At 39.3% G+C, this 134,598-nt stretch overlaps 1 protein-coding gene across 2 annotated transcripts; it reads right to left on the bottom strand.

Moving 5' to 3' along the window:
• Positions 1-21,463: 21,463 nt before the first annotated feature.
• On the bottom strand, positions 21,464-123,539 carry LOC135417781 (cadherin-6). 2 transcript variants are annotated; one of them, XM_064662245.1, is made up of 12 exons: positions 123,341-123,539; positions 72,013-72,368; positions 46,257-46,551; positions 44,665-44,784; positions 42,503-42,670; positions 40,784-40,971; positions 39,211-39,464; positions 33,326-33,462; positions 29,056-29,177; positions 28,167-28,284; positions 27,828-28,079; positions 21,464-24,239 (listed from the first exon to the last, which is right to left on the bottom strand). In XM_064662245.1, the coding sequence occupies exons 2-12, from the start codon at positions 72,241-72,243 to the stop codon at positions 23,749-23,751; spliced, it is 2,376 nt and encodes a 791-aa protein (XP_064518315.1). In that variant the 5' UTR covers positions 72,244-72,368; positions 123,341-123,539; the 3' UTR covers positions 21,464-23,748. The 2 variants fall into 2 exon arrangements, with proteins under 2 accessions (XP_064518315.1, XP_064518324.1); XM_064662254.1 differs by lacking the exon at positions 123,341-123,539 and adding an exon at positions 122,951-123,101.
• Between the last annotated feature and the right edge of the window lie 11,059 nt (positions 123,540-134,598).

Raw genomic sequence — 134,598 nt, 5'->3', positions numbered from 1 at the left:
ATAGTCACATAAATATGAAAGCCAAAAATCCTGTCCTGTTTGCTTTCCCCCTGCTGCACCGGTCCTGTTGGATGAAAAGCAGGGAAGGGGGAAAAGGGAGATTTTAGTACTCTTTATGGTAAGTTAAACAACACTCTTTCTCACTTCACACAGGAAAAGGATCTGCTGAGTAAGAAAGTGCTAATTTCACATTGTTGTTTTTCACACTAGAGCTACGTTATAAGTACCAAGCCCGAGAGGAATGAGAGCATAGTCAAATTAATGAAAAATAGGTTATGATGATAAATTATTCAAGTGGATAAAATTATTTTGGATTCGGAAGACACTGAAACTTAAGGGCCAAATCCTTTTATGGTGTGAAAAGATTCAACTTCATCACTTTCAGGGAAACAGAGGGAACTTATATCATTCAATTCAAAATCTGACTATGACTGGCAGCATAAGCAGTCGTTTAAAACTCTGTGGCACATATTTCATCTACTTTGGGTGACAGCCATAAGGTGAATGTTTTAAATTCTGACACGGCAAAGCCTTTCTTTTGAGATCTGTGGTGCAATTTTAAAGGAGATGAGATAAAAGCCATGCCTCTCCAAAGGCACATTTTCTCTGATGTTAAAGGAAACAATGTAAAAATATGCCCACTAAATAAATCATCAGGGATTTTCAGAATAGATCACATCGTTATGTCTTAAAACTTGTAATACAACTCAAGTTGTTCACCTTACTCAGTTTCTTTTGTTCAGCAATTTTTTTTCTACAAGGTGACATGTGTAGGGAAGGCAAATCTGGAGGAGATACCCCATCAGAAGAGGTTCCAGTGAACAAAGATAAAGAGGGTCCTCTTTTGACTTCTGGCATGGCACTTTCAGAAGTTTAATCCTCAGTAATCTCTCTCTCATTTCCAAGGAGATGATAGTGGAGAACAGGCTGTTATGCTGCTAAAGGTAAATACCAGTGACCTGTGAATGTACTTGGCTCTGTAGAATAGCCTCTGATTTTTCAAGTATCTTAGCCAACATAGGAGGGAAGTATGCTGATTTGACTTCTGCTGCTCTAGGATGAATTTTCAGTAATATTTTCCTTCAGCTTGCATTCATGTAAGCATACAGAGCGGTGGAAGGAAGCATAGGCTGGTCATAGGCTGGTACAACAAGCTTTTAAGGACCATGTTTGAAGTTAGAACTTGCAGTCAGTTGGACCTATAGGAAAAGCTGTAATCTGGCAAGTTCATTTATCGTACTAAACTCTAAGGCTGAAATGTCTCCTACCAAGTAGCAGACACTAAGTCATAGGTATGACCCCCTCTAGCTCCCTGCTGTGATAAGTGGGGAGAGACAGCCACATCTCCAGAGACTGGTTCATGGTTTAGGCAGGATGAATCACCCCTCTTGTCTGAGAACCAAAGGGTGACAACTCTTTTATATTTCTGAACATTCTAATGCCCATAAATGAGTTGAATCTAGGCTTTAAACATTTGTGTCATATAGCTATAAGACACAAGTGCTCACATTAAGCCAGCATGGCATGGCCTCCTTAACACTTCACATAGCCATTGCTGTGAGGAGAACACTTTCTTATCCCCAGATGACTCTTTCAACCATCCCCTTATGTGCAGATGTGAGGAGGAGTGACAGTTTCTCCGAAGTGAGAGTATTTTCAAATGTCAAGAAGCTTTATTTTTTAATGTGTTAAACCATATAAAATCCCCAGATAATATACCTCATAAATGAAATGAGACTAATTAGTAGGAAAGTAATGAGGGAGCATTTACAGAGGTTACATCCCGAGGTCTGGTCACAGCTATGGAAAATGCGGGAGAGGGGTAAAAACTACAATCTACTTTGTTCCTCTAGCACTGGCATTCATAGTTGTTAATTAACCCCAGCAAGGGCAACTTTAGAATGGAAAAATGAGGAGAAAAATGTTAAGGGACTGTGAACTTTTTCTTTCTTTCCCTTTGTCTCCTGTCAGTGTCCCTGGGCTGGCACAAGTTCCTTACTGCTGAGCCAAGCTGCCCTTGTATCCACAGTAGTGCTGCTTTTCCACCCAGCTTTCTCTTTTGTTACAACCACCCACTAGGAAACTTGGATTCCAGTGATTTTTCCAGGGAAAACTGAAGAGCTACTAGGTCCTTTTGGCAGAGGTCACCAAGGTTAGGTAGGTGCCCAGCTCCTTTTTAAATAAGAGTCAATTGTCCATCTGCAAAAGTGGAAAATAGCACTTCTTGACATTGTAGTATTGGAAGGGTAAGTCTGTTATGGGGTTTTGAGAACTTGCATACGAATGTATGGAGAGTTGTGTCAGGACTTAAAACAGACTGTGGAATTGGAATGCCATCTATGATAGCAGAATTGGAGGCTATTTTACTGGCTGAACAGTAAAGGATCCAAATGACGAGTTTATCTCCTGGGTTACTTAAGCTTGAATAGAAGTATAAGGTCTCATTCTAAACTCATCTGAGTCAGTAGGGTCTCTCCCTTGACTTTAATAAGTGTCTATTGAGCTGAAAGTTGAACCTCGAAATGAAACTTTGGCATGCAAGTTACTGAGACTTTAAAAATATAAATTTACAGCTTGTCAAAATATCAAGATGAAACAGCATCTATGCTGCATCTTAGTCATAATGTACTTAGTGAAACAGAGATGTCTCTTGAAGGAAAAGGCCTATAGAAAACCTGCCCAATGTTGAACAAGGGTCATCCATTTGCACAGTTTTTAACAGTCACCTACACCTGAACAGCTACAGGCTCTTTTAGAACATGAGAGAATTCAAAATGCTTGAGGCAAATGCAACTGAAGGAGCATACAGTCAAATCAGTGCTCACTGTAAAAGCAATGTGTCTATATACTTTATTAGAGGAGCTGGATGGAAAGGGAACAAAATGATGAGATGAGGACATGTGGTGGCTGAAGTAAACTGATGAGATGTCAAATAAGATAAAAAAAATAAAGACTAGGACTGATGTCAGCTGTCACAAAAGAAAAAAAACTACGAACAAGGAGATGTAATGAGAAAACAGGTATGTTGCAACTAACACAATTTGAACACAGTGTCAACCTGAAGCTGATCAGATCATTGTGGAGAAAAATCACATATGGGGTGCCAGGAAAGACTTTCTTCTTTGTTTCCTCTCAAAACTTAAATTTTACAGATTTGTTCTCTTCATCATTTCATTTTTGGTCCAGTGTTCTTGAATATGTGCATTAATTGCACCTCAGCTATCTTTAACTTTTTCACTAACCTCATTACTCTTAGTTTTTTGCTCATGTTTAACCTAAACTTTTTCTTTCTTTGCTTATGGCCATTACTTCTCTGTTTTCTTCTGAGACTTGTTGTAATTTCCTGCTTTCATTTACATTGTTACCTTGAAGATATTTACAGGGTATGTTCATTTTCTTCCTGAGGTTTCTCTTTTCCCCTGTGTCGATCTTTTCAGTTCCTCTGTTTTTCCTTCTCTCTCCCTGATTTATATGCTCCCCATCTCTTACTACCAGTAGAGCTAACATTTTGACTAATTTTTCAAGTGTTTTTTTTTCTCATATATTTAAGATTAATAGTTAAGTAGCAGAACTGACCTTAAAAAGCTGTGAGGGATATTTCCATAAAAATACTGCCTGATATCTTTTTCACAGTGCTTCATGATTTTAATGTCCATCAGCAGCAAACTTGTATTGCTAAGCCAGCTGCCACAGTTACACACACACACACGCACACACACACAAATAAGTATCTCTAGCCTTCATTTTTTCAAGTAGGACTTTATATTCCCATTTCTTAATATCTCACTGGTGCATATCTTATTTTCAGACTGTCCAGACTTGCACAGGTTCTGCATAACTTGTGGTACATAAGTGAAACCGCTATGTACACTTAAACAAACACGCAGTTTGTTCTCAGCTAAGAAACATAGGAATGGCATTCAGCTGGCATGTCCTGCTTTGGATGCTTTTTGGATGCCTGTCCAGGTTTACAGATATATTTAAGTACATTGACCTGTGTGTAGTTGTCTGACAGGATTTTCAGAAGTGACTAGGCGGGCTGAGTTCTTCATTTCCTGATGTTACTGGTTTACACATGAATTCCTTCAGCTATTTGCTATCTATTCTGTGAAAGTTTGCTGCCATGGGAATTTTCTCCATGCAGTACTGAGAACAGCAGAGCCGTGCTCTGACCAGTTCCTCAGCAGCACAAACCTGACAGTGCCCAACAGCAGCAGAACAAAACCAGAGCAATACCGAGGGTACATGCAGTGGGAATTAATATGAAGTACAAGGAGCCAAGTAAAAAGATACCATGCAATTGGTTCATCTGATAACAAGAGAGCGAAGCAATGAGGATCAGAAATATCTTAGCAATTCAAGAGGTGTTGTCTTTCTGTTCTTTGCAATTAGACTGATTAAAAATACTCCCAAATAAAGAAAGAGGTTGGATGTATAAAAAGTACACTCTCTGGCCTCACATTTGTTTATAAAGATTATCTATTAGAGGGACAGCTGCAGTCTAAGAATGTGTCTGTGCAGGTAATACGATGCCAGGGAATGGGAATCTCGAGTCTATCAGAAAAAGAAATGTGGTTAACAACCCACGAGCTCAAGAAGATGCAGTTCCTTTGCCCTGAAACCCCTGTTGTCACTGGCTGCTGTCAACCGGAGGGTTTGATTTCAATGTTGTGAGAAACCTTAGACAATCTCACACAGTGCAAGTGAGAAAATGACAGCCCTCTGATGATGCAGCCAGTTTTCCTGATCAGCGTGATTGTATGAGAGCGCTGTACTTAGTTATATCGATTTGTCTCTGAGAGCTCTTTCTGCCACATAAATCTCATTGAAAATCTTTAAAGATCTTGCCCCAGAAGGCCACTGTGTTTTCTTTCTCAGTAAAAAGAAGCAGAGCTAGGAATTCATTTCTCAATGTTTTAACTAGAATGGTCAATTTATGAGGAAGGTCTGAATTCATCTGTTTTACATTTTGAAACATTTAAAACCAGCACCGCACTTTATGATTAACCTTTACATCTAAGCAGTACTACAAAGAGCTGTATCTATCTCCTCTCCTTTTCTTTCTTTGTTCAAGAGGCTTGAATAAAGAAAACCACCCTTCTTTTAGATGGGGGAATTGGAAGGAGCATTGTGCCTATTGTAGCTCAAGCCTTAAGTACAATAGGCACCACATTATAAAGATACTATTTGTTCCACTCTAGTTAAAAAGACTGCTAGTGCTTCCCTGATGGAATTTTTCTTTTAGAGTGTCTAAAATTATTTTAAAAATAAATAACCACTTTAAATTAAGAATCTAGTCTTTCAATTCAACCAGAGATAAGGAAGCTCAAAATACAAATTCACATTGTCTCTATAGAATTATCAACAAGTCTGAGTCACAAAGTGTGCCTTTATACTTGGCAGACTCATTTTTTTCTAGCATATATAGAAGTAAATATGAGAAAACACAAGAAGTTTGGCCTTTTTTTCCTTGACAAAAACATTTTTTTTAAAAAGGGACTGTTGAGTTTGAATTACCTGTAACAGAAAGAACCTCAACACCTACATATGTGTGTTTTAGGCCGTTCAAGTGCAGAATAGCTTGTATGATGGTGCTATAAATGTTTCAGTAACACTAAGTATTTGGTCCCATCAGTATTTCTTCCTCTTTGATAGCATAGTAAATTATTCTTTGGCTTGCTCTGTCACTCTTCACAGATGCAGTGATCTCTACACCCTCTGTAAGAGGAGACTGAGGACTTAATTTCCTTTTCCTTCTTTCCTCTAAACAAGCTAATTCCAAGACCTTTTACAACCAATATATGCCAAAGTGTCATTTATTCATTTAAACTGTGCAGTCTAGTGCAACTTAAATATAATTACCGTACAACAGAACAAAGCTAACATCATAAAACCATGACATGGCAACTAACATCTGATTAGACAAGCATTCTCCTACAGGTGCAGAATCACTGGCAACAAAGTAGGGTATTGCATTAATCCAGAACATAATAGGTAATTAAGCAGAACATAATTTTGTCATTTATTGCAGAGAGATACACTAGTACACTTGTATGGAGCTGATTTCAAAGAAGTGAGCACTGTAGCCATCCCCTCCAGTGGAGCAAGTTTGTGAATATGGGTTCATTAACACAATTAATGCCTAGACTATATTCCTGTTTTTGAGTTGTCTCCAAACCTCCTTTCTCTAAGTATTCTTGTTCTGACTTCATAGTACATTACTTAAAGTTACCACAGGAAACAGATGAGAACTCTAATGCGGTAAAGCAGCCGCGTTTTTGAGGACTGGGATAGACAATGCTTAACAGTGCCTTTGATAATTTTGTCACAAGTATGAACTCTCATACCTGGAGCATATCAGCATATCTTCACAAGTGTGGAAGTGTTTTTTCAAATGACAGTTCAGACTGATTAGAGTTTGAATCTTTGTCCAAGACTTGAATAAATAGGGCATGAATCTTGCTTAGTTCTGGTGGTCTCTTACTGCTGTCCCAAAGAGACTGGGCAGTGAGAAGGGAGTCTAAGCGGAAAGTGTTTTCCCTTGAGTAATCAAAATATCTTCCAGAGTTTGTAATTTCTCACTTCATCGCCATATTAGCTCTGGCAATAACAGGACTAACTTGTGCTGACAGTACTGCACATATAGAAAAGCTCTTCTGGAATTTACCAATGATTAAAAGGTACCTAATGAGTGCCCAGAACTACCTATATCAGTGAAATGCAAATAGTCCATTCACACTTGCAGGGTAAATCAGAGCATAGGCTCAGTACCTATCGGGGTTTCAAAAGACAAGAAAGAGTAAGATGGTAAGACTGAGTAATCATCATCGTAACAGCTTCATATATATATAAAATAGTTAGTATAGAGTGTAAATGTTTATGAATGTATGTAGGTTACCCAGAGGATAAAAGAAAGGAGATGCAAGAACAAGAGCTGAACGAAATAAAGTTTGCAGTTCAGCTTCGGTGCAGTTGGTCTGGCGGCTGTTTATGCAGGAGGGGTTGGCAGACCTGGAGCAAAACAAGCACTGCCTGCAGGAGGGATGTGACCTTCCAGTGGAGAGGAATTGAGAGAGAGAAGGCAGAGAGCTGACAGGTTTTGATGATGTCTCAGCTGACATACAATGAAGCTTTTGTTTCAGTTTTGCAAGGTAATTTGTAATGGGCAATAACATAAAATGCTGAATGTTTGGCACAATGTTTTATATGTTGTGGTCTTCCTGCCAGAGATCTTTGTTTCAGTGTGTTTTTTTTTTTATTTCATAGTCCACAAGAGCAACATCTATAATCTGAGTCCCTTTGTCCTCTGCTGCACTTCATGCTGGTGATCAAACAGTTAACCTGTATTGTCTTTCAGGAGTCCCATCTCCCTTCTGCCAGGAACAATGATAAAATTCTGACTGCAAAAGTGTGCAAGCCTGTGGGCCAGATGGATATTTGGTAGCAAAACATTTGAAAGGCTCTTACTGCAATAAAGAGCTATATGAAGTATTTTCTCTAAACACAAGTACCAATCTCTTGTCTCCAGGGTGTTTGTAATCAATATTATATTACAAGTTGATTAAATACTAAGGTATTGGAGCAGTGAATCTTAAAGTGTAGTTTTGAGTTTTCTTTGTTTCTCAAAAACAACCGTATAAATTGTTTAGAGAAATGTTGACAATACCAGAAAACAACAAAACCAAAATAGCATCATAATCAATATTTCTGAACATGCAATATTGGCAAGGGGGAAATATTCATCATTGGATCAGTACCTGGCAAATGCTGTAGGTGGGCAAGAATATTACAACTTTGTAAACTAAATATTTGACCCATATATCCTGTGCTCTGTGCAAGTAGATAGTATAATGTGTGGAATAATTTCTACACATAGCTTCTTAGGCTAGTATGCAGTGTGTGCATAGAAGGTGAGTGCCTCTCAAAAAGCTGATGACATCCATGGGAAGCCAAATAGAATGCTTGAAATCTATTTGTCTTCACAGATGTGTAACAAAGGATATGTGTGGTGTGGGAAACTCTAAATTTGGTGCACTTGACACTGTAACAAAAAAATGTGTAAGCAAAAGAATGAAGGCCGTGTGAAGAAGCACAGCTATCTGAGCCATAATTCGTAGCAGTAACAGGTGTTTTGGCCCTCTTGTCACTGGATTCCTTTTATCTCTTTAGGCTTTTTGCCTTTGGCAATAGGTATTACATTCAAGTCTATTTGAACATGAGAGTTAAAGTCTGGGGCCAGTGTGAGAAGAAGGAGACAGAGAGAACCTGGTTCCAACTATAAAAAAAAAGTTAGGCCATCAAAATGCTCAGCAGTGGCAAAACAAAGGTCCATCTGTCTCTGTTTTTTAGTTTTGACAGGTACACCTTGGTATGTGAGGGGAGAAAAGTACATGAAATGAGTAAAAGCTGTAGAGGGCTCCCTCTGTGAGCTGCCAGTAAACAGAATTACAGGAATGCTGTGTCAGAGACCAAACCAGCTGGACACACACTGTCTCCTCGTGTCCCTGCACCAGCTTCCTCATTCTTTCATTTATCAGAGCTCCTTTATTCAGTCCTCTTTTGAATGTCTTGTTACCAAAGTTTAGGTTTGTTCTTTGGGGGTGTTTTTTGTTTTATTTTATTAAAGGAGGTTTGAGAGTTTGTTTGTTCTAATAAGCTGGAGCTGTAATTGGGAAATGGGTTAAGCTTGTTTCCAATTAAGAAAGTTGACATGAAATAATTGCATTCTGAGAGAGAAATAAGTTCCCCAGCTGAGCTGTAGAAGAGCGCAGCTTTGTCTAACAATGAAGGTAGAAGCAGATGTTTAGAAAAACATGTAAAAGCAATCGGGGGGGATTTATACATACATTTGGTTATTAATTAAGATGTATGCATCTTAAGTTTGTTTCTCTTGTGCTTAAATAAAGCATACATGATAAGGTCCTATCAGGCCATGAGTATGTCCACAGCTGGTAAAAATATACATGGTTTTGTTCACTCTCTGGTTTGCCAAGGTTAAAAAACGTGTAATGAGTAGTAGAGTGATTAGAAATAGTGAGTGACTGAGGACTTCTGACAATGCTAATGTTTGCTTTTTAATATGTGGGGAATAGGGGAAGTGGAATCAGCCTTTCTGATTGGAGCTACAGATGTGCTTGAGGATTTGATGTGGGGACAGGCAGCTGCTGAGAAACTGTTAGCTGTTGCAGTCAGTTTGGAGAAAAGAAAGAACAGAGGGTGGGTATTTGCTAGATAACTGTCTGTGCTATAATTAGGCAAAGATGTACTAGTGTGAGTAAGAAAGAATAAAGGCTTCAAAGACTTTGGATAAGAATATGTACTTTTTTCAAAAAAAAAAAAATCTGTGCCTTATCCAACAAACTCAAATTTCATTTACAGCATCAAAAGTAACATTATCTGAGAATAAAATTGGAAGAACCAACACTGAACTGACTTGGCTGCTCACATAAGTGATCGTTCCTGCAATTTTTATGCAAGTATTAAAGTATTAGTTAAATGGTTTCTCTTTTCTTTGTTCCCTTGTTTGAGCTGTCCTCGAAATTCATAGAATCATTTGGACTGGAAGGGACCTTGAAGGTCATCTAATTCCAATGTCCCTGCCATGGTTAGGGACACCTTCCACTGGACCAGGTTGCTCAGGGCCCATCCTACGTGCCCTCGAACACTTCCAGAACATCTCCGCATCCACAACTCTATAACTTCTCTGGGCAACCTGTTCCAGTGCCTCACTATCCTCACAGTAAAGAATTTCTTTCTAATGCCCAATATAAACCATCTCTTTTTCAGTTTGAAGCCATTCCCCCTTGCCCTGTCACATGCCCCTATAAAAAGTCCCTCTCCATCTTTCTTTTCGGCTCCCTTCAGATATTGGAAGGCCGCAATTGGGTCATGCCAAAGCCTTCTCTTCTCCAGGTTGAACAAGCTCAACTCTTTCAGCCTTTCCTCACAGGAGAGGAGCTCCATCCCTCTAATAATCTTGGCCTCCCTCCTCTGAACTCACTCCAACAAGCCAGTGTCCTTCCTGTGCTGGAGACCCCAGAACTGAATACAGTACTCCAGGTGGGGTCTCACAAGAGAGGAGCAGAGGGGTGGACAAATTCAATATGAACTTTAAAAAAGTAACAGACTTTTGGCTTTAATGGCTTCTCTACCTGACTTGTCTCTGTGGTAATTTTGATAGTATTAATGAAAGATTAATATTGGCAGGGGTTGTGATTGGTGTGTTGCTTGTTATGAGGAGGCGTTATTTTACGCAGGTAAACCTGGTAAATTAATGTCTGAGAATCAAATACATTTTCTGGCTGAAATGCTACCCCTTAGTTAACTTTTGTGGTGGGTTCATCTTGACTGAATGCCAGGTGCCCACCCAGACGCTCTATCCCTCCCCTTCCCAGCTGGACAGAGGAGAGAGTAAGGTGGGAAAAGAAAACAAACACAAATCGTGGGTTGCGATAAGGCAGTTTATATTTATGCAAAAAAGAAAGCAAAAGCAGTGTGCATGCGCACAAAGCAGGAGCCAGCAGTTAATCTCTACTTCCCATAAGCAGCGATGGTCGGGCACTTCTCTGAGAAGCAGGGCTCCAGCACGCGTGCCGGTTGTCAGCGGGCAGCCATCAGAGACAATGAGTGCCTGCAGTCCTGCTCCTTGCCTCAGCTTTTATATCTGGGTTGACATTATATGGTATGGAATACCCCCTTGGTCAGTGTGGGTCAGCTGGCCTACTTGGGTCCCCTCCCACGATCTCGCCCTCGATTGAAGAAGGAATGTTACAGTGCGATTGCTCAGCAGTAGCCAAAACACGGGTGTGTTATCAACACTCCTCTAGCTACCAATGCAGAGCATGGCACTGTGAGGGCTACTATGGGGAAATAAATTCTGGCTCAGCCAGACCCACCACACTTTTCTTTGTGGTTAAAGTGCTCTTTGATATAGTAAATCAAATAAGAAGTAATATGACGGATTTCTCTTTCATGTAAATAAAAGTGGTTCTGCTCTTGGAGCCTCAGTACACATGGAAGGTTACAGAGTCTGGACCACCTTTCAGCAAGTGGACAACCAGGATTTCTTCTGCTGTTGCTACTGTTTTCATTTAGAAGATGAAAAGCTCAAGCTGATGTTTTGTGAAATCTTGTAGGGCTGCTTTGATGCGTGAAGTAACAGACTTGAGAGATGGGGTAACTGGAGCCTCCCTGTGCTTGCATCTGCAAGCTTGTGTGTGCCTGGGTGTCCTTACTGGAGGGTGTGGAGGGTAAGTAGATACATCCTCCATGTACAGGGCGGTGCCTGTTTCTGTGATTTGGTGTTCAGATAATGAGATCATTAAAAATAAACACTTTTAATTACTATTTAGACTTATGTATTTACAGCCTTGTGATCTACTAGAATTTTTAAAAGCTGGGATTTTTAGCTATTCATACAGAGGTTTTCTTCTAGAGGTCCACCAAAGATCGCCGGTGGCTGTTTGGGCTCATTTCTCATTGGTTACAAAAGTTACTCAGTTGTGTCATAAACCACATACGGGTTTCAGTGTTAAACTGTTTGCTTTTTGTAGTTCATTCTAATGCTTTCGATGAAGTTTCACTTTGCTGTGACCTTTTCCACTCTTTTCTTTGTCCTTGTCCTTTAATTATGATGGAATTTCTGGAGATAGAGACAGGTCTTTTATTAAGGAAGTGTTAAAATGAAGAATTTTCTCTTGAGGTTGCCCTCCTTATGTAAAAGGATGTTGCAAATGACATTTGGACTTTCCATAAGTGAACTGAGACTTTTAATCTTTTTTGAACCTCATACGATGAAAGACAAATAACTGAACACTGCTATTATAAATTATGTGAACTTCTTATGCTTCAAGAAAGGCGTTCTACATGCTTTACCTTGACAAAGCTTCTGCTGCCTTCCTGGGAAACCTCGGCTAGTCAAAATTTGGCTTGCGATCATAGACTAATCCTGTTTATAATAAGCATCACTAAATGCTGCCTTCTGAAATTATATCACTCTTGGGAGGCCTCACTGATCACAGAATACTGATCCTACTGCTCTTATAGCATGCTGCAAGCCAGACACTTACGAATGGCATTTCAAAGACTGAGTTAATTTAACCCTTTTTCTTAAAGCGATCAGAGAATCTTTTCAAAGGCTTATCTTGTTGATAGTGTTGTAAATACATAACATAGATTAAGAGAATTAGGAAAAAAAAACAAGTTAGAAAAAACAATTTATTAAGTAGTATCATATAAATAACTCGTTACAAAAATCAATTTGCAAAAAGGCAAATTCACTCTGTCTGTGAGAAATTGTTGTTCAAATTGGTTTCTCATCAAATCTTTAAATTTCATTTCCCCTCCCCCCCCCCCCCCAAAAGAAGCCAGTACAATGAACAGGAAATGTAAGAGAGTGAGTGCACACTTTCAATCTGACCATAACAAATTGCCCATTCACACTGTAGAAGAGAGAATCATTCCAGCATGGGTCAATTTGCAAAACAGGGAAGTTTCTAAGTGTAAAACTCTTGTGTGACAAAAATATTATTGCCCACAAGTCCCTCTCTGCTGAGCATTGACCAGATCCATCCAATGCTGAGGCTCCCTTGGCACAACTAGGGGATGACATCATGAGAGACTATGCGGCTGGAGCATGCCAGCAAGTAAATCTTCCCAGGTGAAGGCATCGGTTTCAATTTATGCTTGGAAGTATTTTTAATTAAAAAAAATCAATACCAAAAAGCATTTATTTTAAAGGGTTTAAAAAAATCACAAATCTCAATAGGAGTTTGCCAGATTGATTTTGCTCAGTAACACAGTTAAGATGCACGTAGCATTTATTATAAGGCCTTTCTTTTAATTTTTCAAAGCAATGAAAGTAATCACAGAATTAAAACAGTACAGTGATTCTAAAGTTTTTTATGTGTCAAAATCCAGAACAATTTCATGTTTGCCGTGTTCTTTGTTGTGTTGACCTGAATGCTTAATAATTCTATACATTTGTATCTTTAATAAACACTAAAGTGGTAGATCATAGAAAACTAAAAGCTTATAGAAAGAGTCTCCAAGTATATTTACATAAATAGTGCAGTCTTATAGGAAAGGTCAAAAGCCCATGGGAGTGGAAAGGATTTCTCTATATGCTGGACTTATGCCTTATTTATCAAATCGACTTTGTGGAAGGAGAAATTTAAAGATAGTAGCTCCTTTTTTTTTTATTTTGGTTTTTTTTTTGTTTGTGTTTTTTTTGTGGTTTTTTTGGGGTTTTTTCTTCCTTTTTTTTTTTTTTTCTTTTTTTAGTTTATTTTTAAAGACAGCAAAAGATGCATGCAGAAAAAAAGTCCACAAGGGCAGGTTCTGTAAAAAACTCCTTTGAAATCCAGTAAATCTATGCATGATAGCTTTGTGGTTTTTAAGCGTCATGGGCCTGCATTGCATATGACTAATTACCTCCCCCCACCCTCCCATGCAATTCACTTTCTGTTCTTCTTCCTGAAACTCTCAATTCTCTGACACCTGTGCTCCCTGTAACCCCAACCATAGCTTTTGGATACCTACCACTGAACTTTATGAACTGTTCAGGAAAGCGTTTAGTATATGACAAACACAGTTTTGGGCTCAAAAGTGTAATATTACAAACTGATGGGCAGAATCAAGATTGTTTCAGCTGGCTTAAATAAACTACTGAGGGGAGAGACTGGTATTAAAGCATTGTGTTGGCTGTTGTGGTTTTTGCTTTCTTTCTGGATCAATGCATGAGTCTGTAGATATTAAATATGCTTTTGTTCCCCTTAAAGTACAAAAAGAATCTCTGAGAAAAGAAGTCTTTCTGAAGACTAAACTGAAAATAAAAAAAAAAAAAACCATTGTGGCTTTGACATTTATTGGAGGAGGCTGCTGTTTCACAGGTCTAAAGGGGTTGGAAAAAACCTGCCTTTCACAGCTTATGTCATAGTTCATATTCATTGGAAGTAGTGTAATGACTGTTAATTTGTCAACTCTCATTTGACAAGGGATCTCAGACTGCAGAGTTAATTGAAATGCAAATAGGCAGGGGATGGCAGCATCCAATTGGGACAGTGGTTCTTCTGAAAAATTTTAATACTACTTATAGCCAAAGGAAACATGAAGAGAATTCTAAGAGAGGGTGGCAAGTAGAGCTAACACAGTGGCGCTTGCAGAAAGTTACTGCTTAGAACCACTGTCAGTAATTCACCCCGCATCAAGATAGTTCTGCTGCAGAAATTTAACACGTTTCTTTCTTTCCTAGAGATCTGCATAGAAATGGCTTGGATTTAATTTGCTTGGTCTGAAAAAGATGATGTCTTTCTTCCTACCTCTGCAAATCTCCCTCTGGCTGCAGTAGAAAACCTGAAAGTGTTAGAAGTCACTGTGTGGTGTTGGTTCTGCTCAACATGGATAATTCTGGTTCTGAAACATGGGCAGCTTCCAGTGTTCATTATTTCCCTTCTTTTTAATCATACTGTACATGTGTAGACACATATTTCTAAAGCCATTTCTTTCTGCTCTACTTCTTTATGACTGTTCTGGTTTTTTTTTATGGTACTGCAGATGTTCAGTTACTTGGTTTTGTGGGATTTTTGTGATGTCATGTGTCCTGCTACTTCCAAAAGTGGATTATTTGAAGGTTGCCTCTCCCATTCACATTTAACTGATAAGAAATACCTGTCCATAGAATGAATTAAGACCAGAAAAATATATCTTTTTCTTAGGAAAAATTTAGCAAATACTGGTGTTGGTACAGATGAAGTGTTCTTTTTCTACTAGGTACCTTAGCTAGCAATTTTTTTACCAGAAATAACTCAAAAATAGAGACAACTTTTTTTCCTCACGGTTAGACACAACTCCATCTACGTCAGGTTTGGGAACACATCCCAGTCCTGTGATCCTGTTGGTAGAGCCCTGTAGAAACACCCAAATTCCCTTGTGCAGAGCTTTCTGCAAGTGTTTGCCTCATCTTTCTTCCATGCACTTGTCTACACAGAAAGATGTCCTGGCACAACTGTATTGGAGGCATGGGCTGCTGTGTCTTCCCATACCAGTGCTGCTGTGGGATATAATTGGGTTTAAGTGGAAATAATCAAACAAACACAAAACAAAAACACCACTTCCTCCCATTTTTCTGAGATAAAGTGACTCTTTTGGGAGTTGGGATGAAATAGCTACAGTAGAAACCTTATTCCAAGTGTAAAGATACTACTGTTCTGCACTAGCACAGCTGGAATAGTCTCCCAGGTCCCTGTTTCATCCTGACTCCACTGAATTCCTTGGCATCTTTTAATAGGTCTCCTGCTGTTAGGTCAGATGCTTTTCCAAATTAAAAGGCAACTGCATTGCTATCTCTTTACCTGGCTTAGCTAAACTTCCTAATAATATTACTTCTTAAATAGGTTCGGTTGTAAGAAGAGCAGGCTTAAAACAGCCTTGAAACCCACTTCATAGCCCATAGTCCAACACTTGTTTATCTGTAAATGACAACTGTAGCACTGTGTGAAAGCATTGTTAAATACTCATTTCTATCATCTAGCACGCTGCCATGCAATATAGTGCAAAGAAATTCTACTGCAAAGTTTTGTATTCACTGCAATATGGCACTTTCAATATTTAATATGCAATACTGATTTTATAAATTGCACTTTGTGGTACTGCCAAGCAAGAAGAAAAGGAAGAACTGAACTCTTCTTGCTGTGTAAGAGACGCTAGATTTGTGTAATTTGCAGGAAAAAAACAGACCTTAAAACGTAAATGCATAAATAATAATGTGGATGCAAGTTTGCCTCAAATTTTCTTAGAAGAATGCATTTGCTATTCAGGCACCATATTTGTGGTGACATAACATAATTTTATATATATAATATATTTACATAACAGGCATGAGTAGCCACTCTCTATTATTTACTGAGTCACTCAATGGACAAGAAATAACCAGCTTTGAATTAAAAGGAAAGAAATCAAACCAATCCAAAACTCAAGCTTGGACTGCTACTAACAATCACTAAATCAGACAAAAGCACTGTACAAACATAGGAAAGTAGTTACAAGTTATCCTTCCGTCTTGTTATCCCATTCCTAGAAGTGACTAATGCAGGCTGACCTGCAGAGTGGCCCAGCCCCTTCAGGGCACAGGGTCTGTCTTCAGTAAACAACCAGTGATTCCCTCTTCCCAGTGAGGTGGGGGTGGCTCACAGGGCCAAATATCTGCACAGTTTCACAGCCACCTCTGCCATCCCCTCCACACACAATCTGTTTCCTCGGGGCTGAAGGAGAGGAAAGGACAGTTCACTGGCTCGCTTTGGGCATCCAGTGAGCTCCATCTGAGCTTGAGGTTATTTGCTGGAGGCAACCCCACAGTGAAGGGTGAGAGAGGCATACGTTTAGGAGTCCCTGGAGGGATAGGCTGGCTCCCCTGATTGTATGAGGGGAGCAGCCAGAAGTGAGGGACTTGTGGCAGGTGGTGCTGAGCATCTGCTGCTCCTCCGCATATCTGAAATCCAGATGGTCTCTCCTGTCTGTAGGAGCCAGCTTTTGGACATATTGCTTCCTAGAAGCTCTGATTTCATGGAAGCCATGAAAGGATAGGCTTTCAAAGGCTTTTATCATCTTAAATTACTTAGGGGCCCTCAGGAGTACATAATAAGGGTCTAGCTGTGCCATTACCATCATGATGGGTGCAATGGGCTCAGGCTCTCTAAGCAATGGAGTTGGGAACTGATGGACTTAAAACATTGTGAGAAGCCTGCCTCAGGGAGGCTGGGGACTCAGGACCCTTGGAAAATCTGGGCTCTTCAGCTCTGTAAACCCATCCAATCTATTATGTTGGGCATCTGCAAGCCATTAGCTAGTCTGCCCTACACTCATAGGTGTGCAGTTCTCCCCACTGCAAAGGAGTCCCTTCTTGCCCCAGCCAGGCATTGCAGCATGGCTGGCTCATTCTCTTCCATGTGAGCCGGCTTGCAAAACCTGAAGTTACATTGTTGTGGTTGTAAAAGTCTAATACTTGGGACTCTTACTGCTCTCTTTAATTCACTAGGAGTAATGAATCCCAGAGATGAATTTTTAATCCCTCTTTATTTTCTGTTTATTAACTTTTTTTCTCATTTCTCTTTATTTTTGGAGTAAATTGGAGCTGTTTAGTTTTCAGACTGATTCACTTAAGGTCTGGAGGAGGGAGAATAGATCCATTCCTGTAATTCTGGTATTAAATACTCTTTCAAAATGAAACAAATGAGAATAGTTATCTATGAGGTATATTAAAAAAAAAATTAATTCCTTCTTTCCTTGACATAGAGCCATGGGCTGGTTCCCTACTTTGGGACACAGGGTCACTTTTAGCTCCGGGAAATTGGATATGCTCCATGGCAGCCCCTCAGGATTTTCTCCAGACAGTCTCTCCTAGATGGCTGAATTTGAAGAGCAAGGCCATTACACATTTGACAAATCAACTGAAATTCTGAGTGGTGAACAAGCTATCATGAAAACAGTTCTGGGCCAAGATTATGGTGTCTCCCCCCACCATGGACAAAAGTTAGTTAGCTTGGCAAAGGAGATAAACATACACACAGAGACTTGTTCTAAGGTGGTAGATAAGGCCACGCAAAAGAAGAAAAAAACCCTCCTGATGGATTCCTGGAAAACTCCAGCACTTGGGGAGACATTCCCAGAAATTGATAAAAGGATTAAAATGAAGAAAGGAGTGATATGGTATGGAGATAACATGGCCTTTTTTCGAGCACATCCTGCCTGCTGGGAACTCAGGAAGTGGACCTTTGGGCTTATTTCGTCTGTCTATCACTCCAAAATTAGTTTACTGACTATAGCCACTCAAACTGCCTAAAGAAAAAAGGTATAAAAAGAGATTGGATGCAAGTAAAAATCATGGAGAAGTTCCATCAACTCTGCGGAGGTAACCTATGGGCTACCTCTTCTTCCTCCATCTTCTCAGGATGCCTTGGGGTGAGCGATTGCTTTATACATATATGCAAATTTTACTTTTGCTCCAAAGTACTTTAAAATTTTTCCTTGTTACTTTGTTGTAAGTTGCTTTTGCTTTATAGTGTGTACTTAGGTTTTTTGCTTTACTTAGTCTTTTTAAGTTGTCTTACTTATTTGTAAGTTGCTTTTGCTTTAGTGTCTCTGCCTATGCTTTGCATTATTATTATTACTACATAGTTTTAAGTGTGTTTTTTTGCAGTTAGACCCTATTCCAGACACAGTGAACCCCATAAATTGTCACAAATTTGCAATAATAAATGTGTTATTTCATGAACTGTTAGAGTGAGTCCATTCTTAGATGCTGACAGTTTCGTCAATGGTGAAATAACTGATAGGAGAAATTTGCTGAAGGGATTTTCTACTGCTATTAAGTGCAGTCCCTATATATAAAAGGTATCAAATGTTCTGTCTGTCTCAGCGAATCTGTTAGCAAAGGGTCTCATTAGGTGAGACACTACCAGACTGTTTTGGACATTAAATGGCTTTGGTCTCCTGGAGGGGGGACACTGATAGACAAAAAATAAATTAATACACGTTGGACAGAAGATTCTTCTTTTCTGCCCCTTTTAACGTGACAGAAAATAGTACCAAGAAAGTGAGGTGTCATGAACATTCTTCTGCGAAAATGCAGATTTACCTCTTCCCAAGTGGAGAAAGAGTCCACTGAAATGTTTAAAAAAGCTAAAGGAAAAGTTGTGAAATGCATGGACCACCTTAAAACTCTGCTTGTGAACTGCAAAGAGAAACAACTGCTAGAAAAACAAACAACTGAATTGGTTGTTGGAGCCAAACAGCCTCAAAAGTCAATAACTCATCCAGATATGGGAATCTGGAAAGGAGATATTTGCTATGATAAAACCACAGAAAACTGTAATTCTAATGAAAATGAATGTAGTGTTTTGCACAATGATTCCTGCTCTCCAATAGAGGTGGCAAAAATGCAAGAAAATACAGAGAAACTGGAATTACAATTCGAACAACAAAGTGTGTTTTGTGCACAACAAAAATCCAAAAATTTACCTCCTTCTAAACTGATTAGTGATGTTGAATATGTGGTTTTAAAATCAGAAAATCAAGTATTAAAGTTATTGTTAACCTATAAGAGGGGAAACAGGAGAACAACTGAAAATTCCAGTTTCTGAACTTGCTGCTAAAAACAAGTTGTTTAGAACTGAAGCGAACAACCTTAAATTTTCATTTGCTACAGCAGGCTTCGAACAAAACGAGCTGCAGGTAAAGGAGGTGTTATATGCTAAAAAAGAAAAAAAAACTGCCAGCGAAACTGCTTGCTGTTAAACACAATCAAACAAAGCTGTGGAATGTGCATACATTAAAGAAAAAAATACAAAGTGTTAGACTCACTGAAGTTAGTGTTTGCCAAGCTACTAAAATCCACCTAAATAAACAGTTGTTTGCCACTAGCCTGGCGATTAAAAACTCTGCATCTGCAGGGTGAAACAGAATTTTCGTAGTTGATACGAAAACCAATTAATATTAACTCTTTATTACAGGCACTTGTGTGCCAATGCATTTCTACTAGCACCTGCTGTGCTTAATATCGTGAACTTAACAACTAAAATACACCAAGCCTACTTAGGTATTCACGGGGTGGTAACAACTCTCAAAGAAAAAAATTTATCACTCACTCAGGCTTTGTTAATTTTCCTGTCTGTCTGGGAAAAACTGTAAAGAGAAAATTGTGGATTACCTTTTGCTGCAAAAAACTGCATACTAATTTTTTGACTGCTATTAAACTATCAAAATCTGACCTTAAATCAAGAGATATTGAAATCCAGTCAGTGCTAAGGCAGTGGGATGCTGAGAAGCTGCATCCACTTTCCAGACAGCATCCAGCCACTGGAGTAAACTGAATGGAACAAGTGTTACCTACGAAACTTATAAAATTAACTCATGGCTCCAGGGTGAGAAGCAGAAGCCTGCAAAAAACCCTAAAAGAAACCCAGCTCAAACAGTGACTCTTGTCGTATCTTTACAAGCAGTCTCACTCTTTCTGATCAAAGACGTGATTCACCCCCAAACTCAGAGACTAAACTGTCAAAACTAAGTGGCAAACACTTCGTGAAGCCAAAGTTGAAATTTTTTTTTAATCTTAAACACCTGTTTCTAACCAACCTCACTAGTTCAAGAGTGAACCAAGCATATTTCTTTTCTTTCCTTCTGTTTCACAGGAATATGCATAAAAAGAAGAAAGCGTACTTCAGCAAAAACAATGTGATCTTATACTTCCTCTTGTTTTTCTTACCTAGCTGTTTTATTGCAAAGAATTAAACATCGGTGCTTGACTTTTACCACTGCGTTAAACAAGCTGACTCATTAAAGTGATAACCTGTAAGAGAAACCCCTTTGGGACACATTTTTTTTTCTTTTTTTCTTTTCCTCTTTCTCCAGGAATGCAACACACACACACACTGACAACTGAGTGAAGAGACTGCCAGCAAATTTCTCTTAAATTCTTTTCACTTTTGTAATATACAAAGAAACTAAGTCTACACTCAATGAATTATTCCTTTGGTTGCTTTTTTTTTAATGATTAATTTATAGTAGGCCGAATTTTCACCTCATCTTTTTATAGGAACAAGCTAAGAGAGAATCAGAACTGCCTGAGACCGATGAAACTTTTAATAATTACTTAGATTATTAGTTTATTAATTCTTGTAATTTGTTTGTGTTTTCATCAAGAACCATTTGTTGGAAGACCAACTATTAACCAAGTTATATAAAACAAACCATTTTATGTATTGCTAGTTTAAATTTTAATAAGTTTACTTTGTCTTTTCTTTTCCCTTTACTAAATATGAGAATAGGGTGGAAAAAACTTTTACCTTATGAATATACAACTTTATTTCAATTAAATTAAAAATTTAAAAATTCAACCAAATCAACTTGGAAGTAGATACCAGGATTTACGCATGTCTGAAATTATATAAATATGTATTAACTTTTCCAAGCTTCCTCAGGAGACCCTGGATTTATTAAAATTATTTAACTAATTTTTTCTGCCTGTCTAAAAGGAAAGACAACTATAGAATGCAAACAAGACCTGAAAATAAAATAAAAATAAAAAAAAACCCCTATAACCATTTTTTAAGAAATACTTATATTCTCCTAAGTACTTTTTACTTTACCTTACTTCTCTCATCTATGTTAATCAATCATTGTTAAAAGAATGTAATAAGAGCAATTCACCCACTGAAGAAAAAAAAAAGGGGAAAAACAATTTTACTTTAACACAACCTATGCTTTCATCTTGTTTATAACAGAAACAAGGTCTAAAGTTATCATTTAATTTTATAAAATTTATGTGTGATGGGGTGATCATAAATAAAAAATGTGTACTTCTAAGTATACTTCTGCTTAAACTAGGTTTTGTAAACAGAAATGGACCATCACAAAGAAGAACAGAAATCAACACTTTCTATCTCTAAAAGGAATTAACAAAAACATTAAAAATAATGCTCTAAATGCATGACAACAATGTTACGCCTTGTTGTAAACTATACTAAAAAAAGAAAAAATAGATATGCCTACTTTTTTAAGCACGAATACTAACATAACTTGAAAATATACCTTTAAACAGACCCCAACTCTCAAGTGAGCTTGGGCCTTCAATTCTTAAATGAGTCAAGCTGTTGATACAAAATAGTATTTCCACAATTACACCATCCCTGACAACCTTATACGTGGAATGCAATTAATATCCTGAGAACAGGACTGAAAGTTCTAATAATGTGAGCTCTCAAATATTAATATATTAATAAACTGGTTACGATTACCACTGACCTAAGTAAATCAAAACAACCACCTACAAATTTTCCCTTTTAACTTTGGGAACTAATCAATGGCCTTTAACAAATCTGTTATCACAAGAGGGAATTGATTAAAAAAAAAAAAGAAAAAAAAGATCATCAGTCAATCACCGATGCATTTAGCATCATCCAAACCAATGTCTCTTTGACTCTAAGACATAGCCAGACACACTGATGGATACAATCAATAACAACTACTATCATAAAAGAAAGGTGAAGGCAAAACACCTTACCTATTAAAATTCAAAACACGATTTGGAATAATACAATTAATTTAAAAATATATATATTAAAAAAAAATAAATCCTGGTGGTATCTAGTCAATTTTACCTATGATCCCACCAGCAATACAATTACAGCTTTTCTGCTGACAGTACCTTAAAACTAAATTACCACAGAACTATGCTCTACCACCTAGAGCATAGAAAACAAATATGAAAATATGAAAATTCTTCTTTTCTGCCCCTTTTAATGTGACACTTGTGATTTAAATTTTACCTTTTGGTGAAGTCTTTAACAAACTTGGTTGTGTAGTTTACTTTAAAAAACAAGTTATAGTTATAAACCCTACTTTTTCAGGCCACTGGAATGACAATTAATTCTCATTTATTTGTGCATTCAGGGCTTGAATCTGGAAGGAAAAAAAAAAAAGAAAACAACCCAAAACCATGACAATTTACTTCCTCCAGCAGAATGCCATTTTCCATTTCTAAAGCATTTTCCAAATGACTTACATAGTTCTTGCAACATCCTGATGAGGTAGGCATTACTTCCCCATTTTACAGATAGCAAAACTGGGCAGAGAGTCAAGTCAGGAATCCACCCTGGACATCCAGGTAGAGGTGTGGACAAAAAAAGCACTGTTTCCTCCTCTGCAATTGCTCTGTTTGCTCCAGTGGGTGCCAGTCACCTTGAGGCCACTCCTCCCCACCTGCACATGAGAACAGGCAGAAGTAGCTGGATATGAACATCCTGACTCCCACCTCCCCAGTGCAGTGGCCATCACTGAACTGATGTGCAGGTGGAGGCTGACTGAAGAAGTGCAAACAAAAGCACAGTTATGATCTGTTCCTTTGTCCAAGCCATGACCTAATCTGTGGTTGGATTTGATGACTTTCCATGTATCGCAAAGCAGGTCTGGGTTAGAACTGGGAAATCATCTAAGAATTAGATACTGAGGCTACTGACCACACACACGTGCACGCACACACATCTCTCCAGCAATGCTAGGTCAGAAGAATATATACAGAGAAGTCAATGAACTATATATATATGTGTGTGTTAGTATGATTCAGTGCATTGGGGGCAATGGCAAGTTCTAGAGAAACACTTAGGTTTAAATGACCATTAAGCCTTTCTACCATCTCCATGAGTAAAATGCATGTTTGATGTTTTTTCTTGGCTTACTCTTACTTGTATAATAAACCTTCATTCCATCACCACTACTTTTAACTATAATACATAGGGTAAACTAGGGTACCTCATTACAATGGGATGTGCAATACACAATCGACAGAGCAATTGTCTGAGCTGAATAGTCTGAATACAAGTAAGAAGAGCAAGTGAGCTTAAACAGTAATATATCCCAATTTACAATATAAGCAGAACAAGTAAAAATATTGCTCCCCATCTGATCCTTTCTTTCCCCTCCACTACTGCTGTGCCTGTAAGACTAGCCTGGTAAACTGGATGCACTAAAAAATAAGGATTTTGCCTCTTGGAAGCTCAAAAAATGATACTAGAGAAAGTTTTCTGATGGCTAACCCACACAGACTGCTGTCATTAGACAATTCAAATGGGTAGAATAGAGAACCCTTTTCACACAGCTGTGAAGAAATAGAAAGAAATAGCCACTTCACATATCCCAACGCTATTTCTGAAAATGAGGACAGGAAATAAAAAGAAAGAAAAAAAAAAAGGCAACATATTAAGAGTCTTTGTCACTGTCCATTGAACCATACATATCTGCCAGCTTTTTAAACCGAGGTCCCCAGTCACTGAGGTAATCGTAGTCCTGATCTCCGTCTGTAGTCACCGACTCCAAGGAGCTGAGGGACTCGGCCACAGAACCATTACCTTCATATGCGTAGGTTGCTAACGAGTCATATGGGGGAGCTGTTGGATCTGTATCATTTTCCTTTAACCTTTGGTTAATGAAATCTCTGACATCCGTGTTATCCCGCGCTGTTGCAGTTCGCCGTGGTATAAAAAGTGTTTCAGGCACAATGTCTCTGCGCAATTTATTATCATCTATGGCTTCGGGATTTCTCAGTGTGCCAATATCAAATGCCTGGGTGTCTTCCTCTCCACCACCTTCATCGTTATAACTGACAATGTTGTCTCTGATGTCTTCTTTGGAAATAATCAAAGGCTCTTTTTTCCTCTGCCGTCTCAGTGCTGCAAACAGCACCACTGTAACTAGAAACAAAAACAACAGTGAAAGAAGGTTAATCTCCAACTCCATTAAAGCCCAGAAGAAATGTCGCACCTCAGCTCGAATTTGAAGTTTTAGAAAATGTTTTGCAAAACTGAAAATGTGCGTGCCAGGTTTTCAGGCTGTGCTTGCTCTGCCTGTGAGTTCCTTGGGAGATGAAACGGCATGGATGTGCACTAGAAGAAAGGCAATGTCAAGCTTGTAAGAAGCCAAGTGGAGTGTCATTTTGTCAGGAGGCCCTTTGTTACTCAGAGTCATAATAGTAATTTTGACGTCTTGAGAACAGAACTAGTTTCATGATAGTTGGGATGGAAGAAACACTTTCTTCAAAATAAGCAACGTTAGATGTTATTTACCTTGAACCTCTGGGACAATATGTGATTTCTGCTATGGACAACGCTGGAATCTACTGAGCTTAGAAAAGCTGAATTACAAGATAAGTAAATCTATCCTCCTCTGGAAAAAAAAGTCTGCAATATGGAGTGGATTTTGAGCCAACATAAAGTCCGAGTTTTATTAACTTCCATGAAATGTTTTTACAATGTACATCACCTTAAAAATGTACATGGCTTAAATCTTAGACTGATGATATATGATAAAGTTATTTTTTAATCTGCCAAAGGCAGATTTCTGAAACATATTTTATGTCCTTCATTTTAAAGTGTGCGTGTATGCATACATATATTTTTCATTTATTTAGAGGGAAGGAACTCTTTCAATGACCCTGGTCCAAACTTTAATATTTTTGCTCAATAATGACTCTCAGAACTGTTGGAGAAGTGGACACAGAGGATGGAAAGGAATACGGTAAACACTTTCCTACTAGGAGCTAATTTCAGATTTATCAGCTGGAGTATACATTAAGGTAAATGGCTGAACATTGACAAATGAACAACAGCAAGGAGCAGGGATGTATTTCTACTATCAGTGTTGCTTTGGTAGTTTGAGGTCTGCATTGCCCAGTATTTCACCTCTGCTGTGCAAACTCCAAGGGAAGACACATCTTGCTGTCTTTATAGTTCTTTCACAGCAAAGGAAAGCAGAAATGCCTAAACTCATTGATATGAGATGATAAGGTGGATCACAATTATCTTTCATGTCAGCTGTGTTTCTAAAATATATGTGAGTCAAAGCACAGTAACTGTTAAAGACTTTTTTTTCAGTCCCTTCCTCATTTGTAACCTTTTAAAGGGCAGTGGCAAGGACTCAGGGTGTCCCCAAACCGAAACTAGCCCACTGAAACTTGTCATTCTTAGCTTCCTTCGACAGACAAAAAGCTGGTTTGTTGGGTTTTTTTTGGGGGGATTGGGGTGAGGTGGTGTTTGTTTCATTGGTTGTGGGGGTTTTTGTTTGTTTGTTTGTTTTTATATTATGAGCTCCCCTGCGGGATCGCTTAGAGCAAGAATACTATCTGTAGGTGTGCCTAAGCATGTTGTAGATGTGTTTTTTCTCTCCATTGACTATGGAAGGATACCAAGAAGACAGGATAAAGTAGGAAAATGCTGTGCCTTATTGTGGGAATACTGGGAATAAAGAAGGACATCTGTCAATACAAGCTGAAATAAGTGAGGTGGTGAAACTGAAGGAGAGATGGTTCAGATGGCAGCAATTCAGGCTTTCAGCCTAATGATGAGAATTCACTTGTGTTGTCACAAGAGGGTCCTAATCTGAGTGATGCCTCTTTGTGCTGCTGTGCAAAAATGCAGTAAGAGATAATTCTCTTCCTCGAGAGCATAAAGCTGTGACACTCCGTGGGAGGACTGGGGAAAGGTGTATGTGACAGAACAGAGATAGCTAGAGAAAATTTCGGAGAACTTGAAAAAAAGTGTCAATTTTGAATGGGCTTCTGGAATAGCGACTGGTAAAATGGTCTGAGAAAGCGCAGGAATGACAGATTTTACATCGAAGGGTTGCTGAAGTAGCTTATTACAAAAAAGGTGTTACACAGAACATGCAAGGATGAGACTTTGACAGTTATGTCACACGTCTGATATGTAGTTTTTACTATTTTGTGCTGAACTTGCAGGCAAAAAAGTCCATGAGAAGTTACATGATAAAGTACATCACCTTTATTTGCATGTCAGTGTTTAGCAGTATCTGAGGCCTCTTGATAAGCTGCTAGACTTACTCAAACTCCAAATAAACCTAGCAATTTACAGTCACTTTTTGTTGCTGCTAAACTTTGAGCTGTGGTTCAGGTCTGCCCAGAGTATTGTTTTTCACTCAGTAGTGGTTGCACATTCAAACTCTGCAACCAACCTGAAAATGGAAAATTATATAGCTGAGTTAATTGAAAATCTGCTTATGGTGCATGGTGGCGTGAGCAGTAATTGACATAAAGTGCTGCTTAGCACAGAGAATCAATTATTTTCGATTGACATAAAACAGGAAATCGTTTAATGTCAGATTGATATTAATGAGCACAGTTGTACTAACGAGTGCAAGACTACCTACAGCATTACATTTCTTTTTCTGGTAAGGAACTTAACACAAAGTGAGCTGAACCCTTAGGGGCAATGATACCATGTTTTGAAAAATGAATTTAACAGCGAATTAAAGATAAGATTGTTATTGTGGGAATCTTTTCTGAAAATGGGATAGTGCTTATTTGAGCAAGTCATACTATACTGTTAGTCTGAGAGTCACGACGTGGCTTTTGACTCATTACTGGAGAGGGAAATTTGGTTAATAGTGAAGGTCGGGATGATTCTGCAGTGGTGCTGAGCATGTCCAAGGAAGATACTAGTACGGTAAAAAGAAGCAGAATCACTGAGGAAGTATTTTCTCCCCTGCTTGCCCCTACTGCTATAAAACTGATCTGACTCCTTTCCTGACTAATAACATCTCCCAGAGAACAGCCTGTGTTGTATTGCACAGTTCTCCGCACACCTACAGACTATGCCTAATGGCCATATCTCTGTTTGCAGTACAAGAGGGGTAGAACTTCAGAGGAATGTGAGAGATGTTTCAAACTGTTCCTATATATATATATATAAATATATATATATATATATATATATAAAATGTTGACCACCTGTACATCTTCCACATCCAGGATCCAACCTCTTCCTATTCACAGGTCCCTGAAATGGCACCCTGCAGCCTCTGAGAGAGTCCTTTAGAAGCTTTCACCACAGTTTTCCAACAGAACAGAAGCACTGAGACTTGTTTCTCCTCAGTTTAGATATTGGAAGTTAATTCTTTAAAACTAAGTTACCTGGCCTTCTTCTATGGTCAATGTAAAGGGATGGACACCCGCACACGGTGATGAGTCTGGTCCTCCTCAGATACCAATAAGGAATGGGATTAATATCTCTCTACAGCTGTCTCTTTCCATTGACCGGGGGGTAGAGCCCAGCTGTCTCCTCCATTGCTCACTTTTAGATAACTAAGATTAGATAGGTTGTATTCTATACACCCTATCTGTAGCAGCCCTCAGAGGAGGAAACAGAATAATATACATGCAGGATAAGACAAGATGTCTTTACTTTGCCTTTGTCCTAGTCTTGGAATAATCATTATAGCAATGCAAAATAACCATGAAAGCAACAAAATGTCCCTGAACTACTTACCAAGTAATATAATGATACAGAGAAGAATGGCGATAAGAGCCCCAGTGCTAAGACCAGTAGGGTGAATCAAGGCTTCTGCATTGCAGGACAGCATCTTGCCTCGATGGTCACAAGCACATACTCGAATAGTCACTGTTTCAGTGCTGCTCTGGATAGGGTAATCATTGTCTGATATTACCACTGGCAAGAAGTAGGTGCTCGTTTCGTGCCGGTTATATCTGGTTTTTCGGGTGAAAATCCCTGCTGTGTTATCTGGAAATATACAATGCATGCATTAAGTCTTCATCTGAAGACTGAAAGCAAGAAGAGATAATAAGAAAAGTCTTCCCAGAAGTTCACCTCTGTTGTCCTGTAGTGTAAAGTTTGAGCTGCTGGCTGCCTCAGGAGCTAAGGAGAATGAAAACTGATGTCCATTGTAAGAGTCATCTTTATCAACAGCACTTAATGTTTGTATCAGCTGAAACAATAAGAACAGAATTATTTTCAAAGTCAGTGGACTTTATTTATGTAATCTAGGATTGTAAAGTAATCTTATTCATTTTTTTCTTCTGTTTTTAGGCAAATGATGTTGCTATAGTGAGCTTAAGAAAAGTGATGCTGTTTAGCATTACCATACTATTGTATTCTATACCATCAGCCAGTAACATAATGAATTTGAAAGTTGGCGGGAAAATCATATTGAATTCAACAGAAGGCTTGAGTTGATGCCACTCCAGATGGGTAGGAAACCTTTGCATGTGATAAGCAATAGAGACAAAAGGTGAGACAGTCCAAGCTGACTGTTTATTTATCTACCCAAATCTCATGTCACAGAATTAGTGTGGCTGAATCTTTCAAATTATCTGCTACTTTGAACTACTTAGCAATAGGACAGGTTGAGTGAGAGTTATCTGGCATAAAGTAGTTGTATCACAGACAGGACCTGTAACAGTTACAGCCCTGAAACAGTTTTTGAAGGAGACAGTGGAGATGCCTGAATAAAGCAGAGAATCATGGAATGAAAATGAGTCAGGGATAACAAGGTGCAGTTCAGAAAATAACAGTCTAAAACATACCGTCGTGTTAGCTGCAAGAATACTAAGTGAAATCAGATACTGCGCAGCCACTGTTTAATTTTGCAATTAAGTTTGATGCAATGCGAAGTATACCCTCTTGATGAGGTGATGCAAGAGCAGTAGCAAAACTGATTTAATTTGGAATATTTTCTTAGTACAAGGAGACAACACACCTGTTCTGCTTTTGCATTTTCACAGACGAAGGTTTCGTAAAACATGGCAAACTCTGGAGCGTTGTCATTTACATCCAAAACCTTAATGAACACTGGAACACGGCTGCTTTGTTTTGGGTTGTCTGAAATGATAAAACCAGAACGAACAGAGATTTTATTTAGCCCAGCTGCCAACGCAGTGCAGCAGAGGAAAAGGACAGACTTCTAGGCTCATTGCCTTAATTCTTCTCACTCACAGCTCTTCACTTAGATTCTGTTGATTTCTGGTGAATGCATTATGGATGTATGTAGTATCATTACTCTAATTCTGTATAAACTATAGAGTTAAGACTGGATAGGACTCCAGGATTTACAAATTCCTCTGAACATTCTAAGTATGATTATGAATGTATTTGTGATATATACATAAATATAATACTGGACCTAAATTAAATCTATATATTAGCCCACTGATACAGTTTGGTAGCAACAAAGTATCTAGAACATACCTCCTTTCTTAACTCTGAAACAGGATGACTGAAGAGTCATGAAGATGGAACTGAATGGGTTTTTTCCTCTCCACTTGTTAAATATAATGTTTTGTCCCCACAAATCTTGTGACACAGTTCCTTAAGCTACCATGATTATCATTATGTTATAGAAATAGTAACTGCAGCTGTGATCACAGATGTTTTCTAATCTACTATAAATTGATTTGGTTGGTGTTCCAGAGTAAAAACTAAAATGTATCGTCTGAAGACCATAAGCCCTATATAGAACCTGCAGATCCCCATATGTAAACTACTTTTTCCCTGCAAGGACTGCATTGTGCCAAGAGATTGAATTTCACAAGAATATTCCTGAGTATAAAATACTGATGAAAATATTGTCATCTTTCTAGATAAAAATGAAAACATCTGGAAATGCACCATACGTCTATGAGGGAAAGAGTGTGATTACAATTAGTTTCATTTAAAATAAATACCTTCCCCCTCTCTTATATGAGGGCTCACACTGAATTTTGCTATGTTAATTTCCTACCCATGTTAAAATAGTTTATTAATGCATTTTAACCTATGACTCAATGAAAAAAATGTGCAATAAAAAATAGCAGATCTAAGAATCTGTGTGCTTCTACAAGCATTAACTACAGTACCTTGTTGACTTTATTATTATATTTATTCATTATAGTAGCTTGTTGACTTTTAATAAAAGTCCTATTACTGTATTTATCATAGTTTTATAAATTTAAAAATGCCTTCTCCAAAATAGGCACTGTGTATTTGTATTACAGAGCTCAGTCACTGGGACAATATATTGTGCTTTAATGCTCCACAGTCCTACTGAAGTTAGTATGAGTCCATTAGGCACAAACTACCTTCTAATATGAACCATTGGGCTAAATTCATTCAATGAATAAAATAACAGTTTATGTATAATATAGACTAGGCTGAATTCTACGCTAAAATACATCAATAGAAATGGTGATTTTTTTATAATAGGCAGAAATCAAAGGTATTCATTTGAAGTCACAGGACTATTGGCAAGACTATTTCATAAGGGCATACTTTTCTAACAAATACATTCAAATATATTGGCCAATGTATTTTTTCTCCTATCAAGAGTTACAATTGTTTTCTTTCCTGCTTTTTGAACCACGAACTACATATTTTCATTTTATTTCTAGGTGCTTAAGGTTCTCACAATTTTAAATGATACTGGACTAAATTGTAGCTTCATAAAAACTCTATGAACATGAGTCTTTTTTCTGATTTAAAGGAAATGTAAGTTTAAAGATGGCTTCAAGTCTTTTTTAATTTTTCTTTTTTGTCATCGTCTTTCAAATTATTTGTGCAGGTTAATTTATGTAGGTTAATTTGTTTGCATTATCCTTTAATTACTGCTGGGCTCCATCTCCAAAAAAACCTCCATAAACTCCACAAACTGCTTAAATCTGTTTCTCTCTCTAGGGATATGATTTCTGTTGAGCCAGCAACCAAGCTGTTAAAGTGGTTCTTTTTCAGAATACAGCCTCAAAATCCTGCCAATGTTTGATTTACCCTTAAATGTTAAGCAACGAACATTTAAAAATACTCTGGGAATTCTCTCTGGTAAATCAGCTGTAATTCTGCAGCTGTGACTCAGTAGACATGTGTACTGAGTTTTAATGCCAATTTGCCTTCTGCCTATGGCAGATGTACTGACCTAGTGCTTCACCAACTATTTGTCTGCAGCAGTCGCAGCACGACTGATTCTCTGGGCTGCTGAGCAATTGCAGCTCATACTGGTGAAAAAGAACATTTAGAAATGGAGCAATCTACACTTATCGACAATTTTAGACCAAGGCAAAACGAATTCCGTATCTTTTTTTTTTTTTAACTGTAAAATGAAATCAAGAACAGTCATCACTGAAAGGTGTTTCTCCTTATGACTTTATAATTTATTTTTTTTCTATATCCAAGGAAGTGCCCACCCATCTGAACGTGCATCCTGTCTGCAACTTGACTGGATTTTTTTTTTTTTTGAGATTATTTCACTGAAATATACCTGGAGTTTAATGTGATAATATGCCACTGAGGCTAATCAGTGATTCTATGGAATTTGGTGGAATGGGACTTTAGGTAGCCTTGCTAGAAATTACTGGATTTAGCTAGGAACAATAAGCAGTGGTACTTTCAAGTCTAGTCTCTTGAGACTAAAATTAGTCCTGGATTCCAGAACAGTAGCTGCATTTCAACCAAGGAAATTGCCTTTGGAAGACATCTACCCTCATTATGCCCAATTTGGTCTAGTAAAGCATACCCTAGGAAGTATCTTGCTGCAGCCTGGAAGGATTCAGCCTGAAGAGAAACAGGAATTGAGCCAGAAGCCAGTATCAGACACAAAAGGTTTAGTTGAGAGGGTTTGGCCCAGTAGAAGGTCTGTGCTTAGGGGAGGAAACAAGGAACCAAATGAGATTTTGTATGGATGCTAAGCTGGTTTTCAGACACTATACAATTTTCTATACTGTAGACTATTTCAGCCCTGCTGGGATCAGTGCAAACGTGCTTCCTAAATGTTGCTATTCTTTCCTTTTTAGGTGTTTATTTTTCCCCTCGTCCTCTAGCCAGGGGCTGCCTGTGGTGTACAACTCTTGACCCTAGATCACTCCTTCAAGGATTTAATGGAAACACAAACACCTAACAGTCAGAATTTGGTGTGCTGAAACCCCATACATAGCATTAAAAGGCACAAACTTACAAGAGATGGAGAGAACTGTTAATGCCTTATCATTCCTGTAGGCTCAAGCTCCCTACTCTTTCACATAACCATCTGCTTGCCTCAGTAGCATTGTTTCACATCAGTTTTCAGTTTTAAAAAGACTTACACAATAGAGAAAGCTGGAATCAAGTACTCTTTAGCTCTTAAGTTACACTCCTCACTGTTCAGCAGGTGATTGAGCCATATTCACATACTCACAACAAAAGAAAGTAGAGCTTACATTGTTTCAGAAAAATGAAAAGCCATTTAGCCTCTGAGTTGCAGAAAGACTTTGTGACACTCATAGAACCGGTGTTTATATTAAATTTGTCTACCATTCCGCCATAAACATAGGCACTGTGACTCTGCAAAAGCAAATAGAATTGCATTCCCTAATATTTGAGAACTTGATGTGCTTATAGTTAATGTATTAAAATAAAAATGATTTTTTTAAAGGCCATCTACCATACATGTCCTTATCTTAGATCCCCGGCATTTCTACTTCTAAAATCAACATGACTAGTATTATCACAAGATCATTAGTTCAGAACAATCCTAAACTAAGTGACAGACTGATTTGTAACCACAGCTTGTAATTTCAAAAGGATGCACAAGAACTCAAAAGTAGAAATCCTTAAAACTCATTAAGATCTGGGCACCTAGCTCAGCCCAGCCACCTTAGCCTTACTTGAAAACATCCAGTCTGGATGAGACTGAATTCAGCAAAGGAATGCAGTTTGGCTTTAAACCATCTTGTTTGCTGCATGCTAGTTTTTGATTTCAACAACCACAGTGAAAAATGGCTATTACTGATTAGAAAACACAGAACTGTCTTCTTTCCTTCCTGCTCAGCTAAGTTACCTCTTCATGAACTGTGTCCCTAGTAAATACAAAACTGCAGACAAGCTCTTGCAGAGTTACTACTTCTTCATTAGTATTGAGTGGAGTATCCATATAACCTGACATCTGTCCAACTGTGCTTTCCATACACACAGCTAGAAGGCTAAATTCATTACATCAGGGAGAGGAGCTGTATTTAGGTTTAACTTACTGATCTCTGCTGCTATTACTGTAATGTTGTGCCACAGCAGTGTTTCCCGGTCAAGAGGTTTTGAAGTGAATATCGAACCATTTCCTGAATTGATGTTGAATACTCTGTCCATATCAGTGTGACGATCTACAGAGTATCTGCAAATACAGAGACACGGGTTAGGGGAATGCTTTCCTTTTAATTTCTATGCTCTTAAACCATTTTCTAAGACCAGACATCAAACATATAGCAAATGGGGTTTCCTTTTGTTTTCAGCACAGGCTTCAGAGTCTTTATGTATTCGCACAAAGAGCTAATTCTGAGTTACTGGATAATGACACACTGGAGGTTTGATTTAGAAGGTGGAGTATTGTCAGTGAATAAATGAATTGCTGCAGAATTTACATACCTCTGAGAATCATCAAAGCTTTGTTTTTAGTGAGAAATGTGAAGTCTGTGTCCTGAAAGATATGAAGTTTATTTTAAGGCTGAGTTGGCTTTCCCTTTATAAAACTCTCTTTTTATGGTTTGATATCTCAACTGTTCCAAATCATTTCTGATATAAAATTTGACGGCTGAGGTGCATTTCTGCCTCTCACTTCCCAGCATTTAAAAAGGCTGCCCCACCAAACCAAGTCAGCATGGAATAGAGATTCATTATTCCACGGTACATATCACACAAAGGTTTGCTGTAACTCATTAAAACTAACATTCTCAGCCATGCTTGATGGTATCTAGATGTGAAAATGAATGCTAACAAGCTCTGGGGGAGCTCAGAGTCTAAATACAGATTCAAATTTTCAATCTAATCTTTTGCTTTTTCTGCTGAACTGAATGAATCCAAGTTTAAAAGCTGAACTCTCCAGTTCCCAGGAGAGGGTGCTACCACCTTGATCCAAATGCGGTGACTTGGTTTCATCTCTCATGAAGGGAAAATTCTTGCATAAATTATGTTTTGACAGAAATATGTCTCTGATGTTGCCAAAGCAAGAATGCAATTGCATTATGCTGCTCTTGTTTCAAGCCCAAATGTGTGCTCATGTACAATCCAGGACAGAGCCTTAGGAAACCCAGTGTGTACCCCTGGTCTCCTTGCAGGCCACGTCGATGGAGACAAAGGCAGCTACTGCTGTCCCTTGTGTCCAGACAAGGATAACAATAATGGTACTGCCAGTACCAGCTGAGCTGGTAAGCAGGCAGATGAAAACTGTGCCAGGAAAATGACTGGCAGAGTTTACTGCCACTACAGAACTGAGGGGAATGCAGAGGCTGAAGAAAAATTTCTGTTCCCTGCTCTGCCCTAGGAGCAACTGCAAGACGCATCCTTTATTATGCATGGATTTCCTAGTGCCTGTGCAGTGTCTCTTAAATTCTGAGAAAGATCTTGCATGGATGAAGGAGGGAATAGAAGAATCTAGCTGAAACATGATTCTGACAAAAGTTTAAAATTAACTAACTTGCTAATTATCTTGTATCTATATTTTTTTCCTCCTTGCATATAAAAGAATGGGATATAATGTCCACAGCAGATTAGACAGGTCTTACTCCAAAATAAGAATTTAAGTGTAGCCTACCTTCCTAGACAAAACAATAGAAAGTATTAACTATTTGCACTAAACTGTTTTTCTTTTTCCATCTTAAACTTCTATGGAATAAAGCAAATTACATTTAAAGGTACTAGGACTAGCAAGCTAACTTTTTTTTGCTAGGACTTGCTCAGGCACACCTTGCTAGTTTTTCAGGAGTTCAGATTTAGATTTCATTCCCCGCTGTCACTTTACTGACAATACTGCAATTTTGGCTGCGCGAAGTCAGACGTGGTGTCACTAACCTAGTTCCTTTATGCAGCATTATAATGCTACCCTCAGCTTGAAAAGCGTTGCTTTGTCCGAATCTAAATAGCAGATGTGAATTTGTTGACTTGGCTGAAATGTTTGATGAAAACAAGTTTATACAAACTTGTCTGACTAGTTTATATTTTTACAAAGTAAATATTTGATATGGTAAACATTTCATTTTAACTTTCATTCGCTCAGGCTTTGTATGATATTATGTTGGTATTTTGTGAATTCAATTACTTTTCAGATATTCTGCAGCTCATTTCCATATCTTTCAGCTGAAATACTTTGTTATTTCCATTTTGCAGTAAATCTAGATTTTCCATTCTTCTTTGAATCAGGATTTTCCATAGATTAGTTGTTCCAGTCAACTGCATTAGCATGTTTCAGGCTCTTATTCAGCAAGATATTTAAATAAGCAACTAGCTTTAGGCATGAGTTGTCCACTCATTGGGGTTTTTCTTCTTCAATTTTACTTCCACTCCTGCTTTATATTTTGAATGAACCCGAAATATCTTACTATCTTAGCACTTTTTAACGTCTTAGTGTATTGTGATCACTATCTGTACCTTTTAGAATTTCCCAAATTCAGTATCTGGATAAAAAAAAAAAAAAGGTTCTGGACTTCTTCTAGGATTACCAGAGGTGTAACACCAAGTATCTTCTTCTTCAAGATATTAAGAATTTTAAAATGTAAGTATTTGTACAGCCATACGTATATTCAGTCATTTGCACAGTGGACAGTTATACTCATAAAAAAAAACTCAGCAGAGAACAGTTTCTTAATGAAATGTTAATTTTATTTCTTCATATCCCAAAGAAAATACATACAAGGTCAATGCAGTTAAACTATATTCCAATTATACTATTAAATCTGGTCTAGAAGGATGATTTTAATAAGCTAGACTGTCACTTCTGTTTCTCAGTTTGCATAATCCAGTCTCTTTTGATCAAGACTCTTAATTATGTTGAATTGGTGGTGATTCTGACTTATGGATCATAACCTAGTAAGAATTAAGAAGATAACATCAAACTCATTCTTACATTTATTAAATGAAATTATTCGTGTGTATTTGTCAGATTTCAGGATTTCATCCCTTTCAAACTTTGAGGAATTGACAAGTTAGGAAGTTAAAAGGTATCTATGTAAAATAGAGTCTCTCGTTTTATACAATAGGAAGAAGGTAAGGGTGAAAGAGAGAATATAACACATGCAAATATGTTGTCAGTAAAATACACAAACAAAATTAAGCCTTACATTTGTTTGCAGATCATTTTCATCTGGGATACTTTAGTAAATCAAATCACAGCAGGAAGACAGTTCCAGTGACTGATGAACTTCATTATGCCTCTGAGGAGTTACTATAGCAAAAAAACTCAACTAGCAATTTAAAAAGATCTGATGTACAATACAGCAGTGCCAGTTTCAGCATTGTTTTTTTTTTCAGTATGCAGCAGTTTATATTATTTCTGTGTAGATCAAACACAAGCAGAATGCAAAACTTTTTTTTTTTATAACACATCTGGACAGTGGAGTGTTACTCAGGATTGTGTTAATGCCACGACATACAGATGCATATTCAAATATAGTTGGTGTATTTTTGTATTTTTGTATTTTCTCAACATATTTTTTTTTCACATTTTCACAGCAAAACTTAATTTATAAGAGATAGACTGATGAAACTTAGCTCTACCAATATAGAGGTCAGGAATGATTATGCAGTCTTACAACCAGGGCAGATATCTGCTTCATATTTTGCTGTTGCTTCATTGTCTTCTGATGTTCAGCAGCTTGCTGTCTAATGTAACCACAAGTCAGGAAGATTTGTGGGTCAGGAAGGGATGTGTGTGTGAATTTTTCATAATGCATTTTCATAATGATATTGTGAAGGTTTCCTTTAATGGAAGATCAAAGGGGCTTTCATCTAACAGAGTTAGGGCTCAGTTTGTTTTGGAAGAGAAATCTTCACTTGAGTAGAGGAGAAAATGGAAGGTTTTCATTGTAATATCAAGTATCTAAAGATTTTATTTTTAACCTTCAAGAAAAATTGACAAGCAAGTGACAAGTCATATATATACAGTGTAATTGCATCTTCCCTGACGCTCAGAGTGAAAATCGGATTTAGCATCTCTATTGCATGATAGAAAAAAAAATTACCTTGTCAAAAAGATGCAGACTCAACCCATGCCCCTAAATTCTAGCAGATACCCAAGATATTAGCACCATAAAATTACATTTATTGCAGGTTAACACCTCTCAGGCTACTGCTCTCTGTTGATTTCCTTCCCCTCTGATTTTCATGTTTCTTCTTGCTATGTTTACTTCTACTACTCTAACCTCTTTCTCATTTTTATTTTACTTTTCCTTGTACTTTGCTGTTGCATATTATTAAAGTAAAAAGAAAACAAGCTTTCTGCTGCACTGCATCCGTTTTGACACATCTGCTAAATTTTGCTCAATAACTATCTGACACTTTAATATGCAAAGTACCTGTACTGTATTAAAGAACTGCCCTTTGAAAGTTAGGTAAGTTTTAGCACACACATTCAATTAATAGCAAAGAGCCGGTAGGCAGTACTCAACAATGAACAGCATAATCCCTATCCACTGTAAATCACTTATAATTAGGAGCTGGTGCTGGTGTGAAATGCAAATGGTTGTAGTTATCACCACAGGGAAGCACTCCCCTTACTCTCCAGTGCCATTAGATATAAAAAAAGTAGGTTTCTATGAAGTCTGCAAGGGGCCTAGGTGTCACCCCAAACAACTTTTCATCTTCATGCTAGCATGCCCATGAAAACATGCTATAGAACCTGTTTATTCTGTCCCTGGGCTTCACAAAAGTCCGCAAAACATTATGCTACTCTGTAAGTGACTATGCTCTGCTGGCCCAGAACACCATATAACAGTTGCATGTCATAATATAAATGAAAGAAAGCCTTAATTAAACTTAGAAGGCTTAGTCTTGAACAAGAATTTGTGTAGGGCATGCCATGCGAACTGAAGATAATGAGAGTTTCTGCAGAAACATTTTAGATTTAGCTTCTTCATCTAGAAAATTAAGATTATAATATGTACCTCTCTCACAAGATGAACTAAGAGCTTAAAACTTACTCATGCCTCACAAATATAGTAAGATATCTTGATGAAAGATAGTTGTTTGCAGAAGTGGACTGGATTTTTATTAAACCTGCATTGTTCTATTTTGATCTAAAGACTACTATCGCATTTCCAAGGTGCCTAGCCAGAGACATGCTGAAAATTGACCTGAATTTAATATTGTTGTACTTCTCATTTCCTCCTCTCACTGCCTTGTCAGTAGCAATGAACTTTAAATAAAGCACACAACTATTTAAAAGTTCTTTCATACTCTATCCAATATGACTTAAGTACTCCAGCATATATTGAAACAATGTAGCACTTAATTTACGAAAAATGAAGGCTTAGGTTTAGCTACTCCAGCCTTAACATTTCCTCCACTACCTTTAAGACTAGTTTATTGATTCATGGCAAGTGTAATTTACAAAGTTCATGAGAATGACTCTTTATCTTATTAGCCTTACACTGATACAGGTGAGATCAGAGCCTGTGTGTGCACATGAACTGATTTTGAGGCATTTCTACTTGTAGTTTAGAGGAGATAACTCTGACCTCTGTTCAGCAGGTCTGGACAGATGGAAGAAGAAAAGGCTGCTGAATCACCCCCCTGTCACGTAGCCAAGAGGATGCACTTCACTGCACTGGAAAATGTTAAAGGTGGAAGAACAACACTAACATCTTCTTAGTGCTCTTTTTGCAGTAAACTCTTTCATGGTAGAAATAACAACAGACATTAGTTACTGAAGAGATTAGGATGTAATTCAAGATGCAAAGGCCATGCAAACACAATCACACATAACGACATATGCTCAAGCGTGAGAGATTATTTACCATCTACAATATTCCATATTCAAGCATGCCCTACAATTCACATTGTGAGAAGTGATTTTTTTTGTGGTGCTGACATGATAGGAGCAAAATTAACGCTGTAAAAAATTTACGGACAAGCTGAAATAGTATATGCTTACTTGACAGGGTTCCTGGCAGCATCTGGATCCTGAGCAGTTACTGTTCCTATTACACTGTTTATTGGAACATCTTCTTTCACTTCCATTATGTATGCTGGTCTGCTGAACACAGGGGGTTCATCTACATCCTCCACCTGAATTCTGACTGTAGCTGAGTCCTTGAATGGCCCCAAGTACAGGAATCGAGGGTCTATGTGAGTATTTGCAGCTTCCACTTTGAGAATATATAAGTTTTTATTTTCGAAATCCAATGCCTGGCAAGAAAAAAAAAAAGTGTGAGAAGTCTGTGGGGATTGCTCTGGCTTGCAGCCAGATGAGCCAAATGAATGGTGGGAAGTCATGGAGAGGCTTGAGCTAGATAACAAGAGCCTGAACTGGAATTAAAATGCTAACAGGAATGAGAATGAAAGGGCTCTATGCCACTGATGATATAATAAGAAAAAAAATTCAAGGAATTCTATGCCTGGAACTCCTAAACACCAATTAGTCTTCTCAAATAACGTTAACTCTTTATGCCTGTTATTCTGTCATTTTTGGCATTTTGAGGATTTCTTTTCTATCCCTTGCCTATAAGCAGCACACACTGAAGGAGGGAAGATTTTCTAGGTATTGCTTGTTTAGATATTGGCATTCCATCACTGAAATGAAACACTGTGACATCTAGTGTCTGGGTATCCCGGACCACCCATCAAGTCAAACACGATTTCATGATGGGCTATGACTATATCACACTGTTAAATGTATGAAGAAGCAGCATTTAGCAACTCTTTGGCACTGTACTTGGAGAAATGTGGAGAGGGAGTAGTCACCCCATTTTTCCATTGTATTGTAGAGGATTCACAGCTTCTGTCAGCAACAGACAGAAATGCAAATGGAGTTAGACTGATATCATAATCAGTCCCTGGAAGGCATCTCCTAAAAAACAAGTAATGACAGGTGTCGTACTGATATCAACAAGCAAGTGCATCTTTGGAAAATCTACACAATGTCTATCTAGTGATGACTGAACCTGAACTGATGAAGGATGATATCTGTAACCTTATCAAGTTTGCCTGATAGCCCACTGTAAACAATATTTCTCAAACCTTTTCTGACAGCCAATGTGCAATGTAGTAGATGATGTCCACTATGATCTAGCAAGGCGCTGTGATTTTTTTTTCTAAAGCAAAAACATGCTGATAGATTTATTAATTACATTTTTACAAAATGTGAGTCAGAAGAAACTTGTCTGGGTACTTTAATATATTATAGCTATACAATTCAACATCCTCTGATAATGCAAAATAGGCAATATGATACTGATTATTTCTGTGTTCTTACCACCTTCTGCTAAGTGAGCAAATCCTGTAAGCATCACAGAGAGAAAATCACAGCTTGATGGTGGTGCTTCCTTGAGTTTTTCTGTGGATAAGTTCAGGCTGTATAATTTTTTCTCAGTCCCACCCCACTCCTTAGCTTATTTACTCTCTCAGCTCCTTCAAAGTATGTGCATTGGGGCTTAGTAAGGGAAGTATAAGAGGAAGGATACCAATTGCTCGTATAAAAGAAACTTTACATGTGTTAAGATATTTACCTTTTTCACAGTTATAATTCCTTCCTGTGTGTCCTTGTCTGTGGTAATTCCAAACATGTCATATCCGTCCCCCTCAGTGATGCTGTATTCAATCTCTGCATTTTCATCCATGTCAGCATCATTGGCTTTTATCCTGCCAACTGGTGAGTCTAGTGGCATAGACTCGGGAGCTCTGAATTGATATGTGCCTACAGCAGACAGAGAAGGAAATTTTGTTAGTCAGTCTCATGGTACTTTGGACACCATCTCTCAGCCCACTGTCCATACTGGGCATGCACAGGTGAGTTAGCGAGTCATGGTGTCTTCAAGCCTTCCTGGGGCAAAAGCCTTCACCTTCTGCCATACTTTCAGGTGGAAAAGTAACTTATTTCTCTATCTGTTTTCTAATATGGAGGATGGGCATTTTGCTTTGCTAGAAACATGTAATTTTAGCAACATATGTCCCTTTCAAGACATTCTCATGGTCTCTGCGGGCCATATCAGAACTGTATATGAAAAACGTCTCGAGGCCAAAGGACAAATATTAAGAACTGTGAGAGGCCAATGCAGCTTAGTAACAGTAAAGCTGAATCCAGCTCAAATGCCTATTAAAAATATGCTACATTGAATTTTTGACTGCAAAAAAGGCTACTTGTGGAATGTTGGCATTATGAAGCTGTATCTTTGGTTTTTATATCGAAGACATTTATGTCCAGAGATGTACAATTAACTCATTGGGGTCAGAGTGTTATATTTCTTCTTAAGTTGCTCTAATTTAAATGGAAACTCTTTGCCCACAGCTAAGAACAGAGTTTGAACTTAAATGACAAGTTGCTTCCAATAACTTTCCCAGTGACTTAACTGCCAAAGCTTGCTGATTTGTCTGATAGGATCTGCAATTATTTTCTCTAACAGCTGCTCTTGACTTTGACACACACTGACACTGTGATACACACACATCATACAGAGAGCAGTGGTTAGAAAACACAAAACAAGAAGAAAAAGAGAGAGAGTAAGAAGGAAGGAAGTAAAGAGAGGGAAAGAGAAGTGAATGAAAGCTGAATCACTTTGAATTACTTATAGCCATGAACGGCCACTAACAGAAATTATTTTCTAGGAGAGCTTGCTCAACTGATTCCCATAAATATCACACAGATAAGTACCAAATTATTTGAGACAGGGGAAGTAAAATAGGCAGGAATACCTAGTGTTTTTATGTACATGCTTTTGTTTCTGTGTGCAAAGAATATAAGAAAATCCATTGAAGCAAATGCTTTCTGGTTGTAAATATTTATTTTTTATGCAATTGCTTTTGGGATATTTTTGCATAATTAAATAAATATGTTTCAAAACTTAAATACATTAGTTTACAACAGAAATCTTAAAATGTGATCAACCACAAGGTCTGAAAGAAATAACAGTGAACAAGAAATATGGATTGTGTTGATCACAGCTCTTTAAGAGGTAGAAAAAACAGAAGTTGTTTCTGCACAATAATTCACCTCTCAAACTGCCCACTGCAATGAAGTAAAAATATTAAATATTTGTTTCCCAGTCGTTGCAATTGAGCTTAGCATGATGCTATTGCTTACTTATGTGCTCTTTTTTGCCTTCCTAAAGAAAGTTTGATACTCAGTAAGTCCACAATAGAAGAAACAATATTTAAGGTGAAGAAAAACCAAAACAAGAACAATTTTTCTCCATGTTAATGTTACAACACAGAATGTAAATATCCCATACTCTGGGGGAAGCGAGGTGGATTGTCATTTACGTCAGTCAACGTGATGTTCACAGTGGTGGTTCCCGATAATCCGCCCATCTGGCCTCCCATGTCTTTAGCCTGGATGACCACTTGGTACTGCTCTCTATTTTCACGGTCCATGTTTAGCAAAGCAGTTTTAATAATGCCTGAAAACATGAAAATTAAAGAGCGGGCAGGTCACATGTAAGGTACTGACTTTGATGGAAATTCTTATTAAAAAACCTCTACAGTCTAAAATACAAAACAATCTCTTTGTTATAAGTAAACTTTGCCTAGTACAAATATTTACTGTTATGAGATGGTTCATTAAATTACAGATTTGTCATATCACATCTTAGGCTACTGCCTATGTGACAGACACAATATTAGTGGCATCCCCAGAAAGATGTTCTACTTATTTGCAAGCTATTTATTTTACATAACTATTTACCCTCTTTCAGTTTCATGCTAAAGTATCTCACTGAACTGGAAAAAGGCTCTTTGTTCATTATGATGTGCTCCATCATTTCTCTCCAGTTCTGTCAATATTTTTATTTTGACAGATATGGTAAAAAAAAAAAAGAAAATCTAATTTTAATAAGATACCATTAAAGAGTGCAACAACATTAAATGGAAGAAGAGAAATTAATTAAGAAAATTATGAGCATCCAAACATGTCTGAGTGTATATATTTTTATTTATACATTGATTAGAATGATTTGCCAGTCACTTCCTTCTTCAAAGGCCAATTCCTATTGAAATTCAATCATTCAGATTTACCATGAAGCAAAATGTTTGCATTCTCACTGGATCTCTTAAGGTAAGAACTGACTCCTTTGTAGGCAAAAGGAGTGAAATTCAAGTATTGAAATCCATGACAAAATTCACAGTGACTTTGACAGAGACTTATTTCACCCTAGGAGTTCTGAAATTGATTTCCATGGCAGGAAGATCAAGACTGCGGTTTACTTGGCTTCCCATGCCCCATACAAACCTCTTGCTAAAAGATTATTACTGCTGAACTCTCAGCTACCTTATCCTTCTTATAACTCTAGAAGAGGATATAGTGTAGTGTCCAAGTCAGAATCTGAGTGTATCAGTCAAAAATCCTGGCTCGTATTATCTAATACCTTATGCTTGAAGGGAAGCTCCTTTTCATCTTGGCTCTCCTTTCAGAATTGTGTACACTTTTTCATCTCAGGTTTCAGTTTGAGACATGTAATCTCTCCCTCCTTTTCCCTGACTGAGACTCTACAATTTAAGATAGGCATCAATGCTAAAATCTGATTAATTATCTGTGATAATCTATTTCTTTCCTGTAAGGATGCTAAGGAGAATCAATTTCTCTAGCTTCCAGCAACCTAACAGAGTGGGTATTCCCAGTGAAGGAGTTTCTTGAGATCTCTTGTTTCTCTCCAGAAAATTTTGTTATAAAGCTATGTAGTCAGAGAGTAAATGGTAGAGCAGATCCAGTCAGCTAGAATGCATGTGTTTTACATGCACAGATTCTAAAGCTGTTATTCAGACCATTAAATATTCCAGTCACTGTCTGTAATTTAAACATCCTCCAAAAACAGAACTCAGAACTTTGGGATTCTATTTGTGATCTTCTAGTTTAGCGCAACAGTCAATTTTACCTCTTCTATCATTATTCTTAATTAAGATTTCTTTCATAAAATTAGCATTAAAGTGATATGTTGCAGATGTACAGAAATTATAATTACTTTAAACAAGTTTTGAAGAAGCAGAAGGAGAAAAAAACCTCACCTGAACAAATCCTCAGTCTTAATTTAGCCATTATGAAGATCTATGAGGAATAAGCACTTTTTTCCACACCCACCTGTTCCTCGTTTTCATCTAAAAGCCAACTTATTTGGTTTAATTTAAACATCCACAGCAGTCTCTGTACCCACTGCTTGTTAAAAATGATTGAAAACTGGTTCACATCCAATACTAATTGTATTTATTAGACTTTGCTGGTAAGATTAAAATAACGTAGGTGTCATGTTTACAGATGTATCGCTCTATTAAGTTTGTCAGATTTTGCACTGAGTAAGATGTAATCTCTTAGAAGTTTTTTTTCTATTATATCCTAGCTTGGCTTAGCATGTCATTTTGAATTACAGACATTGTCATAGTGTGACAGATAAGGTCCCCTGACCTGTTTCAGATTCGACAGAGAAATATGGTTGTCCCTGGAGAATGCTGTAGACAACTTTAGCACTGTTCCCATATGTAGGATCATCAGCATCAGTTGCAGTGACCTGCACAACAAAGGTACCTGTAACAAAAAATTAAAGGAAATAAAAATGAATAGGTTTTTTTTCATAGCCAAGACAGTTATGACATAGAAAAAAAAAATTATTCAGGTTCAGGTCAGACTTGTGGCAAGAAGTTAGAGACATTCTTATTTTTTAGAAGTTTCTCTGTTCATAAAGGACAGACCCAAAATGATAGCTCTCAAACCCAAAATGACAGTTGTCTTATTCTCAACTCATTAAAAAACAGTTATTGATTGGATATACAGATCCTTCATGGTGTTTCTTGTGAAGGAAGCAGAAACGCACCTTTCTCCAAATATTGAAAGCATTCCGAATTTGAATTTAGGTCAAGAATATACTTTTGCAAATTTACTCACACTTGTAAGGTATTTGATATAGGAATGTAAATCTCTTTTTTTCATGTGTCTTCGAGAGAACGAAATGGTGTTGAATCCTAGGCAAAGTGTTAAGAAACATAAAGATTTAGCTTAGATTTTGGTATTTAAACCCATTTGTGAATAAAGTATTCACTTCCCACATCAAAATGTGAATACTGTGTTCTCACTTCATCAGATGAGGTTTCATCCATGTGACAAGTCCCATGAATGAGAGGAGAGAGTATGCCCCAAAGTCTTTATTTTCATATTGCTTGAGCTTTATTTTAATCTCATTCTTGATCATGATTAATTAATGCTTCTCTCCCTGGACATTATTTCAGATTAGAAATGTGCTTCCTGCAATTCAACCATCCATTGCTCCCTGACAAAGAAATCAAACTGCCCTCCCTAAGAATCAGAGACAAAGAATCAAAATCTGTTGACTTCTCAGGAAAAGATCCCATCTTAAAACCATATTTTATTTTCTTGATTGATTCTTACAGTTCAATAAATTTTAAACCAATAGAAAGATTTCAGTGGACTTCGAAGGACTTTGGAGCTCTTTTCTTTTGCACGAGAAGAGCAACAAAGGGCAGAGGAAATTAATGGCATATCTCAGAATCAGTGATGAGTTGACTTGGGTTACAGTTTTTACTCCTGAAATGTGTACAACCCCTTCTGTACACGCTCTTTTCCATTTTGTTTACTTTCCTGAACTAAAGAAGGATTGCTGAACAGATCTAGGAGTGGTATTGACACAGGTAACCACAAATTACCATATTATTACACTTTTACTAAATCATGTTAACAAAGCTTATTAAACTCTAAGAGTGTCATGTAACACAGCTCTGAAGCTAAAGTAGATGGTATTAACTTGTATTTTTTGTGGTACAACAGAGGGAGCATGTTTCACTCAGCTGACACCTCTGATTCCAGCAAACTGGTGTCACTATCTTCCTGGAGTTAGATTTTTTTTTTTAAACGTCTGAGGTGCTTTTACTCCAGACTCAAAGAGCAGATGTCTGTATTCAGTGCCTGTAAACTTTGGGCCCTTCATTAACTCCACAGAAAGAACCCAGACCAGACACTGAAATCAGTTATTAGTTAGCACCTACCAACATCTGACATTTCAGGAATGCTGGCATTGTAAACGTCCTTTGTAAACATTGGCTCATTGTCATTGATATCATGGATCTTAATGATGAACTCAGATTCTGGTTCCACTGGTCTTCCAGTCTTTCTGTTTACAGCCTGGGCACGGAGTATATATACAGGCTTTTCTTCCCTGTCTAGTCTCTTTGTAGCCTGGATGTCACCAGTGTTTTCGTTGATAATGAAGAGGTCTCCTGCTCCATCTCCAGAAAGGATGTATTTCAGTGATCCATCTCCTTTATCCTGGTCTGAATGCAGCTGGTGGTGAAATGGGAACAAATAAAAAGAAAGGAAAATAAATAATTGGGACACAATTCCCGATACTTTAACTGATATCATGATATATGCTTTACTATTATTAATACTCAGCCAAAAGTCTGTACACTGCTTTTGGGAAAAGAGTTGATATCACAGCAGAAGCAGTGAACAGATGGAGTTGTGTCTTGATGTCAGAACTGAAATGGTCTGCAACATTATAAGAAATTGCCCGAGGAGAACCATGAACTGAAGCTGCAGACCATCTTCCCAATCTAAATATACATCAATTAATTCTAAATGCTAGTGGCCTAGGTGAAATCCTAGAAGTATGTAGAGCAATGACATCCTACAGTGGAAAACCAGTGGATTCAGGAAATGCAGTAAGCAAAAAATTAGAAAGTGTCCAGTCAAGCCACTTCTTGAGTTTAAATTTTGGATGCACAATAAAATGACATACTAAATACATACACAAATAGCAGATAAATACATGCATTCACAGATCTGGCAAACTAAGGGTAGAGGCAGGCAGGCATACTAGACCATTACAGCACTGGAAGGGAAGAGATCAGTAACTCTACTCAAAGGGACATGGACCCAACTGAAACTTGGTGGGGAAAAGGGAAAGAGGAGAATAATGGTAATTAGCATACAAAGCATGAACTGCCTAAACCATCATATTTTTTTCACAGAAGATTTCCACATCTCTTGAAATGCTGTTTACTAGACACAAAAGGTGTAACTGACTAAATCATACCGTTATGGGTGTTCCTTTGATAAAGGCTTCTTTATTCTCCCAGTGTTAAAATCAAGGCTAGTTACATTAGAGAAAATAAAAATTTAAAAAATGGAATATTAAAATGGCTTTTGAAATCAGAGCATAAGCGATAAAATTAATGGGAAAAAATCTGTTAGGTAGTAAGATTCCTGGAAGTTGTTTCTCTCACAGTGAAGATATTTTTATGAGTCAGAAGAGCTGGACCTTCTCAACCAGCTCTGTGCTTCTCTTTTCCTCAATAAAAGTTAGAAAAAAATCCCTAGTTGACTGTGTGGCAAAGTACTTATCATTGCTGGATAGCATGCTTTGTAGAACAGAAGGATTTGTAGATTGAAAGAATCTTGGCATAGACTTCACCAGTGCCTGGCTATGCCCCTACTATGCTGGAACAGCAGCCTCCAGCATTAGCTTATGGTCAACGTTTTGGGTTTCCTCCAACATTCTGCCCAGATCAGAAACCTACTGCCAACCCACTTGAGGGCACTGTGCTCCACTCTGCCTATGCCTATGATCCCTAGAGAAAGCATGCTTCATGCAACAGGTTTGCCTCTAAGGGCAAAACACTCTGTCACCACACATACCCAAACTGTCCAATAATACAAAATATCATAACTATAGCGTGGTTAATTATTAGCAGACATGCTGAAGCACTCTTCTTAATTTCCTTCAGGGAGAAAATGGGTATTCTGTGTAATTTTGCACGGAACCCTTTTTCTTGATAATAAGAATACCAGTAAGTAGCTTCTACGTAGCATTTTTCCTAAGCAGATTTAACAACCCTTCACAAAATCAGTCAATACCATTTGCTCTGCTTTTAGGACAACAAAGCACAGTTTCCCAGAAGGCTAGTCTTGAAATTTGGAATAGAGTTTAGGTCTCCTAAGTCCTATTCAGCTAGCCAATTCCCTCGGCCATGAGGCCTAGAGGAATTATTTATTAGACACAACCTCAGACTCTAAAAAACATCTATCAGCTTGTTAAGAAGTTAGACTAGAAGTCTACTGCAGGAAGTAATTTCAACAGATTATTTGATGAGAAGTTTTCTCAAAGGCAACCTGCAAGAGAAAGGCATGAAAATAACTTTGTCTTTAAAATTGTGTATTTTTATGATTGTTTCACATCAAAAATTCAACTTTTGTTTGCCTTGAAAGCCTCTTTAACTTTGTATCATACTGGGACAAAAACAGCCCTCAGTAACAGACTATCATTAATTCATATGAATCATGGAATAGTGCTGTTTTGAGACTTGGTACAGGCTGAACTCTTAAGCTCACTTTTATCATCACTTTAATTAAACTTAATTTCAATGAACAAAGCAGCAAAAAAAAGGTCAGCATAGAAAAGGTGTTGGAACCCCTGGAATAGCCCTCCATAACATTCTTTACCTAGCCCAGGCCACCTAAAGTGCTAAAAATGGAAACCTGTAGGATTTTTTCACATCAATTGTTTATGAAATTTCCACTCCTCCTCCACAATTAATTCACCTGTGTAAGACCCATTATGACTCAGGACATCACGACATATCTCAGTGTCATCAATATTGAGAATGAGGATCTGGTCTTCATCTAAGGTTCAATCTCTAGACCTCCAGTTAAACCACTGACTTTTGAAAATAAACATTCCCCCTGACAAGATCCTTTCCAACTTTGATATCTTTAGTTTTACAGCCTTCCTAAGACATGACAGAACAAACTAAGTGATCAGTTAGGCAGGCTGTATGTGGATTATTTACTGTGAGAGTGAGACTTGGGTGAGGTCATGTCCTACATACCCATGTATAATACATAGAGCTAAGGCTGGTTGAATGCCTGTTCTTCAAACTAACGACAAACTTACAGTGTGTCACCATGTGCGGCCTCGTGAATCTGGTTCACAAAGGGTCTAAAAAAGTGTGACTAAAACCTGTTTGATTTCAGCAAAGGATAGGAGATAATAAGATAGTTGTCACCCTAAGGGGATAGACTTCTATCACATCACGATCAGCATCAACTGCTTAACTGCTGGGCCAAAATAGTTTGGATTTTGTTCCCTTTTATTCAGAAAAAAGTTTTTATATATTAGAAAAAAGCCAAACAGATCTTTGCAAAAGTTTCTTATACATAAATATGCAACATTCACTTATGAGGAAAACATTAAAAAAAAAGATTTATTATTTTATATTACATTATCTGTCCTTGACTGTTTGCTTGGTAGAAAAGTTTTATCCAGGCAAAGTTTTATCCAATCTTCTGTTTTATTTTTCCTTAAAAATTTATTTTGGAAGCAACGTTTTGCTTGTGTGACCTATATGAAGAGGGAAATTGCTACTGTAATCAGGTTAAAAAAGAAATAAATTGGGAATAAAACTAAAGGACAAAAAGAATGGTGCAAGTTGAGCCAAAAGGAAGGCCCGGAGGCAAGATGTGCTTTAAAATACAGCGGTTTTGTATATAGAAACACCATTGTGAGGTTATGAGGATGAAATGAATGGTAATAACAACCCCATTTTCCTTTAAGTTGAAGTTATTTTTCACTACCTAGACAACTCATTGCAAAGAAAGTGATGAGGTACGTGCATAAATTATACTGCAGATGCTTTTAGCAGGGCTGATGCTAGCCAATACATGAAATTATAGCTTCACTCTGTGTACTAACCTGTGTTGCAGAAGAGGGTCCATTATCCTATGCATAAAGTTAGTCAAATAAAAGGATCATGGCAGATAGTCATGGGATAGAATAAAATGTTTGGGACACAGAGCTCATGTCATCTGGGCTGTATCATATTACCAGTCCTCAAGACAAAGATTTTAGGACTTCACATTAAGACAGATTTTATACTTCCATAGGAACTCAGTGTTACTCAATACCATTCATTTCAATCAGTGGCTGAACTGAGCAATACCCCAAAGGTAAGCAAAATTGTGAAGAACTAAGTCTATGAAATAAAAAGTAAATGCATCACCAATCGCTCTGTATTAATATTATAGTAAATTGATTCATTCAGAATCTAATCTGAACACTCTTGTGACATTGTCCATCAATCACTGGCTAAGGCTGAGGATGAATTAAAGATTTTACTATGCCCTAGGCATACTTTTACTCGGTTTAATACCACTGTTAAGTGAACCATCTGGTTTGCTTTTAATGACTTACAGTCAGATAAAAACTCTCTAGCCTTTTTCTTTCTTCTGCCTCTCCCAAATGTTCCAGCCCAAGCCATTAAAATACATTTGCCTGGATGTGGGGAAGGTTTCATTCCTCCAGAAGGAAGAGGCATTTAAAGACCACACAGGGCTGTAGCATTAGTTGCTTCTACTGGACATTCTGCTTGTTGTCATATACTTAATTACTTTAAAATGAGACCTGGTTGTTTTTCGGTTTGGGTTTTTTTTTCAAATTAACTACAATCTGGGGTAGCCTTGTTTCCTGTAGAATCTCTGGAGCACCCTCCAAAATCTCCAAGGGTGGTGGCAATGGCATCTTCAGCACGACAACAAGGAAAAGGCAAGTGATATCCATTCTCAAAGTATTTGTATACAAACATTTTTTTTAAATTTATTTCTGGAGTGAATATATCAACAGCATGTGTGTTCATCGTGACTAGATAGCATTGCTTTATTTTAAAGTGACGTTCCGGAAAAATTTTACTGGGGTTTTAAAAATTAAGTTGGACCCATTCTACACACTCAGGAATTACTTCAGCAGAGAATTCATATAGGAAGAATTTAAGGGGATGTTTCATGTGCTTTTGTAATAAGACTATAAACTGACATGGCATGGGGGATAGCGTCTGCCCAGGTGGGTGATGGCAGGGCCTGTCCCATGGCCTGCCCACTGCCCCAGACAGGAGCAGGGCACCCCCGGGTGACTGGGTCAGCCCCAGTCCTGGGTATCAGGTGCCTCCTGGGAATGGTAATGGCTGGGCAGGGCTGTTGGGAGCTGGAGACGCGCCCTGTTGTTGTGTTTCTTTCTGGGGCAGGGGCTGCTGACCCCATGGGGCTGACATGGGGTCCTGGGCTGTGGGCAGATGGGCAGGGACAGTCAGGGCTAGGTGGTGCCCTCAGGGCCCTTTTCTAACTATGGTAAATTCAACTTGAGATGAAACTGTATGAAACAGCAGTGCAAATTGTATGATAAAAGTGAGATCCCATATGTTTTAATAGGTTAAGACTAACCATAAACTTTTTTTTTGTGTTTAAATGAAATACACTAGAGAGAAGTGGCTTTCTAGCATGGATATTTGTAACAAGATTGTACTGAAAATGTACTTTTACAGCTGTGGTAATTAAATTCCAAAAAATTGAAATTGCAGGCTGTGGATATTCTCTCCAGAATTAAATAACACTCCTCCTCTACCTCACTCTGTAACACTGATTTAAACAGCAGTTAATGTCATCTAGGAAGTGGCTTTAGGTTATGAAAGACTGTTGTAAATTGCAGTTTAGCTCCCACTAATGTCATATTGCATATATGATACCTTGCAATTTGGTGGGTAAAATGGTTTTTCATTCACCCTACCGACCAAGTTTCCTTTCCTTTTGTGACTATTACATGCTAGTCACTGAATTTCAGAGCAGTTACTGAACTTCTGCGAAGACCAAAGTCAACTGACCTTGGGATGTACACATTGAAGCATCAACCTACAATTATTCACAAATAAACTGTCTCTTGCATTTTATTATTTGTTTGTATTTATAAGAGGGATTTGATATTCTGGAGTTGCTGTGGTCACATTTTTGTCTCCTAACACAATAATGAAATTGACATCAATTATTAAAATAGTAAGCACGCAGTTGGTAGGTAGCTAACAAAGATAATCATCATTTTACTCTTGGCAGTATTCATAGCACACGATTTTGCTCCAAATTTTATATATCCAAACACCAGAATCCTGTCTAGTAATGAACAAATTCAACCACTTGTACTCTTTGAGGTTACACAGTGCAATGCTAAAGCATTCAGAAAAAACAAAGCACTCAAAATGAGACTGCTAATACTGTAATAGTAAGAGTAATAACAATCTTGCACTCTTCTCTGGCTCTCCTGGTGGTCTGTACCCCTACAGCATCAACCAACCCCTCAATTACTATAACAATCAGCACCGATAATATCATCAAATAATTAGCACCAAAGTTTTCATTCTACTTGGTAACTCTGTGTTAAAAGGAAAATGTCACTGGTTTGCCACATTAGGTAATAAGTATTTATATTTATTTTGCTTGAGTTTAAATACAGGCTTCTTTCTAATGCACAAAAAATACCGCCAAAACACTATATATGTGTCCCATATACCTACATATACACACAATATTTCATGCATCATCAGGGCAAACACCTTGTCATGGTTTGAGATGGCCCCTCCCGGGAGCTGGGGGCTCAGAGGTGATTGGGTGCCAGGGCAGTGTTCCCTGGAGAGCCAATTGTCTTGTTTGCTTCTGCTAAAAATCATACATACACAGCACAGGAAGCTGTTGGCAGTATCTCTCTGTTGGTGTCTGCTGCGTGTAGGTGTAGAAGGCCAGGGGGTGGCTGGGCTCCTTCTTCCCCCACTCCGGGGGAAGGGGAGCCCTGCGGCCCCCCAACTCTGCCTAGGCCAGAGTTAGAGGCAGCATTTGGAGTGAGTGTTTGTGAGGGACGTCACTCACAGCACCTGAGGTAAGAGGAGAGAGGCAGGCCCTGCAGCCAAGCCCTCTTCTCCCCCCTTCCTGCAGTTAAGCTGTGGAGGGGGGCCTTTTCTTTCCCTCCACTGTAAAGTGGAGGAGAGGCTCAGCATTTGAAGCAGAGCCAAGCGGACGGGCTTGAAGCAGCTCGGCGCTAGGGAGAAGAATCCCAGGCGAAATTGGAGACGGGCCAGAGAGAGAGAGGCTCAGCAGTTGCCCTGCGGAAGCTGACCAGGGGCAGCCAAAAACTGACTCGGCTTGGTAAACTGAACTACACTGCAGCAGACTACGAACTGAGGTATGAGACTGAGAGAGAGAGAGAATGACACTGCAGAGACTGACATGAGACTGAGGAGAAAGGACTCAAAGCTACCTTCTTGGACTTCGTGAGGAGAAAGGACTTCAGCAAACAGCTGAAGGTTGGTTGGGGGGGAGTGTTCAGGGACCCCAAACACTCCCACGAGAGAGAGACTGGTTACCTATCAGCCTTGAAAGGCTTCTCCTGGACTAAAGTTAAAGGGAAGGGTTTAAAGGACTGATAGAAGTGTAATAGTATATATATATAGTTGCCTTTAGTTTGTATAGTATTTATTTGTGTAAATAAATGTATATACTTCTCCTTCCCCCTATAGAAGCCTCTGGCCTGAAAGTTTCTCTCCGGTGTTGGAAACCCAGGTGGGGGGAAGCCTGGAAATTGGATTCCAGATTTCTAATGTGGCTCAAACTGCCACACACCTATACAAATAATTTATTTCAAGACATAAAAGATCCTTTATTCCAAAAAGATATTCCACAAGGTCCACAGGGAGATCCAGCATCACCAGAAGCAACAGATTTCCCAGGGACATGTGTGCTATGTTCTTCTGGCCTCAGTTATGCTAAGCTCTAGATCCTTTGGCAAACCATATAACCTCCTTACCTAACTCATCCCTGGAGCCAAAGCCTCCAGCTCTTCCACATATTCCTTACCTCACTGTGTGGTGCTGTTTACTTTCTGCTCCAGCCCTTGTCCTCAAATCACTGCAAAACGGTGGTACTTCTTATTTTTCCTACATACTGGCTGGAGAAGAAATAGCATGGACTGCAGCTGGTAGTTTATATGTATATTTATGGAACAGCCAGCTGACCAAACAGTTAAGGCACAATCTAGGTTTATTTGCCTGATGCAGCTACTGTTCTTCAAACTGTACATGAAATTTATGATTTTGACACCTTTATTCCTCTGTAAAATTTAAGTGAATGTAGTGGTTTGGACTTTGTTTTCCCCCAGAGGCTAAGGAAAGTGGTAGACCCCAAGGGGTGGAAACCCTTGGAAGTTTTGAAATTCTGCCCAATGGACGCTCCTGCGGAAATGTAAACATTCCACAACCAGACCGGAAGAGATGAGTTGTAGTTTTTGGTTGTTGAGGAGAGGTGGCCATGTTGTGAGCCACGAGGAAGGGGCTCTAAGCCCCTTGGGCCCTCTGGGCCCTCCCAGCCCCGACTGGGGGGCTGCAGGGACCTGGAACAGCATAAAGCTGGGCTAGGTGCCTGTAGTTATGCCGGGAGATGTTTTCTCCATGGGCGCAGAGCAGCAGCCGGGACTGACCAGAGAAATGGTGGCAGAGAGCCAGAGATAAGGACCTGAACTGGAGGAGCAGCAGAAACAACATGCAGCACCGGAGAGAAGACTCCTGGAAAGGGAGTAGAAAGAGAGCCAGCAGCTGAGAGACAGAGTTTGGGGTAAGACTGTACCAGATTCCCCAAAACTCCTTGAGACCCCTCTTAGAAAAGAGGGACATGGACTCCTATTTAGGAGAAGAGTTTTAGACATGCAGCACCAGAGAGAGAGGAGCTGAGAAGCTCAGAGCGTCCCGGAGCTGGACCGGGACGGCCAGATGGAATGTGGGGGGAGTTGACCTTGGTTCCCCCCCTCGCACTGCTGCCACGGTGGCAGCCTGAAGGCAGGGCACAGAGGCCCTGCAAGAAGGAGCTTGAGTCTCCTGCAAGAGATACCAGACCATCACGAAGACCCCCCTGTGTCTTCGTGATATGACGTGGTGATGCGACCTTGTCTGGGGTTACGAAGCCCACGGAAGACCCCTCGGTTGTGAGGCGATGGGGCCGAGAGAGAGTTTGGATACCTCTCTCGTGAGTGCTGGCAGAAAGCCAGCTATCAGCTGCTGCATGTGGAGAAGACAGAAAGAAACCTGCTACCTCAGAAGATGCTGCTGCTTAAAGACTGGAAGGGATCTGTCCTTCTTTCCCTCCTGGACTTTTATTTGGAGGGGAGAGGAGATCTGATCCATTGTAAATACTATATGTCATGGTAGAGATAGTTGTGATCATGTGTATAATGTGATATGGTATTTATTTGTATAGTCATTGTAATATATTTCCCTTTCCCCCACTTTGAGTCTGGTGTGTTTTGTCTGGAAAAACCCATCTCACATTAGGTTTGAGATGTGGGAGGGGGCTTAGACTAGGGGATTGGATTTTGGGACTATCTCAAACCATGACAGTGAAGTAAGTTAATGGACTTTAGAACTATTTAGAAGAGAGGACTATTTATCTCTACAGGGATAGAGGCTAGATCGCTGAAGCTAGTTACAGAAGGTTAGATCCTAAAAAGTAATTTGGAAGACAATGGGAGAAAGATGCTACAGTGATTCCAAACCTTGTTGGTGTTTACAGAAACTAGAACAGATGATTCCTTTTCATTCTTATGTAAAACAATTTGAAGATTATATGAAGCTTTATATTCTATAGCCTCAAAAATTGAGAGACAGAGTTTAAAGTAAGATTCAAACACTGGCATTTGCAAAGAAAATAAAACAACAAAAAAAAATTTGACAAGATTAAATAGAAATGCAAACAGACCCAGCGCTACCAGATCACAGTACCATGATTCCTGATGAACAGCTGTCAGAAACAGCACTCTCACATAGAGGCTGTATTTAAATTGTTCCAACAGGCACTTAAAGGAGGTTCCCACTTCTTTTATCTCCTAACTAACCCAAGATCTGCTGTCTTAAGCAATCACTAGTCTTCATTTTTCATCACTTTCTTGATGTAACAGATGTCATGGTTTACAGAATAATTAAGTTGGATAACTACAGTAAGTGATCGGTTTACTACAAGTAAGTATAGTTCTTACACTATACAATAAATCTGAATATGGCTCAGTGTGGCTGATTCCTGAGTGTTTGAGTTTGTTAACGTAGTTTTAACTTGCTTGTCTCTCACCATGCCTAGTGATGAAAAAAGTGCAACAGGTACACAGTTCCTATTTCAAGAAATAGATGCTCTGGTGACTAGAAATACGCTTGTTTCCCAAAATAGATGTGCTGTTTTTGCATTATTTTTTCTGTTTTAAGAACCTCCTCCCACATACATACATTCTTCCTCATCCTGCATTTATAGATAATAATTCCATATGGTCTTGTTATCTTTCTTGCTAGGCTACAGTCTTTGCTTGCAAAATAGGCACTTCTGAGTCTTCAGCTGGAATTCTGTTTACAACCTCAGTCTCTTGTTTTCAAGTCAAGTGGATTCCAAAAAGAGCCAGTGAAGAAAAGGCCGATGTGAAGGGCTAATGCTCCTAGCTGATTTTCTGTAATTGCTGCATTTCAATTGGCCTTCCTTCTGTACAAATGGACTTAGGTCTAAAGACAACAATGTTAATATTTTCCTATCTGAGTTAGAAATGAGTGAAAACATTTGCCATTTTCATTGCTTTATCTAACTAGTTCTTCCTGACCAAAATACTCAGGTGTTTTTTTCTCCTTCTCCTTCTTCTTCCATTTTATGATCACGCATTGTGTATTAGATTCTTTTCTTAATAACTCCTATGTCATGAACATTGCATTTTTTCCTGTTTCTATTCCTTCCATTTCTAACATCGCCCTTTTCTTACTGTAATATATTCTTATCAGCAATATAGAATAAGATTAAGGACTGAAATCAAGAATCATAGAATATGCAGAATCGAAAGGGACCCATTAAGGTCACTGAGTCCAACCCCTGAAACAAAATATTAAATCTGTAAAAAATAATGAAACAGAGCACTGAAGAATTACTGAGGTTACAGAAGATTTCTGCATTTTGCGGTGTTGGTTTCTTTGGAGTTATTGAAAAATATACTACGTCTGTCTGATTATGCTTACTTTCTTGGTCCTTAAGAATTAGTAGAGCAAAAACAGGAATACTTTAATACCTAGCTTATTCAGCTGTGGAATTCCATTAATATAATAATACATAAAAGGCTGTGTTTTTATAGAAAGAAAATATCTGCAAGATACTTCATTTAAGAAAACTCTTATCAGCCATGGTTGCATGCAAACTGACAAATTAGCAGAAAAACTCAGTAAATATTGAAATAATAATAAAAAAATAAAAGATATAGGAATCCGATACTTGGACTATTAAAATATACATTAAATGCTTTCTTAAGACAACCACCTCAGTGTATAACAATACCCTTTATGGGCCCCCTTTAACCTAAGTACTGGCTTTTACACATACACAAAAATAGCTTAACTTGCAGCCACTGCAAACAGGGAAAAAGCTGTATGTCAGATAGAAGTGTTCAGTAACAGGAATAAGATCTACAAAAAATATTGTCCTGATATCAAGAACTAAAAGAGAAATTACCAAAAAAAAATCTAGAGAAAAACATCAGGGTGATGCTATCTTTCTGTTTCTTGAGAGTATAAAAAATGTCAGTGAACTTACTCATTCATTCTCAAAAGTAGCAGTGCCAAGCCGTTCCCTGTAAATGAATGACACTAAGAGAGGCTAAAATCAGTTTTGTGCTGATGAACAATTTCAGAAAATGAATGGACCAAAAGGCACTAAGCATATTTCAAGATTCAGAAGCAACCCAGTACTCAAAAGGCAAACTGAATATAAAAAAAAGAGTGGCATTTGATTTCAAAACAAACAGAACATAGAAAAGGCACTATAATAAGAATATAGAGTGCTGAAGAGAAAAAAAGAAAGACTGAGAAATAAAGTATAAGGGACAATGGAATAAGAGTTTGTCATTAGATCAGGGATAAGAGGCAACTTGTTTTCTCACTGTGGAACCTCAGACTCACACCCTTCATGCAGGCTGGAAGGTCCAGGCAGGCTGGAAGGCTCCTTTTATTCTCAATTTGTGAGGGCCATGTGTTAGGCCACATGGCCTGAGACAGACAGAGACAACAGTTTGGCTGATGTTGGGATCCTTGGTTTACAGAATAGGCTGCCCAAAGAACCTGCTTTAAATGTATGAAGCTAAGAATAAACACCTATACTCTGGTGACTCACACAGTTATTACACACCCTTCAAAATCACAAATGGGGTTTCTAACCTGAAGTGCAAACATGTAGCCACAGCTAATCAGCTTTGCAAAAAATCAATTGGAACGTGTCAATCCTTTCAACATTGCCTCGGGCCTCTCAACTCTTTTCCCTCTTTGGTTCCCCAGATGCTTCTGCTCTTCACTGTGATTAAACAGGGACAATGGCACAAGAGCTTTTGTCCTGCACTGCAGTACACCAAAATAGCTAGGTACTTTATTCTGATGGCCCTTCTTTCTAGGGGCAACTTATTATCAGATCTTAATGGACATTTGGCAAAGCTGCAAACTAGGTAAAGGTACCTCATGTTCTCCTGAGCTGAGTGCTGCTTATTACTTCTGTAGTAATGCAGTTTTATTTGTTCCTTTTCCTATTATCTCTAAGCCCAATTACAGCAGGAATTTACAAAGTTTGCCTTTACAAACAGGTCTTTAATTTATAAGGCACAAGAGACTGTGGTATCAAGTCAGATCTCTATACATATGGGTTCTTGAGTTTCATGTACTTTTATCAAACTTCTTGCTTTTCTTTGAACTACTGTATAACACTAAGAAAGACAGTTTTCCTTTCAGACTCTAAGGAGCTCAAAACAATTCTGACTCTGAGTAATAACTGACCTCTCACTTAAAAAAAAAATCCATGGCTGTGTACTGAATTTTCCCAGTTATACTTACAGCAGTTGGGTTTCATTATGCCTTTGAAAGATCAAAGAGCCCTCTCCAGCTAAACTGTAGTGATGGTAACAATAGAGAATTGTACAGACTTCTGCAATTACCCTCACAAAAGCATGGAGATCTAGTTCTTCTCTGAGGGAAAGCCAAGGCAGTTTAAACCCCCTGTTTTATGCTTTAGGTGCATCTATTTAAGCATCTGGCATTTCTTTGTCATATCGACCATCGTTTCTTTTTGCCAGTGTTTTCAAACTGTGTGGTAGAAACAGTACCTGGTAGACATGAGAATTTGTTTTTGTGGAGACATTAGCATTCACCTACTAAAAAGCATAAAGGACTTAGCCAACACCACACTTGTCACATCCTAGCTCAGGTACTAAAACCTCTCTTACATGAATAGCTGAGCAGAAGATTAGAATAGATTAAAAAATTATTTTCCTATCTAGTGTATACATTTTAGTGATCAGGAATGAAAATTCAAGCCTTTGAATTCCTGAAGGAGCCACACAAGTCATTTTGGTTTAGGAGACAGACTTCCCATCACTGCAAATCTATCACCTTAACTGAAAAGTCAGTCATTGAATTCAAGTGTGAGTCTGAAAGACTAGATGGGAAACTTAGTTTGAGGCATCACTGATGATTTTTTTGGTATACAGAAAAAAATACAAACAAGGAGTGAAGCACTTTTAAGATTATCTCTGACAAAAACATGAGATATGCAAGGGAAAGATAGGCTTGTAGCTGCAAATACAGGACTGGCAGGTTTTAGTACTGTCTTTGTCACAGTCTTCCTGTCTGATCTTAGATCACTATTTGATGCTTCTACATTCTCCCTGCAGTAAAATGTGGGTTGTTAATAACGTCCAGTTCTGTACGTAGTGATTATAACATGATTTGAGAGCCTTGGGTGTAATTCGTTCTGTGTTAGTTTGTGGAAGGAAGGAGGACCATTTAACCGGAATCAAGATTAGCAACACTGTGGCTTTGCCGCTGCCTGCTGCATTTAAAGGTTTGGGGGATGATCTATTCTTAATGCAGCTGCAAAGGTAGAAGACCTAATTGTTCTCAGGTTTTTGTTATTATCCAAGAGCTGAAGGTTACTGTCACCACAGGTTTGGATGGGGTAGATAAGGAAGTTTCTGCACTCTGGGGCTGGCTATATTAGCTCAAGTAACATTTTGAGGTATCTTAAAAAAATCCATGAAAATGAATATATGTGCTTTCATATGTGGGGTTAAGGAAAATTAAGTACCTGACTTGTAATGATGTTCAATGGGAACAAAATGAGTCCCTAAAGGGATGCATGCCTAAACACCCATTTTTCAATTAGAATTGTGCCTACAATTCAAGAGCATCAACTTTCTTGACAGCTTTTTTCCAATTCAGAGGGAAATTAATTTTAATATCCTGATATCCTTCAACTGACTATAATGGGACTTCTGTCCTGTACTGAATTGGTCAATTAAAAAAGGAAACTCCCATTGTAGAAGATGACAGCAGGTATTCTGCTGAGATTAGGAGAAAATATTTTTTTTCAAAAAAGAGTACATTCAGCAAACATGCACTTCTACAATTAATAATTTGGTTTAGTATATGTGCCTTAGTCTCAAAATTACATGAGGTATATACTTAGTGGAATCATTCTGTATTATATGTTTGTCTTTAATTTCTCTGTGAATTTACCCAGGGACAGTTGATTACTCTTTATCAGTGGTCAGAATTACCTATTTAATCACTGACAAAATGTTTTCTTTGAAGTACTGAACTTTCAAAAATGCCTCAATTAAATAGTAAGCAAATACAGCACCTTAATTAAGGCATATGAGCATGTACCTTTCTAAGTCAGGGAAAACCTCTATTCTCCTGTGGGGGTAGGGGAGAATCTATCTTAAAGATGAACTAAAAAACAAAACAAAACAAAAAAACCCTTGGCCAGAAATGTTTTTACTGGGATATAGTTGAATAAAACATTAGGCTTCTTCGACAAGTAACAGGTTCTGACTACTCCCCTGATGGATGCGCTTGAAAGCAAATGCTCATCCTTTGCTTACTGACAAAGGTGACCCTTTGATATTCTGAGTGCTTGATGCTGACAATCAAACACTGAAATGTGTGTATGAATTTTATATGCTATATAAGTGTGTGTGTCAGTGAGGAAAGTAGGAGGATGGAGAAGGGAGGATATAGACAAACACTAAAACAAATGAGAACCAGCATTCAGATTTAAATGAAGACTCAAACAAAAAGAAAATTAATTCATATCCACAGGTTTAGTTGAGTCTTTAATCTATTTGTATGCCCATATCATCTAGTTCTACAGTTCAGAAGCTGGGGAAAGGAAAAATATCTCCATTCTCTCATGTTCCCAGACTTTGTTTCTAAAAAAAAATTTTCCATCGTGTAAACAGACAATCAAGGATTTGTGAGAGAGTGGATGCAATCTAAAAGCCCACACATTTAACTTTCAACAGGACCCTCTTGAAGAAGACTGCCCAACTAGGGAAATGTAAACTTTAGCCAAGTCTGGCATTGAGCGGATTCTTCTTTCACATAAGTATTCCTCAAACTGCATTAGTGAGGCTGTGAAGGGACATGAATGCTGCAGCAGAAGGACAGGTCTTTTATAAGGGTCAGGTCAGGAAGGCAAGGAGGTGGATTAGCAAACCATTAGCTCATGTAGATGGAGCTTTGCTTTGGAACAGATGATAAATCAGTTGAGATCTTGTGGGTAAGAGGACAGGCCAATACAAGACACCTCCTCTGCCACAGACTGTCTGCTCAAAGAGATGAAGTAGATGAAGCCTTCTTTAGACAGATGGAGGAAACCCTGTGACTGCAGGCCATAATACTCATGGGGGACTTTAATCATTCTGATGTTTGCTGGAAGGGCAATATGTCTGTGTGCAAGCAACCCAGCTTTCTGCAGAATGTCCTAAGACAACTTCTTCACCATGGTGATTGATCAGTTGACCAGAGGATGTGTTATGTTGGACCCATTAGTCATGAAAAAAGAAGAATTGCTTAGGGATATGGAACTGCAATTTGCCCACAGGCCCCAAAGTGCCTTAAGCCTAGCAGAAAATTCTGGTAAAGTGAAGCATTATCCACAGCAGACACAAAACAATAAATCAGGTGCCTTTTAGGTAAATTGGACACACTCGGTTCCATAAGAAAACATCGGATGCATCTAAAGACAGTGACAGTGATGAAATGTTTCTTCCTATACTGTCTGACAATTCATAGTCTTTGGGGAAGGTTCTTACATTCTGAAAATAGGTAAAGTCACACCAATTCTAAAGCAGGGCAAGAAGAAGAACCTGGGAACTAGAGACTGGACAGCTATATCTCAGTTCCAGCATGGGTTATAAAGCAAATCTGCTTGGAAGCTATATTCAGGTACATGAAGGAAAAGGTGATTTGGAAAAACCAACATGGATTTAATAGTGGAAAAATCATGCTTCACTAACCTAATTGCCTTCCATGACAACATGGATGGCACAGTGGACGAGCGCAGTGAATACTGCATGACTTTCAACAAGGCCTTTGGCCCATAGTATCCTGACAGACAAATCAGTGAGATATGGACAGGAAAGATGTCCAATTATAAGGAGGGTGGAAAATTCTCTGGATAGCCAAGTTCAAAGGGGGGCATAAAGACTGATCAGTGACACATTACTAGTGATGTTCCTCAGGAGCTAACACTGGGTGTCAATGCTGCTTGATGTCTTTATTAATGACTCGAATTATGGAATGCATCCTCAGCAGTTTGCAAATCATAAAAAAATGGAGTCTGGTTGGGTTAAGCACTCTCAATATTGAGAAGATAGAGCTCTTATTTGAAGGGATCTTGACAACCTGGAGAAAGGTACTGATGAAAACATCATGAAGTTCAGCACAGGCAAATACAAAGTCTTGCACCTATGCTGGAATAATCCCTTGCAGCAGTACAGGCTGGAGAGAAAACAGTTTTGCACTGCAGTATCTGGGCATTTCAGTAAACAATAAACTGGATGTGAATCAGCAATGTGTCCTTGCTGAGAAGAAAGCCAAGTGGTTTGCTTTAGCAAAAGTACAGCCTGTTAGCTTGAGGGAATTTATCATTCTCCTCCATTCAAAGTTTGTGAAAATACAGCTGGAGTACTGCATCTAGTTTTGCCCTTCCTCTGTACAAGAAAGATATTAACATATTGCAGTGAATTTACAGAAGGGTTACCAAGAGGGTATAGGGAGCTGAAGGATGTTGATGTACAAGGAGAGAAGAGAGAAATGCTTTTGTTTAGAAGTAAGACGGGAAGATTTACTGTTGTTTACAGTTACCTTATGGGAGGGTGTAGAGAAGGCAGAGCTAGAGAAGGCAGTGATAGGATGAGAGGCAATAGATACAAGTTGCAATGAGGGAAATTCTGATTAGCTATTAGGAGATTAAAAAAAAAAGGAAAATAAAGAAAAGAGAGATGGATAAGCATTAAGAGAAGTGCCCTAAGAAGTTGTGAAATCTCTGTCCCTGAAAATACATAAAACTTGGCCAGACACTGTTCTGAGCAACCCGTTCTAACTGGACCTGCTTTGACAAAGGGGTTAGACCAGGCAGCCTCTAGGTGTTTCTTCTAGCCTTAAATATTCTCTTATACTATCTGGCAGGAGTGATATTCAGTCCCAGACTTCAGGTTCAAGATCCAACATAGCTGTTACATGCATGTTCATTCTGAGCGGAGAACCTGAAATTCTTTCAGTGAGAATATTTGTGTTCATGCTCTCCCAGTTATATAGTATCTAGTATTCATGAAAAAAAAGCATTTTGAAGCACATATAATTGGTATGATATTATCAGTCTAAAAACTGTTGAGGAAATGGTACATGAAATATTTCTGTAGGTAAAATAAGGTATTTATCAGGTGAATGGCGTAGATCCTGAAAGGCTTTGTTACCTAGAAGTAGCATGAGGCTCAAGCTCACACCAGTTTACTATTACCATGAATATACATGCAAGAATCTTCATCCACAGGCATTAACTCCTTGCCCACAACCCCCTTGTCAGCTGCTATGCCCTCGCTGTACAGGACATTGTGTGAGTAATTTTAGCAGCTGTAAGCAGCGTTAACTGTGCTTTAAGCAACTGACCTGAAATGTGTAAAACTACATGAAGTGGAAAGGAACTGTGAATGAATGCTCTGACACCTCTGTTTGCATGCCCTTTAAATCCTCTGCCAGTGTCCTGATCAGCTTGCTTGTAAGGGCTGCTAGGTAGGAAGAAGTATGACATAGAGCCAAAAGCACAGTTATGTTGTTTGGTTGTCTTTTAGGAAGAACTTGACCTTCCATTAATGACAACATGATGCTAAACATGTAAGTTATACAAATTACTTGAATGAACTCGATGTTGCCTTCCAACATGCAGATACAGAATGGGCAAAGATGACAAACATTCTATTATGTAAGCCTGTGCACGACATTAAAATCATCTTTGTTCCAACAGGCATGTCATGGTAAAATATAACTTAATGTTTCCCAAAAAGACAGAGTAAGAAATAGTGCCATAGAGACAATAGTCCCATGAAGAGAAGCCATTTCAGCTGAGCTCTTCAGGAGCCCTGCCCTGTACCACATGGCATATGCAAGTTGGGGATAGAAGGACTGCAGTCTTCATTAAACGATATGACTCCAAATAAACAACTCTGTAAAGAAAACAGTGGGAATGATAGTTCTAACACAAACATTGGCTGATCTGTTTCCCCCTTCTCCTTTAAGTTGTTAACTCCCAGCTCACTCAGTATTTTATTTCTTTACAACCTTTGGTTTTCTCTTTTTTTTTTTGTTGGTTTTTTTTTTTTTAAATTAGAAGAAAAGAGAGAAAGGATTGATACTTTTTCCTTCTCCATTCCTTCTCCATTCCTTCCCGAGGGCAATTCTTCCCTTTCCTTCATCTGCCATCTCAGACTTTCATGATAACTACAAGCTTCACTGAATCCTGAAGTACTTGCAAGTGCATGCTGAGGTTTGTTTCACCCCATTAATGGTGAAAGCAAGCCACAGTCTGCATTAGCACATACGGATCAACAATAGGTGTTCACATCACAACACATTTTCAGTTTGTGTTTTGAAATGTTACACTGGTTGGCCACAGCTCCCAGTCCGCTGCTGCCCCACTGTGAACCTATATTCACCAATGAGGGAAATGGCAGCAAAAGAAAAGGGAGTCACCGATAATATGCTTAATTTAATAAAGAGATTTCTTTAAGCTTTATGGTTTACTATTTTCAATAAGTAAACTGTAAACAAAAAATGGTGGAGTAACAATGGTTGTCTTAGGCCAGAAAGAGGGATTTTTTTTTTTAGCTGTTGCCAGCCTTCAAGATCTATATTCATGATGTTGCAGCTTCATAGTGAGAACTATGTTCCATACAAACAAATAAGAAAATAGTAATTGCAGCTCCAAAAAGTAACTCATAATAAAGCATGAACTTTACATACACTGTCTCCTTGGAGAGGAAGATTAATATGTTCAGCAGTTTTTCTATATCTAGAAGCCTAGGGGCACACAATTCAGGATGATATGCAGATTGCTAAAAAGAGTAGAACAGGATAATCTGTGAAAAGATATGACCCAAAATGTAAGGACTGGTATGAGTGGGTCACTAGCTGTGGAAAACAAAATTGTTTCATTTGGGACACAAAAATGAAAAATAAGAATTAACAGAAATATTGCTTTGAGGGTCGTAGGATTTGCTTGCTTCTCTAGGTGGAATGGGAAGAAGAGGAGGAGGTTAGGTATCATTACACTGTAAGTACTACCATGTGCCTTTATGTAGATAATGTGGTATGTTTGAAACAGATGGTTGTAAGGCTCTTATATTGTATAATATATCTGGATACAAGGATGATGCCAAGTAGATTCACAATTATGGTGATCGTAAACATTAACCGTGCTATATTTCCTGCCTTGTCATTTTCTGAATAACATCCTTGCCCACTCCACCCATTGCTCATTATCTCCTTTCTTAGCTTCCATATGATGGTTTAAAATCTGCAAGCTGTTTTTGGATTGTTGTCCTGGGCCTGTAACCTCCCAACTGTCCCTCATTACAGAGTTATCTCTATTCCGCAGAGACCGACAGTACAGAGAACTTCTATCAGTGCCAGTAAATCTTTCAAAGAGGAATATAAGACAAGTGCGTGTATGTGTGTGCAATTCAATACAGAAATGAAGGGCACTTGGGAAAGTCAAGTGGTGGAACATAAAATATGACTGATGGATGAGGAACAAAGGAAGTGCAGATGCACCACAGCATTTGTTCTACCTTTTAAGAGAATGACAAGTATTCAGCCTACTGAAGTGGGAGGCAAGTGATCTAATCATATAAACTGAGGGGGGGGGAAGGGAAGAAGAACTCTGATTTTTTTTTCAATCTCAGTTTTTAAATTTCTGACTTTTAGCTGTGCAGAAGGTCATTTAACCTCCCTATACATCAGTTTTGTCATGTGTAAAAGGTTGGTCTTAATGCTTCTTTTATCACAGAGGTAAACATACCACTGTAATTAACTCATATTGTTACCCATAAAGGACCCTGTGACTTTCTTGTCAGTAGCATGAGTAGGAGTGCCATAAATGGCCCATAAAACCCCTATGTCCTGCTAAGAGGGAAGTTCCCCTGCAGAGTGGTGCAGATGGCAATTAGTGCCCCCCAGGGACCACAGTACTCTCACAGAGATGAAGGGCTCAAGGGAGCTCAAATCCGGAAAGGTGTAAAACTTAAGTCTTCATCCTTCTGTGTAGTAAAGGGTGTGGTGGTCCTCTGAGAGGCACAACGTAAACTCAAATTTCATGTGCATCTTTAGCTGTGGAAAAAGACCGTTGAGGACTTGCCAGAGACAGGGATGTAGCCCAGAGTTTTACATACACTGTGGGCAGTGCTGCAAGCCACAGAGAAGCTCAGATTGACCTATGCAACATAGGGCTGACTGATAGTTGACTGCAGTTTTGCTGTGAGCCACTGCAAGCCCAGGAATTGTTCAGGACTGAGAGGTCGTTCTGAGATTGGCTCTTGGGCTGCCAGTTCTCAATACAGAATGCAGAATCTAGACCATGAGACAGGATATTCTGAGCATCAAAAACAAACTGAAAATTGCTTTGAGTATGCTCCCTGAATAAATAGATGTTACAAGGGTAACTTTTAACTTTAGGCCTCATAAAGGTAACAAATAATCACTGTGTTTGGAACAGGAAACTGAAGGCATCAGGCACGTATCATAGTGCGAGCTGCAAGGCAACAAAAACAAACACTGAGCAAGTGTTTCCCAGCTGAACTGCATAAAGAATGTTAAAAGTGCAGACAGGGAGTCATTTTGGTTTGACTTTTCACATCTTGCTTTTTTGGGGGAACAAAAATTTTGAAGGTAAGAACAGAATACTAGCATACTAAAGATCTGAGAGAAAGTGAAGATTTTTCTTGATAGTTATCGTGCCATCCAATTAAGATATGATACCTTTTAACCGCTGGAGTAATGTGACCCATTACTACCTCACATGCTGAAAAGGCATAGGCTGTATTACATGGACTGTATTACATGACAATTAATTTCTTTGTTTAAATAGCCCATTGTGTGTGCTCACAGCCAGATATTTTTAACTAAATACGTTGCTTACTCCCTTTACTTGCAATGGCTTGGAGAGATTCTGTCTTTTGTTTGATTTGCTTCTGGTGAAATACGCTGCTCTGCTTGCCTTCAGAATAATTGTATCCAGAAGTAAAATCAGACAAAAGACAGAGAAACAGTACTGAAACTATACTGTGATAACATTTAGTTGATCCCCTTCTCCTCCAAAGCAGGATCAACAGTACCTTAAACTATTCTTGATGGAGGGGAATTTATCTTTAACAGTAACTCTTTCAACACAAAACAAAAGGATTCTGAGTTTGCCTACAGTAACACAGTATCCTTTTTGCTTTGCCAAGCCACATACCAGCAGGACTTTGACTTTATCTTCCTTGAAAAATGGAGTTGTCAGCAGAGGTTCATTGTTTATGATGGGTTGTACAGGTAGTAACATCAGATAGCTTCCAGGCGAGCATTATGCTTTAACTATATGAACATCAGTAAGACACAGCAAAAATGAAAAGTATGTCTGAAAGTTTCCTCTTAGTGCCAGACAGAGAGAGTGTTACAAAACTGTTCCACAGTTGTGCCTGTTGTTACCAGGAAAGCAAGCTGGTCCTTTCCATTGCAGGATGCCAGAAGCTGTTTCTGGATTAATGAGTAAGATTTAAGACTTGTTCAGATCTTTCCTCAGTCCTAAAGAAAGTGGCATCCTGTCCCTTTATATAACAATGATTTCTAGATTTGTGCTCTAACCTCAATGGTGAATGCCAGTTCATGGATTTTATGTATCCATGAAAAGCTGTCAAGTGCGTACAAATAGTAACTATACCTTTGAGTATAATCTTGGAACAGGGCAGATTTTTTCACTTTTTTTCCCTGGAATATCTGTAGATCTCTAGGGAATGTAGCATATATTTCTATATACAGCTGCACTACCACTTCACTGTTTACCTGTGATTTAAAGATGCATTCACCCCACCTCTATAAAATTGTACTAAGCAGCCAGTGGTACAACTAGATCACTTTTAAAACCCAACTCAAATGCTGCAAATTTTGGCAAGGCAGTAGAGCTAGACACTTCTCTACTTTGATGTTCATGTAATTCTTTTATTTTATTTTAGGATTGAGTCCCTGCCAAGTGCCATAATTTCTGAACCGGAAGAAAAGATATCTTCAGGTTAAAATGTCACTGTGCCCATCAGTCATACTTCAATGCATAGCTGTAGTTCACAAGTTATTCAGCAGTGCAATGAATAATTCCAGTCTAGAACTTTTCTTCAAGTTCCTCATTATTAAGTCTGAAGCTACAGTGACTGTAGGCATGAATTTCGATTCTTTTTAAAAGAGTTTATTTCACAAAAATACAGGAATGACATTCAGGAATACAAGAATGGGTAATAAAACAATGAGTCTGGTGTCAGAGCTACAGCATACAATCAACTTGTATTTATAACACTGTGAGCTTCTTTTTGGCAGCCAGGTATCCTTGTCCAGTGTGATACAGCTGCGTATTTGGGCTGACAATAAAGTCTCTAGCATAAAAAACTGGGGAGCACTTTTTAACAGCTGACAGTACCCATGGGTACCAAAAAAAAGGGCTAGTTTGTTTTATATGTGCTTGGGTAATTAACTCCTAAAAGATGTAAAGCTTGGGGTTCAGTGGATAAAGAGTATACAGAGTATGGAGCACAACAGTGCCCTGGTCTGTGACTTGGATTCAGCATTGTCTTCAGTACTGCCTTGAGCTCTGTTCTTCAGAGCGATTACCTTTCTTTTTTATTATGAATAAAATTCATAATGAATGCATTCCCTCTCACTGTTCTTTCCCTTCTCTCTTAAACTACTATGATGAAAATAGTAGTATAACCAGTTACAGGATTTTACAACTGTAATTTGGGTAGTTCATAGAATTAATGCCATTTGTTAAAATCTTTCACGACAAACTTCCTATATCTCGAATTTTTACGTGGATGTTTGGATTAAACAGATGTTAAAAAAAATGAAAAGGCAAAAGTAAAACCAGCTCAACAAAAAGATGGTTTTTGTAGCTTATATGGAATCTTTTTTTTTTTAATGATGTTAATGTCCACCAGCTTTAACCACTAAACACAAAATAGCCCAGAAGATCCAGGTCTGACTGCTTACATAGTAAGACATAAGCACAAGTCCCCTTTACATATATATATTGTTGTTGTTTTAAGAGATTTTGATGTTCACATTTCTTCTTTACATTCCTACTATTTTTAAGTCCATATTTAAGGTTAACATTTAGTCCTCTGAAAAAAAAAGCTTCATAAAAATGTTCATTATCCTCATTTGCCCACACCAATCAAGTTTAATTGCTCAGTTAAATTGCCTGGTTACCTCAATTTGGAGAAATTTAGCTGTTTCTATCATTTATCCTCACAGTAATACCCAACTTTAAAAATAAATGGCTGTTTTTCCATGCCTTGTGGCTAATTGTTCGATTACAAGGGTGTAAGCAGTTCTGGCATTTGAAAGATGTGTGAAAGGCCACATGTGAATAGCTGAGGAACACAGAATCAATGACATTTATACATTATGTGTTGTTTCTATGCTTTGAAACAGTAAGTGTATTTAAGTACAAAGAGGTGGAAGAACAACTTTAAAAAAATAAGATCTACATTTTTTTCCTGTTCAAACTTTCTTGGCTTTCTGGTCCAGGTAGACCATTTTTAAGCTGTCTCTCAGCAAAATCATCCTGTAGGAATATTCACTCCTCCATCAGTCCCCCCTGAAGTCAATAGCTCTACTCTAATTCTGCAGTGGAGAGAATGGGAGCTGAGCAGGCTTTAATGTCAGAATTCACCGTGAAAATGACAGACTGCAGGACTTGGCCAAGGACCACATGCTTTATCTTTGGAGAAAGAGATCCCCATTACCCTGATCACTCCCTCAGTAGACTATGAAACAGGAGAGTGTGTGGAGGACTGCTGTCTTTCCATTGGTTTTCCTTTCTCCTTTACTGAAGGTTTCTTACCTGTTGGGGTTTTTTTCCCCTTTGCTGTCTCATCTTCTGGTTTTGTTTTTGCTCTTTTTGGGTAAACTTTTTCTCCTATTCTCTACCTGTCATTTCATGTCATTTTCCCCTCCTTTCCATCTTGATTCCTCTTTGTAAAGTCTCCATTCTTTACACCTCTGTCTTTCTAGTTCTTTCCTCTTACTCTCTTCTGGCTTTTTTTCTTACCCTCTTATCTTCCTTCTCTACTTCCCCTCTCTGAGGACTCTCTGCCTTTGGCCTTTTCCTGTAGATTGGGCTCAATGGTACCCTTCATGAATGCTGATTATCCTGGTTGGAGCTCTATGAATATTACACTAGCTGAGTAGCTCTTCATTTGAATCATGCCTTGCAGCCATTTAGGAGGAAAGGAGTGTGGCATCCAACTTTGACTGACAGCTGACTGGCAGGCAAGTAAAGAAGCCACCATCTCTCATGGGAATGCTCAGAAACTTGCAGAGGGAGATAAAATGTCAAACCACTGTGATCTGCAGCCTTTGCTAAGAGGCTTGAGAGATCAAACTACATCAGACACAACTCCATTTTAGTTTGGAAAACCAAGCTGTATTGTTTCTGCCTGAATGTCATCATCAGTAGCATAATTTCTGCATTTTGCAAGACAGATTCCTATAGAGTACGGCACCTTCGGCAGTATAGACTCTCTCTAGACTCTTACCACAGGTGCACTAGCTCTGAAGTTCAGATAAAGGTTCTTACCTACACGGGGTCTATTGCTCAGGGAGGTGGACATTCTCAGCATTAAGCTGTGATTTTTCTTTTTTAAATAATGTTTTACAGACCCTGTTCTAACTGTCAGCATGCTTTGAGATCAGAAATTTTCAGCTGCCTGTTGCTTCGTAGTGTATACACACAGTGTGCTTCAACCGTGGTTTGTAATAGCATAGCCTGTGGTATGAAGGTCATGTCACAGAGTCCTTAGCGAAACCACGAAACCTCACCAGAAAATGGCTGCAGCACTGTTGTGTGCAGTGCAGAATAAAAAGAGAAACAAATCGCCTTTGCTGGGTAGAGAGAATCCTCACCAAAAATGTGGGTACTGTGAATCCTAACTTAGACCAAAACCTCTTCTCATTTTTATCGAGCATGAGGGAAAATACATATTACATTTTAAAGCTAAAAATCTGGCCTATAATTAAGGTGCATTACTTCCAGACAAAAAAATAAAAATGAAGATCTTTAACCAGAATTGTGAATGATTTGCCATGAAACTTCCTGGTTAAATGAGGAACGTCTTCTTGTTGATTACAATTTGCAGCTGAAGCATACTAACCTTTCTGCTGAAAGGTAACCAGCGGAAGCTGGGCACACAGGAAAGAGAAGTAAAAGTTGTAGCAGGCTTTGTTCTTACCTACTTGTTATTGCTGGCTTTCCAACATTTCTAAAATCAAATCTCAGATGCGTATGAAAGAAGCTTACCTTGCCAACATACTGGTAGTCAGTTCCTGTGTATTCCTCCAATAAAAAGAACTGATTCCACATCCAGCTCCTTTTGGAACGATGGAGGTCTTGCCTGCTGTTTCCAGATAATACCAAAACCTTTTCCTTTTCTGGAAAGCCACTAGTCCTTTTGGATAACGGAGTTAAGAAGCTTTGGTGGGGCTGACTAGCCCAAAACAGCAGCCAGAAGCAATGGTAAGTTCTCATCATGGCAACACAAGGAAGTCTAAATAATGACTTTTTGTCTTGTTCTCAGACTAACCTACTTTACTGCACTGAATCCAATGTCATGCCGTCTTCCTTCTTTAAATAGTCTTTGCAGTCTCAAAGGAGCTCTGAAAAGAAAAATAACAACTTTTTTAGCATTTCCAAAGGTACTTAACTGTCATGACTGCAAACAGATGAGTAACAATGATTGCCAAAAAGCTGGGCTGTTTCTGATTCAAAATATTGCAAATGGTCCTTCAAATAATCTGAGCGACTCTAAATTGAGTAGGAGGAAGGAGTCATGATGTTTGGATGTAGGGTATGTTAGGGGGTGCCCATTACCTCCTTTTGCTTCCCTTTGTCAACAAAGGCAAATCAGGCATTTTTCTTTTTACTGCCTGAGCTTTGGGATGTAACTGATAACTTTTTGATTGGGGATCTTGATCAGGTTACCTTATAACATCAAAGAAATGCTAGCAAAAGTGTACACTGTCTTCCCAGGAGGCATTATGTTGCTATAGTTATGGGCTAAAGAGACTGGACTTCAATAACTCAAGGATTTTTTCCTCATATTTAGGGTGTTTTACCTTTGATTTCATTTACAAAGGGCCAGCTAAACAGGTTGATGAAAAAAATGAGCATATTTGTCAGTATCTCACACATACTAGACCTGTTTGTTACTGCATAGGAAATGGACACTTTGCTTTTCTCATTATCTACTGCCAGAGTATTGCACCGAGTTTTGGATCTTTAAATACCTAGTTATATATGTAAATGTTTTCACTAATAACTTCCAAAAATACAAAAAAACCCCAGCTGATCATTGCTACCTGTGGGTTTTTACTAGCTACTGCTTCCTACTATTAGTAGTAAATACCTGTGCACCTACAAAATAATTACAAAATTATCTCTTAAGACCTCATAATTTTCAACATGCAAAAAGCTATACATAGAGTACCCTAGTATACTGTGGACAGTTCTTCTATTTTTAAAAAGCTGGAACCTTCTATTCAGGAGGAAGAAATTATACTACGTGTCTCAGATAACCAGTCATGCAAAATGCCTAACTAACAGCTGTGGAACATTTTATAATTAGTTGACAGAAACATTCCATAACATACATTTTTGTCCTAAATAAATACTGTCCTAAATAAACACTGATAAATTTTTAGTCCAAACAGATCCATACTCCGAGAGAAGGATCATTTGATTATTTTCGTTTCTTTTTTCATTGATGCTCTTTGAAAAAGTTTTGGGTTTTATTCAGTATTCTCATCAAAACCCATGAATCATCCTGAAACCAGCTCAAAATTCAGTACAGCATCTCTCAATATTTGTAAAAAAAGACTGTGGAATGATAATCTGACTATACCAAATTGCAAAGACAATTTTTGTCATATTGGATCATATTCTATATCAAATATTCTATATTCTATATCAAAGACCATTTTTCCCCCTACATGTTTGGTTTTTTTAAAGGTGTACATTAGACAGAATTTAGCCTTTGAGCTACACTGACAGAGTTAAAACACCTACAATGCCTCCAGTTAGCTGCTCTTCTGGTGGTTGTTGTTGTTAGTAATAAATTGTATAAAATAACCTCATGTCTCTTACAGTTCCTGTTAGTAAATAATTTTCTATAAGGAAATACCACTTAGTTTTTATATGAATAGTAGGTAATGGAACAGGACTGTTCAAATAATATTGCTTTACTGCTTCACAAGGTAAAAGAGGTTAAGGGGTAACTTCTGGGTGAGAAGGAGTCAGTTTTTCAGCATTAAGAGGAAAATGGAAAAGGCACAATTAATTCTGAAGAAGTTTACTTTCCTCTGGAGAAAAGGGAAGGTTTCTAGTCAGATCTTGTGAGCCAGTGAGCTTTCTGTGGGTAAAAACAACTCTGTCCTGAAGGTCATGGGAGCTGTGTCCACATACACCTTTGAGTGTTGTGAGAGAGACACGACACGAGTGTACACACACATACACATAAACATGTACACACAGAACAGCAAGAACAGAGCTGCTGACCAGTACAAGACCTTCCCAGAGGATTAACAGAAAAAGCCAGCATGACTAAGCTTTACAATGTAGTCAACAACTGCCTTCAGTGCAATTGATGGAGCAGTGCCAAACTAGTGTGCAGGTTGCTGGAGGGGGACATGGGCAGCAGATTAAGGCACCAGTGTAGAGAGAGCTGAGATGGCCTTGACTCTCTCTTTGTCTATAGTCTCTCTTATCCTCCCCCTGTACCCTTCTGACCTGCACAGGATCTTGTCCTTTACAACTCTGCCAAAATCCACTCAAACCTTGGCTCTGAGTGGACTGTATTCTGATCGACATTTTCCTTCATGTGACATGAAAGAAGAAAATGTGTCTCGCACAATATTTTTGATTTCCATTTTCTTGCCAAGTTGCTTTGCGGGGAGGTTGGGGCCTGCCCAGGTGAGTTAAGTAGTGCCCTGAGCAGTGGCAGACTCGGTGAGCTGCCATGTATCAGCATGCATGTATCATCAGGGTGATCTGTGTTGGAGGGCAGATGTGAAAAGATGGATTAGACGGCAGCTCTGGCGGTGCACATGCGACTTCCCTTACTGGGGAGGCAGAGTCTGAGGCAGGGAGCACAGCATATGAGCAAACCTATTATTTTGCTATTAGTGAAGTCTGCATGGACTGCTGAGGCATAAGGAGTGAAAATCCTCACCTGACAGACTCCCCCAGTGCTCATTGCATTACCCCTATGGCCAAATCCCATGGTGGGGTTCCATACCTCTACTCCTGCACATAACATTTCCTGAGAAGTGCTGCCTGGAGCAGCATTACCTAGACAGGATTTGTGCCAGCCTTTTAAAGGATCAGTCCTTCAAATGCCAATTGCCAGGAAACAATTATTCCTGCAGGGGAATTTTCTGCACTTGAAGTCAGCTATATTTCACAGCTCTGATGTCATGGGAAAGGTTTTATAGTGGCTCATGCTGAAATATAGCTTACAAGAATGATATCATAGCTGTGAAATACAGCCTTTTACTCTCCCCTGCAGAGATGTGTCCAAAATGCTGAAATAAGGGCATGATCCCATAATGTCCTTCTTGACTGCATAGTCTTCACGATGTAGCAGAGCAGCTAAGCCCCGGCAGGTTCCCTGTGAGTGGCAAGAGAGGAGACACACCTTTACAGATCTCGGCTTAAGCATGCAAGTGGGGTAAGTACCAGCTGAATCCAGGGTGTCTTTGCCCTGTAGGTGCTGATAACTGTTTTATGGGTCATAGTGATAAATTCAGCTGAGTGAATAAAAAGGATAGGAGCACTATACTCTGAGCTGAACCGTTAGTAGAGTGAGCTCTTATGGCTCTCAAATGACATTTTGTGCTCCAGTCCCAACATCTCATGCTCCAGAGAGATCTCTGCAATATAATAGTTTCTCTTGTGCAATCTCCTTCCTTTATTCTGAAAAGAAGTCATTCACCAGGGATATTTTATTTTCTTTAAATGCAGATGTGCAAATATAACCAATGGGACCTTGGGATGGGGGCTAAAATTTTTTTTCTTCACATTGCACAAAGACAAGTAAAAAGAAGCGCTTTAAACATGGCATTTCTCTCAACCTTCAGCTGGTCAGCTGGCTGGGGAACTTGCTGTGTTAACCAACTGTCAAGAGTGAAAAACAATTTCAGTGTACAACAGCCTCAGACAACTGGCTTAGCTCTGTCATCTCAAATATATAGCAAATCTAGGCTTTTTATGAGAAATTAAGAAATCTGCACATCCAAGCTTAAAAATGATCGCAGTCTAACTTTAGCTATGATCATTGTTAACATAAAAGCAATGTCACTTGCAGCCACAGAACTTTCTTCAGTGTGACAAGTCGCAGATTTAAAGTTTATGTTCATTCCTCTTTGAAGGATCAAAACCTCAGAGAATTGCTTAATCACTATGAATATCGGCTTCAAAATTATTTCCATAGCCTCTCTATTTACCCTCTTCCTCAAGATTTCATTAATGTAAGTAATGTCTTAATGTGAGAATTCAGTGCAAATTTACACCCTTCCAGAGAAATACTTAAGTCTTTCAGCTATATATCAAGGAGGAAATGCATCCATTGGAGTCACTCCTATAAATCTGGGAGCTCTGCTCTGGAGATGTCTTTCTGGCACAGTGACAGGCATCAGGTACAGATTTTTGGCATAAGGAACCCCAAAGAGGTTCCACCTCCACTTCTATTCAGCGCTCCCAGCTGGTTGCTAAATAAACCAGACTAGAAAAGAGCCTTCCCATGAGAGGCATTAGCAAGGAGAGGGAAAACAGTTTTTCCTCATTCTTTTCTGTTCAGCCCCATTGTATTCACTTCCTCAATAGACTCTCAAAAGGAATATGCTTTAAAAAGCATCTTAGACTCTGGACTTGAGCATAATTTCTTTTCTGAACCCATGCATTCAATTACGTTTCTGTATGAATTTATACATCTTCAATGTTATGGGCTGCTGATTATTAGATTTTAAATAGCTTCTAAATAGGCTAACAACCATTGGTGTCTCTAAAGTTTCTGGCATTACCTTTATTCAAACAGAAGTGCCAGTATAATAGATCCTTTATTCCCTAGTCAGCTAGGTACAGTTTCATTGTTTGAGTGTTGGATACAAAGCTTCACACATTTGATTAAGATCCATTAGTACACTGGAATGAACATTAATTGTGTTTTCAAGAAATGATAATGTACTGCTATTCTCACATAGAGATTGAATGAGCAGGTGAAAGTTAATAGATGCTTTAGCACAGTAATTTAGGAAAATGAGCATGGGAAATGTTTTAGGGTTTGGGGCTTATTTATTTATTTATTTATTTATTTATTTATGTGACACTAAACTACATCAATCCTTATGAAATTTGCTTAGGTTCTTGGAGAAAAATGCACAAACGCAGAGAACAGACTCTACTCTCTCATTCTAGATTAAAGTATGAATAGATTAAACTACAAATGCACAAGTATATGTGCCTTTACTGACCCCAAAGAAGGTCTGATTTATGGCTGTTCCTGGAAAGATGCAGACTAGTCCCTGGCTCCATCATTATATGAAGTGTTTACCAGCAGTGGCCTTTAAAAGAAAAAGAGGGCTCTGCCTTGGAAGCTTTAATTTATATTTAATTTTGTAGAAGACGGGGGGATGCACTAAAAGTATTCTGACATCATTTTCTATATGCTTACCCAGCCAGCACCAATCGAGTCTGTCAGGCAAACTGACCTTGCTTAAATCCCAAACAATTCTACAGAGCCAACTGCCAGCCACAGTAACTGGACCACAGGCTTTGCCTTCACAGTTTCCCTGTACAGCAGAGTCAGTTTCTAGTCCCCCAGCGAGACCATGCAGTGCAAGAAACTCTCTGTACTCACACAGTCTTGCTGGAAGGACTCTCCCCTGCCTGCAAACATCAGGTGCAAGTGTTAAACCTTTCCAGCCTGAGAGAGGGGAAGATATCAACATCACATTGCTAAAGCCTGAGGAATGGAACGTGGCAAAGCCTTAATGGGAGAGGAGGAAAATGGCTTAACAGTGACTCCTGTGTTTGCTGTGTCAGGTGTGACAGCCTTTCCCCTCCCCCCCCCTTACTGCAAAACCAAACCTAAGGAGCAATGTCCAAGTCCCTAAGAGAATTTAAATGACCCAAAGGAGCCAGGACCATAGGCTGTCCTTGAGGCCGTCCTCTCTAGTGTGAAGTATGTGATTCTGCTAGCCCACAGGCAAGACTGCAAAGAAATGATTAAAGCTTTAAGGAAAGTCTGCAGAAAAATTGCTTTCTCACCATGGAGGAGGAAAGGTTAAAGTGGCATTAGTTGTACAAAGAAAAGCAAGTATTCCAGCTAACTTCAAAAATTAGAAGCTTCCAATTTATCGTATTCACTTATTTTCAGTGTCATATTCATATATTTTAATATATTTTAATATATTATATATTAGTACATTTTCATATATAGGAAAGAATTTCATTATATTTTCAGTAATAGCTAAGTTTCATAAGCTGTAACACTGCAGACTTGCCCATAATTGACTTGGACTTAAAAAGCAGTTGTTGAGTTTGAGCTTCTTTTACAATTATGTCTCTCTTATGACCATTCAAATTTGAAAGTCTTCATCTAATAATTTTCTCAAGTATGAATAAGCTTTTACAGCACTGAAACCCAAATGCTTTTTTTTCTTTATTGTCCATGAGGTTTTCCCTTGTAAATATCAGCCATAAATGGAACAAAATGTCATTTTCCCAGTGTAAAGACAGCTGATGAAATTTTAATCTTCTGATCACTTTTTTATATCTTTGTTATATAAACCCATATACTCCAGTGATCATTCCTGTAAATACACCTCTGAAATAACAAAACAGAACAGAGCCAAGAGAGAATTCAGACTGAAAGATTTGTGGGTTTAAACTAGAGGTACTTTATGAAGACATCAAGTACACAATGTAATTGCAGCCAGCAGCAGTTGATTATAGTGTCTTTCAAAGTCATTTTTTTATTCAATTCTCTCAGCAGGAAAAAAAGGTCCAGAACTATAAAAATAACTAAATGCAGCAGAAATGCTAAGATAACTACTACCTCCATTCTGCACTGCAACTATTAACATGGTGGTTTTGCACAATGCAACTGATTTAATCCTAGTGGACCTCAATGCTCACAAGCACCAGCCCTCACAAAAGCACACACTGACAAAAGAGGGCAAATCAGCAGTGTATCTCCTGCTTTGATTCATGAATGGCTGTGGCAAAAGATGACTGTATGACTTTATTCAGCAGCTGGTGAGTGAACTGATGATGTTGTTTGTCTGCTCTCAGATATTTTGATTTTTTTTTTCCACCTGACATTTGAAAAGAGCCTTAGTATCATCTTGTTTCAGAGATGCCCACTCTCAGCCTCTGTAGTTAGCCACACTGGCCTTTTATCCACTGTGCATAAACAGTTTCAACACACAAGACAGAGGGAAGGAAATCTTGTTTCCACTCCATGGCTGCACTGAATGATGTTTCTGTGGCAGGGCTGGAACCTGGATTTATATTCCTGAGGATTATAGCAGTATTTTAATCACAAGGTTATTATTCTTCCTCTCTGAGGGAAGTCCAAGACATCTGTGCTTTAAGCACCACGTGCTCCTTAGCTGCAACCTACCGACTGGATGTTTGTGTATGCTGGAGGGTGTGTGGACACTGTAGCTGGAGCACCCAGAAAAGGATCTGACATTCCCTGGATGTGAAGGCGAGAACAATAACTGCTGCAAGAGCAACAACTTTATGTAGGTATCACAGGCTGGTCACCTCTGCAAGCAGTGATATGGAATGGGAAGGACAGACACAGCTTCAGCTGATCCTGCCCTCTTTGTGAGCTACCTCTGTGTGGCACTAACAGGAAGCAGGAGCTGGTCCTGGGAAAGGTTTCTAGCTTCTTTTGCCTTTTGCAGGTGATGTGGGGACAGGCCTCCACAGTATTTCAATGTTCCCCTGATAACGCTGCATTCCAATCTAAAGCTGGGGACAGGTATGTGACTAACAGGTAATACAAACTAATACTGTAAATTATACTAAGTTGTTCCCTGATGGAGAGAAGACTATAATAGTCAAGCAATCAACTATATTTAATAGGAGAACAAATCAGTAATGCTCCTACTGCTGTGCATATCTGGTATATGGGTCTTTTATTCCTAATCAATATCTTAATGGCAGAGAGCAGCAGATGTGCATGGAACCATAGCCAAAGAGTTTTCAGCAGTACACAAAGTAAGCTTGAAGCCATGAAAATGCTGCAGGGAAACTTTATTCCTTGTTGCAGTACTCAGTGGAAGTCTGTAATACTATCATCCTGTTGTGCAAGTTACTGTTGTTCTCAGACATGTAACTTGCAGTTTCTTTTATAAAATTGGGGTTTTCCCTAACCCTATTTATTTATTTAAGAATAGGGAACTAGCAGGATCTTCAAAGCAAGAGTGTCATCAAAAAGAAATTAATGTCTGAAAAGGAGCCTACCCTTCCTACTCAGATAATAGAAAGTGAAAGGCTCTTGGGTGACTTGAAGTGCCTAAGTTAAAGTGTTTTGTCTCCCCACTGAAAAAGCTACATGGTATGGATACCTTTTCTTCTGTTTCTGTTTCGACACTGAAATTGGGAAGTCTCCTAGACAGGCTCTTGATCAATAACATTTTAGGTTTTTCATTGTGAAGCAAAAATAGAGCTGTTTTAAAACAAGACTGCAGTCTGAGAAAGGTATGGGATGCCATCACTCTGCAGTAAAGGAACTATTAAAAATCTTTGACACATTAAAGAAAAACATGGCCAGCTTCTGCCTGAAAACTGTTTTTCTTATGGTAGGGGAAATACCCTGTTTTGCTTTATTTCATGCACACTCAGCCTACCATTTATTAGCTATCTACCTCCATGTCATTTGAAGAAAATTATCCACAAGCTCCAATAAGTAAGATAGAACCAAAGGCAGCAAATCCTTTCCGTGCTGATCAGCAATTACTCAAAGCCAAAGATACTCTCTAAAAACAAGAGGAAAATCTGGGCTTGCAGATGCTTTAGTGGCATTTAGTGGCAAGTACTGCAGTGTGATAATGAAGGCAGAGACTATACTGCCAAATGCATAATCAAGAAAAAAAGAAAGGAGGAGGTAAGGTTTCATTTTCAATAGGCACTAGCATATCTTCCTATCAAAGACTGACTATTTTTGGCAGTAGCAATTAGGCAATTCAATGACAGATACAAGTAAAAGTAAATTATTTGACAGGAGTGTTTTGGATGTGCTTTGGGCAGTGTATATTGTTGTCAAACATGATATTAATTGCTAAAATCCTGCTTTATTTTCTACAGAAGAAACCCACGTACTGTGATAACAGAATCATTATAGCAAGTGGTACAACTGAGGGAAAGCAGGTAAACAAAGTTCCTATGATTCTAATTTAGTATGTTAGAGTTTATGTGCTTCTCTTACGTACAAAAGAAATTGTTCTTTTCTATTTTTTATTTACAACTGTCTGTAACTTCACATTTCTAGGATAGCCACAATCCCAAATGGCATAGCTGCTGTCTCTTTTTTTCTTTTTTTAGCGACCTTAATCTTTTCTGCCTACCTTTCGCAGTTCCCCACTATATAGACTCTCCTGGCTACCCCCATTCCCAGTGTGTCCCATTTTTCTGTGGTAGAGCAAAGCAGCTGTCTTTCTTAAGAAATTTTCCATTCACTAGCTGCTGTTTGCTGCTTCTTCTCTGCTAGAGGCTCAGTGCTCACTACATTTTTCTTGACTTCTTGACAGAAACATATGCTAATTTCCCATTCTGAAGTTAGGTGAAAACAAACGTGAGGTGGGACATAAGGTACTGGACCTGGGGAGTATATTAGAAATAGCTAAACTTTGGCTTCGTATTTGATTGTTGAAGGCTTTCTTATTTCTCATAGACTTTCATGGCCTTTTACCAATGTGAAATGGATGCAGAGTGCTACCAAATGAGAAATGCTTTGCAATGTTCAGCTCACTGTGGGTAAGTGAAGTCCATTTGTGCAAATACGCTCCAACAGGAGAAATCAACTGGAAAATAAAGAGATGCCCATTAAGACTAATTTCATTATGAATGTGCTATTAAAAGAACTCTGGATTAGTAGGTCATGCCTCTTTTTTGATGAAAGAGTCTGTTATTTCTTTGATCATGATAGTAACTGGCTACACTAAAATGCTATAGCTTCTTTAGAAGCCTCAATACTACCTCTATTAACTACATAGCTTAAGAAGCTGTAGTGAAAGACGGGAGAGCTAATGCACATGGGCTGGCCTCCCATCTTAAATCTTTTCATCCTACTTGGGATCCTGTTAAGGATCTAGGAGATCTTCCCAAGCAGGGCTAGACTAGATGGCAGAGAATGGAAATAGCCCTGAGGACAGATGAGGAGGACTAGCAAGAGAATCAAGCTGCAGCAATGAGAGGGACTGACCATTTCTGAGTGACTTCAGAGCTCCTAGGACTGGATAATGAGTATTAAAGTGGGAATAAGACATGTTTGTGATTCATTCAGGGTGAATAAATACCACTCCATGCTGACGGGGATGTTCTAGCAGTTTGACTAGTAGGACATTCTGGTTCCAGCAGGATGATATTTATTCACTGTACAACTGCATGCCAGAAGCATCTACATTCTGCCTGTGACTTCAGATGAGGCAATAAACTTTACCACTTCAGTGTGTATTTCCAGCCATGATGACTCATTACTTAACTGAGGTTTTGTGAACAGTGAGTGATGTTTCTGAAACTCTTGAAGTTTCTTGAATAGGACACATGCATACTTGCTTTTCAAATCACTAATATGAGAGGTGGCTTTCTTCCTTGAAAAGGACCTTTTAATATGGTTTTGCTAGTAATTTTATGTTTTTCAGAATATGAAAATGTATAAAAGAATAATGTTACTTGTGACTGAATAGGTTCTGAAGTATTTAATAATGCCACTTATGTCACTAGTTCTTTGAAAAAACTTAATGAGTTGTTTAATTAGGAATACTGAGGAAATTTGAATCACACTTTTTTTTTTTTTCTCTCTTGGTTTATACAGCTCTGTATACATACACTGTGAACATCAAATACTATACAGGTGACTAACTCCTTTGTTTGTATTGTTAAAGCATACTCCTCTGGGCATTGAAACCAATAAGATGTATATGATCAGATCCCTGTAAAAACGTTGCTTCTTAGGAATGGGGGAAAAAAACAACAACAAAAAAAGCAGGAAAGACTGTGATCTGACTTAAAACAATTGGTGTTTCTGGTGTCATTGAATTCTTTGCAATTATATGCAGAATCTCTTTGGTATATACAGAGAGGTTACATTTTTGCAAGTGGAGTCTATAATGGAATTACTGAAATCTTCCCCTTGAGTAATGGAGACTTGAATATGGTGCTTTGTTTTTAAAATCTGTTCCAGACAGACTCTTTTCTACTGTTTTCCACATAAGGGAGCTGGAGCCATGCTGCAACTCTTAGCTATATTGTTAATGCTAAATAACTATGTGATCATCATATGCAGCAAATTGGGGATTAGAAGCTTCTAGGACAGCTCCGCTTTTCTGTTTTAGACAACTGAAGGAGGTAATCGTAAAAATAAAAAATGTGTGATTCAAGTGGTTGTTCTTGGTCCAGGATTCAGCAGAACATTGCTCTGTGAAAGCCAATGAAGACAGCAAAACTGGCCTTCTTTGCTCACTGGAGTTTTGGTTTTGCTTCTGAGTTAATTCCAAGGAGTTGCCAGGATTGATAAGCACGATCAATAACACTGGAGAAGTAATTTGGGAGGAGCAGAATTATAAGAAACCGTTTCTGCACAATTTCAGTTTTCATGCCTGTAAACAGATGTCTCTGTTTAAAAAAACAAAGAGATACTAATCTGGACAAGAGTGACTTACTTCTATTTCAGAAAATCCTTTTCATCAGATATTCCCCTGAGCTCAAGAAAATTATTTCCAGTAAAAAAACAAACCCGTGACCAACTGAGGAGCTAGTACAATCTCTGACAGTACCCTTCACATCAGAGAGGGGTAAATCAGCTACTCTTCCATTAGAGGAAAGACTACTCCATATATCTTAAGTATCTCCTTGAGCAAAAACTAAGCTTCTCTGATGCTCTACCAACCAGCCTCAGTTTTGCTGAAACTTTTAAGAATTTTGTATCATTAGAGCCAGCATGTCACTCCTAATCTTTTTTAAATGTTTCTTAGTTCTACTATTGCTTCTTTAAATTGTTGCTACTTTTTCCTTATTGGCAAAATTTCTGTTAGCCTGATTTTAATGACTAAAGCTGAAATGACTGGAGCTTTTTACCACTTGAAGTGACCAAATGTTTACTGACTATATCTAGAGAAATCTATGCTTTTGCAACAATAAAAGCAATTAATTAAATCTCAAACATTTCTAAAAATTGCACTTACTTGCACTCCTCACACATTCCACCTCAGTATCTTAAATATTACATGCAATTCTAGTGCACTGTGACTGTCGTCAGCTTAGGCTGCTTCCTTCTGGAGAGATAAAAGCCTCCTTCCTGTCAAGGTCACTTAGCTTTGATCCTGAAGTCCTCCCAGTTTCTGCTTTCCTGTTTCATTCTCACCTCTAATTATGGGCAAACTGATGTAAGCTGAAAATTGTCAAATTGTCCTGAAAGCAAACATGACTGTTTATTCACCTAAGGTAACCATGTAGTCCCAATTACCAAGGAGTTTGATCACCTAGTAATCTTTACTGTATTTAACCTCAGAGTAATTTTGGGAGAATTGCAAAGCTACCATTCCTGAACACAGAAAGTGAATGTAAAGACCAGATCTTCAAAGGCATTTAGAAACCTAACTCTTACTGCAATCAGGTCAATGGCACTTAAGCCTCTTATTCCTTGACATTTTAGCACTAATTCAGAAAGAGAAGACTATACGGACACCAAAAAATTTGAGAAGTTATTATAAACTGAACATGGATAAACTCAAATACATACATGTGTTTCCTTCTTATTACTCTGTAAGATTTAATGTTTTTCTACTTCAGTCTTGACAACTTTGCTTTTAATGATCTTTTCTCAAGTTGTATAACATTTACAATTTTATGATATTCCTCACATGCTGGATGAAGACAAGTTTAAAAACAAAATCAAGATGATACCAGCAGTTTCTTAGCTCTATCTACACATTATCTGTTGAACTGTCTTGTGATTAATTTTTTTTTTCTTCAGTTATATAACAAATCCCTAATTGATCTGTTTTAAACCAGAAATTAGATTATTTCTCCTATTTAAAGCCCTTGCAACTTAGCAACCATGCAGATATTAGGTACACACAGGTAATATGAGGGAAAGTTTGCCCCAGAGTTATCTGCTCTGTTCCCTTTCCGTAATCTCTAACCAATACACCTTTCTTCTGATTTACTGCAAGCTGTTTTAGACTGTAGGTGGTAAGAGCACTTTTTATCAAGTACAGGCACTTATAAAGCACTAGGGAGTACCCAAGATTCAGGCTGTCTACAGAAAACATGGTATTTCATTAAATGAGCAATCTAAGATTTATGATTTTAGATTTTCTTTCCTTTTTGTTTAAAAGTGCCTGAAGTTTGCTGAAAATGTAATATATTGCCACTTAGTACCATATTCCAAGTGTTGAGCTTACATGTGTATATATAATATTAAATATATATATGTATATAAGCCTGCACCTGTGTGCTGTACACTACTACCTATACTAATAATGGCTATTGTAATGCTATTCCACTATTGGTGGGAACTGAACTTTGATTTCAGTGCTGAATAGCTAAAGTGTTTCTTTGATGTTAGTATCCAGAATAGTACAGAGGCTTAAAACCACAAGCCACCGTTTCTCAAAATGAAAGTGTCACTCTATCAGATGTGAATAGAGTTGAGTGATTTCATCTTGAAAGAAAACCTCAGTGTTTGGGGGAATACCATGGAACACTTTGATTGGAGTTCATTTGGCTGTAACTGAAAAAGAACAGGTAAGAAGAGTTCTACTGACATAAGCATTGATGTAATTGCTATGTAAAGGACACGTTAGGAGTACCACTGTGAACACACCTTTTGTAGCCCTGCACCTTAGGAAGTCAGATGTTGCCATTGCTACCAAAACCATTTTGTTTTACCTTAACACAGGCCATTTCAGGTCTTGCCTGGTCCTGAGTTTACCTTAGCTTGTTTTAGCTGAATCAGCAACTGCCCAACAGATGGCTAATGCCCAATTTTTGGTGTTGGCTTCACTCTGTAAAATTGCCTGATTTTACCCTAAAGAAATTATACCATGTATGTTGTTCCAACAACTCTTAACTAAAGTTGGGCACCAATTAAAAAAGTGATATTAACAGACTGTGTGAAAACCCCAAGCAGACCAAGGACTAAAAATGATCAACAGCACAGTCCTCCCAGTGAGGAATTTAGGGCACTAATTATTTGCTGTTGCTTCTCATAAGAAAGGTGAGTGTGATATGACAAAAAAGAGGCAGATACCAGGAAGCTGGTGACTAAAAAGCTGGGTTGTCATATTAATGGGAATTAGCAATAATTAGATAATACGGACTATAAATGTTAGCATAATTGTAGCTGGACTTAGAATAATTGTTTGATTAATTTTGTTTTTACTGTTGAAACATTAATTAGACTAACAGTAAACTCTAACAGTCGGCTCTGCATATAAGGTGTGTCCCCCTGTACCCATAATGAGATTTTGACTGTAATACTCTTTGTCAGATGGACGATTGTTATGCAGCAGAAGTGTGGAAAAAGGGAAAATAATAAGCTGCAGCAAGGAGAAAGAGGAGTGGCAGCAAAGAGGCTTCTAGCTTGGCAGCACTTCAGAGCTGGGACACAGCTGGTTATCCAGCTGTGAGCCTGGGATGCAGCCAGACAAGGAAGACTCAGGGCACACCCCCCCAGATGTACCCTTTCACTACATTTATATTAAGCTCATGCCAACAGCACTCTGACATATCGACCATCAATGCAGGGGTTGGGTTCCAGCCCGGCAAGGAATTTGAGCGGGTGTCTGTCCCCTGCGCTGTCTGCTCAAAGTAGCATTGGAGGCAGGGTACTGTGTACAGTCACAAGGGCTGTGATAGCTCTCCTGGCCATAGATAATTTTTTCTCCTGAAGCAGCCCCCTGTTCTCAGTAGTTTTGCACTGCAGGGACAAGCCCCATGCCAAAACAGACAGCATCAATTCATTAGTCAAGGCTGACTGAAATTCGGAGCTGCATCTCAGAGGAGCAACCCCTATGGAGGTCTGAGGGAAACATGGATCAGGGTGACTTTAAGCAGTTTTGCTTTCTGCTGTCTTCTGGGGCCTGAAGTGGTCCCTGACAAAACCTAGGCAGTCCTGAGGAGCTCTGTAGTCACTACAGTAGCCTGTGCTTTGCTGTTTAGCCTCTATATGCCCAAATCCAAGACCATCCTTGGACATGCTCCCTGGGCTGATAATATACTTGAGCAGAGTTGCTGAAATTCGGTCCTTCCTGGCAGTGTCTGGGGCTTTTAAGGTTCCTTTATCAGCTCCTTAAATAGATCCTTTAGTAAACACAGGGAATCTGGGAGAGTGATGGATGGGTCCGTATTCGTATCGAATTGCAACACAAGGTGTGACAGACAATTTGATTTCCTCAATCATAAAAAAAGAAAAGAAACAACATGCCTCACTGCTCCTGAAAGCTAAACAGGGAAAGAGAGCATTTCACTTCAATGGAGTTGCAAACCCATTGAACTGACATGGTGGGGGAAAGGGCCAGGATGCAGTTCCTGTGGGGGCTCTCAGTTAAAAGGCACTCAAGCCATGTGTCCTGAATAAGCATACGAAGGAAAATAAGTTGTCTTCAAGAAAAAAATGGAAATGTCTGGCCTGTCTTGCCATTCCTTCTCAAATGGGGGAATACAGCCCTGCCTAAACTCTGCATATTCTGTTAAGGCTAACACTTGGATTTATTAATAGTACAACGTCCCTCCTCCATTCCCCGAGGATAAGAATTCAATCTTTTTTTTTCCCAGAAGCTGCATTTTTATGCATACTTATGGGCAGGCAAGGTTTGCAGAAGGTGACTCCCTACAGAAAATGTGTGGCTCCTTAATGTCAATTTGTTTCTGCATTTGCTGGAGGACCCTGTAGTAATCTGGTTGAATACTTGAAGTAAATTGATAACAAGATATGATGTCCTAGAAAGTATATGCTAGCATAAAACACGAGGGAAAAAGAATCCTCATTCCATTTTAAATTAGCAACGTTGTTACAAAATGGAGGTTTCCCTTTGTGTTCTGAAGTAAGTTATATGGTGGGTTTTTTTATTACAGCTGTTTGGTGAGTGGGATGGGAAAGAGACAGGTAATTGATGAATGTGCTTTTTATGCCATAACGAGGATGTAAGCACAGCTTCTGGCTGGGGGAGAAAGGAAGACTAATTGTCAAAATTTTGACAAAATTCTATAGTGTGGAATCTACACCTTTTTAATGTCTTTTTCTTTCCCTGAGTATATGTGAACATAACACTTGTAGTTCTAGGTTTGGAAGGAATTACGTGAAAATGCAGAACTGCAGGAAGAAAATCAGAAGTAGACTGGGTCACCATTTTACTTCTGCACATTTCAGAGCCCAGGAGGGATGGGAAAGGAGTAGCAGACAACTTCAGATTGGTCAAACAGAATTTCCCCTTGGGTTTCAGAGTGTGTGCTGCCATTGCATCTCTTTCAGCCACTGTGAGGAGACAGCACCCCATAAGCACTCCAGGTATCAACCCTATTCCTCATGTTTTTATCTGAGAAACATCAGCCTCGTGGCTGTGGGTCCTCTTCTGCCTTTTGCCTGCAGCTGCACTTGTTTTAGTCATGATTAGTTTTTATCTTGAACTGCTTCTAATTGCACTTTAAGGCTGTTTTATCCTACTTAATTTTCATCCTTATAGCAGAAGGGCAAAATCTATAAATTCTATTTTAGACAAAGAAAAAAAAGCTCTGAACAATTTTTTAAACTGTTTTTTGTACTTACTGTTAATTATAGGCTTGATCTCCAACCCCATGCCCTAGCTCACCTCTGTACCGAACCACATTAAGCCTTAACAAGAAAATCTTTAGGGTGAGATCATAATAAATAAATAGCTGTTTACCCAAGAGTCCTTTCTATTGTTTCTCTTTTTTTGTGTGTATGTTTTAGTATTTCTGTGGTTTAACAGGATCAAAGTAGTCTGGCTTTTGTATTCTCATAGCTGGTCACAGGCTATATGAATTTTTCAAATTCAACCTTCCACCCAGGACATGTACTAGCTCTCAAGGAGGCATAAAGGAAACATCCCAATCCAATGACTGCTGCAGATGTGTTCAATAAAAGAAGAGCTGTAACTACACAAATTACCTTTGCTAAGCTGCAGGGTGCTGCAGAACTGCTGGAACGAGTTTCTCCCTGCCACACTTTTCATTCTCTCTGCTGGTTGGGAATGAATACAAATTAAGAAGAAATCCCTGAAAGAGGTTATAGGCCTATACAAATATCTTACAAGAGAATTGGGCTGCTCATGCAGGTTGTTTTTTACACTGTAGAAAGTTTTAGGAAGAAAAGGATGCTACCTTAGAAGCCTGAGTAGGGCAGGAACATGAGATGTTCAGCACAGCTGACTGGCAATTTCATTACAAGTCTTGCAATAATTGTACTTTAATTAAAGCCCCAGCTCCTGCAAACTGCTGATTTTCAGAGAATCTTCATTTTCTTTTAGGAAAGCATGTTTCTACTCTGATGTTTGCCAAATAATATTTGGAAATACAACCTGCGTCCTAGCCTCCTAGCAATACCTGGGCTCGAATGCAATGAAAGCTGATCTGTATGTACAACACTTTTTCATCATTTGAGACAAAGCACCTCCTGACTGGAAAGCCAAACTAATACACGTTGGGGCTGGGCCCTAGACTTTCAAACATGGCATGGTTAATTCCGGATGTTTAAATTCAAGACCTTAAATGTGCTGAGATTGAGAACAACAGATGGAAGAGGCTGCCAGCAGCCTATTGTAGGAAGGAGAATGGGGGCTGTGTGGTGTGTGCAAAATACCTGTAGGGACCAGGAGGAATAGTTGTCGCAAACTCGATCTGCTAGGTGCAGAGGAGCAAAAGCATGCTCTCTGCCAGGGAATGAAAAGCTGTCAGAGAAAATTTCTTTGTTACCTTCTACTGAGGAAACCAGTTTCTTACAGAGATTGATTTACTTGATCTTATGGCTTCAAAATGCCATTAAACAGTGTATTCAAAACTGTGTGAAAAAAAAACTAGGCTCTGGTTTCAGTCCATAGATAAGCCATACTCTCTTCAGATCTCTATAGGTCTGAAGGCTGGTTCTGCCTGGCTAAGGCTCAGGCGGGTTCTTTCACCAGTGGCACCCTCAGTTCTGTAGTTTTTTAAAAAATTCACCTGCTTCTCCTTCTCTGAGAGTGGTGAAGAGAGGAACTGGTTGTACTTTGGCTCTGTAGGTGTAAAAGCAGTATTTTTAACCATTCTTCCATACTGTTTTATTTCTTCTAGCAACTACTTTGTAGAGTCTCTCTTGCTGCACAACCCTGAGAAACAAGACCAGGAATTTATCTACATGAGAGATATATGCTGCCATAGTTTTTTATTGGTCTTTTTTTTTGCTTCTTATGAATTTGCTACGCACAATCGATTTTAAAATGCCATAAAAAGAGCCAACATGAAAGAAATTCAAAACCCTTAGTGGAGTGTTGCCTTTAAAACTAACAACATTTTGGCTTCAGGCCAACCATGCTGAGAACAAATGGATGAAAAATTCTCTTAAAATATTTAATATTACACAGTGGATTATACTGGATTACAAATAATCAAATGTGTCTGTTTATTTTTAAAAAGACATTCATGTCAAGTGCAGTTCTGCAGCTTTCATGTTTGTTTGTTACTACTCAATAATATTTTTATAAAAGCCTCTTACTGGCCAGAAAATAATACTTTGTCATTGGGTTTTGCCTTTTTCTTATGTCTACTCAAATTCATACAATTTCTTACATGGACTTCAAAAGCAGCAGGATGGAATCCATTTTCAATTAGCAAAAAGTACTTTCTTCCTTCCCTATCTCATGAAACCTGTCACTTTACAAACACATGAAGGATAGTCATGGAGTGCACTGAATCATTGGTGCAAATATGCCAGTTTTACATGTTATCTGCTCTAGCATTAGGTAATTTGATGTCTTTTTTTCTCCAAAATATGGCTGATAACAGTCTCCACTTACATAATTGGCAGAGTTTTGGGAGCAAGCTTTATTAATTTGCCTGCTTTTAAAGGGATCATTACATCAGGAAGAAAGAAAAATGGGAGAAAGGAATGGAGTAAGAGTGGTTCTTATGTAGGATTTTTAATGGATTAGTGACATTTGAGGAACAAAGTCGGTTCCTCAAAGTGCAAAAGCAACTTGCTGATTACGGAAGTGATATTTGTCCAACCACTGAAATAAAATACTCAATATGATCAGTGCTCCTGGACAGAGAACTTGGACCCCGAAGCTCAGTATTTAGAGCCTTTGAACCTCTTGTCAGCTGCCAGCTGACCCTGGTGGTGCCAGAATTCCCCAGGCACTTGTGCTTCTGTCATTAAAGCCCTCCAGGTGCATGCACTTCTGCTATTTAGAAAGGGCAAAATTATGCAAATCTGATGCAGGCAGGCAATGTGGCAGCTAAACACTTGGCACGATTCACAAGCTTCACCCTCCTTTTCCCATTTCCCCTCAGGAGCCTCAGCTGGGACATCAAGATGTGTCTACCAAATTGGAACGGCATTCAAGTCTATTTCCAACCTCCAGCCACTGTGCTCTGGTGGGACTCTTTGAGTGAAATCCTTTTCAACTGGTTGAGCTAAAGCTGAGTACCTTACTCTAATATTTATAGCATCCAGGCTGTCCATCTGCACTAACCACCACATTTGGGACCCTTCTCCAGCCTTTCTTTGGCATGGTAGTAAAGGGAAAGTTTTGGCTCAAGTTCTTTCTCCTGTCTGATTGTTTTCCCTGCTCCCACCTAAAGGGGATAGAGCATAAACTGCACTGCAGCTCTACCTTACACAACCAAATGGGCTCAGATGGAGGAGCAAATCTTGTCCACATGTTCTCTTTCAGCTGCAGCTGTGTTGGCTTAAGAGCGTTTTTGTCACCAAGTGCTCATCTGTACACCCTCCCAGGAGAGAAAGTTGTTGGCTGTACTATGCCTTAACCCATCTCAGTTGAAATAAACTCACTGTAGCTTGCAGATCTCAAGCAAACCTATGCAGTCTTGACACTGCATAGATGTCATAGATCCCCAGGAGATGGGGAGGGTCTCCAAGAATTGGTCTGTGTGAACAGCTTTGGGAAGATGGCCTGCAGGTGGAGCACTGATGTCTCCTTCATCAGCACAGAGCAGCCAGAAGAGGATGTAGGAACAAGATTTCAGCCACATCCATGCAGCTTCAGTGGAGAATAGATGATGGGGCTGAATTGTGTCTGAACTCTTGTGCTTGCTTGGATTTTTTGGCCTGGTGTTCAAGATGCCAATTTAGCTATTAAGGTCTAATAACAAAATGGAAAGCTTAATTATAAAAGATGAAATGTTGCATTAGAGCTTAATAGAATGGTCTGATAAACAACCCTGTTGTTGTATTTCATCTCCCTGTTAACAAATTACTGGTTTGTCAGTTGTACACTTCCACCCTTCCCTACTTTCTGTGTTTTTTGTTTGTAATGAAGTTGCTCATATACTTTCTTTTCTTTGAAGATAACAAAGTATAACTAAGACTAAGCCACTTTGCTTTAGCTAAAATATCTCCTGTTATTTTATTGCTAAAACTACATCTCCTGCTTCAGTCATGCAGAAATGGATGAAATGGGAATCAGAATAGGGGAATTTAATTCCAGTACCAAAAGGCCCAGAGAGCCCTGGGGAACCGACACCCTCTTTTAGCTGTATGATGTTGACACTAGGGAAATTTGAGATGAATGTATCTGATAGAACAGAGCTTGTACATCATCTCCATAAAAATCCCCACTGTTTTCAGTTTCATTGAACACTGTGCACTTAGGCAGTTCTGCTGGAGTTGAAAAGCACTTTATAGGCACTGAGAAGAGCCTTGTAACACATCTTTATGTTAAGTGCTATCTTTATTTAAAAGATTGAAGGGGTAAGGGAAGCCAAGAGGGACTAGTGCCAAGAGAGACCTACAAAAATACTTGTGCAAGTTAACTTAATGGGAATTAGACACCTATCTGATTTCCATGCATCCTGTGAAGGAATCTAACTCCCATGGATGAACTCCCTCAGGGACTTTTGTAAGTCTCTTGAAGTAACATTAAATCTTTGTAAATCTCATACAGAAGTGTGTGTCAAACTGGAGCCAACTGTGATTAGGGTTGAATGGTTCTACCTCTCATTGAAGTAAACGGAACTTAGGCCTACACAAGAGGTCAGCCTACACAAGTCTAAGGGGATGACAGTCAGCCTGGATAATCCAGAAACCTGCCAAGACAGTTGGCCAAGTGCGCTCAGACGTGAAAGGCTCCACGTGCTCTGGCTGTGCATCCAGGATCAGTATTTATGTGGAACTAAGGGTGGCCCTCAGTAGACCCCAAAAAGTTAACACCTCTGGGGTGACTTGTATATGCCACTTTGTAATGGAGCAGGAAGTACAATCTAGCTCATCCTACATCAGCAATGAAGATAATGCTACTTCTTGGCGTAGTTAGTGGCAGGATAAGGAAAGCACTGAGGCTGTAGAGACTACAATGAAGCAACCTGCTCCCTCTGAAGTCTTGAGATACCTGGCAGCTCTTTTGTGTCCGAGTTCAGAAATGCTCAACATTTGTGATGCTAAGTTTTTTTCTGCTTCTGATCTCTATGATTACAAACAGCCTCTACAAGCCTTTCAAATTAGACGATATGTTTTAAAATCTCCTTGTCTTTTCAAAAAAAAACCAGCATCTCCTTCCCCAAGACCTCAGCAAGACAACTCACAAATCCACATTTAAAGGCAAAAGGTATAGAAAATACATAAAATACATGGACAACAAAAAAATAAGATAGGAATTCAATTATATGTAGCGTACTGCACTTCTTGAGCACAACTATAATGCTAGCTCAGTATAGATGACACACTGTCAGAGCTTTTGAAACCTCTTCATACATTTTACAGTGTGCTGCAAAACTAGCAGGCTTGGCCCCAGTGCTTCTCTGATCACAAAGCAACGAAAAAAGCACTAGCAGAAATGAGAGCTGTGTCTGCTGATACAGTGAATGCTATATAACCTGCTGGAGCGTTGCTGCTGCAAGTAGGTGTGCGTGTGTTTGCTCAGGTGTGAATATATGTATTACTTCCCTTTGTTTACATGGATGCTTTGCTTTCCTGTGTTTATACAAGCTTGTTTTAAGGGCTGGCACATCTCATGTTTGAAGCTGTGAATCCTGCAAATTCCATCCAAGCACACTGCCAGCAATCCACAGCTGCACACAGCAAGAGCGAGTGAATAAACCAAGTGTGACTGGAAGGAAAGCAATGCTGCTTTGCTCTTGTGTGAGCTTTCTCTTTAGTCCTGTGAAAGACCCAATTTAGCAGAGCACTTTGCTTTCAAACTGTATGCTTTTACTGAAGGCTGCTAGAGGACCTAAAGATGTACCTGAATGCTTTGCTAAATCGAGGCCTAAAAAGAAGAGCATAACAGAGAAAATGTTGATCATTATCTAAGAAATGATGGGCTGGCATCATGCTGATAGAGGTACTTTTTCAGTGCACATAAAAACAGTAGGGATTACAGGTGAGGAAAGGATTTCTGCATCTTATCTCTCACTCACTGAAACAAATGGTTTTATGTTTCCAGCAAGATTATCTAACTTATTCTTTCCAAACAGGCCTTTTGTGTTTGAGCCCGGTAGGAAAGAAGGTAAATGAACACTTCTGATTGTCCTGCAAGTTCAGGGCAGCCTTAGTTTTTCTCTAGTGACGCATTTTGTTTTATGTGTTGGCAAACCAAAAGTGAGGTGTCTGTTTATCCTCTACGCTGGAGACCACCACACTTAGCCATTTGAAAAGTACAGTAGCATTTCTGAAACTAGGAAAAGCAAACAATGGTCTGGGAACATAAATGTCTTCCCCGAGTTACAATTTCCCTTACAGAGAAAGAGAATGGAGAGGAGAATTTGAATTTGAATGTGCCCATTCCACACACACTCCATATACACCTCCTGCCAAAAGATGCATCTGGTTCTATAAAAATCCTAGATCCTCTTGCATGAATGCAATCTAAAGTCATAGGTTTGCATAAGAACCAAATCCTCAGCCAGAGGGCTGTGAAGGATCTGTCAGCTCATCAGCTGGATACATACAGAGCGAGATATTTAGAGCCGATGTTGCTGCTTCGAAGACAGGGACTTGGTTATCTTTTTTTACTTCTGTGCACCTGTGGCCTATCTTACTTCATAATGCTTCTACTAGCTTTTACCTCATCTTCTTTGCTAAGAGCAACTTCAAAGCAAGTGGCTAATATCTGGGTGCTATAACCCTTGCACGTGGCAAACCTTTATCCAGAGACGGTGAGGCAGCATGATGCTGAGGTGCTGTCCTGTGAGATGGGCAGGGAGTGGGAGTGAATCTGACCCATCTGATCTACAGGGAGGCAGCTTGGGAAAGGTTTGTTCTTATGAAGGAAGCAACTGCAGCACAAAAAGCACCATATGAAATGATATTAGGCAAGATTCACCAGAACCTCCTACCCTTGACTCAAGTGATGTACAGTTTGCTTTAATTTCTGGTTCAAACAAACTACAGGCTTTGAACAAAAAGTCAGCCAAAACTATGCAGGCTAAGCAAACAGGCTTTCAGAAATAGTGCATCATTGATCATAACATCCTGCAAATAACCACCTTTGTAACAGAGGGCAGTAACATCACTGACTCTCTACCCTTTTAAAAAATAAAAGGAAAAAAATAACTATGCTTTTGGTCCCATTGTCTCTACAGATCAGCAACAGCTCTCTACAAAACATCAGATTGTTACTCAAAGAAGACACTACAGTGCCTGTTAATGCTGGTGCCATCAGAATCTCTTTCCAGAATCAAGTGCTGACCAGCAAACTTGAAATTAAATCCTACTGCAATGTTCTTTTCCCTATCCTACCAAAACAAATGGGGTGGTGGTTCACTGCTGACTCCTTCTCAAAGTGTGGTCTATGCCAGTGATCTTGGAAACAGCTCCGTGAGGCAAGCTCTCCTGTTCCTGCTCTGAAGTGCTCTAGCAGATTAAAAACAGTGGGATGGAGAAGGAGAGGTTGCTGAGCAGTTAATGGCACTAGAATGGAGAGACTGCATGTTGTGATAAACATTGCCACAGTTTGTGACCTTGCCTGGTGCATGTGGTGCTGATTATACCAAAGGATCAAGCAGATGTGAGGGAAAACTGAGTTTCATCTCCTCCCAGCTATCACAGGCCCTCTTTGGTAAGTGGAGGACTATGATACTTTAGGAAAATAACATATGTATCTGTGCGTGGCTGTAATAATGATGGATGTTTTCCCCCAACACAAGGAACTGTGATTGATGCAGCTGGATGCAACCTATAACGAACACTACGGTTAATTGGAAACAAGGGCACAGCAGTCCTTAAATAGCATTATTCTGTGTTGTACTCACGTGCTGTCATTAATTTTCATATTTGTTTAACTTTACAAAAAGGCATAGCAAAAAAATCTGAAAAGAACAGAAATAAGAGCTCAACTATACCTCTTATCAAGGTAGTACTGATGATGGGGAGGAGTTGAATTACACAAGTGCTTGATGACACTATGCTTTTATACAGCCTAATGCCTCCAGGTAACTGGAGAGCACACTGTGCAGTGGCATTTGCTACATCTGTGCTCTTCTGTCTCTTCTAGCTCGTTGGTTAAAAGATTGGGCATCATAACAGTTCCAGGCCACAGCTGTTTTATTACAGCTGAGTTCAATCTGAGTCAGAATTTGAACTCCTGAAGCACTGAAAAAATATATGGAATGTTGCACTGTGTGAGAACGAACATGTGGCAGATTGAGTCTGGTGTCTCTTCTCTGAAGGTGGCCAGAATCTGATGGATGGTCAGCCTTTAGAGGAATGGTCAAAGATCCCAGTAATAGGCTAGTATGGAGATAATCTGCTTTCCATGTGGGGATCTTCATCTGGTAGAGTTAGAGACTTCTTTCAACTCCAACAATCTGAGGTATTATGGACTTTCCAAAAGCAGTCGTGGGGACCCTGGAGCATTCTCATTCACAGTCTGCTGTTTGTCCACACACATGCCTGTTTGGACACTTGCAAAGTTGGGTTTAGCAGGATTATGTGTTGCAGAGGTTCCTGCAGTACACATTCCTGCTAGATGAAAAAACACACATTTCTTAGACTCTGCATTTATACATTTGGGTATGGAGCCATAAAGCTTAGAGCAGTGGAGGGTTCTGCAAAGCAGCTGTAAGAGTGGAATATAGCAGGAATTACAAAAATACCATAAATGAGAACCAATAAAACATAGCGACCTGACAAACAATGCTTGTCTCTGCTGATCCCACAGCATTGCACAAACATGCAAGGTAAGTCAAGCCCATACATGTCAAACATATGCGCTTGTCAGAACACTCCAAACAAAACCCTACCAGCCTACTCCTTCCCAACAAATATAAGACCTTTTGCTTTATAATAAAGTCAACAATCAGAAACTATTCATATTCTCATACAAAACTGGTTTCTACAAGGTTTTATTTGAATGAGTGGTGATTGTCGGCATATGGTTATATCAGGATGTGTGGAAGGATGGCTTTCAGTGTAAAGTAAGTTCAGATTACAGGGAAAATTAGGCCCAGATGATCCACCTGAAGTGAGATCATAACTTTTAATACCTTTGTGAGATTTCAGAGCAAAAATAACGTCAGATGCAAAACTTACTGCCAAATTAATTCCATGATAATGGCCAAATTATGATGTTTGGCCATCAAATATAAATACACACACCAAGAAAAATGACAAGTGTCTCTGTACTGCCTACGAGTAACTCCATTTGTGCCCTTTTTCACACTTGCACCCTTACAACATATTGCAAGTGCATGAGGGAGAGAAGGAAATGGGAGCGGGGGCAGGATTCCTGCATGCTAGAGACACTGCTAACAGGTTTTTTTTAGTCTTTCCTTAAGACCTTCTGGTTGCTGTGTCTCATACACGAGAAAATTTCAAGATCCTTCCCTTGTTAGCACTGATTTTAACAGCTATCTGTGCCCTGATGAGACTATTTTCCTGGGCATATTCTTATTAGAGCTCTTAAACATGTCTTTTGATTTGCCTCCTTTGGCTCAACTGCAGCACAAAGCTGTAGGTATATCATTAAATAAGGACATAAACTTTTCCACACTTTTGCAAATAGCTAGACTTCTGAAGAAGATAAACTGTTATTGCTTTTGGACTGCTTCTTTCTTGAGAAAAATGCAGCTCTGCCACTGTGTCCAGTATTGCATATTATTTTACTGGTTGAGCAATAATATGCCATTGTCAATCTAACTAATAAGCAATGGAAAAGCTGGTAAGTAAAATTCAAGCTCTTGAAAATAATTTCTGAACATATTTCACATTCATATATTTAATTATTCATTAAAAGAAATTAGAATGACTGACAGGATCACAATCCTTCTCAGTGGGCCCTAAAGAGTAATCGAGATAGTAACTATGCCTGTGGTGGCATTTTCAGTGGATTTGTAACAAGAAAGTAGGAAAAGTATAAGTACAGTTTGAGGAAATGCATTCCTAACTCATTATTGTCATGTATTACAAAGACTGTAGAACAACGTTCATGTGTCATGAGAGCCTGTATTTCAGAAGGGGATATCTTGACAGAGACATAAGACTTGGGGCAGTACGTCACCAGAGTGAGCAAGATCTTGCTTTTGGCCAGTATCAAACAAAGCTATTTTATCATGCATTTTTCAGCTCATCATTATAACATTATATGATCCAGCAGAAACCACATGGTACAAACTCCTACACACTTGGGAAGCACTCTGTCTTTAAAACCAGTTCCACAAATGTTTTTGTCAACACTTTGGACTTCTAGAAAGGATTACAAAGTTAGCACTGCATAAAAGCAGCATAGGGGAGCCTGATTCATGCCAAGCTGTGGCTTTAAGAGCAGCTTCGGAAGCAAAGGTAAGGATAAAGGTGGCTTTAAGACACCCTTATATACTACTAGTTCTCCGTCAGTTTCTGCCAGGTCATACCCTTGATCTCTTCCTTTCCTTTACTGCAAAGTTTTGCCATTTTTAAGCTGCTTCTACATCTTGTACTTCACATCTCAGGTGGGTTACAGAGCATAGTGAAGGGTGAAGTGTGCTGTGTGCTCCCACAAATTGGTGTCTATTATGTGAAGACGTGATTATGGGAGAGCTGGACTTGGTGTCTCAAAAGATTCCTTCTAGAGCTATGGGAACATGGCATTAGAAAGTACACTAGAAATTCAGCAATATTTAGAGTAGTCTGAAGGCTATTTTAAGTTGTGCCAGCTGCTAAACACAGCAGGGATTCAACAGGGTGATAAAGGACATTTTAGACCAAGTCCTGACTTATACTCTCTGCCCAGAGGGTAATACAAAAATTGCTAGGAAAGCTCTGCTCAGTCTGCGAATTCACCTATTTTAGGATAAGCCTTCCAGGGCTGAGTGAGGACAGATTTATACTAGAGGAATGGTGCCAATCTACACTAATGCAAACAAGGCCTGAATGCGGAAAGGGAATAACAATAGAAGAATCATTTAAAGCCAAAGATTGATATTTGAGACCTAGCTGGCTGGAGGCTGGGCTTTTTTTGGTATTTGATTTTTCATTCATGAAACCGTTAACTTAACCAATTTTTGTCCCCATTAACACAACTCAATTGCATGAGTGCTTTACTAAGCTGTTAAAACAGCCATCTTATAGAAACGAATGTGCAAAATTGTGTCTGTGTTACTGCATTTTGACTCTGAACACAGACATAATGCACTGAGCATGATACAGTGCTCCTTCAGTACTCTCACTGGGGCTAGTAAAAAGTAAAGAAAGGCTGGGATGTTTGAGGGGAAATCTCTAAGCTCTGCGCTCCATATGTGATTCAAAAGCAGGATTTTGAAAGGACGCTAGCTGGTTGTAAATTGAAGCTGCAAGAGGCAGCAGTGTGTCTAGGTAAAAACATGCTGCTTTGTTATATGCATTGAAAGAAGAATACTGAAAAACTTGAGGAAGAGTTGGTGCTATCAACCCTTGTGACTACTCATGCTTGTTGATTTTTTGCATTTGACCAAAAAAAATATTCATCTTCCATGGCCTGCATGTTGCTAATATAAGAGGTGAAGAGGGGCCAAAAACACCCCCCTCGTTCCTCATGGTGGGCACAGGCTGATCCAATGCATAGGCTCTGCAGCTCACTCAGGCAAGGGCTATAGTAAGATGATGGAGCCATCTCTGCAAGGCTCAGAAGGTCCGTCACAGCACCTCAGCTGTGAAGTCTTTGTCCCCACACCTGAACACAGAGAGGTCCACATGGGTGCTACTCTGGCACAGTCAGCCCACTTCATTCACACATCAGTGGAGGATTTTTTGTGTAAGCCCAGGTGCTGAACCTAATACTGTGTTCTATCAATACTAACTGCTGGTAGCAGAATGGCAACATATGGCTAGTGTTAAAAACCTTTTAAGCCATTTCCACAGCGCCGTTCTATCCCATGGCTGAGTGCCTCCCCTGTCCATGCTCAGTGGAAAGATGGGGTACTTTCAGCCTATGCTTAACAGCTTGTGCCATGTTTGTTCCATCTGCCTGGTGAGACAACACAGCCCTCCTTCACAGAGGCTCCTCTTCTCTTTGGAGACATGACCTGGCCTTACAATTACCACTGCACCCGATGTCCCCTGGATCACACTAAAGGGCTGTGGAACCCAGGGCCTCCAGGGCTGGAAACGAGGCACAGCCCAAGGGGACAGCTCAGGCCACCGAAGTGTGATCTTACTCTCTGAAGGAATTTGTTCCCCCTTCTTCACTGTCTAGGACAAAACCTTGCAAAACTAGGCACAGTAGAAACAACGAAAAAAAGGTTTTTTAAAAAAATAATAAATAAAAAACGATGCTTCAGTGCAGTTTTAACAACGCATGTTCTTATTTGATGGCGGGGCTGAAATTCTGATGGACTTGTACAAAATTTGCAGGCGGGAGAAGCGTGACCTGGCCCCATTCCCGGTCCCCAGCTCCGGCCGCAGCCGCCACGCGGGGGAGCTCCAGGCCTTGCAGCCGGCCCGGGACTAAACTTGTCCGCAGGCTCGGTCCACTGATAGTTTAACAAAAAATTACATCGGTGCTTTGATGGGATACCGGCAAATAATTTAAAAGTAAAAGGGAAAGGACCGCCAGTCTTAAAACAAACAAACAAACAAAAAACTCCCTATCTCCTTCACTGATACACATTTTAAATCAAAAACGGCTAAGCCTTTCACTGTTTCCTAGTAAACTACTTAACTGTGACAAAAAAGGGTAGGGTTTTTTTAGCATTTTAAACAGCTCAGCTGGAAGCAGGGAAATTAGCATGAAGTGAAATATTTATGGGAGCTTAATACAGTTAAAGGTTTTTATTTTCCCTGACATAAGATACCAGGGCCAATTAACCATTTCCAATTAAGTAGCCTAAAACAGAATAGCACACAGCAAGAAACAGTGGTCAAACAGGGGTGACCAAATCACAGAATGAAGAGAGACCGGCCATGGATGGGAGGTAAATAAATTTCTGATACAAAAACATAAAACTACTATAGCATGAAAAGGCAACAATTGAACGAAAGAATGAGAAGGGAAAATCATGCTCAAAAGTGGTATTATTAAATCCTGTTCTCTCCAAATCCTACCCGTTAAATGTGAAGCCTTTTGTTCATCTAGATGAGCACCATACTGCATCGCATAGCTCTGCTACACAAATGTGTAGTGGAATGCACTCCCCTCTACTCATCTGCCAAATTCCAAACTTCTGTTATTTTTGTTGCGATTTCTACAGAGAACAAAATGAAACATATACACTAAGAGAAATGTGTTTAGTTTTGTCTGTAAATGACCAAAAATAGCCTAACTGGGATGTCACCAGGCTGTAATCATGTGTTTTATTACTACGGATTTTTAAAAATTATTATTTAGAATGTTTAAAGTTTTTGGCCCCTAAACAGTTGACACCAGCGTTGGCAGTTTGTATGTCCTTGTCTGATTGGGGAAGAGAGTTAAAATTTCTCTGAAATGGATGATGTAATGTTTACAGATTCATAACCAGGCTGTTGCTTGTGCTGTTGTTTGCTCTTCAAGGTTGGCTTAACAGTCTAACTGCCATGGTGACTCTCTAGAAGCTCAGAAATGCAGAACAGCACTATAGGAACAATAAAAGACAGAAACCTAATGCTAGCTTACAGTTCCCCTCATAGCAAGGAGCAAATTTTGGAAAAAATCCTGCAATCCCAGAGGTTGCGTTTATTTTCACATTGATGATTTATGATGACAATTTTCTCACACTTTGTAATGACACCTCAGGTAAACTGTCTTGCTCATAACACAGAGCCTGGCTGCATTAGGGAGAGAAAGTGCACTGCAGCCTCATAGGTAGAACCTGACAAAAATCTTAAGATGCTCTGATACTTCTGGGTGCTAAAAAAGCAAGCTCAGAGTGGCTTTCCAAGTGACAAATGTTTTCCTGCGAGCCTAGGATGAATATATACATCAGCAGTTATTTTTCAGCTGTCATTTTTTCACAGTTCAGCCAACTTTGAATTATTTGTGTTGGAACAGTATCTTAAAGAGATGTAAAACGGTGTGGGTTTAAGCTACATTGTAATGATGATCTTCCTTAAGATCACTGCATGTAACGATTAGATCTTCTGAACGATGAGCAGCTGGCCACACGCATAATGGCTCAAGACTATTCGTGTCTCTAAAATAATCTATGTGCAGAAGTATTTGCAAGATTGGGCTCATCTAAGCTAACTTGTGAATGCCAGAGCTAATTCTCATCTTAGCTTAAATCAAATTTTTTTTGCACTCCTCTGGTACCCTGATAGCTTTGTCTTGCTATTACAAAAAGCAGCAGTGACTTTAATTGCATTGGAGTGTGAGAAAATTTCCAAACTCCAGAGATGAGAGAGATTTGCACTGACATCACATCCCCATTTCACAGCGCTGGGGAGCTCGGCCTCACGCATTCCTGTTCCGGTCCGAACCTGGGACAATGTGCTGCGCAGCACTTGCTGCCTGTCATCCTACGGAGCTTTGCTCTTTGTCTGCAGCACTTGGAAGGGCAAGCCTACAGGGCTGTGCAGCAGAGTGCGATGTGGAGATCCCCCACTCGTCCCTGCTGCTGTCAGCAGCCCCGCTGTACCAGCACCTCATCCATCCTGCTGACGGGCAGCTCAGCTGCTGCTGTGGAATCTCTGTCTGGCACTGGACTTGGCCCTTGCACAGGTACCAGCAAGCGCCAGGACCCGCAGCATAGCAATGAACCCCTCCATAAAGATGATCTTATCACCTCAGTATCAAAATCAACAGTACTGCTATCAAACACTGCCTGGGAGAGACATCTGCTATTTAAATGTGTTCTAGCAGATGAAAGGAATGGAAACATAAAACCCAAACACTTCCCTTTTTTCCTAATGTAATCAGTATTTTTAAGCAGTTTATCTGCTTATTAATAGGAAGGTTTTAAAACATTTTGCTTGAGCTGACATTCTTTATTATAATATTCACACTGCTGAATTTGCAGTCACACCAGCAGCAGCTCTATTGTGAAGGAATGCGCAGATTCAATCTGTTTCTTTCTCTGAATTTTTCTGACTTGGTCGTATTTTTCCATTCATCATTATTTTTTGTTTGCTTCTCACATTTCTTTTTAAATATGTGGTTTTTTTCCTCTTACTCTGTTGTTCTACTTGAAAACACCAGGATTAGCATGCAGATGTTTTTTGATCAGAGATTTTTTTTCTTTTAATCATTTTCATTTTCCAGAGTCTATTTGGGTAACTGGGGATTTTTTTGTTTGTGGGTTTTTTTTGACCCTGTCTTGGTTTTTTTCTTTTTTTTTTTCTGTTTAATGTATTGCCCAAGTCTGAGTGTAAACACCTGCTGTTTGCTATTCTTTTCTTAAAGCAGCATTTTAGAAAGTTAACTTTTTTTAGTTAAATAGATCATAGGCTATGCTATTCTGCCAAAAAATTAATATCTTCCATGTTTGTAGTGCTTTGATCACCATGAAAGCTTAGGTGAAGTAGATATTGCTTATATGGTTTAAGCACGTTTGTTATCTGTGGTAAAATTGTGCTGTAATACCTTTTAAAATTGCTTTTAGAATTCACCTAAGTTACAGGACTTACTGAACATGGAGTATGTTGAGAAAAGTAATCATACTCCTTGCCAATAAGAAAGGACCAAATTTTTTTTTTTATTCAAATAAAAGAAATAACGACTTCTTTAAATGAGCTCCAGTTGCAATTTTGGCTAAGTTTTTATCTGCAGGCTATCATTTACAGGTACACTTAATTTTTAGAAAGCTGAGAGAAAAAGACATTCAGCAGCTTAGCCCAGGGAAACTGCCATTGAATGCTGCTTAAGCAATGACCAGTTGAAAGAATACAAACCAAGCTGTTACCACCCATTAAACTGGCAACATCCACTGTTGTTAAATCTATATTATAAACACGGAAGTCATTCAGAAACGCCTTATCTCTTGCATTAGAATGAGTAATCTATGGATTTTACGGAGATGGTATTTCAAGATCAATTTTTAATGTCAAGAACCTTAAGTTGAGGGTGGGTGTTCTTCCATAACCCTGCACACTGCTAGTAACTAAGGTATCCACCACTGCTATTTAGTGTCTCTATGTTTCTTTAAGACCATCCATGCCTGAAGCATCCATTGATAGGGAAGCTCATCTACACACCATCCCTTACAAGGAAAAGTAAAATTGCCTTCAGCAATGTGTGCTAGGCAAGCTCAGAAATGCCATGAACTTGTTGTTTGGAGCTTGGCCAAGACAAGGGAATGCCCTGCTTGTTTCCAAAGTTCGTTTAATGCCTACAACTTTGTTGGCTAATAGTTCCCTCTTATCCAGAATGACTTTGGAACCTGGTGGACAAAGGTAATTGCATCACCATGTCCTGGAACCCCCAGGGAGCAGCTCCAGGGCAGCCACACAAGAGCCTGGAGAGCAGTCAGTTCAGTAGTGAGAAAGCACAACACACACCATTTAGTTACTTCTTAGAAAGTATCTGCCACCACCTCTTCCATGCAGTGGACTTAATTCCTGGAAAGTGCTATTGGCTGAAGTTAAAGATGACATTAAAACGGGAATTTTCCTTTTAAAGTTTTTCTACAAGTATGTAAATGCAAAAAAACATGGATGATGCTTTTTCCTTTGTTTCTAGACAACTCATTAGAAATGGGAAATTTTTTAAGTATTTAAAAAAAGCTATCTTTATTCCCACAAGATAAAGTATGAGGTTATCTATTATCTGTTGCTATGATCAGGTTAATATTACAAATCTGTTTTTCCCCCTGCAATCTTATTTCTTTTTGCTCAAGTAATTAATATTTTGTGACATCACATAATTCAAGGAAAAAACACAGGATGACTCTGCTACAGCAGTACAGCAGAGCAGCAGAGATTTTCTTTTCTTGCTCTGCAGCATGTAACTGAGAATGCTTTAGGTTTTAGTCAGCTTTCTTTAAATCTGTGGCCGTTAAAAAAATATTTTCCCAACCCTTTTCCTGTGTCCTATCACAAACAGACAAAGGTAGAAGTTCCTGTAGCCCTGCGTCCCCTTTGCACCAACACAGCTGAAGCAAAGGCAATGCAGGCAAGGTACAAATCTCTCCTGAGCAGGTAGGTGTTTGTAGAGAAGTTTGGATGTGTGCCATCTCCAGTGAGGAACCTGGGTGCATAAGGTTACAAAGGGATTACTCTAAAGCTGCTTCCTTCTGTCTTGTAATCCAGCGAACTCCTATCCCAACCCAGCAGTTTATTACAATAAGAGCACAATTTAGCATCTTTCTGCACATACTATTATTACTGAATACATTGTAATTAGTTCCTGCCTCTGAAGCACTTGGACACAGAGGAACATGCAAGTGTTAAGTGTTACAGTCATTATCATTCACCTTTACTTGATACATTTCTGTTTTATTAGGCCACTTGTGACCAAGGCATCTGTGTGTCTTTGGCCAGGTTGCATACGGGTGGGCCAGTGAGACCACAGGAAATGTGGAGTCCCAAAATGTGCCTAGCTCCAGAAAACTGAGAGATAAGTTTGCTGGTAATGTAATAAGCAATTAGTTAGCAAGGAAGTAATAATTTACTAGAGTTAAATTTACTGTATTGAAAACCCCAAGTCTCCAAAGAAATCATAAGTTGGATTGACTTAAAAATAACTTAAGATTTTTCTTTTATATTTTTCCTTTGTTAGACTTCATTTTTTGAAGGCTTTCTATATATGCAAAAGCTACAGATTTAACTTTTTTAGTAAAATCCCTGTATAATAACATATTTACTTTAACAGGTCAGAGCTTTAAGGAAATCAATGCTAAGAGTGGACAACATTGTAATGACATACATAGTAAATTTTGATATGAAACAAACACCAGCAAAAAACTAAAATACAAAATATTAATTGCTTCTAGTGACATAAGCTGACAATAATTTCATTAGAATCTATGTGTAAAATCTCAACCTTGCAAACTCATAGAAGTTCACTGAAAATGTCACCAGGATCTCCAGTGGAGAGGAAGGACCAATTTAAGTAAGAGTGAATGTAGGCCCTGTCATTTGACCAGTCTAAATGACAGAAAACAGGAACATGTCCTGTTATAAATTTCATTTGGTTTTGCTTTGCTTTTTCCTTGGACGATTACTGATGTGTCTGTCTGATGAACTGAAACTTAAAGGCTGAGCTTTAGATCTGACTTGGATTTAAGTGGAAGAAAAAGATGTCTGCATGGGATGAACAGATATATGCATTCTAGATACATATACATCTATTTGTGTGAGGGCAAAATCGGTTCTACTTAAAATTACATGCCATATGGTGTCTTTTTGCATGCCTGTGCTTCTGTTAAGGTGCATGTCTACAAAGTTTGTATACTCAGACAATCTTCAACCCTCAGCATCCAGGTCTGCAAAAACCTATTCAAGTGAGTCACCACTGGCTTCCTGAAATACTTTTTCCATTGCAAATTTACAAGTCATTTGCTCTGGGGCATACAGATCTTAAAAAGTAGTGATTAAATGCACTTCAGGAAAAAAATATGAACTCAGCATGAGTAAAATCACTCATGAAAGGGAGAGAGGGCACTGACACTTAAACCTTGAGTTACCCAATTCCTTTTCAGGATGGGTCGTTGCAAAACTGTAAGAATCTTTTCTGCCCCCTTTCCCGTTCCTCCTCCATCATAGGAGATATCACAACTCAAAGTTTTACAATTTAAACATGTGGCCTAAAGTGGGTATATACACTGTAAGTCTTTCACCACACGAGTACAATGGGAGAAAAGTGAATTCCACTCTGAGATAAGAGACTCCCCTGTCTGCAGATACGAGGAAACACAGGCTGCAGGCTCTGAGTAACTCAGGGTCCCAAAAGTTCAAGGTATCTTCCCATGCCTGTCTCCAGGGTAAACCAGCTACCTCAGAATGAGCCCTTTTTTTCCCCCCCCTTTAAATCTGTCTGCTGATTCTGCAGTATAGACACTGGCAGCTGCAGAGGTTGAAGGCTTTTATCTGTCTACAGAACAGTAACAGTAGCAATGAGCGTTTATTCAGCCCAGCCCACCAAGGAGCCTAGAGTTCACTTTGCAGTGCCATGCTCCACGCCACTTCTGCTACTGGTTCATGGGCCAGTGCCACTGAAGTTCTCAACAGATGATGCTATTAGTACAACCCACTACTACAACCCACTATTTATTTTTTTTCTGTATGAAAGGGAATTAAATATTTGTTTTGCTTACACAGTCCTGTGAAGAGCCATTAGGTGGTACTAATGGTGCTTTTCACTGTTGGCATCTGTTCTAGATGGGGTTTGAGTAGGGGCCTTGAAGGTAGAGGGCTTTCAAAATGCCCTTTGCTTGCCAATCCCCTGAGGAATAACAGCAACGTTGGTATCAACATACTGAAAGATGTGTGATACCAGCCAGCAAGCCAGGTGCTCTCAATGGCAGAGTAATAGTTTATTGAAAGAGACAGGCATGTGAGAGTGAGCTGTGAAGATACTGAATTTCTTTAATGAGGCCATTTAAACATTCTTACTGAACTACCTTGTTCAAGTAGCATGATTTAAAAACTTTTGGAGTGTGTTCTGTTCTGTCCAAAAATATCCTTCCTCCAGAGGCATTTATCAATCCCCCATATTGTGGGAAAAAATATAAATGCTGAGTCTTTTTCTTTTTGAAAATAGACAGAATTTTAAAGGTAAAGCACAATCCTATTCTTTACAGATTGTCACCATTCTACATTTCTTGCACTGACAGTCCTGTATTTTTTTCCAGTGCCAGTGGCCTGAATAGTAATGGTGTAGCACAAGCCAGGCTGTCACACACTACTCCTCTTGAGTAGGACTCAGGGTAAAATGTTCATTCTTGTGTCTAAAAGAACTGGGGTTGTAATTTTAATCTTTTAATTGTTTTTGTTTTTCTGACAGAGGGAAAAAAATCCCACAGACAACCAAAATACCCCTTCTGGTGTGAGATGGTCCCAGATCCTTTTCCCTCTTGGCTTATAGCTTTTAAAGAGATTTCTGCAAGGAGCTAGGATTCAGCTTCCTATTTTTGGCACAGTGTCCACGCTTCTAACTTTGCATGGGAAGGGTAAGAGCTGAGAAAGCAAAGCTGAGTATTTATATTACAAGGTATGTGAGCTGTGCATAGAGCCAAGCAGCTAAGAAGTGCAGAAGACTTGCAGTGCATAGGTATACACCCTGTTCTGCACAGTGGACAACAACCAGAAGGCTGCCTCTGTGAAAACGTACTCCCTCCCTCTGGCATCCGTTCAGGCATGCAGAAACAATGCACAGCCAAAATGCTCCAAAGCATCCTTTGCTTTGCAGTCGCAGAGGCCGTACATCAGCTGGTAAAGGCGATGACAGTTCCTTAAAGTTACTGGAGTTAGACACGGATTTACTCCCAAGTAAGAACTTGGCCGAGATTCTTTTTTTGCTTTTTTAATGCATTAACAGATGGCAAATACACACTGAGCACAGACAAACTACTGGTTTTTGAGGGCAATGGTTGCTTGCAATGCTAATTTGGGGCTCTATGTTTATGCAAGCTAACCTGGAGGGACACATTTCAGAGCTGGGCTGAAGCAGCAGAAAGACTCAAGCAGCAAAGTGCGGAATACCAGTAACCCATTTAAAGCTGGGCTGTGTGAATGCAGAGTTGGGTGTCTGCTCATTCTGATGAGATTTAGAGAACAAGGCAGGAGTATATGTTAAGAGATCACAACTTCATGCATTCCCCTCAGTCAGTCATGTCAAGATGAGGCCATCTGCATAACTTTCATCATGGGAAGGTATTTGGCTTTATGGCTTGGACTCAGGCTAGCTGACACTCCACTGAAAGTTGATATCCACATGTTCTCCTAGAAATGACATCCACATAAGAACATTTTAGAGCGTTGTTGTGTGGTGGAAGTCTACTAGTAACAAGCATCCAAAAGCAGAGGTTGAGAGATGTTTACAAACCAGGTGTTGACAGACTGTTTTCATCTAGCAGTTCTTCTGATGAATACGCTATGTCCATGCTTTTCTGACAGAGGGAAAAAAATCCCACAGACAACCAAAATATCCCTTCTAGTGTGAGATGGTCCCAGATTCTTTTCCCTCTTTGCTTATGGTGACAAACTGTGGTAACATAGCCAGCATTTCCCTTAAAACTCTGTTAAAACTTGCTGCAGAATGGAACCTGGCAAAACCACAAAATACCTATTGGCCAAGGTTGAACAGTTTATCTAGTTCAGACTGTGCAGTCAAAAAATAGAAATAAAATGAAAAACAAAGCAAATAACAGGTCATTTTGCTGGCAACAGTCCTACCCACAAATACACTGGAAAAATGTGTGGCCCTGAGGGCAAAATTTATCCTGAGGACTACTGAAGTCACATAGTATGGTCTCCCCTGACCTCAAGGAACTCCCAGAAAATGTTTTGTACCTCACTTTTTATTTCCTAGTTCTTTCTCTTACTTTCTTTAAAGAATTGTGATATCCTACATTAGGCCTGATACTGTGCTGTTTCTCCACATAAGACTGTGTTATGATCAGACCTAGTGGTTGTTTTTTTTCTATTTCAGATTCATTTAAGGGAACCAAGTATCCATCGTGACTGAAAAATCACTTTGACCTCACATGAAAATTCTGTACACAGAAGACTTTAAAACCATTCCAGTGGCTACAGAATGAATCATAATACAGTAGGCATACAGCTATCTTTTTTAATAAGTATGCTTTAACTGGACAAAAGCACAGCTGACATGTTTAACTTACACATCTATTACAGGGCAGAACTCAACCACTCTCTTCTAACATGATTTCCTGTGAAGTTAGCCGTATTTTGGTCAAATAATCCTGCAACTAAGACTGATTTCTCTGGACGTATTTGCCAGCTGGGACTCTATTAGGTTAGAGCACTACTTCACACAATTAGGACCTGTAGACACTAATGCCATACAAATAAATATATGTTGCTGTAGAATAGTTTTGATGAATAATTCACTACACAGATTAAATATGAACTATTCACTTGCACTATTGGTTGCTGTGTCTCTGGCCACAGAAGTCCTGTGATACCATTCCTGCTCTCTGGCTGCATGGCTGAGGAGTTTTTAACAGGAGGGGGAGGAAAGGGTGGGGAAAGCTGACCGCTCTTAGTTTCTGGACATGTCCACTGTTGATAATTTATTCACGCATTTTCTTCTGTTTCCTTGGTCTGGTTTTTCAGCTCATATTTATCATTACAGCTCCCTGGAAATCAATAGAATAGTATTCATTTGTCCTCTTTTAACTGAAACTATGAGTATATAAAATTTTAGTCACAACTAAAGAAAAAGCTAGAAACCTTCAGTGTAGTTAATCCAGCATCTAAGGGCCTTATTCCACATAGGTACTCCTTCCTGATTCAGCACAATCTTTTGAGCATTTGTTTAAATCCCATTGACAGTAATAGCCCACAAGCACATGCCTAATGCAAGCATCACAAGACTTTGACTGCAGTTCTCAGAGTCCTCCTAACAGCAGATCCTTGAAAGACCAAGACAAAAACTAAGCTATTGATTAAAAGAAAAGCCATGGACATGTTGCGAGTTCAAATAAAGCAATGAAAATGCTTAAATATCAACATTTCTTTAGAGCCTTTTAGTGTCTTACTGACTAGATAAGCTCAAGAAGACCAAAATAACATCTCCCTTGCTGTGAGCCAGTGGACCTCATAGCCCCTAGCTGACAATCTTTTCCCTTAGCTCTACAGGCTATGACCACCACATCCAGCCCTTAGTGAAATGAGTGTTAAATCCACTGAAGAGTATCAGAAATGAAAATACACAAGGGGAAAAAAGAAAATATGCCACACAATTTTCTGAAGCAGCTGAACCCAGAGAAGACAGTCAAAGGGGGTATTAGGTCAGTTTGAAAATAGATAACAGAACAGGCCATTGTTATTGTTTTATATTTGAACACTAAACAAAAAAACCCCAATCAATCAAAAATAGCTTTGCCAGAAGTAGAATAAATTCCACTCTGTTCCACTAAGCTGTACATCTTTGGCCTGATTTCATACACAGGAGAGTGAGTAAAGTTTGGCCAGCAGATTTACTGGTATCTACTCACCACCCCTTTCCCATCTGATAGCATGCTCCTTTCTGGGCTGCCTCAGTAATAAGAAAAAGCAACAGTTCCTGGTCTGCTGCATCCCAGAACATGGCAGGAGGATCATCCCCTGACCTCTCTCCAAGCAGCAGTGGCCCAGCAGCAACCTCAAAAGCAAGGCTGGGAGGCTTATAGGAAACTAAAACACTGAGAATGTGTTGCTACTATTTGCACAAAGTAAATGTCAAAAAGGAGAATTCCTCTCTGGGAAGGTATGTCAGGCAAGCCTTGCTCATGTACATCTGAATTTCATTCTCCAAAGTAATGTTAGCTTGACAACGTTCAGCTCCTGGTCTTGCAGATCCCAGCCTGACTGCTAAGTGCAGATCACCCTCTGTCCCTATGGACTTCAGGGACAGTAAAGAGCAACTGAATTCAGAACGAGACAAAAGCCACCATTTTCCAGGATCAAGCCCATCACAGGACACAAGATGCCAGTTTTCCCTCTGACACACGAGGGGATGAGGTACTAACATATCAGCACAACAAACTGGTGCTTGCAACGTTCACGCATAAGCAATGTTTCAGAGGCCGCAATAGTAATAATAAAAATAATAAATAATGAAAATAGAAACCTGGGTATGGTTTCTCTTAGATGCAAATTAAGATTTAAATATAAAAATGATAGGCTTCTGCTAATCCTTCTTAGGAAGTCATAAATTGTTAATCAGACCTTAGGCAGTGTTGTTTAATACCAACTTTAATAAAATAGCTGCCTGAAGCAGAAAGACAGTTGGGATCCTGACTCTAAAACTTTGGTAACCTCATCCACTTTTTTGTAGCCTGAGGCTCTTAGACTACTATTGATACCAACTCCTTTGAAATATGCTCATTTTTTAGGTTGCTAAATTATTAAACACCTTATTAGTTAAAAGATTAGATGGAAAAAAGTCATCTGTATGAGGGAGAATGGATTGGAAGAGGAAGGAAAAGTTGAGGGAATATTTACATAAAAGATACAGCTCTGTTGTTGATATACAGATGTAATCCATAATCCATAATTCATTTAAGAAATAAACCCTTCAAATTACATCACAACGCATGACAAATTGCTACTGTTGAGCTATTCTACAATAAATTACATGGAATCCTTCCTGTCAAGAGTAAATTTTGTTTGAGACTAAAAAAGCAATGTCACTACAAGGTTATTTCCCCTGTTGTTCCATAGGATTTGTCTATCACAAACCATATCTCACATTTCCATCATGTACTTAGACTGGGGTAGAAAAAGTTCCCTTGTATGGGGTAACTGCAAAGTCTCCCAAATTAACTGCTTTGAAAATTGCAAGAAAAGGGGAAGAAAAAGGATAATGTTTCTTCCTCATTAATCCTTAATACTATTTGTCAGTTAGGTGAGCAGATCTTTAGACTAAAAAAATAAGAAACAGTCATTTCCTGAAGTGTATGTCCACAGAAGCTTGTTAGCATGCTAATTGTTTCATTTAATATGCAATACAGAGCATACTTAACACTTTGAAGTGCTTATTCATGATGTCATGGATATTAGTGTATATTTCTTAATTACACAACAGAACAATCTTTCCCCTTTTCAACCTACTCTTTCTGCTGCTCTGATTGGTTTCTCTAACTAGCTAGAATAATCATTTTGCCGCACAGAAGTAGAAAAGGAAAAAAAGAAAGTAAACAATTTTAAAAGCCATTTTAATTTAATAACAAATTGGGAGCTGTACTTTGTGTTAAATTAGCACTGCAAGCCTCATATCAATTCAAAGCAAGGTTCCCTGTTCGTTACCACTTAATTAATCCGTCCTGTTTCCATCTAAATGAAAAGTTTTCTCTCTCTTCCCTATCATCTCTAATATCTCATTTCAGGCAGCACATCAAGTTAATCTTGCTTACATTAGCAACTTATTTCTAATGGCTCAGCTTAGTTATTTACAATAATTCATCCTATCCCAGCTTGCAGCTGAATCCTGCTTGCTCTCTTTGCTTTGTTCAGACAGTTGGAGTCAATGGTAAAACAGCAAATGTAGAGCAAGCCCCATACTGCGCTGTCTGAGGACAAAGACCTACTTTCAACACACTGAAGTCTACTGAACTTTTGGCCTTCTAATGTGCCTTGTCTTCCCAGAGGCAACATGGTGCTGAGAGACTTGGTTTAGATATGGACTTGACAGTGGTCAGCTAACTGTTGAACTTTATGATCTTAGCCGTCTTTTCCAACCTAAAAAATTCTGTGATTCTAACATGCACAGAGCTGGGAAAAGGATCATTATCTTATAAAACAACAGATGAGCATGAAACAGTTCCATGGAAGATGAGAAATTTGTAAGGGAAGGAGAATATGGAAAGTTGGGTGATACCTGAAAACATGTCCTCATTACCCTTTATAGAACACATCCTGTGAATAAAGCTGGGATAACCATGAGTCCTGCACTACCATCAGTAGTGTACATAAAAAATATCAAATATTCCACCATGTCACCTTTGAAGTAAGTGAAGAATGAGACTTGAAGCACCATCTGATTGAGTATCTCCTTCTTATGCTGACCTTGCTATTCCTGCTGGAATTCCAACCGGAAACTGCTGCCACTGCCATAATGTCATATTTTCTACCACCACATTAGCAAAACACACTAACTCTGGGACTTAACAAAAGACCTCTGGTGTTTCGGATTGTATCAACCTGGTGCCAGTCAAACACTTACTGAAGCTGCAAATCACTGGTATGCCCTAGTCTATGCATTTGGCCTGCTCAGTTCAGCTTCCAGAAGTAAGTTTTCTGGCTGCTCCTGGCACTGGGATGCCTGCCCATGTTAGGATGCCTGTTGTTAACAGTGAAACCTCCCCCAGCAGCAGCACGGCTCCAGTAGCTCTGTCTGTAGTGACCCACAGCCTCGGAGAATGTAACAGATACTTGCTCGTGTCAGGGCTAGAAACTAAATCTGCACCTGAGGGGCCTGCATCACATGGAGGCTGGTTTTAATGCCAGTCTGACAAACATAAATATGTATGTAATAAACACAACACACACTTAACATTAAATGACCATTCCAAGAGAACAATACCTGTGGTTCCTAAGGAATCCAAGTATTTACTTTTACTCATCCAGGATTCAGGATGTTATTGAAACAGGAAAGAAGGATGTGCAGCATATTTTAACCTTCTGGATTTGCAGCAATCAGCTTCTGACCTCACATTTACCATCCTGGTTGAAATTACAACCTGTTGCTAAGGAAAACTCTGTCATACATTTAAGTAACTCTGATATCAAGTAGCTTTGAGATATCTGACAAATCAATTACAGTGGCTTAATGAAGACATGCTTCAGAAATCCTGCAAAAGAGACCCTACCACGTTACGATATGGTAATACATTTTATTTAATAGCAATATAAATTATATCATGTAAATTATGTCCTGAAAAAAGTAGGAGCCTGTTTTTGTGTTGTTTTCTTGTGGTCTTTTTTTTCCAAGAGGAAAAGAAGTCCTTCTTAAATCTGTTTCTGATGGAAAACGGTGCTTTGAAAAGCACTGAATTTCAAAGCTGCTCGAGATTAGATGGTCTGCAGAATTGTGCTGATAGCCGTAAATATTAATAATTATGACACACTGGGCCAGCTTTTTTCTTCAGATGCTTATGCCCTGCTTCCTCTTAAGTGCAGATGACCTGAAGACACAGGCACCAGAAGGAAGAATCTGAGCTAAGACTTGGTTTTAGAGATGCAACACACAGTGACACTTGCACAGTGGAAGGATGCTCCCGCTCTGTTCCAGTAGACTGAGCCAGCAAGTGAAAATCTCAGTCCAGTCCTATGCATCCCTTCTGCAACTGCCCCCAGCCGCTGATGGGAGCTGAAGGATAGCAGAAAATCCTTCTCCATGCTGTACAAATGATCTAGGGCTATGTCGCTGAAGGGGATTCAATGGGAAATTATGATTATTCCTTGCACAGGTTTTTTATCCATCCCCATTTTGCCTAGTCTACTATTCAGGGATACCAAGTATACAAATAGTTGGAGGTCATGTTGTGGTCACCATGGAAATAATTGCAAAGCTGTAAATACTTCATTACAGTATCCTGACATCTTGATCCAGAACAGGACTTAAGTATTGGAACAGCCTTGTGGACTTCAGTGCAGTTTATTGGAATGTTTAAAAGCAAACTGCTCTGGGACCAGGTATGATAAGTCAGAGAGATAGAAGAACATGCTTTGTTTATAGCAGAAATAACTTGGTAATTATCAGCAGTGAGAAGGGAAATACCATAGCAGGGCATTGATATTATTTAGACTTAAATGGAGTTTACATGAAATAGAGAGTTTTATAAAACCGGTTGGCACAGCATGAATTGCTTAAAGGGATGTGCCTGGTGGACTTAAAAGATGCTTCTGCATCTTTTTCCCTTTCAACCCTGACAGATAAATTGAGCACCAATTTCACAAAAGAAATTTGCTCCCCAAAAGAGATTCTAACTATATATTCCTACTCTGTGATCTGCCAAAGCACTCTTTGCACTGTGCAAGTGAGGAAACAGGTTCTCTTGAATTCTTGCAGTGGTTGACCAATTTGCCAGGCCAGCTCCAAAAGCATTAGGAATAGTAGGTGGCACACAGTTCAGAACCTGGTACTACTTCAATCTAAACTGGCCATATAACTTGTAAATTAAATGAGCCTTTTTTTAAAGTGCCTTTTTCTACTTCTCCCTCTATTTTATTTACACTAAGATCAATACCCATGTCAGGGGTACTGGTGTACACCATGTCCTTATTCAAGTTACTTCCCTTTGGCTCACCTTCATATCTATGCGCTAGGAATACTACTCCTTAGATGTTTACAAAGCAGGGGTGCTTTGAAACGAATTCATACAGGCACAGACGTGAACAAGAGATAGTGTGGTGTAACCTCTGGCTGCCCCAAACCACGGGCAGCAGCATGCAGAATAGGCAGCATTTTATAAGACCTTTTTTTGATCCCCCTCTCTCCCACAGGAATAAGTAGGTGGAAATGCATGAGGCAGGGAATGGTACATAAACAGTACAGCCCAATTGGGCCAATGCAGATAGGAAGGTCATCACCACCTTGCTTGGGGACAGCTCAGATTACTTTCTCCCGGGAATAAGATATTCAGTCTTGTCCTAGATGGCTCTGGAGCTACCCAGCCTCCCCTTTCCCCTCCACACAAAAACAAGGCTGAACAAACAGGCAAAAAACAACCAGAAAATCCTTTGGGGAGAGTGTCAAAGCAGCTGCAAGGAGTCCTTGAGAAAAATAATTGGCTTTCTTTTGGTTGAAAAAAGAGACACAAATCTGACTTTTTTCCCTCCATCTGTTCTTTGATCAGCTCCAACAACTAGAGTGAGCAGGAGAGAGGCAGAAGGGTTAACTGAAAGCTATACTTGCTGTAAGATCCTGGTTCAGCATCCCTGATGTGCTATGGCCTCCTCATATGACCTTGTGCAGGTCACTCACCTCCGCTGTGATTTGCTTCCCCCTACTGTAAAACAAAGCCAATTATATAGGCCAGTGTCTCAGTGGAACTGTATGGTAAAGATGTGGAATTGTGGAAAACTTGAACAGCTTTTGAGTGAAGGCCCCATGTTGACATGTTGATCAACTATTCTTTGTCCATTCCTTGAAGCAAGATTCCCAAATGTCCACAAAGCATCTTACAATGACTGTTTTATTAAGTGGGGTTTTTTTCTTTTTTTTTCCTTTTTCTTTTTTTTTTTTTTTTTTTTTTTTTGTAGGCTACTATAACTATTGCATTTTGGTTTTGTCCATGAAGTTAGTTTTGTCAAATAATGATTGCCAGACTAATGACACCCTAAAGTTAAAAACCACCAGGCACTCAAACAGAATCAATTCAGTAAGGAAACAGATTTCACCTGAATCCTTAGGGTAAAACCAAAAGTAACCGTGCTTTTAATTATTTTTGTTACAGTATTGGATCTAGGGGGGATTACTGAAGAGGACACATGGACACCTTTCTAAGGGAGAGGGCTTTCCCTTGGGTGGGAATGTCAGTACAGAGGTTGGCCCCAGTGCTGCTTGGTGTCAGCAGCCCAGCTGGGACCCACAGTCTCATATGGTTCTTCCACCACCCCACAGCCTCTCATGCAGGTCTGGATCACCACAACCTTCAAGAATGCTAAGTGGAGATACCATCAGAGGCAAGTATTTTGTTTGAGTTTGGTGGTACCTGCACAACAAAGCAGAGCTACATGCTAATGATTGTGTTGATTAAGCACCCTTTGTGGTCATAGAAACTATTAGCTGCCAATTGAAATGCACCAGACAGGGAGTAGGAAGCTCTGTTTTACACCAGACAGGCACGCACCTGCAGTACCTGGGGAAACTTGACTACTGTTTAATTTCCGTGCTAATTTTCAATTCCTGCTGACCCTTCTCCTAGGTCCTCCTGCTCTGGCTCTGCGATTAGATGCAGAAGTGGGAATGCTGGAAAGATACACTACCTATTATCTCACAGGCAGCTGTAAACATTACAGCAAGATAATGAAATTAGTTTAGCTGGGAGGAATTACCGTACCCAGATAGTACAGGACTGATCTCATTCATAAAGTCCTCTCTTCTGTGCATTGTAGTGTGTCACTAGGGAAGAGCTGAGGGGTTATGATGGGTATTTATGTTGTAAATCAAATCTAATAGTCACATTCTGGCTAGAATTAAGTACTTTCTGACTATATATAAATATATATGCATATCGTGACAAGACAGGCTAATTAATCCATAAAATATTTGCCCACAATGCCAAAATAAAGCTATTATTGAACAGGCTACTTAACACATAGCAAGGCTGGCACGGTTCCTGAATGAGACCAGATGGAAATGTATATGCACTTTTGTCTATGTCCCTGGCAAAGACGAGAGTATGGAGAAGGTGTCTTATGGCTGGGTGTGAAGAAAGATAATGCAGTATCACTGTAATCTTGGATGCTTCAGCATGGTTCTCCTAAGTGCTCTGGCACCACCACAGTTAAGCCATCACTTCTTTGCTTAAAGCTTCTTTTTGGAGGTCCAACACCATAACTCATGAGGAACACCATGCTAGATGAGCCTCTTCCATTCTGACAGGGCTAATAGGCTCCCCTCAGCAGAAGGAGCTCCTCCTCTCCATCAACATTGCTCCTCACCGCTGCTAAAGGGGTCTTTTCTGGTTTGTTTTGAAAGAGAAAAATACTCGGGGAGTGGGCAGCTGCACAAGACTAAATGTACCAACCAATAATATTAATTCACATCACTCTATAAAACAGTCCTGAATTACAGTTATACTAGTTTCTTCTGGGAATGCTCTTGTTAATAAACAAACAAAAGCATAAAAACAAATACGTACAGTCTCTGTTTGGGCTTTTCAGTGCCAAGTGCACAAATAAAAATAAAAAAAGTGGAAGGCAATGGTGGCAACCAGCCACACCTGGAGTAAGTACAGGAGATGGTCATGGGTACAAGGAGGGATAACCCTGCCTGCAATGGGGAGAGGAAGTCGCTGATGGGTGATGAGGATTAGGACCCACAGCAAGGCCCTGGAGAAGCTTAGGAACCTGAGCCTGGATGGACTCCCAACAGATATCAGCCAGTCACTGGGGAAGAACAAAAAAGCGACTCTTAGGCTGAGATTTACAGCATAGAAAGCCCAAACGGATGTGAAGCACTCCAAGTTTAAAAATGCTTTTATCCAGCACTCTCCCCACCTAGTTTCACTGCTACATCACTCTCAGCATAACCCAGAGATGATTACTTTTTCTGCTGATGTTTTGCATTAATTATACATTCTTCAAGGGTGTTTTTAAAACTCAGACAGGGAGTAACAGTTTGCCCTGTAGCTTTTGTTAAGCAATAAAGACAGGCAACAGCTGGGTTTCATCGTACTAAACATTCCCTCCACATCTCCTCTCTCCCCATCCCAAAGGAAACGAGATATAACCCCCCCCTCACAAAGCACAGTTTTCCCAGACCCCTTGGAAAGGACTGCCATGACTAAGCAAGCATCATAGGCAAACTAGCTGCTACTGGATTTTTATCTCAACTAGAACAAATTTAAACTTAAGAACTCTGCTTTTTCTGCAAGCTGAATCCTGCAGAGTGCCACAGAACCCTTCACTTCATGTGCAGGATGAGGGACTCACTTTAAAGCCCTTTTATGCTGAGAATGTCCTGAATTTGGCCCCACCATGGCAGTCAAGATACTCACAACTAAGTTTGTCAGCCCTATTTTAAGAGTAGTGAACACAATTAATTATTTATTAAAAAAAAATAAAGGAAAAAGAAGCAAACCCCAAATGATGCAAATACTTTGAAGAAATCAGAACAGGTATTGGGTATTGCAGCTAACTAGGTCTTCGAGGAGTTAATGAAGAACTCTCTCTAACGTCCAGCTTCCAAGGCAAAGCCTTCCCGCACACTTATGATAATCAAAAGATACTGAAAACCAATTCTACTTCATTCTGGTATAACTGCGGCAGAGCCACTAGAGGAGTTGCAACCATTATGTAAGATGAGGCACCATCACAGTGGGGCCTGCTGCTTCCAATGGATTCTAACCAGTCTTTTTTATAGATTTCAGCTACCTTTCATTTTAGGAATTAGCCACAATTTCCAAGGAGATCCACAAGCAATTTCCTGCACATCTTGAGCCATAATGCTGCAAGATTGCACTAGAAAGAGAACATAATTTAAAAGTAGTCAACAAAGGGCAGACGACACACTAAAAAGTTCTGTTAAGCAAGAGACAGAGACAACCATTTCATGTAAAAACAGATAAATGTCGATGCTCTCTAGATTTGCTTGACCACTGCACAGAGCACATGCATCCACTGGAAAACCCAAAAGTGGTTCCCTCCAAACCCCCAAATACTGCACGATTCTATTAATAAACAGCACATCAGTGTGCTGAAAACTTCTTCAGCCAAAGAAAAAATGATGTAGCAGACCTGAGAGGATAGTGGTCTGCAGGGAGGATCCTGCTCAGAGGAACCTAGTGTGCCCTTGAGTAGAGGGTTGCTCACTGAGAGGAGGATCTCAGCTAGTGACAGCACAGGCACATTTGTAACTTCTATCCAGTTCGCATTAGTTTCAAGATCTTCAGCAGAAAGCATGGGAAAAAAATCCTCATTTTTGAACGTGTGCATGTTTGGCTTTGAAGGAAGTCTCTCAACTAAATATTATTGAAACAGCAGATGGCAAAATGCAAACTTTATGAAAGGGAAGGCTGCCTTGAGCGGCAGGTTACCGTTTGCATGAAAGAGCTGTGCAAGGTAAGGAGAGGGAGAAAGAGAAGAGTCAGAAGTTGAGATGTGTATTTCTAGCTGAACAACTTGGTTAGAAAATGATGACCATGTCTATAAACGTAATCTTTCATGTGCTGGCATGGAGATATGAAAGAGCTGTGAACTGGTGTGAAAACTAAAATACCTAGAGGGACTAATAAGTCCCTACGGGGATCCCAGTTCCTTAAATGCCTGCAAGGGATAATTGCAGAGAACTGCAACAGGACTGAATCAATGCCATTTTCCCCGGAAAATAAATTAAAAAAAAAGTATTGCTGCCTCCGATTACGTTATTTTGAAAAGACTGGCTACTTTCCTCTTCTCTCCCCCAGCTCAAAAGTCAACTGCAATCCACTAGAAATATGTCCAGAAGATTATGGTGCAGCTGAAAGCCAGAAGCATATGAAATTATATATTTACTGGTGCTGTGTCAGGTAATATCTGAGAGGAGAGGTAAAAGGGATTCAGCCTTACAGTCTTTATTAGCATGTTTGGGCTGTTTAAAGGAACTATCTAATTGTGTCATTGTTGCCAGGTCCTTAAAACTGTATATATCCATGATAAAGGAATATACTTAATCTTGATCACAAGGCTCCAAGCCCTACCTGACTGTCCTGTGACACGCAAACTTATTGCCTTTAAACAGGAATCAGAAAAAAAGAAATAGTGATGCACCATTACCCATAGCATTATATTGCTCAGGAACAGATGTTAATCAATTTTATGGAATGTTTTAAGTAACATGCAAGCACTTTTGCACAGAACTGTCTGCATAATAGAGATTTCAGCCAAGCAAATACAGGAGATAAGCCTTTATCTTGACTGAGAGAGTTATGTCTATTTTGATTAAAACCAAAGGGGTTGCACATTCAAGCAATTTTAATCCCTTGGAAGTATGTCATTTCCAGGCTGCTATTACATATGGTCCTGTGACAAAAGGGAATGGAAATAACCTTGCTCTTTATTGTAATGTTCTCCTTGTGCAAATGTTCATGCACATAACTCATGAACTACACATGCAGGATGTACATTCCATCCTCACAGATTCCTGAATAGACAAGAACTGCACTCTTTATTTCAGCTGTGCTAGAAGAACAGTACATTTGGAGAAAGGACTGACCTTACACTCTGTAAGTAATCTGTGCTGCACAATCTCTCATGCAGTACCAACAGAACTTTAAAATCCCACATCACCCACAAGTACAAGGAAAAAGGTGCCCCATCATCTCGATTCATATAAAAGTAGTTGTTGTGCCATCAGGCTGGGAATAATTCTGGTCATTAAACTTCTTGGTCCTTGAATGTCATCAGGAGTTATTTAGGCAACCATCCACTTGCACTTAAAAAGTACTGCATTTAACTCTCCGTAAAATATGGATTTTATTGCAGCAGTGACAAGACTCCTTTCCACTGACACTGACCTCTACTGCTATTGCTTATCTCTTGACTCAACCTTTTGCATGAGAATGCACACATGTAGTATGCATACTGGTTTCCCTATGTGTGCATATAAGTAGGTGGTACATACATATGATATAAATAGTTTAATCTACCTGATATACAAAATATGTTACCAGCTCCTTAGAAACATTTACTACATAACCACATTCAGTGCTTTCTTTCTGCAATTATAGAACTTCTCTTCTGTAAAAATGCTTGTACGCCTACCTTCTTACTTCCCACCACCTCCACCACTTCCCAACCCCTTCCTTTATCAAATAAAAGACTTCACATTTTTCAATTCCTGTAACGTCCTCAGATCTGCCCGCTCTGCCCCCTTCCTTTCGCTGAGGGAGCGCCTCATTTCAACTGTGCTCTACATTCAGTTCTGCACTTTGCCTCGGATTCTGCTCATGATCCGAAGGCTTTTGCCCTGTATTCGTGTCATAGCAAGTAAGCAGTGTCAAGAAATCGAGACAGACTACTTATTCATTGTTCTGTTTTTGTTATTACTAATCATTACAATTGTTCTCTTCCAAGCACACACGACCCTTCTCCCGCTCTCACCACCGCTCCTCGCCCGAAATGTCTTGCTGGCGATAACAATCCCCAGGAAAACGCCGCATCCCTTCGCCTGACTTACAATGCCAGCAAATGTGGTCCCCACACGCCCCTGAGCGCCGGGCACACCGCGGAGCCCCGGGTGGTGGTGGGGGTGTCACCCCAGCGCGGCAGTGGGGGGCAGAGCCCTCCGCAAGACAGCTGCCAACTTTGCAAAATAAGTGTTGTCATCCCCTCCCCCCCCCCCCACTAATTAGCATTCCCAATAAGCACGGCAAAAAGAAAAAAAAAAAAAGAAAAAAGAAGAAAAAAAAAAAAAAAAAAAAAAAGAAAAGAAGGCAACTGGCTGGTGGCAGCTGGAACTTGCCCCTACAGCGGTGCAGAGCATTTACTTACCGGCACGCAGGGGCGGCGTGGCCGAGCCTCACCCGGGTCGGCGGTGCGGCTCCCCAGCCCCTTCTTCCACCGCTCAGCCTCCCCGCCTCGCACTAAGTCTCCCGCTCGGCCAGCAGCACTTTTTAACTCCGGCATGCAGGCAGCCCGAGCCGATGGGGCTCTCTATCTGATTGGTTTCCATTCACTGCTCCTGATTAATAAAAAAAAAAAAAAAAAAAAAAGGAAGAGGGGGAGGAAGAAGGGGGGGGGGGGGGGGGGGAGAAAAGCCAAACTCCTCCCTCCTCGCTCGCCTCCCTGGCAGGCGCACACATACACCCGCACACACACGCACCCGCACCCCTGGCGCCGGCGCTGCGGCTGCCGGGGCCGCCGGAGCTGCCGCACTGGGGCCGTGCGGGCGCGGACCAGGCGCGCAGCGGGCGCGGAGCCGGATCCTCTGGGCGGGAAGAGATTTGCAACTGAATGCGGTGGGAGGGCAGAGGGGGAGGGTTGTGTTAGGGAGCCCCCCTTTCCCCCTCGAGAGCCGTTCCATGCTTGAGGTGGAGGACAGCCAGCTTCTTCCCAATCGTTTGATAGTGATAGCTAAAGCAGAATAAAAGCGGAGGAGGGGGAATAAAGAGGAGGCATGCTCCTGTGTTGTGAACCGTGTGTTTGTGTTGTGCGGCTTCGCATCCTCAGAGCCGGTCTTAAGTCCTTCTCTCGGCACCTGAGATGCCCCGCTGGTCTTTTCCCACACTTCCCAGGAACTTCTGGACTTGATGAATCAAGAAATTTCAGTGAATTATTAATGGAGATGATACTTCGTGGGGGTTATCACATGTGGCGGTTTCTATGTGAATGGGAGGAGGATTTTCCAGATGCCTGCCTTTGCTTGGTCCCTGTCTTCCCAGAGGTCTCCCCGCTCACGAGATTATGACTAATCTTAATGCAGAAGGAACTGAAATCTCACCGTTTGTTGTGGGACTCATGGAGCCCCTCTGCACACATACAAACTCCCCCCTCCCCACGGCTCCCCTACATCTAACCTGAAATGGGGCTTTAGGTTTTTTTAATCTAAATATTAAATGACAAGATGGAAATTGCCTACCAGTTTATTATTTACCTGACATGAGTCTATTCCAATTCAGCTGCGCAGTGTCCCCTTAAGATTCATGGCAAATGTTGCAAGAAGTGAAGCTTTCTGCCATTTGCCTCTCACATCTCCACAGTCTTAGATTTGACCTTTATGATTTTTTTTCCCCTGCTAGTCAGCCTAAAGTCATCTTGTTTTTCTTTCTTTCTTTTTCCTTTTTCTTCTGTTCCTCCTATACACCTTTCACAATTTCTGCTTGTTGTATGTCTTAAGGATGGGTCTGTGATGGCTCTAAGCCACCTTTGTGTCCTGTTTCTGGACCATTTCAAGGCTTTTAGTATAATTTAAATATCCTGAGCACCAGGAATTCAGGTAGCAGTCTTGCTGCTTGTGATGTAATTTCTACAGTGCTGCAGCACCATCTCCACAACGTAGCTGTTATCCCTGAAACTGGGCTTGTTGCAATATGTGGAATATGTAAAATTTTCTTAAGAAAGATTAGTCTTAATGTTTGATCTTTGCATACTTTCAAGCCTAATCAAAAAGAAGGGAGATTTAATCCATGAAACAGATAATATGCAAGCTCTAAGTGATGTCCAGGTGTTAGAGAAACAAATTACTTATTGGTAGAATTGTATTGTTAAAGTTTAGAACTTGACATGCCTCAGTGATCTCAGACCTAGGGGGAAGGTAACAAAGCTTGGGAAGAAGAATGTACCACTGATAGTGGACACAAAGAATGCAGAACTTGTGGACGACAAGGACTTCTAGCAGAACTCCCAAGACAAGGAAGAAAGTATTAAAGCTAACTCAGCAATTGTGCTTGAAATCAGCTCCAACTGGGTAAAAGGTAAGTCCGGCGTGGGGAGATTGCAACTACCAAGACATGGACCGCTGACCCAAGAAACCCATCAATTTAAGAGAAAGATCAAGTGTGGGATTAATTAGCATGAGAAGTGAGAGAATCATTAATCAATTGAAGATGGAATATTAATTAATAAGAGAACTATGTAACTAGTAGCCAATGAGTACTAATTCCTTTGTTGAAATGTGTAAAAGTTTTGATAGTTGGTGTGCTTGATTTGTGGAATACCACTGAGCAGCCAGGCTTGTGCAACTGTGAAATAAATAATGTCCCTCTTGAGTGTGTAATTATTGCCTTGTTGCACACTGGATAACGAATCAGATTTTTGTGGACAACAGGCTCCTTAAGGAAGCCTTCAAGCTATTCCGCACCGTCACTGTGTTGGTAGAGTTCTTCTTCAGCCCAACATCAGGCTTTTAAGGAGCTCTGTATGATACCTGCAAAAGCCAAAGCAGTGTAAAGAGGCTGGATTCTGCTTTATATATGTTTGTGAACTCTACTTAAGTAAATCACCTGGAAAAGCCAATTAGGTACCACTGCCATTAACTGGCCATTTTAGTCTTTCCATGGCACAGTTTTTCCAGCCTGTAGATCATTTTGATTGCTCTTCTTTGAACTTCTCCTAGTTCTCTCATTATTTTTTTTTTTCAGCAATGACAAGTCAGAAGCTCAGTGAGTATTTGCAGAGTATTCCCACAGGAGCTTTCTGAATACAGTCTATCTCTCTGTTATGACACACCACATTTGCAGGCTTTCTTGTTCCCTGCCATATTGTATTGTCAATGTCTGATTCACTGCCCACTCTGACCCTGAGGTCTCCTTGGGCATTATTCATTCCTGGATGTGTCACATTCTGGTTAACTTTAATAAGGTTGCTTGTACTTATTTTTTATTTTATTCTAATTTTTTTTATTAATTCCTCAGCCAGGGTGGGATTATTTATGTCCAAGAAGGACTTTTGTATTTTTGTCAAAAAGGAAGAGTTAGTGCAGGAACTGTTGTGTTCTCCACAGCATGTACATGAAATTTTAATCTTCTAATTAATTATATGAATTTTAAGTCTATAGCTGTGTGAAGAAAGCTTCTTTTCATTTTTGAAGGACATTGTCAGGATGGGGCTTTTCTTCCTCAACCCTCTTCTATTGACAGCTTTAATGATATTAGAATTCACAGAGTAGATCACATTATTAGCCCATGAAGGGTCCTGTACCTGATACATTAGCTGAGTGAAAGGCTCAGCTAGGATTGTGAAAAGCAATCAAGATCAGCATTGGTTGAAAACAACTTCCCTGTCATGAAGTGGAGAATTTAAAAAGGCTCAAAGAAGGACTGAATGTTTATGAGTCTAGCTAAGACTCTAAAACTGGAAAGGAGATAAAAATTGTTTTCAGGTCATGAACAAATCTCATATTTGGAAATCAGGATGAGTACTCCAGGTAAAACATACACCTACCTTGCCCAATCCTATCTTGTCTGTGGGTCTTCTCTGAAGCCAGCATTATTGCCCATGGACTGACACTGAATTAGCCAGAATGAAGATCCAAAGTGGCAACTTCTACCTCTGCAGTCTCTGTGGAATGCCCAAACCCTGCAGACTGTGACTGAAATGTCCATGAATCTCAGTCACCAGCACAGAAACAAAGTACAGCATGAGCTAGGAACATATGATGGTATTATCTTAGCTATGCAGAAGAAATCCTGTTTCCAAACAATAAAGGATGTCTGTCTGGGATTTAAAGACTAAAAAGCCACCTGTGGTACACTACAAGCTGCAGCATCTATGAATGTCTCACTTTGTAACTCCATACTTCAGAGTTTTCCCAGACCTGCTAATCTTCTAAACACGAAGAGGGACCTTACTCTGAGTTTATAAAGGGGAAACCTCAATCTAAGAGAATTTTTCTTCACTCTTTCTACTTTTTCTTTTTGTTTTTTTTCAGGGGGTGGGGAGCTTTGCTTTCTCAAGCTTGAATGCCATGTCTTCCAAGTCTCTAAGCCCAGTTCTGTAGATATATGTGCAGTGATCAAGGATTAGCCAGGCGATTGTAGGGGCTGAGATAACATCACAATTTACCTTCTTCTAGCAAGATGTGCTTCTCATAGCACTTAAACAGACCCCTTGTGTTTTCCTAGTCCTAATCTCTTGCAAATACAAAAGAAAGAGGGTAGCACAAAATGCTTTCCCATCTTCTCCTCTCCATTTCCCCTGATCTGCTTGACCACTGGAGGAATGATGGTTTGTTAGGTGGATTCCAGTGATTGCATGCAGCCCTGTGTAGCATATTTGTTCCCCTGCTCTGAATAGTTTTGTTCTTTGTCAATGTCCTTCTTCCTGTGAGGCCCCCAAATTGTATAAAGAGATTATTTCGACAAATCTGAATGCCTTGTTCGAATTTGAATTTTTTACGTGCTTTAGCCCCTCCTAAAAGTGACAAAGAAAAGCAGATGATGGTTTGATTGGTTGCTTCATAAGCCACATGAGGAACTACTCCATTTCTGCCTATTCCATGGATGGTTTAAGGTGCAAGAGATCCCCACTGTGAGATACAAATGAACAAAGAAGAAAAATTTGCATCAGATCTTGCTGATTTTATGGAGATATTATGCAACCTACTTGTTTTTTCTTAGCTTGCTGTCTTAACCTCTCAGATGCCTCCCAAGTAGGGAACCTGGTACTGCAAATTCTTGCAGTTTCATGGCTTCTTGAATGTCTAGCTTTCCCTATTTCAGTAGTGAAAGTCAGGGAATGAAGGTAATTAGAAAATAGTAATAATATTTTTGTTTTACCCTTGAAATAGTTGTATTTATTTATTAATAGTGTAGCTCCTCTGAACAAACTGGAACTTGTGTCTTTTTGTCTAGGCCGAAGATGAGAATTTATTTTCAAAAGTATTTTGCAAATTCAGTTTTCCAGTCAACTAACATGTTAGCTATTCCTCTGCTGCTCTGGGTACATCTGAACTGTTTCAAAGAAACACAGTTTTTCTTCGAGGAATAGCTACTAGTTCTGAGTTGAATAATCCTGACCATTATGGCCCTTCACCAGTTTTTCCATTGGTGTCTAGTCCATGTCTTTTTTTTTTCCTTAGGGATGGCAAAATCAATCTCATTTTGGATTAAACTCATACTGAAACAGATATTTTCAAAACCGTCGTACACCTCTGAATTCCTTACCTCTCCTAATTCCAGTGGTATTAAAATATCGCAAGAACAGCTGTTGTTATGTTGTTTGTGGAGTCATTACAGAATTGTGCTGTGAAAGTAATTACAGACTTGTGTTGTGAATGTAACGAGCTAAAGGGTGGCAGGTAAGTTTCATATACATCTGGTTTAGGCATATTCAGCTGAACTGAACCTTTCTATTTCAGGGTTCACCCCTCACTCATTGCAAACTACAAGGAAACTCTGCTGTTAAAATTGATAGTAACAGCATCTTTCACCTTTTGCATTACCAATATGTCTGATTGATCATTCCAGACAGAAGCATAAAAATGTCAACGTATCAAATAAGATGGGCAAATAGCAGCTAATGCCTTGGGAGTTTCGTTGCCTCAGCAGGTACATGAAGTTATAATTGCTCTAATCAGCACCCCTACAAGGAGCTAGCATTTCAGCATGCCAAACTTGCCATAGAAAAGGCATGAAAGGATGGAAATTTTTCCCATTCAAAACACCATAGAGATCAACTAAATCTCAACCAGTATGATCTTTAAAACTTAAAGCTTACATCATTAGGATAAGTGAGATGCTAACACACATCTACATGGGTGGGATAGCAGCAAATGGAAAATCAGATTCTATCCCTCTAGCTCAATAATCATTATACAATAAAATCAATTCATGACCAAGTTTCACTGTAAGTCGTCCAGCTCCAGTTAGACTCTTGATAAATTCCTTGTAACTGATAAGAAATGTTATCAGTGATCATCTGATGCTGCTGCTGTAGGAGTTATTAGTTGTGGGCACTAGTCAGAATCTGTACATGTTACCGCTTTCCACATGCAATGTTATTGTAGCAAAATTGGAAGTCAGTGCCATTTTTCCAGCTCTGTCAAAGTTTTGGGTGCTTTGGGAATATTTTACAAGATGCACATAAACATTTTTCAAGAAACAACTTAATTTTCTGAAAAAAAAACCAAAACCCAAAACAAAACATCCTTTTAATTTATTGTGGAACCTGCAGAACTTTTCTACAAGATTGCATCTGCTATTATAAAGCTCCACTTTGGACATGAAATCTATTATTTGTTTGTGTGAAGCTAACATTCTTGCCAGTCTCCTGTCTGTTTGTATCGTCGATTCTCTCTTCTCTAAGGGCTCAAACTTTCTGTGTAAGTTACCACGGTTTAACCAGTTATTCCTCACTGTCTGAGCCACAGTGACTATCTGTGGGTACTCTCAGATGGTAGAGAACACCATGTAATTTGATTTAGTCAATCCCTTTTCACTGTGGACTAGGCTAAAAAGAATTGTCTTCCGTTTTTCCCTGGCTAAGAGTGCCTATATGAACAGGTACTATGCTTCAGCTGATGTAGACTACTCACTGTGCAGTAATAACTTGCTTGTGAGTCTGACATGAACATACTTTGTATTTTAATAACCTCTGGAGAATTGACTGTCTTTTCTACCTCTGCTTGCACAGCACCTAGTACAATGGGAGGAAAAGCACTAAAAAAGTCATGCAAATAATTAATACATCAAAATCACAGTGTATTTTTCAGTAGTTCACACACAGGTACATCCATTTGCAGATTTCCTGGCCCAAAGGATTTGTCACTTAAATCCAGCTGAAAGGCAATACTAAAGAGGAAAATGAAGAGATGAAGTGAGTTAAGATTCGCACAGCAGGTCAGTTAGATAAAATCCAGACCTGATTTCTACTCCAGTCTAGCTCACACCAGTGTTTTATCCTCTTATTCACAGTGCTTGTCACTGCTGGTTCCTACCAAATGTTTCAATCCAGGCATATCTTTCTCATTTCTCAGATAAGTATTGCTGAAAATCACAGGTCACTCCTTCCCCCCAGCTGATCAGTGCCTCCTTCTCAGGATTAGGATTTAGTCCAAATCTTCATCTTTCCTGATAACGTTGTTGACACATACACTTGTCTGTTAGGTTGGGTCATCTACACAGTGAATAGTATATAATTTTTGAGTAGTTTTTGAAAAAGTGGTGCTTTACTTTCCCCCACTTTTTCATTTATAGAGTCTCAAGCACGTTCTGTGCACGGCTGCAATGACCTATGGGGTTACAGCAGGGCTGAATTGTGCAACACACACACATACACACACTGCTTACACTAATGTTGGAAATGTACATTGCATTTTTCTTAACAAAGCAGTTTGAGTCATTTCCCCCTCCTCTGCCTGTGAGCTAGTCACTCCTGCCTCTGCTCCAGAGTTTTGTCATCAAAACCGTCTATGGGATGTGCTGTAAACTGGTCACAGAAACAATATGGTTAAAAATTACTCTTGACAAAGTTAGTTTTGTAACTTAGACCATTTGAGTCACCTGTTGTGACAAATCTGAGGCAATGATGATCTACTGCACCTCTGCGTATGTGCAGGAGAATGGTGGTAGGGGGAAACTTCTTAAATGACTATGTAATTTGAAAAAATGTAGTATCACATTACACATTAAGAGATACATTCCTTTTTCAGGAGAAACTATGTAGCAGCATAGTAATTACAATGATGAAAAATCCTTAGGACATTTGTGAAAAATAGTGCTCTAGCCATATACAGAACTTGAAGCGAGCTTTGTAGTAGCATTTACTTGAGCTAATGTCTGCCTTTCTACTTGACAACTGTTACTGTCCTTCCAGAAGAGACAAACACCCTTTGCACTACAGTTCTTTGTATGCTACTTGCTGTATCTAGAACATAATTTGCTGTTCCTGATGTTTAGCTGAAGGCAGGGGCCTAGCAAAGTTCTTCATGAAATGTCACATGGGCTATTTTATTCTGCCCTACGATATGTCTTCTTTTTTTTTAATGATCCTCCTTCTTTTTAGAATTCCTCTCATCTACTTCCTCACAAAAACCTTCATCTGAAGGTTGGAAATTGCAAGTCCTTGTGTCTTTCTTTGAAGCCACCAAATGAACTAGTCATTAGAGACCTCTTTGTGATCCCAGTTTTTAGAGTCCAGTGATGACAACATTTTCATAATTTTCTCGTCCCTACCAATTGTGAATGTAAAACTTTTGTTACTGCAGGAGAGTGACACTAATTTCAGTGTGCATCCTAAGAGGGCAGGGGTATTTTTAATTTAAGTGGATGTCTAAATTTCAAGTGAAGGTGTGATTGCAGCTGAAAATATAGAAATGCCTATGCAGTGTTTGTAAATACATATACTTTGCCTAGGAGACTAACATTTTTAATATTTCCAGCTCATCTGCTTCTATTCTAGTTGCTTGTAACCCCTCGTCCTAATCCTTCAGGATTACTTACATGGTTGCCCGGTCATCCTCCATCTTGCACCCCCAAGCCCTGGCAGTTTCAGGGAACTTGTAGAAACCAGGAGCCAAATTCTTGGTAGAATTTTTTATTACTCCCTTCAAATGGAATTGCACAGCTACCCTATTGGCAACATTAGAATAAAGTCCCTAAGGATGAGGCATCTCACTACAGGTTACCATGAAATACAAAGGAAATACTAAAACTGCATAATGCAGCTGGCCACTCAGCCTGGTATTAATGTAATTCTGGGTCATTTTTCCTTAAATGAAGAGAAATATTCTCTCCTCTGTAAAGGATTTCCAGACGGAAAGAGAAGCAGCAACCTTTTATTTTGCATTTAATGAGAATAGCCCCCACTAGAAAAGAACATATTGTCAGGACCTTTTTTATTTACTTTCTCAATTAGTAACAAACTGTGATAGTAATTCACAAGAGAATTAACACACTGCCCTCTGCATTTCACTGTCTCCTTTTCTTGTAGCTATTTTAGGAACTGCAACGCTGTGGGATACACCTAGTTCCTGTTAATAAGTACTGTACTGAAAAGGAGAAAGCTAAACATCCTCTACTCAATCCTTTTTCTAACCTCTTATTCAGTCAGCCTTCTAGTAGGATGGGAAACATTTTAGCAGGAATTAGAGTGTTGCAGGTAGGGTTTTGTAGGAAAAGATCATCTTGTAGTTGAATGAAAATAAGTATACTAGCGAACACCCATGATAATACAGGGAAAGACAGTAGCCGCTGTGAAATTCCTGCTGGAAATATTAGTTTATTGACCTAGGTTGTAGCTCTGCTAGTTAACTGGAAGCATGCTGAACTTTGAGCACCTGAGTAGTCCACTCAAGTCTGGAGTGTTTGTCTCACATCTTTGTTGAATCAGAGTTTGAGATACTATAGGATTTGGCACCTACAGTAAGCCCCACTGCAGACTAAAAAGAGTTAAAAAATCTTGTTTATGTGTTCTCCTTGAATTGAATGGAGAAATGTTTCCTGAACCCACAGGCTTTGTTTCACATTTGAAATACTGTATAGCCTACTTGAATATTTTTGTAATGCTTAACATTAGCATCTCTCACACAGTTTACATTACTTTGACTTATGGAGGTCCCACTGTGGAGGATTGGGAAAAACTAAAGTTCTGTATTAGTAAACCCATGACAGAAAAAGGAGGCAATTATCTCTTACTTTAAAAGCTTCGAAGTGTAATTCTTGCAATTAATTCCTACAAGGTTCAGAGAATCTAGGCTGGATTTGGTTTATGGTAGATATTTACATTCTCTTTGGATCAGCTGTATGTTTATATATGAGAACAGTGATTTCAATAACAATCTTCTTCTTAAACTTGCAAATCAAATAGACCCTATGGGGCATCTGATGTAAATTAGTTAGAAGTCCAGCTGAGTATCTGGACAAAAATAGTTTTCTTGGCATGTCTTTGCCCTCCCCCCCCCAAAAAAAAAAAAAGTTTATAAGGCTCTTTCTTGCTCTTCCATTTTCTCCCATATGACTAGTTATGTATTAGCTAAACATCACAGTAGGGAAAATGCCCAACAACTATTTGGAGGCATAAAAACAGCTTCATGTAGCACACACCCAGTAGGAACATAACCCATAGGAGCTGTTGAGGTGGGGCCTTAGGAAAGAGCCATAATTTATAATTGGCCACTGTTCATCTGATGAAAAAGAGTGAAACTGTGAGTTCAAAAAGGACTTAAAAATGTGAACCTGTCAAAGCTCGTGCATTGTATTTGCTTTGGATAGTGCATTAACATCTCTAGCAAAGCTTATGCTATTTTGAGTGATGGAGGTCCTACTGTGTAGGGCTGAGGAAAAAAATGTCAAGTTCTCTATTAGTAAGCATGTGACTGGGAAAAAAGGCAATTATCTCTTTCTTTGAGAGCTACAAAGTACAGTGGTGGTAGCTTCTAACAAGAGTAAACTAGAAGTGCACAGCTTAAAGGCAAACTGAGGACATGAAGATGAAAAGTTCAGCCCTCTCTTCCTTTCCCCCTCCTTTTTTACTCACCCTTGTGATCTCTTTGTTACAGTTTGAGAGAAAATCTGGGGCACCGCTTTCTTTTATTTCTTCCAGATTGTTATTTTATCCTCATTTTTGGTAGAGTGGTAATGATATCCAGTGGCTGCTTAGATGAATCACTGATAGATATTCCTTAGGGATATTCCAGAAAAATGCATCCCAGCCAGGACTTATTTCCTAAGGCACAGCATGAATTTGAAACCTATACAATCTGCCAACAGTAATCAGCTCCTGTCACTGGTCAGGTTTCCATTATTTTTATCTTGGCACTCTTCTTCAACCCTTATCCACCTGTACCAGCAATTAAAGACTGCAATGAATCTCTTATGCACATAAAAAGGCAAGAAAACACACAGGACCCTTTATTACCCTTGCATTTTATCTCCAGAATATTATGGTTCCTTTCTTCCTTTGGACTCACTAGCTTATACTGTCTTGGTTGGGATTTGCAAGGTACTTCCATTTCTTTTCTTGGGTACTTTGCAAGAGGAAACCTGGCTAGAAATTTCTCCTCTCTGAAATCTACAAGGAGTAGAGGCATAATTAACAGGAGAAAAAAAAAATTAAAAATATTTTAGTGAAAAGGCAGGTGAGCTCTATTCAGAGATCCAAAATCTTGAAATGAAAAGTGACGTGTGCAAAGGCTCCATATTCATTAAGGAGGTGAAATCTGCTGCTGTATTTCAGTGAATGCTTCTGAAAGCATGACGTAATGTCCCCAAAGTGCAGGTTGCATCACAATATGACCCAAGAGCTTTGGGGGGTGTTCTGTTATGTTGGAACCAGTCACTGGAACTTGAACTATGCTGGTACTGACCAAGATT

The sequence above is a fragment of the Pseudopipra pipra genome, chromosome 1 (genome assembly GCF_036250125.1).
Source record: "Pseudopipra pipra isolate bDixPip1 chromosome 1, bDixPip1.hap1, whole genome shotgun sequence".
Taxonomy (NCBI): Eukaryota; Metazoa; Chordata; class Aves; order Passeriformes; family Pipridae; genus Pseudopipra; species Pseudopipra pipra.
The sequence above is the reverse complement of the archived record's forward strand: the minus strand, read 5'-3'. Positions and strand labels throughout refer to the sequence as shown.

What these genes read in the sequence shown, in the direction of transcription:
- LOC135417781 (XM_064662245.1), bottom strand. Translation starts at nt 72,243, where the DNA reads ATGATGAGAACTTACCATTGCTTCTGGCTGCTGTTTTGGGCTAGTCAG. An exon ending in TCCTGAAATGTCAGATGTTG is followed by an intron (nt 44,785 to 46,256) that starts GTAGGTGCTAAC and finishes TTTTTGTTACAG; the next exon opens with GTACCTTTGTTGTGCAGGTC. An exon ending in CTCTGTCGAATCTGAAACAG is followed by an intron (nt 42,671 to 44,664) that starts GTCAGGGGACCT and finishes TCATGTTTTCAG; the next exon opens with GCATTATTAAAACTGCTTTG.